General features: G+C 51.6%; 1 protein-coding gene across 1 annotated transcript; it reads left to right on the top strand.

Moving 5' to 3' along the window:
• Positions 1–8,588: 8,588 nt before the first annotated feature.
• Positions 8,589–104,806, top strand: PGBD5 (piggyBac transposable element derived 5). The gene is made up of 7 exons (XM_036875716.2): positions 8,589–9,190; positions 70,476–70,903; positions 76,393–76,527; positions 93,102–93,282; positions 96,236–96,433; positions 101,354–101,459; positions 102,855–104,806. Exons 1-7 carry the CDS (start codon positions 8,881–8,883, stop codon positions 103,048–103,050), a joined length of 1,554 nt encoding a protein of 517 aa, XP_036731611.2. The 5' UTR covers positions 8,589–8,880; the 3' UTR covers positions 103,051–104,806.
• The last annotated feature ends 5,108 nt before the right edge of the window (positions 104,807–109,914 follow it).

Genomic DNA, 109,914 nt, shown 5'->3' with positions numbered 1-109,914 from the left:
GGGGTGGGGGCTTTTGGGGGAAGCCCCTGGGGAACAGAGCCCTTAGGGGTGGGGCTGTGTGCAACTTCCAGGGCTGCCCATTGTGGATGGGACCCTGCCTCTGCCTCCACTCCCTCGTCCCGAGGACCTGAGAGTCAAAACTAAAGGAAAGTGTCCAGCTGCTTTACAGCTGTGGCGGAATGGTGTTTTTCCAATGTTAATTGACTGTCTTTTCTCAATATTTTTCAGCCCTCTCCCAATCTCCAGGCTCTCCTTCACAAAGCAGTGCAAGGCTGGCCTTTCAATTGGGTGGGACCATTTGGTGAGTCTCTGCAGGATCCCACCCTTTTTCCATCATTCGGGAGGGCAGTGGTGCACCTTGATAAATATAAATATATTTTAAGTGTTTATTATTTACATGTATACACTTATTTATCCTCTATTTTGGTATAAGATGAAACATGCTGCATTCAAGAGATTTTCCTGGATTCCATGATAACAACTTAGCAGTGTCTTAATTAGTCCTCATACCATCCCCACCTTTCATAAGCTACAGTTCACTTAAGGTTCCGTGAAGTCCAGTACCTTGCGTAAGGCCATACACCCATTGTGTGGCCTCAGTCTCGTAGTCCAGATGGGTGGCTGGACTGAATCTCTCAGGCCAGGAGATGAAAGGGGGGAAAGTTTTAACTGGTCTTCTTGGGCCAAATAAAGGCCCCTTAGAGCACTGTAGCCCCAAGGAGGAAGCACCCCGTTGTCCTGGAGGGGCAGAGGTCTGCTGGCAGGAGTCTCCAAGCCATGGGGGGCTGTGGGCACTCCTGGGGTGTGCTCAGTCCATATGGAGCACTGGCTTCTGCATCCCGCACGTTGTAGGCTCCCTCCCGCCCGACACTCCTCTGCCTATTTGCCACTCTTCCCCTTTATGACCGCATCCTCAGGAAAGGACCTGATAGATACATTCCAACTGTGGAATTACAGTAAATGGGTAACATGTTGACTCATCTTGGGAGCTTTTGATTATGATGATGGAACAAATAATCTTAGGGCAAACGAATACATTTCAAGAACCAGAAAAATGACTTCGAAAGTATCATAAGGACTGGTGATCATTATTGGCCTGGAAATTTTTCTGGGAGTCCCTCTGAACATCCTCCATCAGTCCTTCTTTTCTCCAGGTGAATGCTAACTTAGGTTTTCTGAAAGAAATATGGCCCACATTGTACACTGTGTGCGGCCTCTGCAGCTTAATTCATCTCTGAACAACAATTAATACAGATGGCGTGAAGGATGGATACTTGCCTGGGTGGGGAAAGAGCTGAAGCAGAGCCCATAAGGCAGCCCTCCCACCCTGGATGTGACTGATCAAAGCCAGCAGTCACCCCTCATGCACAGCCACTGTGGATTAGGTATGGCCGACTGTCCCTAAGTGGGAGTGGGGTAGGGAGCAGGTGACAGTCGGCAAACTACAGCGGCTGCCACTGAGTTAAGCCTGGAATCACCTGCCTGAGCTCTAAATTCTGGCTCCATCACATGCTAGTTGTACGATCTTGGGAAACTGACCTCACCTCTACAAGCATCAGTGTTGTCATCTGTAAAATGAGGACAGTGAGCATACTGGCCTCACAGGGTCTGTTCTGAGGATTAAATTAGATACTCTAGGTAAACCACTTAGCACATTTCCTGGCATACAGAAGGCAGACAGAAAAGTTGATTATCATTTTTAGGGACCTCCAGTTTTGAGTCTTCTATAAAGAACCAAGTGGTATCTCTGAAAAACAAGAGCTACTCAAATGTTATGGGAAAGTGATGTCTGTGTTGACCAAATTAGAATGAAGTGGAAAAACCTTTTTGTTTAAGCCTTGTTGGAGATTTTCTAAACTCAGTCAGCTCTTCTGCTTTAGTAGTTGGAACAAACGTTAGAGACCAATGTTTCTCTGACACTTGAGTTGCTCATTGTAACCAGGAGCATCAGTAATCTCAACATCAATGGTTATAAAAAATGACTGTACAGGAAATAGGGAAGGAGTCAGAGGCTGCACTAAATTTGATGAAAGTTTCCAGAAGAGTGTTTCTTCTTGTGATTCTGTTTGTTTTATCTGACAATTAGAGCGCAGATCACATTGTACTTAGGTTACAGCTCAGATGTGCTGCAGGGGTTTGCATATATCTCGCCCTTCACAGATGACCTTGAAAGGACCACCCTGTGGTCATTTTTACTGTAAGAAACCAAAGGCACAGATGTAGCTTTAACCTGAAGTCTACAACAATCGGTTCAATAATCTAGATGGAACTTAACTCTGAAACTCTCATTTATATCTTACGCATGTTAGTGCCAACTACAGGTTTGTGAATTTAGGATACTTGATGAGGTCCTCTCTTTTGCAAGGAGCATCTCTCCCTGTTTCTTAGAATACCTAAGTTTGTACCACTAAGCAACCCATTCTTTTGTGTAAAGCACCAACTGCCCACTGTATGCCGTTTCTCCTTTAAAGGCAGATGAACTTTTAGGATTCATACCGGATTCCTTTCTTTTTTGCAGAACAAGTGGAGGAGGTATTGGACGTGCTCCAGGAGGGAAGATGTCACGAAGGGAGCTGGGAAAGGACATAAGATGTGCAAAATTATGGGAAGGGCTTTGGAATCATCCCTGACTCAAGAAACTATCCCATTTTCTATGTGACAAGTTAACTTCCAACATGTATTTTTTTCTTCACTCAGAATGTCTCAAAATGTTCACTTGTGGAATAAAATTGATTTCAAACCCTGAGAATAAAATATAGGTTGAAACACTCATCAGAGTTGTTTGTGCTGCTTTGCAGGTATCTAGCGTCCCTGAATTATTTCACAGAATATTAATTATCTAAACCACTCAGAAGAGAAAAAAAATTGCTGTGGTAAGAAGCTATTTACCTACCCTCTTTGTAATGTCCCTTAACTCCTCCCCAAGTTCTCACTTGCCTCCTGAGCTGCTGTAGATTCTGGGTCCCTCATTATAACCCCTCCCTTTACTCTTACCCCCTGCCCCCCATCACACCCCCCTGGCAAAATCCCACTTTGGTAAAAATCCAACCCTGTGTCAAACCCCATGTCTGCTCCTGGCAACTGAATGTAGCTGGAGAAAAATGCAATCTTGCTGGCAGGTTTCACATTAAATTCTCAACCACAAATCCAAGGATGTTCCTCTAGTCCCTCGAGTCTCCACTGTCCTAGAGAACTCTTTGAACTATTTCACACCTTCTTTCCTCAAACTCCTACCCCAGGGATTCTCAACTGTGGCTGTACCTTTGAACCCCCTGGAAACTTTAAAAATATACCAAGGCCTGGGGCCGCCTCCAGGAATCTGACTTAATTGGTGTGGAACAGGACCTGGATATGACTGTGTTTTTAAATTCCCCGGGTGATTCTAATGGACAGCCAGGGCTGACAGCAGAACACCTTCCAGAGACAGCTGGTGACCTCCTGATGACTTCATGGAGAAAACCAAGTCAGTAAGGTAAGAGTGCCCCCAGCGCCCACCGCTTCTAACTGCCCAGACCCTCTCCTCCAGTGCCTGTGAGGGGGCACCAACCCACTGTGTGTGGACTCCAGCTCATCACCATCCCAGCGGCCAAGGACCTGGTTCCAGTGATCGTGTCATCTCTGTCCGGCATCTCTCCTGTATCCTATCTACTGAATCATTTCCACAACCATTCAGACATCTGATACTAAGACATATCTTTCCCCCACCCCGGACCTGCCTCTCTCACCTCTCTTTTCTCTCCCCCATTTGTGGTTAAACTCCTCAAAATGTGTCCTTACTCAATACCCTCATTTCTTCTCCCATTCTCTGAACCACTCCAATCACAGCTTCAGCCCCCCCATTGCCAACTTCAAGCCCTCACCTTACTAGATCCCTCAGTAGTGCCTGGCATAGTTACTTCCCCCCGAAATACTTTCTCAGCCTCTAAAACTCTACTTTATCGCAGTGTTCCGACCTTCTCAGTCTCCTTCGGTGGTTTCTTCTCATTTCCCTGACCTCTAAATATGGGTGTGCTCCGGGACCTTCCTCAGACCTCCTCCCTAACCATACTCAGTCCCTGGGTGGCTTCATCCATTACCTGCCATCTATGTCTGATGACTGCCATGCGTCTCCCTCCAGTCCAGACCTGGTCCTTGAACTCTAAATTCCTCTCAAGTGCCTGCTTCCCAGGGCCACTTAGATGTGTTCAACCCAAAATGCTCAAACCAGGCTCTTTTTATTCCCCTCCAGTCCTGCTGCTCCTGCAGCTTTTTTTTGCTCAAGCAAAAAAACATGGAGTCATTCTTATCTCTTTCTCTTCCTGCCCGTGTTGAACACTTCCGTAAAGGCTGTGGGCTCTGCCCTCAATGTGTATTCTAAACCCGATCAGTTCTCACTACCTCTACCACCACCGCTCTGGCCCAAAACACCCTTTTCTATGACCTGGACTATTGTGATAGGATCCTAACCTGTCTTCCTAACTTTGCTCTGCTCCAGTTTATTTTGCACTCAGAAGTTACAGTAATGCATTTAATATACAAGTCAGAGCTTGTCACTTCTCTGCTCTGAGCTCTCCAGTGGCTCCTGATTCACTCAAAATAAAATCCAGTCTTATAAGATTTAACACCCAAATTCCTCTCTGATTTCATCTGCTACCACTTCACTCAGCTCTCTGCCTCAGCTGCACTGGCCTCCTTAGAGTTTCTTGAGTGCTGCCTGCGTGCACCTGCCCCAGGAGCTTTGCACTTGTTCCTTTTTCCTGAATGCACTTGGCTTGCTCCCTTGATCCATGCCAGGGTCTGCCCAAATATCTTCTTATGAGAATAACTTCCCCCAACCACACACAGCACACTGCCACCAGTCCCTCTACTTTTTACCCCTTATCAACAACTGACATTTTATTTATTGACCCTTCTCCTCCTCTACTTGAGGGTAAGAGCTGTGAAAATAGGGTGTTTGGTTTTTTTTTTTTCTGATTTATCCTCAGTGCCTAGAAGAGGACTTGTTTCACAATAGGTACTCAATACATATTTGTTGAATTAGTGTATGAATGAATGACACCATTAATCAATCAATGGAAATGTCAGAGCATCTCAATCCCAAAAAGAGGGATTTTCCCCAAGGGTTTCCCATAGCATTGCCCTATTTCCTTCTCTCTGCCTGGTTGACTACTATGTAAAATCACCATATAAAATAGTCTGAGTAAGGTTGAATCCTTAGGTCCCTATGTCAGACATGACCTCAAATGTCACACTGTGCCATGTGCCTTTGCCTCCAAACCTCCTCCCCTGCGTTTTGGTCATGGTTCAGAAGCTGTGTCTCTTTCTCGTCCCCCTGTCCCAGCAGTTTCTCCTTGGCTGTAGCACCATCCTGACTTCCGGGTGATGAAGACAATGTGGGGAGAAGCAGCAGCTGCCCCAGATCCACCTCTGCCTTCTCCGTCCATAACGACCCAGCAACACACAGACTTCCTAAGCCTGCACTGGTCGATGGGCTCTGGGGCGGCCACTTCAGTCTCTGCCACCATAGGATTTCTTTTTTTCCATTTTTTTTCCCTACAGCAGCTTGGGTACTTGCAAAATCAAAATTTATAGCAGTACAGACAGGGAAGCAATATAGCTTATTTTACTTTTTTTCACATCTCACATCGCAAACATCAGGAACTGTCTATAGTTGGTGCTGAGCAGGTGGAAGTCCCTGTGAAGTCACCATAGCCTGAGTTTGTGCAAGCTTGGCTACCTTTCCTAGGGCATGCCTGGCCATATACATCCCTCTGCACCCCAGGCCACAGGCCCTTTGAAGAAGGGAAACAAATCTGATTATTGTATACAAACCTTGGATAAAGTAAACAAAAACCCACCAGTATCACGCCATTTGGAATGAAGGGGCAGCAACTAGGGAGTTCTCAGAACACTTTGATAAAAAGTACAGCATGGTGACAGCTGTGGGTGGCTTAGAGTAACATACTCTGGGAAAAATATGGGCATCAAAAAACTCTCAGAAGATAAATAGGATAGCGAGATTCTGAATGTGATGTTTTAGGAAAATGTTAACCAAGTATTTTAAGTTATATTTTTATTTTTAATGTATGCATTAGAGTTATACATGATAAAATTTTGTCTAAATAATTATCAAAGAGCTTTCTAAAAACTGCTAGTAAAATAATGTTTTATCATAGTTTTAGTGGTAGTATTTTTCTTCTAAGAGATACCTAAAACAGTGGTGTACTATACCATGAAAGGAGGCCTAGATTCAATGAAACATGGCAGACAGTCCCAGTTACACCAAAGCATAAACCCCCTGGTTTAACAAAACCTAAGGAATATACTATGCGACTGGGTTCCTTTTACCACCTGAACCCTTTGGGAAGCCTCCAAACCAAAAACTCAATGTTAATTCTAAAAGTATTGAATTATATTACAAAGTTATCCTATTTGGAAGATGTCTTCAAATGACTCAAAATTAAAAGATCTCAGTGTCACTGGTTCCGTAAGTATAATCAGAGATAGTTACTTACAAAAGTTAATGCTGCAGCCTCATAATAGCATCAAGTAGGAGGTTGCCAGGCAGATGGAAAGGTGTTTTGGCTTTTGTTTTCCAGTTGTGTTTTCCCCTTTTCTCCATTCTTTTACAGTGAAAGCAGCCACCTGTCTTCACAAGTTGCAGTACTTTTACTTTTCTTGGTTGGAAACAGTTGCCTAAACAAAGTGACATCCCAAACACTTGATTCTAAGCTGAAACAGTCATCTAATTTTTATTTGACAAGCTTTGGGGTAATAATCTGATTTCCCAGACTGTTTCTTTAGTGACCATATTATCCTCTCCCCAGTGCTGCATGCTGTGTGAGCTCACAAACACAAAGGCCTCAAAGTTTCCTTGAAATTAGCACCATACCGGTGCAAATCAGCAACAGTGGAAGATTGGGTCCATCCTTGTTATTACTCTTCTATGCTTCCTCTGGGTAGCAAAACAATCCATTGTTTTCAAAAACACACACTTACCTTAGCTGCCCACATTTTCATTGGCTACCTGGAGAAAAGAAGAAATTATTTCCTATAGATTCTATCCCTTTTGATCCCATTCAATTGTTTTTAAAACAGAACACAAAATATGACAGGAATCTTACGCACTTCCTAATTTATGTAACCCCTTCAGAATCTTCGGTTAGCACAGCATAAAGATATGCAGGAAACCAGTTCTTTTCATAATTCCTCCGAAGGAGATGAAATGTTCTGCAAACAATGTCTCAGGTATCAGCCAATCTGTATAGAGAGCAATGAAATGCTATGTGAATTCTTTACTTTTTTATATATTGTCTTTCAGTGATGATCATGAATTCATGTCAGTACAGACAACCAGGTTGGGAAGTGGAAACGGGCCGGGGAGGAAACAGCAGAATCTGGCTGTCTGCTGATAGAACTGACCTCATTTGGCGGTTGCCCCAACATCTTAGTCCTTTATGCACGCTTAGAAATAGCAACGTGCCTTCCTCTTCCCTGTATTACTTAGTTAATACCCAGCAGGATTTGTAAGCCCTTCACATCTCCGTGCATTTATTTTATTTCAGAGTGACTTGATGGCCCAATTACCATCGATGTGACTTACTGCACTATTTGTGGAAAGGAGGGGGTGCAAGCAGATGGACTGATCACATGTATCGCGGTCAACAGAATGAGCACCACACACTCCTGACTAAGGAAGAGGTGCGGACGGAACCCTTCCGTTCTATGGTTTATCTGACGATTGTGCTATATTTTAACAGTGTGTGCCAAATTTATGAGTGGAGCTACTGAAACAGTGGGGTAATCAATATTAAAGTAATCAATATTTGGGAGATAGTGAATATTTTGAACTTAAAAGATGTCAGACGTCAAATACAATGAGGAATGACCATCTACCTAACCCCAGCTGCTGCCAGCTTCGGATCACAGGGGCGCTGAAGCAAGACCGGGTTGGCATCTGACCCCAGCAAGGGCCCGGCGAGGCCGGTCCTCCTTAGAGCACGGTTCCCGAAGGCCGGACGGCCCTCGTGGTCACCGGAGCACGCGGCGCGGCCGGCTGGGACCCCTGCAGGCAGCGGCCGCAGCCGCGCCGTGGGAAGTGCGACTCTCGGGCCCGCCGCCTACCTGTAGCGCTTCCGCAGCACCCAGTTCAGCACCCCCGGGGGCGGACAGCTCCCGGGCCGCGGCGGGCCGGGGCGCTTGGCAGCGGACGGCGCTTCGGGCGCGCACGGCAGCGGGAGAGCCGCGGCGCCCCCACGCCTACGCCCACTCGGTCTCCCCTTACCCCGCGGGGCAGCGCCGGCCTGAGGGGGGCGGCCCCAGGCTGCGAGTTCCCGCGGGCGGGGGCTGGCGGTAACCGCGGCCTCCCTCCTCCTCCGCGTCGCCCGGAGCGCTCGAGCCGCCCACCCCGCCTGGACCGGCCTCCCCATTGGCCTGCCAGTCCGGGCAGGCCTCCTCATTGGCGCGCCGGCAAATCCCCGCCCACAAAGCCCGGAATGGCTTCCTCATTGGCCCGCAGGCCCCGGGCCGGCCTCTCCATTGGCTTGCGGGCAGGGCGCGAGTAGGCGGGGCCCGCCCCCGGCAGCTGGCGCTGGGGAAGGTCGGCAGGGCGGCGCGGGCTGGTGGCGCCGAGACGCTGAGGAGGCGCAGCGGCCGCGGAGCCCGGTCCGGTTAGCAGCCCGGCTTCCCGCCCGCGCGCCCTGTCTCCCGAGCTCCGAGGGCGCGTCCCCGGGCGCGGGGCCCGCAGCGGCCAAGACGGCGGGCCGGCCGGGCGCGGGGCGGCGGGCGCTGTGCTGCGGGCTGCGCTGGTGGGGGGCGGCGGGCCGCGGCGCGGGCCCGGGGCCCGGCGCGTGCGGCTGGGAGGTGCTGTGGGCGGCGGGCGCGCGTGCGGCGGCCGGGGCCATGGCCGAGGGCGGCGGGGGCGCGCGCGGGCGGGCGCCGGCGCTGCTGGAGGCGGCCCGCGCGCGCTACGAGAGCCTGCACATCTCGGACGACGTGTTCGGCGAGTCGGGCCCGGACAGCGGCGGGAACCCCTTCTACAGCACGTCGGCCGCCTCGCGCTCCTCGTCGGCGGCCTCCTCGGACGACGAGCAGGAGCGGCCCGGGCCCGCGCGGGCCGCCGACGCGCCGGAGCCGGAGGAGGGCGAGGCCGGCGCGGGCTGGAGCGCCGCGCTGCGCGACCGGCGGCCCCCGCGCTTCGAGGGCACCGGCGGTAAGGCGGCGGCGGGCGCGGGGTGTGCGGTGCGGGGGTCCGCCCCGACCTGCCCCGGGGGCGGAAGCGGAGGCAGAGGCCACGGAGGGGCCCTCGTTCCTGCATCAGAGGCCAGCATCAGAGGCCAGGCCCACCTGTGGGGTCGTGCCTTGGGGGCGGGTTAGGCAGGCTTCCCTGGTGGAGGGAATTCGGAAAGCCCGCCGTGGCTTGGGGGCAGGGATCGCCCCGGAGAAGGCCTCACCCAGGTGCCACGGGGGTGCGGCAGGGAGCGAGCGAGGGGCGGGCCGCCCACGGCGTCTCCACTGGGCTGCAGTTCTCTGCAGTTAATCTGAGAAACTTTCCCTGGCCGTGCCATTCGGAATCTCTTGTTAAGAGCCGGGAAAAGTGAGAGGACCAGTTTAGCAGCCCTAAGGAGTGTGCTCGTGCCCCAGAAGGCACTACCGCGTGTGTTCTGCTTATTGCTATGGTGGTAGACAAGCCCCTGATGCCTGGAGAAGGTCGCAGGGGTGCTGGCAGCTGTGGCTGCTTGACGTCGTCTTCACCGCCTCCTTTTTTGGGAGGTGCTTTTAGAATGTCTCTACTTCCCCTGCAGAAGCTCAGCCTCCTCTGCCCCGTCTGAGGTGGAGATGAGCCCTTCCTACCTGTCTTCTGTTGCTTTTGTTCCCTGTGCACGCCCTTCTCTGGCAGGTCCTTGTTCCTGCACACCATTTTCATGGGGAGACGACGTGCAACCAGTGCTGTTGAGGACTAGGGAGTGGCTGCACCGGGCACTGGGCAGGGCATGATGCGGCTTTTCCTGTCGTACTCACTCCCTGTTTATTGTTCAGCCAGTCAGGAACACAGCCCAAGGGAGGACAGGCCCAGGGACCCCAGCCGGCGTTTGGGCTTGGACCTGGGTATCGTTGCTGCAGCCGCTGGTAGGCTGCCCTCACTCAGCAGGGAGTGGCCTGCAGACCTCCCCTGGGCAGGCTGCACTGTGGAGGCACTGAGCCACAGCGGGGCTTACACGGCCAAGTTAGCTGAGCAGTGGTTCGGGAGGGGTGCATTTAAAAATATGTTCTCATTTGGGCTTTGGTTAACAGTTTGGGAATTTTCAAAGTCACATCACTCTGTATAGTCCTTTTAACACCATGTACATTTACCAGAATGTCATAGGGTCTTCCAGCCTCAGAAAGCTGTTTCTTATGTTAGCCCTTTAAGAATTATACCTACCCAGAGCCCTCGTTTGGCAGACTTTATGCTAGGAGTGTCGGTGGTCTTGGAACACCGGAGGTACAGGTCTGTTTGGGAGAATGCAGCAAGCTTTCCTAGATCTCAGTGGAAAATGGGAGTTCAGTTAGGTTAAGCCTGGTGGTGGATAAGGTTCATGAGTGCGCTAGCGTGACAAGGATGAACATGTCGAAATAAATTGTAAAGCAATATTATATTTCTTGGTAATCTATAAGTGGGAGAAATTCTGCAGCAGAACAATTTAATCTAGCCACTGCAGCACTTTAAATGGTTTTGAAGAGCAAATATCATGTGTCATTTGGCATTAGGTGCAAATTCTGCTTCCTTCTGATGTCCACTGAGGTCACGCCTAGACCTGAAAATCACAAACACTTTATCCAAAGATATTCGTGGTTATCTGATAGTGTTTATACCCAATTTCGTTTTCCTGTTTTGTGTGGGAGCTTGCTTCTAAAATCCAGCCTTAATTAAGAGTTTTCCTCTCCTCACAACACTCTCTCCCTGAGGGAAATTTGGGTGGAGGTGGAGGGATGAGGTTGATGGCTTGTCAGGAATGAATGCAGATTCCCTGAAACAATGGAATATGATTTATGGGGGCTGAGAATAGACGCAGAAGTGCACTGCTGGTGAGAGACAATCCTTGTGCCTGGTGGTGTGGAGACAGATGGATTAAGAGGCTGAGAGAGCTGCTCCCTGGCCACCCTGAGAGCAGAGGTGCAGCCTGCTAGGTTCACCAAAGTACAGTATGTAAGACCCTCCAACCAGAGCATGCTCCCCACTTCTGAGGAGTGCAGTTTGGATCTCCCATCTTTGTGCCTCCATTTATTAACGAATCTCACTGGGCTGGTAGGGTGAGATGGGAATGCAAGCCAGAGGGTGGCATTTTCATCTCTAATCAGCCCTCATAGGAGAAAATTTGTAACAGAAATCACTGTTGCTGCTAGAATGGAATGAGGAAAGCAAAGGATTTTAGACTTACGGAACAGACTTCCTGCCTTCTGTAAAAATCTACATGAATGCATGTAAATAGGCTTGTATGTAAGTGTGTATGTGTGTGACTGTGTCTTGTATATAAATGTGTCCTGCCTGTGCTGGTTTGGGCTGAGGAGGGATTCTTTTATCAGAAAGAGATTCTAACTGCTGTCCTGGAGCCCTCTGATGACCTAGAACCTTTTCCAAGAGTCCCTGTGCTTTTAGGAAGCTGTGGACCCTGGGCACCATTGTGCTTCTGATCTGCATTCAGAGCTGCCTTTGCCCCCATGGGGGCAGCCCTCTGAGACACGTGTGCTCAGCTGTGAGGAGAAGGGGCAGGGCGGAGGAAGCATTTCTGTAGTTAAGGTGCAACTCCGCACGGCTCCTCAGGTGTTACGGTCTTCCCCGCCTCTTCCTTCAGTTTTTATCCTGGCACTCAGCTTCTTGGGGTCAGCGTCTCCACAAGTGCAGAGGGTCCTTACGCTCACCACTCCCTCTCCTCTCTCACCGCCCCTGGTGTGCCTTGAGCTGTGGGTACCCTTGGGATGATATGATACAAAGACTGTGTGTTTCTGGGCTGGCTGACTGCCTCTTAACGCCCACATGGATGGAGGGTCAGCTTGGGGGCTGAAAAGCCTTAGAGGGAGCATCAGGCCCCAAACCCTCTCCTGAGCAGACTTGCAGTGTATCTCCCTAAAATAGCCCCCTCAAGCTGTCAGCTTCGTCTGCCCACTGTGCAAATAACCATCACAGCATGCCAGCCCACACTTTGGAAACAGCATGAAATTCAGGCCTGGCTGCTTTTTGCGCTTCTGCCCTTTTGGTTTCTTATTCTGAGCAGTCTTGTGATTCGTTCTCTCTGAGGAGGCGGAGGAATAGGCAGATTGACAGGTGCTCAGGGGCTGCTGTCTGTTGGGTGTGTAGGTCCTTGTTGACCCTAAGTCCTGGGTGCCTGGGATCTGAGCTGGGTGCTCTATTAAAGGATGGACTTCAAAGGAGTGTCTTTTTCACATTCCATATCAGCAGTCCTCTGTAATCATTCATTAGGGAAGTATGACCTTGAAAAGCTGGAGAGGAAGATAAGGCATTGAAAATTGATACTGTGAAGTGTTTTATCTTTATAGTTGTTGGTCTGTTTGGTTTTTTTGACTAACAAGTAAGAAGAGAAAACTCTCTTAAAATCAGGATTAAACGTAGACCTTGTGCTCTCGTGGGATTTGTGAGCTAAGGTGCTGGACCCCCTCTTTCGGGTGTCGGGTATAAGCAGCCACTCCCGCCTCTGGGGCTGCTCATGTGCTGTGGCTCTGGGAGGGCTTCTGAATCCTGGTGAGCTACAAGATAAAGCTCATGCAGTGCTGCGTGATGATCAAGTGTGTGCCCCAGCCACACAAAACTCAGAGAAAGGGAGCCCCCTGCAAGAGAGATTTTGCCCTTTTCCCAGGAGTCCGTTGTGTGGTAGGGGAAACTTGAGCTCATGAGGATGATGATAACCAGCAGTAGCTTTGTAGCAGCATTTGTTACAAAACCTGTTTTTTCATGTGTCATCTTGCTGAATTTTCACAAGGCCTCTGTGGTGGAGAAGTTACCTCCACTTTACAGATAAAGGCATGAGTTTTTTTCATGTTACAGGTGGTGAGATGACCTGGTTAAGTGATCTCCGTCTAACTTGTAACTAGTCAGGCTTGGTAATTCAGGAAAAGTGGTGCCTTTTTCTTTTTATAGCACCTAGAACTTTTGTCTGTCAAAAATATTTATTTTCATATTTAGACATGGAGTTGCTTTTAACTTTTTTCAAGGGATATGTAATTCTGGGAGATACAGTGCACTTTTGGATTTGTGTAACCAGTGCCACCATCAGCACATGGAACAGAAGACCTAGAATTTTATCTAGCTCCTTACTTACCCCTGCTCCCCCTGAGCCATTGTAATGGGAGCTTAGAGCTCTGCAGGAAGCAGGGCTTCCAGGACACTGGCAACCTGGGAGTTTGTGTGAGGTCTGGCACTCCGTTTTAAAGTCTAAAGCTCACATTTATTTTTGGGAAGTGTGATTATGTATTTTTTCTAATTAAGAAGTAATATATATTCACTTTAGGAAAAAACCAAAAGAATAAGGGTAAAATTCTAAGAATCCCATAGTCTTCCATTGTGCCCAGAGGTTGTCACTGGTGACGTATTGAGTGTATCCTTCATGTGTCTCAGATTATATATCGTTGGATGATCTGCTTTTTAATTTTTATAAATATATTGTCAACATTTTCAATTTAAAATTTAAAATGTCATTTTAATGAACCCGTAATATTGTACGGTTCTCTGTGGGTGGGCATTGAGTTCATTGCCCCCTTCCCCTTGTATTTACATATATTTATTTATTTGTATTTATTATGGTGTGATAAGTATTCTTGAAGCTTAAGTGTGTGTGGACATCCTTAATATATTCCTTTGTATAAGATGATCAAAGCAGAATTAAGGATTCTGTACATTATATAGTCTTGATGTCTGTTGTGAAATAGCCTTCCAGAAACACATGTGCTTATACTTCTGCTCAAAGTATACCAGAACGTCCACTAAGAAATCTTGCTTATAAGACAGTGAATGTATGGTGCCTGCTGGTAGGGTGCCCCTTCAAGGAGTGTTCCGTTTAATGAAGCTCACGGGGGTGTAACATGCAATGCCTGAGTCCTGGTGCACAGCGCAGTGCATGTAACTACCACCCAGACGGAGGTGGGCGCATTCCCAGCACTTAGAGATTCCCTCCTGCCCCTACCCATTCAGTAGCTCCCAGCTCCTGGGGAAGCATTATTCTCATTTCCATCACCAGTGATTAACTTTGCCTGCTAGTTTGGCCTGGTTCTTTAGTTTGTCCTTACACTTGTGAGATTCATTCATGTGATTTTGGGGAGCAGTCTTTATTTTTACACTGCCATGTAGTATTCCATTGTATAAATACTATTGTTTGTTATGCATTCCCTTATCAGTGGACTTTTGGATTGTTTCCAGTTTAGGGCTTTTATGAATAAAGCTGCTGAGGACATTCTTGAATGTGTTTTTTATGGACACACACATCATTTCCCTTGGACGTAGATACCTAGGAGTAGGATTGCTGATCATAGATATGTGTTTCATCCTGGGCATTATTGACTTTATGGACTTGGTACTCTTTGTCGGGCATCTGTCTTGTGCAGGGTATTTAGCAGCACCCTGGCCTCCACCTACTGAATGCCCAGAGCACTCCCTCCTCTAGGCATTGCCACATGTCTCCCGGGGACAGAACTGCTGCTTTAAATATAGATACTGTCTAATAGTTTTCCAATTTATACCTCCCTCACCCTAGTGACATTTGCAGTGTGCCGTGTTTTAATTCAGCAAGCACGTTGAATCCTGCTGGGATGAAACGATAAATAAGACATGTCTCCTGGGGTCTAGGAGGAGAGACAGTGAAGAAAAAGAAATGTGAGTCCCTGGTGAATGCTGTGGTGAAGGTAAACGTGGGTTTGTGTGGCTTTCAGAGGTGGGCCACCTGATCCAGCGGTGGGGGACGAGGAGGCGCCTCTGGCGGGGATGCAGCCCCCAAGCTGCCTCGTGAAGGGCAAGTAGGAATTAGGTGAAGAGGAAGGAAAAGGACATCTTAGGTAAGGGAACAGCTGGGCAGAGGCATGCTATTTTTGTCCATGGGCAGCCCCAGTTTCCCCTGAACTGAGCGCCCACTTGAGGCCTTCTTAGTGAAAATGTCTCAAACTTTGACATTTGTAATTGTTACTGCTGCACGGAACTATAGCTGGAATACGAACTCTAAGTTCAGGCATGGATATAGATTTGCTTAGCCAATGTTGCATCCCATGGGGAGGGGAATTGGGCAGGTTTGCTGAGAAATAAGAGCTTAGGGTGGAATCACTGGAGTCTTTCCTTCAAGGAAGGAAGAGGGAAAATGACAGCCAAAAGTGATGTGGTAAAACCTCTGCTGGCCATGGGGAGGGCAGTGTGCCCTCTGGGTGGGGGCGGGGGAGGTCATGCTAGAAGAATAATTAAGTACCTAAAATAGTCCTATAACGTTGATGGTGTTCTGCCTAGACTGGCACATGATATAAAGAACTTCTTCCCGTTTGTGAGTTCTGGGAGCAATTATTACAGAAGTGTGAACATCTGGCCATATTTAGGTGTTTATTTATTTATTTATTTCTATTTTGATATCATTAATATTACATGAGCAACATTGTGATTACTAGCTTTCCCCCATTATCAAGTCACCACCACATACCCCATTACAGTCACTATCCATCAGCGTAGTAAGATGCCATAGAATTACTACTTGTCTTCTCTGTGCTATACTGCCTTCCCCGTGCCTGCCCCCCCACATTATGTGTGATAATCCTAATGCCCCCTTATTCCCCTTCTCCCCACCCCACCCTGTCCCTTTCCCTTTGGCAATTGATAGTCCATTCTTGGGTTCTGTGAGTCTGCTGCTATTTTGTTCCTTCCGTTTTTGCTTTGTTCTTATGCTCCACAAATAAGTGAAATCATTTGGTACTTGTCTTTCTCTGCCTGGCTTATTTCACTGAGCATAATACCCTCCAGCTCCATCCATGTTGTTGCAAATGGTGGGATTTGTTTTCTTCTTATGGCTGAATAGTATTCCATTGTGTATATGTACCACATCTTCCTTATCCATTCATCTACTGATGGACACTTAGGTTGCTTCCATTTCTTGGCTGTTGTAAACAGTGCTGCGATAAACAGGGGTGCCATATGTCTTTTTCAAACTGGGCTCCTGCATTCTTAGGGTAAATTCCTAAGAGTGGTGTTTATTTAATTAATTACTTTATTCAAAAGCTTAGAACCACAGAGCCTTCCACTTTATTAATTTTTTAAATTAATGTATTATTGATACACACTCTTATGAAGATTTCACATGAAAAATAATGTGGTTACTACAGTCACCCATATTACCGAGTCCCCCCACCACACCCCATTGTAGTTACTGCCCATCAGTGTAGGAAGAGGCCACAGAGTCCCTACTTGTCTTCGCAGAGCCTTCCGCTCTAATGGAGACACCACCTCTTGGCTGGGAAACTAGACTGTCCCCTGCTTGGGTCCCCAGCTTCCAGTCTGGCAGACCCCACCCTTCGCTGCCCACACTTCCTTCCCATTGGCTTTTACAAACATAAGCTCGCATACTCACTGCTCTCCTTAAAACCTCCAGGGCTTCCAATTCAAGCCAAAGGGAACTCCAGCATCCTTGGCCAGGCCTCCACAGCCCATGGGTCTCCCCCCAGCCTTTCTCTCCCATGTCACCTTCTGTTGCCTGTCCTACTGTCAGCATTTTCTAGCCACATGATCTTTCCATCTCCGAGCCTCTACCTTCTGGGCCCATACTAGAATGTTCTTCTCCACACTCCGTGGCAGCCCTTGCTTGTTGGTGGGGTCTTGGTTCAAATGTCACTCTGCCTAGGAACGTAAAATCACCCCCTTCCCTCTGTCCCTCCCAGCACCCAGCTGACTACTGCCCTCGTGGGCTGAGGCCTTGGATGTCTCGGTCATGATTAGAACGTGGTGCATCCTCAGTTTTTCGTTGAAGGAACAAAAGAATAGGTGGACACAGATGTAGATTTTTAAAATGTGGATGGGAATTGGCACCAATGAAGAAATGTTTACAAGAAGAAATGTTAACATCCAGAATAGCTGGGAGAGAGGGTGAGGAAGTCCATGAGGAACATGTTCCTTGCCAGGAAGGCCCTGATGCAAGCCTGGGCTATATTTTCCAGGGATTTCCACCCTGGACAGAAGACTGAACTTGTTGGCCTCTGAGGGACTCTCCACCCTGTGGCTTCTGCAGCCTGCCCTCTTCCTAGTAGCAAGAGACCCCCAAGATAGGAATTTAGGAGTTTGAAGGGGAGCCAGTTCCTTCTACACCTGTGTCTGTTCAGCAAGTGCTTGTATATCACATACCATATGCCAGACAGTTTACTAAGTGCTTTCTGACCCATGTAATCTTCAGAGCAATCTTGTGAGCTGAGTACTATTATTAGCAGCCTTATTTTTAACATGAGGAAACTGAGTTACAGAGAGATTAAGTGACAGAGGACAGACTGGTCCCTTTGATTAGGGGGCAAGGACACATCATCTTTGGAGTGCGGAGCATGCTGCGTTGGTCAGATCAACTAATCAATAATTCCCCTACAAAGGGCCCTGGAGTTGAAGACCATTGCTCTACTCCGTTCCACCTGTTGGCTCTCCCAGGCAATGGCTGCACCTCATTTCCCAGCTCCTGTTCCAGCGAGATGGGGCCACTGCCTGGACCGTGAGGTGCGAAAAATGAGCCAAAGTGGGTAACCTGTGCTCCAGCCTGGCCACCGGCATCCTGATTTGGTGGGGGGGTTGCTGGAGCAGCCTGCCTAACCTCAGCTGGCACGGGTGCTGAAGAAAAAAGAGGATGGATGGGGAAAAGTGAATTCAAATCAGCAGGGCTACTTGCTGAATCATTGTGCACGGATTCATGAGGGGAAATGGGAAAAATGCCTAGAGAATAAGAGGGAATTCTTTGCATTCTCAGTGAGATTGCCACTGTAACTTTGGAATTGGACAGGTGAGATAATGCAGGCTCCTAAGCAGTGTGCACAGGGTGTTCCAGATAGTTGTTTAATTGCATACCATGATTTGAAGCTTAGATGGTTTGCAAGGGGCTTGGTGGTCAGTTTATGGCTGAAGAGTGAGTGGGCTCAGGGTGAAGGGCCTGCTGCTCAGTACTCTCCCTGTGGTCTTGGGCAAGTAGCCAGGCATCTGTGCAGGGGACTCCTTCCTGGAGTGGTGAGAGTCAGTAGAGATGTGCGGGGAAGCACAGAGCTGGGGCTTCATTATAGACAGCTTTATTTTTATTCCTTTAAACTACATTTTTCCTGTGTGGCTGAAATGGGCATGGTGGGTATTGTGCTATTTAGAAGGTTTTGAAAACTGTTTAGCAACCAAGGAGCCTCAGGATGAACCCAGGATACATGTATAAACCAGTGGAAAGTGGGTGGCTCTCTTTGAAGCTGGAGTGGGAGGCCCCCTGAGCCCACCCTCCAGGCCTCCCTGACCCTCCCCGGCAGCCTCCAGTTCCCAGGCACCACAAGACACAGTTTGACAATCCACCTCACTCCGCCTGTCAGGGGTCTTCAGTTGGGACCCAGGTCAGAAGGGGAGGGGACTCCATGGGCAGGTGACTAAGAGCTCAGTGAGAAGTGGACCCTGCTCTCGCCCCTGCCTGTCCCACCCTCTCTGGGATGGTGCAGAGGAAGCCCATAGGTGAATGGCATTCTGACCTTGCAAAGCCACCAGAAAACTTCCATTGTGCAAGAGCAACACACGACTGAATCATTTGAGAACTAACCAGAGGGTGAGGAGGTCCGTTCCCCAAGTTTGGGGAATAGTTACAGAGAATATAAGGGGTCGAGAGAAAGGGTGGTTTTCCTGGAAGAAGAAATAGGAACAAGTGAAATCGTCTGGAGGGTGGTTAATGAATCTTGCTTATTTTGAGTGCTTTCAACATTTGGGGCAGGTGGAGAATCAGTCACATCTTAAAACTGCATTCCTGGGACTTCCACACTGAGTCAGTGGGGAGTGTAGTGCGCACGGATTCTGGGGGTCTGTGAGTGGATGAACCTGCACTTCAGGTTTTGCATAGAAAAACCTGTACCTCCTTCCTCATCTGCCTGCCTTGAACTTGCTTTCCTCAGATCCCATCATTGGAAGTAAATAAAAAATGTTCCATTTGGTTTGTTCTTAATTATTAGCATTTCAGCGGAACTTCCAATCTGTTTTCCTTGGCCTGCTGGGAAACTGGACCACAATTCCATGGCATCTTAGGGGCCATGCATGCAGAATTCCTGTAACAGAAGCTGAATGGAAATTCGAGACAACTAGTAGGGAAGCTCTTTAAGATTGAAAGAGGTGAATTTTATGCACATATTAGCCAGTGTAAATGCAACACTTTATTATAAATGATAGACTTCATTATCTTCAAAAGTATAGCAGAGAAGAAAAATTTTGAAAAAGATGTAGGTAAATTCAGGGAGATTGCAATCAACAGCAGGGAAACTAATGGCTGAAAGAGCACTTCTGAAGGTGGTGTGCGAACTACCTCGATGGGCAGGAGCGAAGGTCTGCAGAAAAGCATTATGATGCAGTGCACAGGGCTTGGGAGGCAGACACACCCCTGGCTGCCCACCCCAGCTCTGCCTCCAAAGCAGAGGGTGGGTGGCTCCAGGCGCGGGGTGAGACCACAGAGTGTCTGACACAGGAGGCGCTCAGCACAGGACCCTTTCCACCATCTTGCTGGGCTCCTAAGAGCCATGTCAGGGTCCCTGCCACCAGAGGACCAACCAAAGCCATGTGCCCATGGGTATCCAACATTCCTTCACCCCCACCAGGTCATTGGCAGCAAAGTTGGAAAACTTTTAAATGGCCTGGGAAATGAAAGCAAAACAAACCCCCAAAGAAAAGATTTTCAGTGCAGACCTCATGGCGTCCTTTGAGTACATTTCATTTTTTTGGCAGATAGTGATCGAGTGCCTATGACATGAAGTGTGGAAACTAGGACTTAAGTTAAAAAGAAGACATGTCAGCCCTCGCCCAGCATAGGGCCTAGTGAGGAAGACAGGTGGGCCTCACAGCATTGTGTGCCCTGTAAGAAGGATGTGGGTACTAAGGGAGCGCCCAGCAGGAGATAGCGCCCACACTGTTCAGAGCCATCGTAAGCATGATCGCCGCAGATGGCACCCAGGGATTTGTTTGCTTGAGTCCCTGCTCCTTATAAGCTCCCAGCTGTCACCCGCCAAGACAGAACAGAGAGTTTGGCAGGCTGGGAGTTTGGCTCTGGCTGGGACTGTGGGCTGCTGTGCCTGGGCTCTGACCTGCAGCCAGTGCTCTGAGTCACCTTGCGGCTGAGGGGCGCCCCTGAAGGCAATATGGGCACAGAGCACCTCGTCCTCAGCTCATTACTGGGAAAGCAAGTGGTGGCTGTGGAGTTAAAAATGAAAGGAATACTTCCATCCTTGGTAGTTTTAATACTCCAGTCTTTTAAGGCATGGCTGCTACGCTTTTTTCAAAATGCATTTATTGCTGTGGCCCTACAGTTTTTTCACATTTAATTCATTGATGAAGTAAATTGTATTGATGTCCTGGCATTGAGCTCCCCTTACATTCCTCGAATAAATACAAGTTGGTCTCACCTTTGAGAGCCCAATTCTGTTTGCTGCTGTCACTTCTGAGTTCCTGTAATTCATCAGAAGCCAGATTTAACAGTTTCCCCCTCTTACCTATCTCGGCTTTTGGTATTAAAAGTATGCTCAGCTTTATAAAATAAATTGGCTTATAACTTTCTAACTGCCTGTTGCCGTTTGACAGTAGAATCATAGGTGGGATACAACTCTGCTGCCAACCTGTCTGGTCTTGGGACTTGCTCTGAATTCTCCACTTACTGAATCATTCTGATGATTTATGTCTTCCTAGGAAATCATTCATTTCTTCTTGGTTTTCAAATTTGTTAAAATTCCGTGCAGTTTTTCAAGTGATTCTTTTATTTGCTTTTATGTTGTGCATTTGCATTTCCATTCGCATCTGTTTTCAGTCCTTACCTAGTCCGTTTTTGTGAATCCCTGCCCGGTCTCACTCACTCCCGCCTATTTCCTTCATTGTTTCTGCCTTTCTTCCTCCTGCGCCCACCCCACATCTTCTTTCTCTCTTATCCTTAATTGGGCATGTGAGGTGCTCTTCTATTTTACTAGTCATCTCAAAAAATCAGCCTTCAGTTTACTTGTCCCTCATATATTAGTTTATAATTCTTGTTATAACTTTTTAAAATTTATTGAGCTGTTCTTTTCTAACTGATTAAGATGAGTACAGAGTTTCTTTTTATTAAAAAAAGAATCTTTACTATTGCAGTATTTGACACTGAACTCCCCTTAGTATGACTTAAGGTGTATTCTGTAAGTGTGTTGACATGAAATGTCCTTTCCATTGCTTTCTAGATTTTCTTCAACCCTCCTTTTGATTTCTTCTTTGATCTAAGAGTATAGTGATTTCTAAGTAGTTAAGATATTTTTGTTACCTGATTATTCTAATTTTACTGCACTCTGAGCAAAGAACTGTCCTTTAAATCTTTAATTGGAAAGGTTTATAAAGGTTTTCTTTGCTGCTAAATACACAAGTAATCATTAAAAAACATGGTATACATAGGTGTGAAAAAAATGTGTTTTTACCTCAGATAAAAGTAAGGGTGTCTGTCTTCTGTGTGTCTTAATTTTTTTTCTCTAGTAGATATTCCTATTTGAAGAGCTGATTTTTACCATGTTCTTGCACTTTTTATTTAGAGTCTTTACCTGCTATATTGTTTGTTGCATTCGTAGTTACATCTTTTATATATTCTCCTACAACTGTGCCTTTAAATCATGTCCCTCTTTGTCTTGCTCAGTACCTTTAACGTTAAATCCAGCTTGTCTGCTTTTAATTCTGCTATTCTTACTTTCTCTGCATTTGCCTGGTATCTTCTTGCCTGGTACATCCTTCCTGACCCCTGTCTGTCACTTTAAGTACATTTCTTGAGCAGCATGTAGGTGGCTATATATTTTTAACACAACCTGATAGACTATAATTTCATTGGAGAAATCAGTGTTTAATGACAAACAGGCGTGATTGTTTTCCTTCTATCTTACTTTGCCTTTTTTTCTTTCCCTTTGCCCTGTTTTAGATGTTTTAATCAAGTTGTTTATTCTTCTTCTACTTGACAAATATGGAAGCTCTTTCCATTTTTTGGGTAACAGTGTTACTGAGATATAATTCACATGCCATACAATTCACCCATTCAGTGTGTACAATTTAGTGGCTTTTAGTATATTCATGGTTTGTACAACCATCAGCAGAGTTTTAGAAAATTTTCATCATCCCCAAAAGAAACCTTTATCCATAACTCCCAGCCCTAGGCAACCACTAATCTACTTTCTGTCTCTATGGATTTGCCATTTCTGGAACTTTCTTATAAATGAAATCATGAACTATGTGGCCTTTCATGATTGGCCTCTTTCAATCAGCATGCTGTTTCCAAGGTTCATGTTATGTGTGTCAAAATTTCATTCCTTTTTTAAGACTGAATAATATTCCATTGAATTGACACCATATTTTTTCATCAGTTGATGAACATTTGGGTTGTTTTCACCTTTTTGCTTTTATGAATAGAGTCCAGACCTTCATGTACAAGTTTTTGTGGATGTAGATTTAAATTCTTTGGGTATATGCCTAGGAGTGGAACTGCTGGGCCATATGGTAGCTATGTGTTCAATATTTTGAAGAACCACTAAACCATTTTCTAAAGTGGCTACACCATTTGACATCCCACTGGCAATGTACAAAGGTTCCAATCATTCCATATCCTCACCAACACTTGTTTCTACTTTTTTGATAGTAGCTGTCTGAATGGCTGGAGGTGGTAGCTCACTGTAGTTTTGACTTGTCTTTCCATAATGAGTAGTGATGTAGAACATCTTTCCATGTGCTTCTTGGCCATTCATATATTTGTATATTGAAGAAGGGTGTATTCAACTCCTTTGCCTATTTTTTAATTGGTTTATTTGTCTTTTTATTATTGAGTTGTAAGAGTTCTTTATATAGTCTGGATGCATGTCTCTTATAAGTGGTATGACTTCCATTTAGTGGGTTGTCTTGATTTTCTTGAGGGTGTGCTTGGAAACAAGACACAGAAATTTTACATCTTGGTGGAGTCCTATTTATTTTTACTTTAGTTGCTTGGACTTTTGGTGTTGTAGCTAAGTAACCATTGACAAGATCAAGATCATTAACATTTACCTTATGTTTTCTTCTAAGAACTTTATTATTTTAGCCCTTACATTTATACCTTTGATGCATTTTGACTTATTCAACTAAGAGTATTTTTCCTAGAACAAAACTTTCTTTATAAGAATCCTTATTTAACTTTTATTTTGCACAGTCCTAGAGTCTTATTACTATACTTTTATTTTTATACACACACACATGTGTAACATGCACCAAATATACATTTTGTCCAAATGGCTGAATGTTTACCTAACATGAGACTGAAGCCAATTGTGAAATGAACTTCTAGGATAAGATACAATCTGAATTTCTGTTTTTTTTTTTTAAACATTGACATTTTATTAAAAGTTTTTGGTGTGCAAATTCAAAAGGTTGCCAGTATAATACAGAAATAATAATTTCCCCTGCTGTCAGTGATGTCACTGCACCTGTACTCACTCTATTGCACGTCTGCGGAATGAAGAGAAGCTCACTTTTAGTTGGAGTCAGGGACAGGAAAGGTGTTCTTGGTCGTGTCCGCCAATGTAGGGGCACCTGCTAGGGGTGTCCCCACCTTCCCCTCTCAGTAGCTCTTGAAAGTAAAGCCTTTACCTTTAATCTCCTAGACTTGAGGATTTGGTCAACCCACAGGATGATGCAATTTCATTGACATGGTTCCCTGATCTAAACCTTGGCTTACCACTTAAAGGTTGTGTTTGAATGTTTTCAGAGGTAAACTTGAGGTGTTGCCCTCACGTGGGATCTTTGCTTCCAATAATTCTGACTGCAGCTGCAGTTCCTATAGTCAGCTGAGGTAAAACTAGGAACGTGGCAATGGAAAGTATGTTTTTCTTTCACGATAACAAAATCATTTCTTAGTTTCTGTCTACACCTTAGATTTAAGTATATGAACAAGGAATTTGATGTGTTTTCCTTGAGGAAACGATACATATCATGTCAGGAACACTTATACACTCATGACACGTCAGTTTAGCTACCCAGAATTCTCTGGGCTACCCAGAAAGGCAGAAACGTGGATGCATTCCTTATTACTCCAGCAAGCTGTCAGCCTTCAAAGGCTTTCTGGATGTGTTTGCATATCCAAATGTCTGCTATACAAGCTGTACAAGGTGCAGAAGGAGCACATTAATGCAGGGGGAAAAGAGTCTTCAGTAACATGTTTTCGAAGAGGAACTTCATAACCAGGAATCACAGTTTTGGTGACTTTTGGCAGTTCTTTATCGTCTAGCTACTGAAAATGGTAGGTAGTCCACAGTAATCATTTTGACTTGCATTTTGAATTTAGCATTAGTTTCCATAGACTTAAAACTACACGAAATTGGTTTCTTAAAGGGTGTTCTTGTAAGGTCTATAATTTTAAAGTTTGATTAATGAAAATAAAATTTTTCTGTAATATTTGCTTTTCATATTCTGTATTTTATTTTTCTGATGGAAAGTGATTTATTATGGATGTTGTCATACAAGATTGTGGATTTTTTTTCTATTCCTGAATTTTTAATGTGGCAGAGTTTGACTTTCCAATTTTAATTCATCACTAGATGAAGAGTTCCCAAATAGGATGTTTTCTTGAAATACTCATTTCCTGAATGAAATTAAATGACTGTAAATTAAGTTCTTAAGGGCTATTTGGTTTAGTGTTATGAAAGCTAGTACATGAAATAATCTACAAAGAATATAATTTGATATGATACAAACTCTATTATTCTGCCTTGTATCATTACTTAAATTTTATAACTCTTGAGTTCTAACTTCTGAAATTCTAATTATGTGTAGATCTCTTTGGGCTTATCTTTTCTGAAGCTTCCTGTGCTTCCTAGACCTGAATGTCTGTTTCCTTCTGCAGGTTAGGCGGTGTTCAGCTGTTATTTCTTCAGATAAGCCTTCCAGGTCTTTCCCACCTCTCCATCTGGGACCCCTATAACGAGAATGTTACTCAGCTTGATGTCCCATAGGTCCCTTAAGCTGTCTTTACTTTCTAGAAATCTTTTTTCTGCTCTGTCCTGGTGAGTCCTGTGCCCTGTCTTCTGAATCACTGATTCTTCTTCATCTGGTCTGCTGGTGAACCCTCTAGTGTATATTTTTCAGTTCAGATGTGATTTGACAATCACAGTCAGCTCTGTGATTTCTGTTTGGTACTTTTGTGTATTTTCTATCTCTTTGTGAAGTCCCCGCAGTGTTTATCCATTCTTTTCCTGAGTTCAGTGGGCAGCTGTGATCATTCTTTTGAATGCTTTATTGGGTAAATTACTTTTCTCAGCTTTATTAAGGTTTTTTCTTGAAGTTTTCCCTCACTCTTTTGTTTAGAACCTATTCTTCTGTTCCCTCATCTCGTTTGACTCTGTTTCTGTCTATTAGATGAAATGACTACCTCTCCCAGTCTTGAACCTAGGCCTTGTGTGGGAGGTGAACCTTGTCCTTCAGTCTTGCCCGAGCTCTGTCTCTTGAACCTTTGTCATTGGCTAAGTGGCCTGATTCATCCTTGATCGGCCCAGTTGTGGGTGTGCCAGAGGGAGGGTGAGTGCTCCAAAAGGAGGGCTCTCAGTCAGCCCCTAGTTTCAGACTAATGAGAAGACAGACCCACAGCCCCGGTTAGAATATGCGAGTGTGTACAGTCCTGTGGGACCACAGTCATAAACCCAGGTGGCCTCCAGTCCAGGCAGTCTGGGTGAGAGATGCAAACACTGGGAGCTCCAGGTGAGTGCACAGGCTCCTTTCTGGGAGGTGCAGGTGAGCTGTGTCAGGCCTAGGGAGAGCACAGAGAGGGTGTCCCACTGCCCGTGTTGTTTCCCGAGAGCACCTTTGTGATCTAGATGCGTGCCAGGCTGGAAGCCTGTCCCTCAGGCTGAAGCTCCAGGACCAGTAAATAGGCCTTTTTCACAGGAACGGTGGGCTGGGGGAAGGGTGTGGTTCCAGTCTCCTGTCTGCACAGTGCCCTGGAGGGCCATGGTCTGCCAGGAGCTGTCTGCAGTTGTTACAGTCCCCGGGAGCTCAGGAATGCAAGCCCCAGCCCGGTCCCCAGAAACAGGCGATAGAGGACGGCCCACTGTGTGGTGTGTGCAGCTCGCCGGCTTTCGCAGGGGCAGCGGGCAAGCACAGGAGCTGCCCTGTGCCCTGAGGCCGGGGGCCTGCTGCGGGGCCCAAACCCCCCAGCCCTCAAGGAGAGTCTCTGTACTTTGAGGTTCCCTCCAGACTGTGGGTTCCTGTGCTGGTGGGGTTTTTGTGAGACCACAGCTCTGCCCCCTGTCCAGCCCCCGTGGGACCCTTTCATCCCTGGTGGTGGAGGCGCCGTTCAGCTGGTTTGCAGAGGGAGATGACGCACGCAGCGCTGTACGTTCGCGTGCCGTGGGAGCAGGTGAGGTCAGGGTTTTTCTGTGCCACCATCTCCAACTGCCTACAGCTGTCAGTTCTCAAAGGAGAAACATTCTAAAGTTATCTGGACAACATACTCTTGATATTTGTACATTTATATCAACGGTCATTCTCTTCCTCAATGTAATTATTTGAAAGCTCTTAACTCTTACTACTTTTTGTTTATAAAATTATCAGCTATTCCGATCTTTACTTATTGTGATTTCTTGCCCTTATAATAATTACACATTTGTACTTACATAATTTCAATATAGAAAGCCCGTAAGCTTTAAGCTTACATTTTTAGCCAGAGTTACATTTAGAATGCTTAATTGTATGTGAAAGCGAAAATTCAGCTATTAATAAGAAATCTGACACGTGGCTTTTGCACAGCACCGGGGTAGCTCAGCTGCTTGGACAATATGGGAAGCCACGTGATTGAATGACACTGACCACCCATCAATTCACGGGTCTTGGAGGGGACACCAAAGCGGGCGTCAGGCGTTAGGCTCACCGAGGCCAGGGCTGTGGGGCTCTACGGTCATCTCTTCTCTCTCTCTGCAGTGTTGGTTCCTGATCCGTTTCTTGTTAGAACCTTTCTCTTCTTGCTTTTTTGTGCTGATAGCTGAATGCCATCTTGCCTGGGGAAGCCATTTGCACATTTCTGTTGATAGAATCCTGACCTGAATACCTCCCTTCGAATAAGCCCTCCCACCATCTCAGAGAGACCTGTGTCGTCTTCCCTAGGCTACAAGCATTCTCCAGAGAACACGTCAGCAAATCACAGGCCCCCCTTTCCCGACCCCTTCCCTCCAAGAGCCCGTCAAAGCCATGGCCATAGAAAGCCTCTTGACCTGCTAGAGACCCTCTTTCCTTTGACTTGCTGGTTAGACTGGGGGGTCCCCCTCAGGTTCAGCAATCAACCTGCCTGGACTGTTGAGTTCTCATTCCCTTTCTTCTTTCCGCCATGGTGCCCAGAAGTGTCCCACCGCCCAGTGCTGCTCTGACTGCATTGTCCACAGCCGGTCTGTGTTCTTAGCTTCTTAGGTGTGAGTTCATTCTGCCGGAAGGATTGTCTTTTCTTTTTCTTTACCCTTAGTCTCAGAAACACCACCAGCGAAGGGCCCTGCGTGCCTCTGTACTGTCCGTGTCCAGAGCCGGGTACCCCCTTCCTCTCCTCCCTTGTCCCTCTTCCTTTGGCCTCAGGATGTAGCCTTGGAAGCCTGGGTCCTGCCCTTTACGATCCATCCCGTCGTGTTGGTGCTCTCTGCCTCGTTGTTCGTTGGGCTTGATCTTCTGAGTCAGTGATGTCGTAATCATGTGACCACCTTCACCTTCCCTTGTCTGAAGAGCTGTTTAGTTGGGAGATCATGTTTTTTTAATTACAGGAAATCTTTTTTTTTTATCCCCTGTGTGTGTTGCAGTTGAATTTCTTTGAGGGCTATTATTACTGTAAATTTCAAGTTGTTGTTATTACTTTAAAAATTCCTTTAAAATTCAAGTTGTCTGTGTCTTACCGTGGATCCTCCTTCCCGCATGTGTGTTCCATGGCTTCTGAGCCCTCTTGCTCTCTGTGCTGTGGGAACCTGGCGGGGGGCTGTCTGTCTCTGTAGGCTTGTGGGGCAGGTCTGGTGCGGCAGCCCGGAGGCCAGCAGGCCTGCATGGTGGGGGAGAGCGCAGCCCCCTGCCCGCAGCTGACCCCTGCAAAGCCTCCTGCTGCCCCTGCTCCTGCTCTCAGGCTCAGTGGCAGGAAGCGCTGCCTCTTGTTCCGGCTGTTTCTCCGCCTCTGGAGCCGGGGAATCCAGGCAGAGCACATAGGCCAGCACTGATCGTCCAGCCAGGGCCACAGGTGTCCCCAGTCCCCTGCCTCTGGGGCTCTGGGGCAGCCCCTCCAGCCTGAGGCAGAAAAAGCCCTCAGTCCTTCCCAGCAGGACCCACAGCATGTGCACCCAGTCACCCATGGTTCTCAGTGCTGGGGAGGCAAAGCGGGGACAGAAATGGTAGAAAAGACAATGTTGGGATCACTATTTTCTTTTGAAAAGAGATGTGAAAGACCTTGTTCCAAGGAAAGGATATTTATTATGCAGCACTTAAAATTATTGCACGTTTAGACGAGTACCATAGTCCCCATTACACGAATGAAACAGACTTTGGGAGCTGACGTGACTTGCCCAAAAGAGCAGTGGTGGAAGCAGAGGTGGTCTAACTCTGGTGGGCCTCCTTCCGAGAGAAGAGGCCGGATGTGGCTGGTGTGCGGTCAGCACGGGCGCCAGCTGCTGTGGAGTACCCTGCCATCCTCAGGGTCACACGCCCAGGGTGCCTTGGAGCGAACGGTGGGAGTGATGGGGTGCTTTCCCATGGGATTTGTGTTCAGAGCTTCTGTTCTTCAGGCTTTCCAACAAGGACGTGGTCTGGCAGTTGCTTGGATGAAGACAAGAAGGCATTAAGGGCACAAGCCTCCCTGAAGAACCTTCTAGAAAGCCGAATTCAATGACCAGATAAGCAGTCACGTGAGGCTGCCCCCGGCAGGGAGTTCCGTGCGCCTGTCTAGGCTCAGGAGCGCATGACTGAGCCCTAGGAAAATGTTGCTGTTGCCATCATCAAGGGCTTTTCATTTTGGTCTTTTAGGATAGCTTAAAATTGTTCTGACCTATTTTTCCTTACTTTTTCCTTGGAGATTAGAAGACCACGTCCTCAGAGCCACAGGGAGGTGGCAACAGACAAACTCAGCAGGGCTCTGTGAACCACGCCTAACCCGTGTGTGAGCATCTGCCCAATAGCTTATCAGGCCCCAGATCCAAGGGACCTGGGCGGTTTCTGACTCTGTGTTGGGTTAGGTTTGTGAGTGTAAAGAACATGGTCTCCTGAGTTAAAATCCCTGAGTCTGCTTTGAGTGCAGCACGATCCTTGGATTTTCAGACTTCATAGCCTCCACTGATTCACTTGGCGAAGTGACTTAACCTGAGTCTCTGTTTCCAAATGTGTCAAATGGGGAAATAGCAGGCACCTCACAGCCTCATTGTGAGGGACTGATGTTTGTGAGGCACTGTGACGTCTGACCTGTAGCAAGTCCTCCATGAATGGCAGTCCCTTTCCTGCGCTCTGCCCTTGACCTAGTCTTGGACCTTTCATAAGGGTTCAGAGGAGAGATTTGGGCCCCATGGACAGTATATCCCTATATACTTGCCTAGTCAGTATGTGCCCTTTGAGGTGGTTTCTCATGTATGTGCTTGGATGTTGGTGTCATGTAGAATCTAGTCACATGGATTCTGTTGCTCATGAAAAGTTTGGTTATAGAGTATAGTAATATTTGGGAGAAGTGGAAGTCTGGGAGAATCTGAGAGTTCAGAGGTTTTGGCTGGGTGCAAAGGCAGACCCCTCCCTGCGCTGGCCGTTGCTCCTGCCTGGCCATGCATGCAGGTCAGGAGCCCCAGGCCCCCCGCACAGCTCCCTCCACACCACATTCCTGCCCAGCTCACCTCTGCGCTCCTCTGTATTGGTGGCTGTCAGCACCGTTTGCTGCTAGGGCGCCCTGGGATGTGCAGAGGGGTGGGGTAAGCTGAGCCCTGTATGTGGGCCCTCACGCAGGTGGAGCCCAGGGTGAGGGACATGTGCCCCTGACCCGAATGTAACGAACATGGCCAGGGGCCCGAGATCTCTAGTGTGGGAGACGCCTAGGCAACAGAAACCCCAGGTTAGAGGTGAGCAAGTGTGAAACCTGATCACGTACTAAGCCAGCGTGTGCTCAGGGTTTCTTTGACCCTCTGGAGGTCAGAGGGGAGCGAGGATTCTATGCAGTGTTTTTCCTGCTGGGTCTGTCTGCCACCTGCACCTGTGGAAGGAAAAGGCCTTGTACCAGAGCTGTGGGCCCCTGGGAAAGCTCCCCACCTGCCCCTGGTGAGACCCATGCCCCCCCCCCCCCCAGCCCCTTCCAAGGGCCTTCTCGCTGCTGTCCTCGGTGTCCGTCGCTGCTCTCCCGGCGTTTGCACCCTAAGCAGCGGTCGTGGTCCCGCGGTCCTCCAGGCCAGGAGTTCCCTGGGAGAGCCACATCCGCGCCAACGGCGCTCATTGCCTGCTCACTGTGTGCAGAGGACTGCTGGCGCATTCCCTTGCCACTAGGCAGTGGCCCGTGCCTAGTGTACGGGTCTGCCACTCCACGGGGGTGAGGGGTGCAGTCAGGATGTGCAGCCGTGACCTGGGGTGGGCCCAGGATCTGGGACTGGCCTGACCCAGTGGCGCCCACAGCCTGAGGATGCTCATGACCTGGGGCACCATGACCCGGGTGTGGCACCGTGACCCAGAGGTACCTGTGTCCCTGGGTGCCTGTGACCCCGGGCCCACGGCCAGTGTCCTTTCCTCACCCCGCACAGCCTCCCTAAGTGTGAGAGCAGCCCATTCCCTGTATGGCAGTCTGTGTAGAGCTGTCCCTATCGTAAGCGCTAGGTATTGGGTGGGAGGGACAGAGTGCATGCTGGGGGTGTAGTGGTGCTTCCTAGGTGACTACGCACATACATGGGCTCCTGCAGGTGGTGGCGGTTACCTGGGCTTCAATGGCTGGGTCAGAATCCCACCTCTCAGGGTTAGTTTTCTCACACAGTGGCGAAGCTTCCGCCTAACTCAGTGGGTGGTTGGGAGCCCTGACTTGTATAACATTTACCAAGTTCCTCTTGCAGTGCCTGGGGCTCACCAGGTTCTTAGTAAGTGTGGGCACTTCTCCTGTATGGTTCCCTGTATCCATGCAACGGTGAGGTAAACGAGTACTTACTGAGCACTTGCTCTGTTCCTGGCGTTCTTCTAGGCCCTTGAAAAATGTGAACAAAACAGATTCTTGTTTGCCTGGGCCATGCATCCTAGAAGGGAGCAGACACTAAGTAATAATCAGGCTGAACAGCTAGCATGTTAGGGCACAAGTATGATGGCAGAAGGAGGCAGTGGACAGGACCAGGGGTTTGGCAGTGATGGAGGTGGGGCTGGGAGCGAGTGGGGTCCCTGGACATTAAAGAGGGCAGACGAGATAGTCCTCATTGAGAAGGTTTGATTTGAGCAGAGGCTTATGGGAGGTGAGAGAGATGGCCGAGGGGTGTCTGGGAAGTGGCTGTTGGGGATGGCCAGTGTCAGGCCCAGGGTGGAAGTGTGCCTGGACGGCAGTTGCCAGGAGGTGCAAGCTGCAGGGATGGGGAGGAGGGAGGTCCCAGGAGTAAGGGGTGACGGTGGGTCCCCCAGGGTGTACGGGCCATCGTAGAGGCATGGCTTTTCCCTAGAGTGGGATGGGGAGTCCTTGGTGTTTGCAACAAAGGGTAACCTGGCCCAGTAAGACTTTCAGAGACGCTCTGCATGCCGGGCTGGGAGCAGACGGCAGGAGGGCAAGCGTGGCACATCTGATGGCAGAGGAGCAGGGCCTTGAGGTGTTAAGATCCCACCAATGTTCAGTAACCAGAGCCAGCAGGCACTGTGGTCAGTGGTTCAGCTTGGGAACTGACCAACAGCAGGCATAGGCATCGTTTTGCTCAAAGTGTGGGTTTAGTATCAAGGGGCGATACCATCAGCAGGATCCTCCTGACATCTTCCTGTCATCTTCCCTCAGCATTGATCACTAATTGGTGATGGTGGCAGCTCTGAGGAGCAGACTAGTTCTGGTGTAGGTGCCCATTATGGCTTAGTTCCTAGGTGGCTACCTGCTTCCCCATAAAACAAGCAGAGGCCGGGGTCCCTGCACCAGTGGCCAGGCTCTGGAAAAGGGGCTATGGGGAGCAGGTAGCTCTGCCGATGGGCCCCTCCTGAGGAGGTCAGGGTCCCTGGGCAGCACATGCTCTCTGAGTAGTCGGCCCCCCGAGAAGATGCCCAGTGCGTGTCAGCAGAGTGGGGAGGGCCTTTCCTTTGCAGCAGGGCTGCCACATAGAATACGGGCACCAACCAGTCCAGTGTGAATGTCAGACACACGAGTAATTTTTGTAGTGCAGGTTTTTTCCAAATGTTGCATGGAGCACATTTATATGAAAAAATTATTTGTTGTGTATCTGACATTGACATTGAACTAGGTGTTTTGTATTTTCGTTTGCTAAATCTGGCTACCCTGTCTTGGCATGTCCTTGCTAATTGATGAGCGGCACCTGAGACTTTGTCTGCTGCCTTAGTAACCTGTCAGGTTGCCAAGTAACAGGACTTGACTTTGAGAGAGCCGTTTAATCTTGGGAAGGAGCTCTGCCTGGTCCCTGGATCAGTCTTCGGCGTTGTCTGAGCGGATGGAGAGTCAGGGCCCCGTCTTGAGCTCTCATCGGAGCAACCTCTGTGCCCTGCCCTTCCTCTTCTGTAGCTTCAGGGGAACAGTTGCAGGGTTTAAGTCCTGGATGTGGCAGTGCAGGCCCCAAGGGAGAGGGTGCTGGACACTGAGGGTCAGAGTCTTCAGCCCTGGAAGCCCAGTCCTGGGAGCTGCAGGGTAGTGTCGGGTGCCAGGAGCACAGAGGCCTGGGCTGTTTGCTGCGGAGACCTCTGCCTCCAGTCCAGTCCTGAGCATCTGCTCTGCTGTGTACTACCTCCCATCTGTTATGGCTGATTGTGTCCCCCCAAATTTGTATATGAAGTCCTAAGCTCAAGTGCTTCAGAAAGTGACTGTTTGGAAATAGGGTCTTTGTAAGTTTAAGTTAAAAATGAGGTCATTAGGGTGGGTCTTGGTCAAATATGACAGGTATTCTTTTTTTTTTTTATTAATTTTATTTTGGTATCATTAGTATACAATTACATGAAGGACATTATGTTTACTAGGTTCCCCCCTTCACCAAGTCCCCCCCACATACCCATTCACAGTCACTGTCCATCAACATAGTAAGATGCTGTAAAATCACTACTTGTCTTCTCTGTGTTGCACAGCCCTCCCCTTGCCGCCCACCACACTGTACATGTTAATTGTAATGCCCCCTTTCTTTTTTCCCGCCCTTATCTCTCCCTTCCCACCTGTCCTCCCCAGTCCCTTTCCCTTTGGTAACTGTTAGTCCATTCTTGGGTTCTGTGCTTCTGCTGCTGTTTTGTTCCTTCAGTTTTCTTTGACAGGTATTCTTATAAGAAGAGATCTGGACACACACACGGAAGACCGTGTGAGGACGTGGGGCGGGGATGGCATCGGCATGCCAAGGAGAGGGGCCTCGGGAGGAGCCGGCCCAGCTGACACCTTGATTTCAGACTTCGGCCTCGGGAACTGAGAGACAATAAATGCTGCTGTTAAAGCCCCAGGGTGTGGTACTGTGTTGCCACATCTCCAGCAGACTGGCAGGCCTTCCTGCAGGGGGGTGTGATGGGCAGACCAGAAGCATGGGAGGCCGGCCTCCAAGGGCTGGGCTGAGGCTGTCTGTCGCCACACAGCCCTCTGCCAGCTGTGTCCGCGGCCTGTGGGAGTCCCCAGGGCCAGACGCACCACTGCAGACGGGAAGGTGGTCTGGGGGTCGTGAAGGACTTCTCTCTGGTGTGCAGCCCCTGGCCTGTGAAAGGTCTTTTGGGCAGAGATGGTTCCTGACCAGGGGGGCTCAGAACCTGTGCTGGGGACTCTGCCCCCAGAGCCTGCTCTGTGTTTACATGGGCTCCCAGCGTTAGACCTGGATTCTTCCAGGCAGCGTCTGGGAAGCCCTACAGAAAGCAAGTCTCATAAGGAAAATGTCATCCAGCTCAGAAGCTACCGACCTGCCTCAAGAGGTCTCAGCTCTGTATGTGTCAAGCCATTCACGTAGCTACAGAAGAGGGCTCCGTCCTCACAGCCTGATGGAGTTCTGCATATGCATACACTCATGTTCCTGTAGGAGATTTGGGGAAAAAAACTATCCTAGAGCTATTTTTATGGCAGTGACATCTTTGGGTAATTAAAATTATTTTTATATCATTGTTCTTAGGAATGCATGTGATAAATATTCTAAAGTCGCCTCTGTTGCTTGGATTAGTTTGCCATTTAAAAATTCATCTTCCTCCATGAAAATGTCACCTCCAATGTCAAAAACTAGGGATATGAAGACTGGGCTGACTTGAGGGAGTAAGAACAGAGCTTGATTCTCGGTGACTGGTTTTGTCATGCTTTAGAACTTCAAATTAATATACAGTTTTTAGTTTTCTATGTGAATGCTACTGGGGAGATTCTGCTTTAGATTCCATAGTTAGGGAAACAGTCTCCTGAACTTAAGCTGGAGAAGTCAGCTGGTAAGGTTAGCAAAGTCAGGTGGAAGTTCCCTCAGCGGATCAGTATGGCTTGTAAAGTGGGCTTCCCCACCCTTACGAATCCCTGCGCCGGGACAGCATGTCAGCCACAGTGGCTAGCCTGAAGGTTTGCTGTGCCTATGCAGGTGTGTGGGTGGCTACAGACCTCAGTGGAGTGTCGATTACCATAAACCAACATGGAGCTCCCTCCCCAGTGCCCCAATGTGCCTCCCAGCTGTTGTCTTAGAAAGGACCCCAGGGGGTGGCCCTTGTTCCCTAGGAATGGTCCACAGGTGTGTGAAGTTTCAAGGCGCCTTTCTGGTTTATGGGTTTTAAAATGTCAGTGATTGTTGTACATGGTACCTTATAAACAGCCTGAACCTCACAGCAGTCCCAGGGGTAGGCTTTTTCTTGGTTTAAATGGTGGAGGCTCACTTAGTCCAGGGCAAGCTAGGTGCAACCTGAAGCCCAGGGCCTTTCTGTGATGCCCTTCCTGCAAGCTGTCCTCAGCATCCATGGAGCTTCCGGGGGTACATGCAGATGGTTACTAACTCAGGATGCATTGGGACGGGATCTTGTATGTGGTCCTGTGGGTGTCCCAGACATGCCTTAGCCCCTGGGACAGACATCCTGATGGGTGGGAGCTCTGGGGTGGGGTGGGTGCCTGGTGAGGGGAGACGGGAAGAGGGGCTGGGGAATGGGGCCCCTCCCCTCCTGGCATTTGGAAACACCCCCCCCAAATGCTGTGGAAGGGCAGAGGTCAGGCTTGGCTCCTGTGGAAGTTCTAAGGGTCACTGTGAGAGGGTTGGTGAGGGCAGTTGGCAGAGACCAGTAAGCAGGCAGCCCTGGGTCACCAGAGATAGTGGGGGATGCTTGACCTGGTGTGTGTGAAAATAATCCTGGCCAAGGGCTGGGTGGTCTCCAGGGACGTACAGAGATAACAGCACATTTTGCTGAAAACCTGGGTGAAGGATGTGGGGCTGCTCCTTTCAGGAGCTGCAGGGTGGGGAATGAGAAGTCTGGGCTGATGGGCTGTGGCCTGAACAGAGAGGCTCATGAACAAGAGGCAGGAGAGGGGGAAGCCAGGCGGGCTGGGGCAGGACCTGGGGGCTGGAGTGGTGGGCTGTATGTCCAGGAGCCTGGCGGACACAGAGCAAAGCCTTTCAGAGCCACCAGGTCTCTAAGCAGAGTGTGGACCCGGGTCCCAGGGGGCACAGCCGCTCTTGTTTGAGCTCAGTTCCCAGCTGGCTGTGGACACCGAGAGCGCCAGAGCCTCTGGGAGCATATGGTCCCTGCCCCGGGACTGACACCCCCTCCTGTGTCCCGTGAGAATCCCCAGAGCCCCCACCTCCTGCTCTTCCTAAAAGTCGGTGGTAGGATGTCCCAGCGTGGACCCCTCAGTGTGCGTCTCCTGCTCCTCCCTGCCCTTCCCCTCTGTTCCCGGATTCCCGTGTCCCTTGGCACAGCCCTGACCTCTGTCCCAGTGTGCACACAGCCCCTGTGCTCCCTGCCTTCCCCTCCCCAGTCCTCCTCCACACTGAGCAGGCCCAGCTGTCTCTGCACACACGTCTCCGGCACCTTGGCTAGGCCCCTTGGGGTCTGGTGTGCTTCTCCACGGGACTCATGTCTGCCCTGCCGTGGACATTGTGGGATGATGACCCAGGGCTTTCTGGGGGGTTTCTGCGATGACATCCTGAGCCTGAGCAGGAGCGTGACTGGGGACAGGAGCGATTGGGGGCCATTCAGGCGCCGGGCCACATGGGCCACACCTGCACCTAGAGCCCATGTGGTCCCAGTGGGAGCTGAGGGGCCCTGGGTTTAGGTGGTAGGGAACCCAGGCAGTACTCTGGCCAAGGCCAGGCGTCCAGGGGGCTCTGAGAGGAGGATGGACAGACAGAAGGTGGTATGATTCCGGGGTGGCTGCTGTGGGGCTTGGTGCCCGCTGCGCTGCCCACAGGGCTCATGTGAAAGGAAAGTGATGGAGCTCTCGGTGCTTTGTGACTGAACATTGGAGGGGGCAGAGCTGCCGGCAATTAAACATTTGAATCTTTAACTTTCAACAGGCTCGGATGGTGGCCCGTCATCAAAGCCTTCTGCCTCACCAGCTGGGCCTTGAGCTTCGGCCTCCCCCAGCTGCCTGTCCCCAGCTAGTGGGAGAGACCCGGCATGGGGCAGAGGAGGCCGCAGGCATCCTGATCCCCCAGGAACACCTGGCTCCCCACACCTCTCAGGGCGCCCCTGTGGAGGGAGGGCCAGGAGGCACAGAGGCCAACGGGAGCGGGTGTCCAAGCCCAGTCCAGGCCTGCTTTCTATTCTCTCCGTCCGGGTTCTCCCCTCTCTCCATCTTACTGCAGTCGGCAGACACCACAGGAGTACACTTTGCTCGGTGCTCAGTGAGGCCCTGAGCCCTTTGATGGAAGGTCCTGGGAAAATATGGAATGGCAATTGCCTTCTCTCTGATCAAGCTTTCCGGGCCCAGGGTGTGAGGGGAGGCAGAGTGCAGATGCATGAACAGCATTTGATGCAGATGCACAAATGGATCCTTCTTTGTGCCCCAAAGAGTCATCCTTTGATTGACCCCTGCTGGAGCAGCACCCCGTCTCCAAGGCGCGGGAGCACGTGGGGAGTACAGCTGATCCGGGTGCAGCTGGGGAAGAAGAGGGGATCCATGTGTGCTCCGCCTAAGGAGCCCCGAATTCAGGGGAGCCGTGGCTCAGAGAGGCTAGGCTCTGGGTTTAGAGCTGGGTCTGACTCCTGCCCTCTGCAGGGTTGTGCCCACACGTCCAGAGGCCACTCAGTGAGGCAGGAAGAGGCGTCTGTAGTGAGAAGAAAATAAGGACCCTGAGGTGGGAGTTTCATAAAGAAAAGTTTAGCCTTGATTGAGATTCCTTCCTTTCTACTTTTTGTTTTATTACTAAAATTATGGTTGAGATTTTTGGGGGTCAGGAGAGTTAGGGCAAAATAAACTTTGGAACCCTCTGTCTTCCCTTCTGTTTTTTAAATTGTTACTGATGTGTGAAATGACGAACACCGAGGCGTTTAGCCACTCCCCTCTCCCTCTGGTCAGGAGGGGCTCACCCTGCTCAGAATGGGGCCTGCACACTCACCTGCCCCGTCCGCCAACACCTCCGCACCCCGTTATGCAGGGGGCTGCGCTGAGCGCTCAGGAGGGCGGCTGTTCCTCTGGGATCGGGAGAATAGATGCTCAGGCACTTTAAAAGGAAAAAATCAAAGGAAGTGAAATTTCCATTTGGGTTTGAGGTCTGGGGAGGAAGCTTCACGCTCCTGGTAAGCATCAGTCCTGCCTTTTCTTGTGAAGAGATCATTTCATCCTCTCCTGTCTAACTGCATCATTAAATGAGTGAATGCCCAGCAGGATGCCTGCCTCTGGCTCCTGGTCGCCCTCTTTTCCAGGGCTGGCTCAGGCTGCCGCTGAGCGTGGAAGAAAGGCAGGCAGTTTGTGTTTTTTCATTTTTGTCTAATGGTACAATGAACATCACCAGGCATTTGGAGCTGCTCAATAATTGTAAAGCCCACTCTACTTATTGGCTATTAGGAATGGTGAGGAGAAGTTTATTTCTCTTAGAAATAGAACATTCATTTACTTGCACCAAAATACTGTAGAAGCTGTTCTGTGGATGACTGAATACCATTCTTTGTCCCCACTGGGTCTCCCGATTTGGTCCTGGAAACTGCTCTAGTACAAGGAGCAAAAGCATGGTGTGACTCGGCCAGTAACGTGTTGACTGGGCGGGGGGAGGAGTCCAGTGTTCAGCTGTGCAGCGTGCTGTGCTGTCCACTGATACCAGGTTCATGCATGAGCTGCGCCATAGCATGTACCGGTTCAGAGTGCTGCCGCTTGGGAAGTTCTTTCTTTCAATAAAACCTCTGTTACATCCCTGTGGGGAAGGAGGGAGCAAACATTTTTTCCAGGGGAGAAAATGAGGGGACAAAGTCAGAAAAATTGCTCAACTGCACACCATATGCAGTTTCTGACTCCTTCCTCAGTGTTTTGGTGACTAAATAAGAGAGTGAGTCAGGCCCATGTGCTGGACCCTCACTTTGAGCTGTGGTTAGTTAAGCCCCGTCTGCTGTGTTCCAGATGCCTGCTGTCAGTGACTTTGACAGGCTGAGCCTCTGCTAAAACCCACACCGGGTGAGTCGGCCCCTTGGAGATGCAGAGCAGCCGGGGCAGGACAGGTTCCCCAGAGTGGGCAGGTGGGGATGGGAGCGGCTGGGAACCGCTCCAGTGCTGCTGATACTGAATACCCACGCCTGGCGAGAGCCCCAGCCTTACACTTGGTTTGCCCCCACCTTGTTGAAGCCCACGGATCAGTTGTCAGATGTGGGTTGACTGATGTGCTGCGGTGAGAGGGAGGGCACACCACACCAGGCAGCGTGGTAAGAGGGGGTATGGAGGCATCTGTGTCCAGTCTGGGCTCCTGCTGAGGGATTCTGAGGCAGCTCTGAGGAAGCCAGTTCTGGATCTGGGGTAGTCCACACCCGTCAGCAGCAGAGCATCTGGGACATTATCTAGAAGGTGGAGGATTCACAGGGGCCAGATTGGCAGCAGTAAAACACGAGTGGCCCCTGCGGTGGGAGCAGTGAGGGTGTCCAGTCACCCTGAGGTGGCAGAGTGCTCCTCCTGCCGTGTCACAGGGTGGCTTGTCTGGTGGCTGCTGTATGCTGGCGCATCGCTGAGGTCCAGTCCAGTTGGGAATGTCCCAGCTTAGGCTGTCAGCTGCTGGGTCAGGGCTGTGCGGCGTTGTCTCCCACCACCTACCTCCTCTGGCCCTCTTTCCCCTTTAGAAAGGGGGTGGGTAATGCCTCCCCCGCTCAGCACTCTCCCTTCGGGGCAGGGTAATACTCTCTCAGGTCTGATCCCAAATGACTGCCAGTGTTGCACTCTCCCACACCCCATGTCGGGTGGGAGTGTTCTGTCGTGTGTGAATCGAGTTGCTGCTCACCAGTTAGTAAACTAATCCTTATGTATCTTCATTACTTATTTAATTATATTTTTCAGCCTTTTTTCTGCATATGGTGTCAATAAATCCTTTTTCAGGGCTTGAACATTTCCACGGCCCTTCTAAAACTTTGGTTTCTGGCACCGTGCCCATGGGGCCCAAGGAATGCAAGGCTCCCGCGCCTGCAGAGATGCCGAGCACAGGGCCACGGACGAGGCTTGGGTTGTCATCAGGACCCCTAACGTTTTACGGGAAATTTGTAAGTGTGCATGCATATTATGATGAGAAAGACTTTCATCACCTTCTCAGAATTTCTAGGGGTTTTACGTCGTGGCAGAGGCTTGGGTGAAGCCTGAAACATGGAGGACTAGGTCCAGGCCTGTCAGGAGAGGATGCTCAGCTGAGGCCAGGCCTGGGCCAGGGTCCTCCCAGGCGTCTCAGGGTGGGCGTTAGGAGAAGGCCCGGCTGGACAAGCGTGTGCCCTGGGTCCCCATTCACTCCCTCCTGTTCCCATCAGAGTCTGGGAGGCCCCCTCCTTTCTCATTGGTGACCAGGCTCAACCAAAGCTAACAGCTCCTCTTTACTTTTCACTGGACCAGGGGGATGGTCACCGCCCTGAGAGGTGACATCGGCAGCCCAAGACTGTGTGTAAGTGAGTCATTGTTGGAGGGGGTGGGTATTACGAATGACTGCTCTGTTTCAAGGACCTGTTCTTTGATGTGTATCAGTTTCCCGAGGCACCAACTGAGGAGCTGGTGACAGGTGGGGACATAGTCGTACATCATTTCATTTCTGCTGTGGCATGGCCTCCTCCCAGCCCACAGATGTCCCTGGGGAGTATCTGCCACCCCCCAGAGAACACAGAGCATATTGTGCCCCTGAAGCCGGCTAACTTAGAATCAGTCGCCCAAATTCCCAAACCTGAGTCACTCCTCTTTCGGATAAGATTGGAGAAATGTTTGGTCATCTGTCACCATTTTTAGGCTTCAGAATAGAAGTGATTCACAGGGAAGAAACACCTGCTTCCTACCTACTCCTTATCTGCAGTCTTGCGACGCCAGTGCCCTGGGCCTCGTGGGGAGCTGGTCAGAGATCCAGGTCTCCATCCAGGGCAGGCTCAGGTGCCCCCTGCACCCACTGAGTCAGCAGGATAGCACAGTCCCACAGAGGTGTCCAGGCACACGTCATTTCGAGTGGCACCGTTCTTCACATGTCTGTGTAGTTAGTGCAGTGAGGGCGTCTAAGAAACAGAAGTAGTTTTGGGAAATAGGCACTCTCTGTCCTAAGTTTCTCTCGGTGCACTTCAAGGTAAGAGAACATGCATAACATAAATGGAGGCTGTCCAGCTATTCCACTTCAAGCTGGTGGCAAGGACAAGAGCAATACCGTGTGGTAGGTAGAGTCTGTGACGGAGCCCAGGTCCCACGCCGGCCTCAGCCTCCCACAGGGCATTTCCTCTCCCTCCTTTCTCCCTCCTGGACTCCTCCTGACGCCTAGGAAAGGTCTCATAAAGCCGTTATGCTGAGGGGTTGATGCTGACAGTTTGTTTTCCAACCTGAGCATGGTGGGGTATTTTAATGGGGTATTTTAATTTTTAACCAGATACAAGTGTCTTGATCTAAAGAATGAAACCCTGATGATGGAATCTAAAGAATTTTCACAAGCAGGAAATTTTCCATACAAAGGGGAGAGCTGTGCGTGCCAGGCCTGTAGTTTGCCGCCTGGAAGCACTTGAGCAGGACTGAACGACCGGGGTGCTGATGGCTGGGTGAAGCTCCGGCCCCGTACTCGAGGCACTCCTGACCGTGTGAGGTTGGTTCATTCATTTATTGCCTTCAGGGTAATAAAGTGACCAGCCGTCCGGGTTTGCATAAGACTAAGGGGTTTCCTGGGACCCAGGACTTTTAGCACGAAAACTAGGACAGTCAGGGCAAACTGGGGTGGGGAGGTTGCTGGAGGGGAGAGGTGAGTCTGTTATGAAAGCACTTGTAAGGTGGGGAGTTCTTTAAATGCCAGGTGCTGTCAATACTTCACTGAAGGGATGCTGGCCTTCTCTTTAAACTTCCTCTGATGGGAGGTGGTGTGGAGCTGTCTGGCCAGTGATTCCACGCCATCCCAGTGCCTCTGGAGAGACTCACAATGCCTGAATTTGAGGGCAGCACAGGCAGTGCCTGGGACCACTGGGCCTTTGAAGAGACCTGTGCTTTTTGGTGTTCAAGGGCTTGCTGGTCAGGGCCAGCAGACGTGCAGCCAGCAGCTCTCTTGCCTGGGTTTGCCTCCATTTCTGGCTTCCCAGAGCACGTTCCGGTGGAAGGTACTCTGCGTGCCCCTCCTTGTAGGCTCAGGCTGTGTGGCTTAAGAGTGTGCGGCGGTGGGAGGGGAAGTCCAGAGCGGGTTCACTCCCAGTCCCTCGGTGAGTTTAGGGGTAAATGGTGGCGGTAAAGGAGTCTGGGGAATGGTGGTGTACGTCTCTATTCCAGGCGAAAATACCATTGTGTCCACGCAGTTGAGAAGCTTCCCAACCTCAAAGGAGCCAGTTTGCTGTATGGGCAGGAAGATCCCTCAGTTCTCTAGGGTATACTTTTTGGAATGAAAATGACAATTGGGGAAGCATAGGATTACATATTTCAAATATTTAGATTCAGTTTGAGATTATTACTGAATGTCATGTTAATAAAAGCTAAAGTGGTCCAAAGAGGGCATGTATGTTAGCACTTAGATGTTTTGCCTTTGGATAGTTTGGTGAGTGAGGTGGGGTGGGAGACTGGTTCTGAGGGGTGGATGTTTTGGAAACTTGCCCTGTGGATACAGCATCATGCAATGAGATTGTGTGCAGAACCCTGGAGAGAAGCAGACCCAGGTTCAGATACCACCCCTGGCAAAATGTAATCTCTCCTAGTGGCATTCTCCATGTGCTGGGCAGCACCATGCTAGACAATTGCCATATGTGCCCTCCCTTCAGCCTCACAAGTATGGGAGATAGTTCTGTTATCCACATTTTACAAATAGAGAAATGGAAACTTAAAGGTTGCAAGAGACTCATCCAGCGTTGCACAGTGGTAAGGGATCTGTGGGCTCTCCCATTGTGCCACGCTGCACCTTCCCCTCGGTTTCCTCATCTGCAAAATGGGCATTCTTGCGATTCTATAATGTTTTCAAGTCCTCCGCACAGTTCTGTATACCCAGAGGGGGCTTGCTTAAATGTGGGTCCCCTCTCCATCTCCCTTCCTTTTAGTGTTTGCTATTTCTCTAAAAAGCTGTTTCCAGGAGGGCAGTTCAAGATGGCAGCACAGGAAGACCCTGAACCCACTGCCTCCCACGGACACCCCAAATCTACATCTACATATGGAACAGTTATCTCTGAAAAAGACCAGAAAGGCAGCTGAACAGCTGCCCTTCCACAAAGGATTAAAAGGCCATATGGAGGTGGATAAGGGAGGCAGAGATGCAGGCTCTCCCAGGGCCCCACCAAGGTGGCACGGTGACCCACAGTTAGGAGGGAGCTCATAGATATGGAGCACAGCCGGGAGCTCCCTTGGGACCCACGCCGGAGAGGGGAGTCCCCAGAGCAGCTGGCTTTGAAACCAGTGGGGCTTGCATCCAGGAGACCCAAAAGCTGAGGAAACTGAGACTCTGCTCTTAAAGGTCTCATGGACAGACCCACTCACCCCAGGACTCAGGACAAAGGCTGCAGGTTGAAAGCCCTTAGATCATATGTGAAGGAGAGTCACTGGCTAACCTTAGAGTGTCTGCTCGAGGGCTGGGGTCTGTTGGAACTCTCCCCAGGGATGAGGTGTCTGCAGATGCCATTTTTACACTCCATCTATCTTGCTGCTGCTGCTCACCCCAGACTAGAACTTACCCTGCCCCCTGCCCCCACTAAATCCAGCAGGCAGGTGTGCTCCAGCCTGGCACCACCTCCTGGCCCTGCCCTGCACCCCCGTGGGTGTCCTGGGGCTCCCCTGTGACAATAGTAAAGCTGGCAGGTGCATGAAGTCCACACTGGGGGTACCTCTTGAACACCTAGCTTTGGTGGCCAGGGGTGCTGGTGTCTCTGTGGACTGCAACTGGAGAGAGTTCTTAGCAGGCTACCACCCCCAGGGCATGGCACAGACAGCAGACTGAAACACACTCTCCGTCTCCCTGTGATACTCTTGAAGCCTGGGAGAGGTGGCTGTTTTGCCTAGTACATAGAAACAGAGAGTCTTGCAAAATTAAAAAACAGGAATATGTTCCAAAATGAAAGAATAAGACAGGCTCCAAAAAAAAAGGCCTTAATGAAATGGAGATAAGTAATTTACCAAATAAAGAGTTAAAAGGAATGGCCATGAAGATGCTCATGGAACTTGGAAAAGGAGTTGCTGAGCAGAGCAAGAACCTCCAAGAAGAGGGCAGACCACGGGTCAGACCACAGAGCAAGTCTCAGTGAATTTAAGAAGGCTGAATCTTGTCAAGCATGTTTTCAGACCACAGTGGAGTGAAGCCGGAAATCCTAAGAAGAAAACTGGAAAGAAATAACAAACACATGGAGGTTAAACAACATGCTACTGAACAACCATTGGGTCAATAAAGAAATCAAAGATGAAATTTAAGAAATGCCTTGAGACACATGCAAATGAAACTATAGCACTAAAATCTGTGGAATGCAGCAAAAGCAGCTTTAAGAGCAGTTCGTAGCAATACAGGCCTACCTCAAGAAATACGAAAAATCATGATGTAACTTTACCCCCAAAGAAGAAAAAGAGGAAAAATGAAGCCCAAAGTTAGTCAAAGGAAGAAAATAACAAAAATCTGACCAGAAACATATGAAATAGAGACTAAAAGATAGTAGAAAAGATCAGTGAAACTAAGCTGGTTCTTTGGACAGATAAGTAACTATACTAAGGAAAAAGGGCTCAAAATTATAAAATCAAAATCAGTTGTAACTGACACTAAAGAAAAAGGATCATAAGAGACTTATGAGTAATTATAGTCCAATAAATTGGACTACCCAGAACAAAATGGATGAATTCCTAGAAATACACAGTCTTCCAAGAATGAATCATGAAGAACTAGAAAAATGTGAATACAAGCAAGGAGATTCAGTCAGTAATCAAAAGACTCCCAACAAACAGAAGTCCAGGACCCGAAGGCTTCATTGCTGAATTCTACCAAATATTCAAAGATTTAATACCTATCCTTCTCAAACTCTCCCAAAAAAATCAAAGAGGAGGGAACTCCTCCAGATTCCTTTTACAAGGTCAGCATTACCAGTACCAAACCCAAAGACACCACAAGAAAAGAAAATTATAGCCTGATATCCCTGATGAACATAAATGCAAAAATCCTCCACAAAATATTAGCAAACCAAATTCAAAAATACATCAAAGGGATCATATACCATGATCAAGTGGAATTTATTCCAGGGATGTAAGGGAGATTCAACTTCTGCAAATCAATCAACATGATATTAACAAAAAAAGATAAAGATCGTATGATTATCTCAGTAGATGCAGAGAAAGCATTTGACAGAATTCAACATCCATTTATGATAAAAAAAAAAAGCTCAATAAATCAGGTATATAGAAGGAGCATACCTCAATGTAATAAAGGCCATGTGTGACAAGCCCACAGCTGATGTCATACTTGAAAAGTGAAAGGCTATAAGCTTTTTCTCTAAGATCAGGAACAAGATAAGGAAGGATGCGCACAGTCGCCACTTTTATCAACATAGTATTGGAAGTCCTAGCCACAGCATCAGGCAAGAAAAAGAAATGTAGAAGACATTCAAATTAGAAAAGAAGTAGTAAAACTGTTGCAATTTGCAGATGACATGAAAACCTAAAGATTCCACCAAAACACTAGAACTAATGAATTCAGGAAAGTTGCAGGATGCAAAATTAATATACAAAAAATCTGTTTCATTTCTGTACAGTAATAATGAACTATTAGAGAAATTAATCCATTTACAATTATAAATCATATTTACAATTGCATCCAAAAGAATAAAATACCTAGAAATAAATTTAACGTAGGAGGAGAAATACCTGTACACTGAAAACTGTAAGGCATTAGTGAAATTGCTCATGGATTGGAAGAATTAATACTGTTAAAATGTGTCCATATTACCCAAAGCAATGTATAAATTCAATGCAATTCCTATCAAACTTCCCATGGCATTTTTCACAGCAATAGAACCAACAGTTCTACAATTTTTATGGAACCATAAAAGACCCCGAATAGTCAATGCAGTCTTGAGAAAGAAAACAAAGCTGGAGTCATCACACATCTTGATTTCAAACTATATTACAAAGCTATAGTAATCAAAACAGTATAGTATTGGCATTAAAAAGCAGGCAGCACAGATCAATGGAACAGAATAGAGAGCCCAGAAATAAACTCGTGCATATATGATCAGTTAGTTTACTACAAAGGAGGTAAGAATATACCACAGGGAAAGGAGAGTCTCTTCAATACATTTTATTGGGAAAACTGGACACATGCAAAAGCCACATGCAAAAGAATTAAACTGCACCACTGTTACACACCATACACAAGAATAAATGTGGATTTAAGACTTGACTATAACACAACAAACCATAAAACTAGAAGAAAACAGGTAGTAAGCTCCTTGGCATTTGTTCTTGGTGATTTTTTTTTTGAATCCAGAAACCATGGCAACAAAAGCAAAAATAAACATGGCATTACATCAAATTGAAACGCTTCTGCACAACAAAAGAAATGGTCAAGAAAATGAAAAGGGAACCTACTGAATGGGAGACAGTATTTGCAAATCATATATCTCATAAGGGGTTGATATCCAAAATATATAAAGAACTCATATAACTCAACAGCCAAAATAATCTGATTAAAATAATGGGCAGACAATAGACATATTTCCAAAGAAGACACATTTATGGCCAAGAAGCAAAGGAGAATGCATAACATCACTAATCAGGGAAATGCAAATCAAAACCACAATAAGTTATTGCCTCACACCTGTCAGAATGGCTGTTGTCAAAAAGACAAGGGATATAAGAGCTGGTGAGGGTGCGGAGAAAAGGCAGCCCTCATGCTCTGTCGGCGGGAATGTGAACCAGTGCAGCCACTGTGGAAAACAGTATGGAGATCCTCAGAAGACTAAAAATAGAGCCATACATGATCCAGCAACTCCACTTTGGATATTTACCCAAAGAAAATGAAAACGTTAATTTGAAAAGATATACTCACCCATGTTCACTGCAGCATTATTCACAATAGCCAAGAAATAACCACAGTGTATTGATGGATGAATAGTTGAAGATGTATATATTTGGTGGGAAATCACTCAGCCATAGAGCCATCTTGTTTTTTTGTGACAACATGGATCGCATTAAAGGGTATCAGAATGACAAATACCATATGATTTCATGTATATGTGGAATCTACAAAACATGAACAAACAAAAGAAAACACTCAGATGCAGAGAATACATTGGTGATTGCTGGGCAGGGTTGGGGGGAGCTTGTGGGGTGGGCAAAATGGGAGGTGGTGGTCAAGAGGTACGAACACCATGTCATAAAAAAGTCCTGGTGATGTAATGTCCATTATGGTGACTAAAGTCAATAATAAGGTAGCGCATATTATGTGACTTTATATGGTTACAGGGGACACTGGACTTACTGTGATGATAACTTCTCCATTTATACAAATATTGAATCATGTCATACATCTGAAACTAATATGTCATATGTCAATTTACCTCAAAAAAACACTCAGAAATACTGGTGTTGGTCCAGAGCCTGCTGACTTTCTGGGTGTCGTGGCTTAGTCACTCCTTTCTGAGCTAGTGAGGACCTGCTAAAGGACCATCGCTGAGTAAACAGGTGTCAGTCACTGAACTCAACTTCGATCTTTGCAAAGCTGAGACTTAAAATTGCCTCTTATTTTGCCCATCAACCTAGCATGCCAAATGAAAGCTTTTGTGTTTTCTTTTTTCCTTGTATGGTATAAGCCTTGGGCCTGAAATTTCAGCCTCCTGTGTGTAGTATCTCAGATTTGGATGTCGATTCCCCCAAACCTCACTTGGTCCTCCTGTGCTGAATCACAGTGTGTTCTGGCTGTGTGGTCCTGACTTTGAACCGAGAGACAGGTGCCAGATAATGATAGGGCTTCCTTCCTACAGCAGGGGATTGGCAAGTAATTGCCTTGGTTTTTTTTAAGGAAGAATTTTAAGCAGTATTTTAAAGAGCCAGACCTACAGCTTTTATGTGACAAGGCAAATGATACAAACCCTTAAAATACTTCCACCTACCTTCCTGATGCAAAAGAACTTTTTGAAAAGGAAGCTTTACTGAGATTCCAGTGAAGTCATGGCAGAATGGGAAAGCATGGAGCCATCATCAAGGCCACCTTGGGTGGGGACCACGTGTCACACGTGTGCCGAGTCAGAGCCGATCTCTGCCTCTGCCTCTCCTGGAGTGCACACGGAGGACTCCTTAATTGTAGGGAAAGTTAGAAAATACAAATCAGCAAAAAAGGAAAATGCCCCAAATTCTCACCACTCTGAGCTAAACGTTTGCATTTTGATAAATATCTTTCTAGATACTGGATGTGTGTGTGTTTAATTTAAAGATGTGCTTATTACCCTGTTATTTTCTTGTGACTTGATTTCCACCCTGTTTAACTTCAGATCACAAACACATGTGTTCCAGGAGTACGCATCTCCATCCTTACTATCCCAGGTGTGGCCCTTGGCCAGCAGCATCGGCGTCCCCAGCAGCTTGCTGGAAATGCAGGTTCTCCGGGCCCAGAATCTGCATTTTCCACAAGATCCACAGTGTTTTTTTATGTACTTGGGGTTTAAGTTTAAATGAACCATATAATTGTTTTCAATGGCTCCCTAATAATTCTGTTTTATAAGTGTGCTGTAATTTGGATAATCAGTCTCTTACTTTGCATGTAGGTTTTATACAAATTTTCACTTGTGTGATCAGTACTGAGATGAGCATCTTCTGTGAAATGTCTGTATCCTTGTCTGATTTTCTGTCTGGAACACATCAGTGGCAAAGGACACCCCTTTTAAGGTCTTTGAGGAGAGTTGCTGGATTTCATGCCCAGCAGCAGTGTGAGTCCCATTTTCCCATGCTGATTCTGGCAGCTCTTCTCTTAAAATCTTCGATAGTTTGATAAAAATAAATGGTACCTCACCACCAGTGGTTAATTTGCCTGATTACTTGTGCAGTTAAACATGAAATCATTTACTTATTGGCCTTTTGTTCATGTAAACTGTTCAGGTCCTTTGTCGGTTTTCCCTTTGAGGTGTCTGTTATTTTTCTCCTTGATTTGGTAGAAACTCTTTGTATATTCAGATATTATATCTTTAAGATGTGTTGCAAATATAGGTCCAGTTTCCAGCACGGTATTTCGTCTGGCAAATGCAAGAAGAGATTTTGGGAAAGGAAGCCCGAACTGGGAGAATATGTTCAGCATAACTATAGAACCTTTCCTCCCCAAACCAACATAAAAATTACTTCTTGTGGAAGAAGTGAGTTCAAGGGTTCTGACTGGACAACCGAGCCAAGACGGCCTGTCGCTGCTGCCCGTGGGGCCCAGAGAGCCTCACCAAAGCTGGGCAAGAGACGTTTCCCATTTTCTTCTATTTTTTTGATGCTGGAATTTTATTTTAGAATATAGAAGAACTTTTAATTTTTAAAATAATCTTTAAAGTCTAGCAGACAGAGGTAGTAGTGTGTGTGTGTGTGTGTGTGTGTGTATAGAGCGTCATTTATAGAAAATGTTAAAATTTCTAAATGGAGGGCAGGTAGAGGCATGGACAAGAGATATGCTTTAAATACATTCATGTTTCCAAATGACCTTACTTTTAACCTCATTTCCAGGATTCATTATTTCTGAGCCAACAATAAATTATTAGTTTTACTGAGAGTACCTTTCTCTCTTGACCCTGATTCAGTTACTTATAAAGGAGCCTGTATGGCTTAGATTCAGAATTAGAATAAAGGGCAAAAGAGGCAGGACACAGGATGGCCCAGATGGCTCCCGGACTCAGGGAGGAACCCTGACCTTAGCAGGAGGGCTGTACCGGCTGTGTGTGCACATGGCAGCAAGAAGGCTGTGTGCATGCTTGGCAGGGCCCCAGGTCAGTTGATGGGGGCTGGTGCGGAGAGAGGCTCCCACTCTTCTTGGCAGGAAGGAGCCCTGTGCGGGTCTGTCCTCAGCAATATTTTCCGACTGTTCAGGGACACATAGAGGCTGTGAACAGGCTGTGCTTCCAGCACCTTCTTGAACACCCAGAGAGCAACTCTGCAATGAGACGTACAGGGCTGACTCAGCCTTTCCTGGTGACGTGCTCTGCTGGTGAGGAAGGACAGGGCAGGGCCGAAGTGGACACTGTCAGAGTGAACGCTGCTGGGCCACAGGGAGTAGCTGAAATTTGCATGAGAAAGCTGTAAGCACTTGAGGTCAGAGGAAACAGTGATTTTTTTTTTTAAAGATGAAGACAGAAAAGTTTCATGAGAAAGGTCACAGCTGAGCTAGATTTTGCAAGCTGATAGTGAAGGATGTGTGGGGAGGGAGAAGGGCAGGAAAGGGCACAGCATGGGAATGGGTGGTGGAGGTCAGGACAGGTGGGGAGATGAGGTGGGCCAGGCGAGATGGGCAGCTGGCACTCTGTCCTGGGTGCTGGGCTCTGGGGCCCTGGCTTGAAGGGTGGATGGGATTTGGGTTGGCACAGGTGCATCAGTGGGCTCCGTCCAGGCCAGCCAGGCAGTGTGCTCAGGCAGGGATGGGCCCACCCAGGCTGCCAGGGTTCCAGCCTCCGCGTGAGGCTGGGTTGCACAGCACATTCTCTGTGTCATGAGGTGAGTGCCAGTCCCTGGCGGAGAGCTGGACTGTGTGAACGCAGGAAGTGCTACCATGCTGAGGTGGCCCAGATCCAGGAGATGGCAGGACCGCCCCAGTGCCCAGACAGGCGGCAGGGATTGGAGTCACTGCAGGATCCGGGGCAGAGCAGCGCAGACCCTTTCCCCTGGGACACACAGAGGGGAGGGTGATGGCATCTGCACTGGAGGCCAGTCTACTGGCCCTGATGTGCACTGCAGGCACCTGTGATCGGTGGGATTACACTGCGACTGGGTGTGTTCAGAGCCTGATGGGGACGCATTCAGAAAGGGAGCAGTCTGAGCTTGGAGACTGGAAATTTGGGATTGATTCTGATTCTGACTTTATAGTTCAGGCAATATCCTCTGCCGCATTCAGCCTCGTTTCCTTATGTGTAATGTGGGCAAAGTAACAGGTGTTTGAGAGGTTCATTGTGAGAACCACGGGAGACAGTGCGGGTGCAGCAGTCTGTGAACTGCAGAGCGCTGTGTGCATGGAAGGTGCTGTGCCTACCCCTGCGCCAGCCTCACTGTGGCTCTGCGTGGAGCGGTCTGCGTGCACAGCGCCCTTCCTTCTGCTCTCCCATTCCTGGCTTCATCCCAAGCCACTCTCCGTTTGGCCTCTTCGGTGCTCTTACCTTCCTTGCAATAAGCTCTCTCTTGCTCATAACAGCCAAGCCCTGTGCACAGCAAAGGCCTTGTCCCTGGGTGGTGGGTGCAGGGGTGGGGTGCCGGGCTGCCCAGCCTCCTGGCCGGATTTGTATTTGCTGGTGGGAGCGTCTTCAGGAACCTAACACCATCACCTGGGCTTGGCATGGACCACACACCTCCTTCCCTCCCTGCTTTCTGTGATGCACAGATTCTCAGCAGCAAGAGGAAGAGGCTCTTGCAGGTGTTAACTTGGGGGTGTGGTGGGGCAGGGGAGCCAGGTAGAGTTCTGTCCAAGGGGATGGGTGTGGGGGCTCCTGGAGGGGCCCTGGGCCTGATCGAGGGGGGCCCTGTCCTGTGCTGTCCTGAGAGCCCAGTACGAGGAAGAGGAGCTCCTGGCCATGGCCGATGACACTGATTTGGCATCTGAATTAGGAATTCACAGCAGGGTTAATTTCTCTCTGTAATTAAGTCAAGGAAAAGGGCATGAAAGTACTGCTTGTCTCCTTCACACGTAGGTTCCCAACTTCTGGGCGGGGCAGGTGGGCCTTGGAGAGAGCTGTCGGCGTGTGGGGTGGAAGGGCCTGCCGCCGAGGGACCAAAAGTGTGGGCAGGAGAGGTGGGGACGGGTAGAGGGCTGCAGGGTGTGGCTCAAGTGACCCAGGCATGGGGTGCCCTCCCCAGCAGGGAAGGCACATGTGGGAGCGAGGGTAAGGCTGGAGGAAGGGTGCCCCCCAGAGCAGCACTGCAGCTGGTCAGCTCAGTTGGGTTGGGGCTGGGGGAGAGGGAGGTCACTGAACACTGACTGTGCTTGGTGGTGATGCTGCGTGAGTTCCCTCGGGGCCCTGCCAGTCCTTGGGGCGCCTTTGTGGACTAGAAAAGGACCTCTTGGGGGGCTTGGCAGTCAGATCCTCCCCATCGTGTGTGTGTCACCTAGGATCCTGTCTCTTTGGGCTGGCCCACTCAGTCCTTTGTCTGCAGAGGGGGGGTAAAGTCACAGGATTGCTGAGAAGGCAGACGGGACGAGGGTCTGAGAGGCTCTCCTTGTGCGCAGATGTTGGGGTCTGTGTCCGGTTTCAGGATGCATGGGCCACGCTGGTTCTCCCAGGCTTCAGGGAACCCTGTGTGCTCAGGGCTGTGTAGCAGCTCAGGAGGAGCTTTTATGGGGACATGGTCCCCACAAGGCTTACACAGAGCAGATGAGGAGCGCGGTTCAGATGCTGGAGCCAAGAGAAGGGGCACCATCATGTGGACAGCCGGGCATCCAGGAGATGCCCAGCTCCCCCAGCTCCAGTGGGGCCCCTGTCTTCCCAGGCTCTGAAGCCTGCCTGGGGTGTGTAGGTGAGCATACATGGACTGGCCGCGCAGCTGCAGGTGGCTGGGAAATCTGTTGGCACAGAGAGAAAAGGGATGGTAGGTATGAGCATAGGGGGTGGGCGACAAAGAGACTATTTTTATCTCCTTTGCACTGAGCCTCCACGGGACAGCAAATGCTCTTGGGGAAGGAGCTGCCTGACAACCCTCTCACTGAAATCCCTGTAAAGGAGATGGGGAGGTTCTTCAGTGCCGTGTCAGAGCCTGTCTACAGAGAAGCAGTCAAATACCCTTTCCCAGGTGCTGGTTTAAAATCCTAGTCACATCTGTAGCATGTTACTGTGCTGGTGGACAGTGACTGCAATGGCATGTGGGGGTTGGACTTGATAATAGGGTGAATGTAGTAACCACAGTGTTGCTTGTGTGAAACCTTCATAAGATTGCGTATCAATGATACCTTAATAAAAAATGAAAATAAAATCATAGTCACAAATGGCAGGGGCACAAACATGTCCCAGAATAACTTCTGTCTCTTTGATTCCAAAAGCATGAGTCTGGTTGGTGTCTGCCTGTTAACTTGTGATGTGCTTTCTGGCAGAGTGGCCAGTGCCCCCTAAGCTAGGACTCTGGAAGAGCAGCCATAGGGAGCTCTCAGTTGGGGGTCTTCACGTTTTACTGTTAATCTTGTCGATGCAGCATCCCTCTGTTGACACTCAGAACCAAGCCAGAGGTGCATCCTGGCTTGGCCGCCTTGACTCGGACTTTAGTAAAGAGCTGAAGGTCCTGTCACCACGTTCCTGTGGGTGGCACATGAGGGGCGCTGACACTTGGCAGATGGCACGAATGGCAGCACTAGCCGGCACTACTTCCAGACGCTGCCCTCTGCTCATGTCTGGTGTTCCGTTCACTCTCAGATTGCCCTTTGAAGGGGGCGCTGTACAGATGGGGACACTAGGCTTTGTGGGCTGTGGCCGCAGCTCCCGGGCCCTTGTCACACAAATCATTGCCGGAGGCTTTGCAGGTGCTCTGCCGAGTGCCCAGCCAGGCCACGGCCGAGGGCCCCACTCCCAGCAGAGCTATCTCGGCAGGACCCTTACATCTCTGGGAACTAGATCATCTTCGTTGTGTCGTTGCCATCACCATATCACAGCTACTTCTTACCGCATGCCTGGCCCCACTGGCGTCAGCATTTCGCATGATTGCTGTTTCTTCCTCATGCCTGGTATGGTCACCACCGCCTCTCTGATTCTGCAGAGCCCAGCAGGACACAGCATGGGGGTCATGACTGAGGGGGACGTTGCTCCTCTCTGCGGTTGGAGGTAAACCACCGTTCCCCCTTACCTCAAGAGGTTTGCTCCCAGGAGATGAAAGCCCAGCACCGTGTGCCTTGCACTCAGGACGCGGTCCCCTGTGGGGGGCCTATAGCACTTGCGGTCAGGGAGGGGATGTTCCTGGCCCAGGGGGGCTGACCTCACACCAAGGGCAGGACAGCTCTCCGTCTCCCATCTGGTGAGGTCCTCCTCAGATACAGCTCTTCCCGTCAGAGCGGCCCCCTTACTCGCTGGCTGTGATTGTGGCTACTGTTTACTGAGCAAATGATCATGAGAACCAGACCATCACCACCAGCCTTCTGCCGGTGCTGGGAGGGAAGGGAGTCATCCGTCCCCTTCTCACGCAGGAGCCAGCAGCAATCATGTAGGGTCTGCCTCTTGACTGTGGGTAACGGTCATGTTTTTAAAGAGCCTTTGACGGCCTTAGTCCAGCCCCTCTGCCCCGCACATAACGGCACTGAGTCACCTCTGCGGCATCAGGCTGCTCATCAGCGGCAAAGCCTGACCAGTGCCTGTCCTCTCTGCCTGCCGACCCCTCTCTGCCCTGCCCCTCTGATGTCTGAGCTCACACCTCCGGTGCCACCTGGGGCAGCAGGCGACTGGTGCAGTGCAGGCCCTGGCCCTGCGGTGTGTGTTTAAAGGGATCCTTGGAGTTAGAATGCGAACAGGCCATTGAAAGTGACAGTGACAGCCCCAGGGACAGCTGTGCAGGAGGCAGTGTCCGCTCAAGGGGCTGGAGCCTCTGTTTGCCCACTAGTAAGTGGGGCTGCCAGTTTAGGTGACACAGCATTTTCTGTGGTCTTGTCTGGAAGAATCCTAGAGTGTGGGTCAGGTCAGTAAGGCAGGCTGAGTCCTGGAGGATGGGGCTTCTCCTAGACACCTCGGACAAGCTCCAGGTGTGGAGGGAGATGGGGAGCCTGGACTTCCCTCCGAAGCGCAGCACGCTAGTAAGTTTCCGCAGAGCTGCTGCTCTCTAACGGGCTCCTTCGGAAGTGTGCCTGCATGGAAAGGCAGGGCTCCCGCGTGGACACCCCTCGGCGCTCTGTGTGCATCTGCTCTGCGGTGGCTCCGTGTCTGGAGGACAGGCTGAGGTGACAGTGAAAGAGCAACAATGGCAGGAATGCCCCATCGATCCTGAGTGTGTCCTGCCAGGTGCTCGCCCAGCTGACCTCATGGCCACTCTGCAGGCAGGCAGCCAGAGGCACAGGGGGTGGCATCTCATTCAGGGCCACACAGCTAACAAGGGGCAGGATCACACCCAGCCTGTTGGCGCCAGCATCCAACTCCCAGCCACCAGTCGTGGGAGCACAGCAGGATCTTTAGTACCTATCTCTGTGTTTGTGTCTCTATCACATAGAAATGCCCACAGCAGCTCCTGACACCGGTACAGGTTTGGGGGAGAGAAGAGAGAAAAGCCCTTTCTTGCTGTCTGCCACATCCCCTGGGATGTTTTTCTATTTCATTGTAAGTTTCTTCTGTGTATTAAAAAGAGAGAGCGTGCGCAGTAGGAAGCTCAGATGAGCTCGTGTCTGAAAACTCCGTGTCTCACCGACCATCTGTCCATTTTGCATGCAGTGGGCTGGGAAGGGGAGAGTTCTTTCTTTGGTGCATCTGAGTCATTCAGGGTGGGGATTTCAACCTGCCACCCTGCTTTCTGGGTTTAGGACCAACTCACAGCTAATTGGAAGAGGAGAGTGGGGGACCCTCTCTGCGTCTTTGGGGCCTGGCTGCGCCCCTCCGTCGGTGCACACACCCCTCCCCCCGCCGGGGCTTTTGCACACATTGTGCCAACATCTATCAGCTGCTTTCTTCCCGGAGTCTTGACAAACAATACCCTTGGTTACAAAGAGGAATATTTATAACCAGTGGAATGCATAGACAGGGATATGACTACCATATTAACATTTTGGGGAATTCTTTTCTTTTTTCCAGCCTCATTAAAAATTTATCCCCTGAGGTCTGTACTGCTGTCAGTCTCCATGTGTTTGGGCGTGTTTTCTTGTCTGTTCTTATTCCTCCTTAGAAACTTGGGTCAGGGTTGGGGGAGATCCCAAAGTCTGGAGATGTCTGAACCGACGTCACCGCAGGCCCAGCTGCCTCTCATCACTGCGGAGGGCCGTGAGTCTGGGGGCATGGGAGCTGCAGGGTCTGGAAGGTGGGCCTGGGACTGGACCTCCCTCCTGCTTCTCCTCACGGGCTCCTGTGGCCTCCCGCGTAAGGAACAGAAATGGACGCTGAAGGCAGGCAGGCCACAGGGCACAGAGGGTCACCGCTACAAAGGATGCTAGAAATCTGATCCCCCTCTCAGTTGCAAGTGCAGCGAGCCCTTTACTGTGAAAGAAGGTCAGAGGGACATCAGGACTCCGGATACCTTGTTCTTTCAAATATCTGCTGTTCTTTTCTATGTCTAAGGACCATACATTTAATTATATCAATTATTTCCAGAAATCATATACAGAAATGTAGGAAGGAAAAAATGGAAATCAGCGTTAATCCTACTACTTAAAGATGATCCCAGCTTGCCGCTTGCTTTCTGTCCTCTCATTCCGAGTTCACAGGCATGCTGCTGTTAGTTTAAGTTTGGGTCATACTGTTCATACTGCTTTGTAATCTTTTAAAAGGTGTTCTCATGAAAGCTCTCTTTTATTCTTAAATATCCTCAACATTCTGTCATTTAAAATTGAATGGTAGGTGACACGTAGTATATATTAGCTTCACGTTTACAACAGTGATTCAACAATAATATACATTAAACAATGATCACCATGATAATTCTAGCTTCTGTCACCATACAAAGTTGTTACATATTATAAACTATATTCCCTATGCTATACATTGTATTCCATGTCTTATTTATTTTAAAACTGGAAGCTTGCACCTTTTAATCCCCGTCTCCCATTTGCCCATCCCCCGCCACCGCTCTTACCTCTTCCAACCACCAGATTGTTCTCTGAATCTTTGAATCTGTTTCTGTTTGGTTGGTTTGTTTTGGTTTTAGATTGCACATACAAGTGTAATCATACGGTATTTGTCTTTCGCTGACTTATTTCACTTAGCTTAATACCTTCTAGGTCTATCCATGTTGTCACGATGGCCAGATTTCATTCTTTTTTATGCCCAAGTAGTATTCCCTTGTGTGTGTGTAACACAACTTTATCCATTCATCGATCTGTAGACACTTAGTCACTCCCATGTCTTGACTATTGCAAATAACTCTTCAATGACCATGGGGGTGCATCTTTTCAAATTTGTGTTTTCTTTGGATAAATACCCAGAAGTGGAATTGCCGGATCATATGGCAGGTCTATTTTTAACTTTCGGATGAAACTCCATACCTTTTTCCATAGTGGCTGCACCATTTTGCCTTTTCTCAGTATCCTCCCCGGTGCTTGCCATGCCTTGTCTTTTCGATAATAGCCATTTTGACAGGTGTGTACTTACTGTGCTTTTGTTTGTATTTCCCTGATGATCACTGATGCTGAACATCTTTTTGTGTGTCTGTTGGACATTTGTGTGTCTTCCTTGGAGAAATGTCTATTCACATCCTCTGCCCAATTTATAAATTGGATTGTTCTTTTTTTGATATTAAGTTGTATGAGTTCTTTATATTTTTTGGATATTAACCCCGTATTGATTATATGATTTGCAATATCTTCTCCCATTCAGTAGGTTGCTTTCTCATTTTGTCCATGGTTTCCTTCGCAGAAGCTTCTTCGCTTGTCTTTTTGTCTTTATGCATGAAGATCAAGAATGGTTGTGTATGTGCTTTGCATTTGACCTTTCAAGCGTGGGGTCAACTTTAACAGAAAGGAGATCCAGAAAAGCCTAATAGCTCTGAAAGCGCTGTCTAAACGTGGTCACCGTGCAGTCTCGAGTCAGAAGGCGAGTGCCGCGCTGCAGAGTGCCCTGCTGTTTCCATCATGAATGCCGTCAGCTTCCCCTCTCCTGGGCTCACAGCATTAGAAGTGCGATCACCTGTGCGCTGTGGGCAGTTCTGCAGGCGCTGCCCAGACGGTGCACTGGCTGTCCTCTGTTGTGAGGCATGCGGGTGACCAAGGCCACTGGGTGGTGGGTGGGTGGGGCTGCCCTGGGGCTGCCCCCTCACCAGGTGCTCAGGCAGCCAGCTCCCTTCCCAGGCTCTGGACCGCTTGCTGTGAGCTCCATGCCTCTGTCCCCTCTCCTGTGAGCCATCCCTGAGACACGGCATCCGCACACACAAGCCCCCAGCGGTGTGGCAGGCACATCGTCACTCCACCCTAAGGTCAGTGTCCCCTTCCCACACTGAGCACCTCAAACTTAGGTCGGCTTGTAGAATTAAAAAAATGTACCTCAGAGGCCTGAAGGGATGATCTGACTTTTGCCCAACTTGTACAATCTCTTGGGCACAAAAGGACTCATTTTTAAATTCTTCAAAGCAGTGGCTGGGCCTAGATGGCAGTTGCCTTGTGTCTTTGGTTCTCAGAGAGTAGGAGTTTCTGAAACGTCCCTGAATCATCTAGAATCCAAGCGCCAGCTGGCTCCCAGGCAGCCTCAGCGGCCTGCCTCACTGTCTTGAGTGGAAGTCCACTCCCGCCTGGGAGCTGGGTCCCCTCAGGGGTGTTTTTGTCCCACTGATGCTTGCATGTTTGTAAGAACATCCTGAAACTGTGTGACAGCCAGGAGACGGGGCAGTTAGAATGGTTTGGGGTCAGAAAGGACAAACTGAAGTTTGAAACAGAGACCACTGCCAGGGCATGTGCTGTGGCGAAGAGCCAGAGGTCTTGGTGGTCTGAGGGGGGCTTAGGCAGATGAACATCCATCTCCCTTTGGAAGTGAGCGGGGTCTGTGAGTGCTCAGCCCCTTCCAGGCTCAGGAGGGAAAAGGGGGTCCTATTGACCCTGGGAAATCGGCTGGCCCACATTTACAGAGCGCCTCCTCTGTGCAAAGGAGATGCACCCCTTGCCTGGGGGCCTACGTGCCAGCTAACACGTGGGGCCAGGTCACAGATGGTGGTGCTGGGAGGCATGTGGGAGAAGGGCCTGGGCTCACTCACAACCATAGAGGCCTCCTTCAGGGCTCAGTCACATGTGGGGCTGTGAGGCGGTGATGTAGGGGACCCTGGACTGGGACCGTCTGGGTAAGGTGTACTGTGGTGCGGTGCCCAGGGCACCTGCTCGAGCTGGGCCATCTGGCGTGAATTCTGGTTCTGACCCTGACTAGTTGTGTGACCTCAGGCAAGCCCTTAACCTCTGTGTGACTCAGTTTCCTCACTGGATAAGTGGGGTTAATAATAAGACAGATCTCTGAGAGTCTCTTCAAAGAGAAGTGAATTGAGCTGTCATTTATGAAGCAGACAGAGCTCACACCTATATAAAAGTATAAATGCTTTGTCTGTGTATGTTAAAAGAAACAAGTATGATGCGTTTATAGTTACTGTTAAATAAATAAAATGCTCCCCTTGGCAACGCTGATGGAGCTGGGCTCTGGGAGTGTGACCTTGAGAAGGGACAGGCTGCCAGGGAGCGGGGAGAGGGGAGCTGCAGGCCCGAGTCGCTGTCATTACCCGTGGGCTGAGGGGCCGAGCACTGCTGCTCCTGTCATCCTGGGGGCTGTCTCTCATCCAGCTCCTGTTTCCTTTTCTCTCCTTCTCTCCCATTCTGCCTTGTTTCCCACCAGGCCGCAAGGTGGGTTTGCAGGGAATGTAAGGGATGTAATTAGTATCCAGGGTAAAGCAACTCCAGCTTGCCTTTGTTCAGCTTGACCGGCCAAGCCAAGACAGGGTCCCACCATCTGCCCACAGGGTGCATAGGTGTCCCAGGGGTGGGAGGAGAGGAGGTGAGGATGCCAAAACCTTCCTGCTGTGCTCTCCCCGCGGCCCCCAGCCCCCTGCAGTGCCCCTCATCCAGAGCGAATGCGGAGAGCCTGGCAGCAGAGGAGAGGGGGTCTGGCGCGGGGGTCTGAGGACCTGGGCTGTGTGATGTGCGGCTGCAGAAGTGGCTGGTGGTCTGTGGGGGGCTGTCAAGGATTGCACCAGTGACACGACACCAGGAGCGGGTGAGGGGTGCCTAATGGGGGAGGGGGGCTACCCCCCTAGTCCTAATGGGTCCATCTGGGGCGGGAGTGTGGCACTGTCCTTTGCCCCCCACCACCCCCAGACCAGGCAGAATCAGCTCCCTGCAGCAGGATGGGAGCCCAGGAGCCGGCTGTGTCCGGATTGCAGGGGCAGGCAGACGGCCAGCGGACCCACCTGCACCTGCCCCATAGCCCAATTCCATGCGGGTGTCTGTGACGTCAGTCTCACCATTGCCTAGCGACCATCCTGTGGGCATCGCCCTGATGCTGCTGTGGAGGAGCTGCTGCTCGGGCCAGGCTCCTGCCATGGAGCCGAAGTCCAGACCTGAGTCCATGTCCATGCCCTGGTCCAAGTGGCCTTGTGACCCTTACCTTCTCCTTTGGGTTGGAAGGAGCCAGACCCTTTCCTTCCGGAGCCTCGTGACACCTCTGGCTTCTCTGCAGACTCGCTCTCATTCTGTGTGGCGTGTGGCCGGGGGGTCCCACAGGTCAGGAGGGGCCTGCGCCACTCACTCTGCTGCTGCTTCAGGCTCCCTGGGGTTTGTCAACACTGAGGCAAGACTACAAAATGGCACATTTTGGCCCTGTGCATGTGTCTCTAAGTGTTTCACCTCCTCTGGAGGGAAGCATAGAGGTCTAAGTGGGATCAGGAGGGATGTGAGGTCTGGGCAGAGTGGGGCACCCAATCCCCACCTCTTCAGCACAGACAACGTGCGTACATGCACACGCATACACACTCCCGTGGTCCTGCCTGTGCCCCTGGGCTGCCTGGAAGGGTGCCCCAGCTCCAGGCCCTACCCAGACCTCACAGACCATTCCCTGTCCTTTCTCCTCTCCTTCATTGCTTGCTAGTGAGCACCCCAGTGCTTGGCCTCTGAGCTGCAGGGGTGCCGCTGATTCCCCTCGAATCCTGACGCATCGTCACCCTTTGGATGTGGCCCCACGGTCATTCATTCCTCCACTCTCTGCACAAGGTACCTGCTGAGTGCCCTTGATGGGCCAGACTCTGTTCTGGGCAGTGAAGATACAACACGACAAAGCAGGCACAGTCCCTGCCACCTGGACATGCCCCCACCTGGGAACCTGTTCCCAGGGGCAAACTCGCGCCTGACCTCCTCTAAAATCATCCAAGATTCTACGTCTGTGCTTTGGCAACAGACCCAGCACCCACGCTCTGCTAGGCCCCCCACCGTCCCCACTCACTTTCAGGGGTAGGGGGCTGCTTCACCTCAGCACATGTTTCTAAGAATTTGTTTTAGGCAAGAAAATAACCTCCCAAGTCCATACATATTTCATTGGTTGGGTTTCACTTTTTCCATATCTCCAAGCCTCCTCTTTCCTCTGACGTCTCCTCTGCCCGCTTCTCACACACACCCTCATAGTCTGAACTTCATCAAACACATGAAAAACCAGAAGCAAAACTAGAAAAGCTAGAAAGACTCAGCCGTCTGGGGGGCTTTGTGCCCACCTGTGTGGGATGCACGTGGCAGAGGGAAGAGATTGTGCGGCTCCTTCATTCACCAGTGGGGGTCGCCTCGAGCACGTTCCCTGTGAGCCTGAGCCCCCAGCTGCAGAGTCGGTGTCCCGGCACCTCTCCGGGTGGCCGTTGTGGGAATTCAGCGTGCTCAGGTGAAGGCCCATCGCAGTGCTTGATGCGGCGAAGGCCTCTCAGGTGCATTTGGAATATGCTTCCTGGGGCCTAGGATGGCTGCACACGGTTTTCATCAGTCACGTGGCCCTGAAGGCCTGGCAGTGTGGGCCTTTCTCTGACAGGGTTCCTTTCTCTGGTGTCTATCTTTTTAAAAATTATTTTAGTATTTATTTTAAACATCAGCTAAGAGAAACTGCCAAGACTCTAGGCACCCACATAAGGGTGTTCATATTTCTGGGTTACATCATCATCCCAAAGCATCCATGATGGCTTGGATGCAATAATAACTCTTTAGACCTAGGTAATTTGCCACAAGGGAACTTAGAAAGATAACACTTAATGAGAAAATGTATAACCAATCAGCACGTGTTCTTTCTAGAGCCTGCCCAGTTCCCAAGGGACAAAAAGTCCAACTCAATTAAAATATTTTTGGAAGCTAAAAACATTGCACAGTAAAAGCTAAAGGCAGAAATTTTCTCTCTTCAGTTTGCCCCAAGCACCCTCCTATTTCTCTAGTCTCTTCTAAATCACCCCAACTAAAAACTTTACACTTTTGGGTCAGTAGGAAATAAATACCATCCCCTGTAATGAGAAACTCTGGATTTTCAGCACCTGTCAGCCAAAGGTCCTCAGTGAATTCTTCAGTCTTTTCAATTATGTCTCCAAAGAGATGCTCCAGTTGCCAATGGCGATGTCTAAAACCAGAAAGCTGCAGTCTGAATGGTTTTCTTAATAAAGAATGAGGAGGCAGAAAGAAAACTTGTTGAAGCAAAAAGCAGTGATAATCAGTGTGTCCAGTCTCTGGGGTCTCTCTTGAAGAAAGGAGTGGGGCCGCCCTGGGGAGCATGAGTCCCAGCAAATGGGAGGAGGCGGGTCTGGGGAAGGAGCCGGAGGGACAGCGGCATTCCAGGAAGATGGAAATCGGACCTGGTCCCGATCTGATTGGGAGGAGGAACAGTAGAGAGTGTGGTTGGCCCTCAGAGGGGAGCAGAGAAAAGCTGTGAAGCTGGAGGAAACTGGCAAAGCATCCGGGTGGCCCATCCGGACTGGTCTCTTGGATGCTATGGAGCCTGCTGGGGTGGGCGGCCCGGGACGTGGGGCCAGTGGGGCCTCGACAGGATGTCCCTTCCCCTCGCTGCCCCACCAAGGTGGGAAACACTTCCGCTGTCCTTCCCAGGCAGAGACTTTAAAAATGCAGCCTCTGTGAAAAATAACAGTGTCTAAACGAAGCACAAAGTGGCCTGCAGGTTGGCTGGTGGGCGGTTGCTGAGGTTGGTGCCCTGTGACAGCCGCCTGGTGGGGCAGCTTCCTGAAGGAAGACAGAGCCCGGGGTAAGGGAGGAGCGGGCGCTGCAGCTCACGTGACTGGGCACCACTCTCGGGCCTCACCTCACCCTCAGTCATCCTGCCGCCGCCTTCACCAGCTCTGTGCCTTTCGTGTTGCTGCGATCTTTACCTCGCCAGCGTGTGACAGACCGAGTGTTTGTGGCCTCAAGTTCATAGGCCGAAACCTAATCCCCAGTGCGGTGGTGTCAGGAGGGGGCCTGTGGGAGGCGGTGAGGTCGTGAAGGTGGGGTCCCCATCATGAGCCCCTAGAGAGCTCCTGGCCGCACACCCCCAGATGGGAGCACGCGAAGGAGACAGCCCTCTGATCCGGAAGCGGCCCGTCCACACACCGGGCCTGCCTGCGGCTTGCTCTTGGTGTCCAGCCTCCAGACCTGCACGAACCAAGGTCTGTGGTTGAAACACCAGCCTGTGGCCCTGTCACAGCAGCCCACGCGGGATGACAGTCACGCCACCTGCCCCAGGCCACACCCTCGAGGGCCATGCGGCTGGAGCCCAGTCCTGGTCTTCAGTTTTGCTGGACTGCGCCTGTTTCAGAATCATGACAGGGGACTTCCATATGCTTATGTTCCTCACAGTACTCACGTCACTGTCTCAGCACCTCATCAGTCTCAGAAGGGAAGTGAGGTGAGGCACCAGTGGGTAAGTGAGACCCCGAGGAACTGCAGCTCCCAGACATTCTGGTCAGGCAGTGAGAGAGCCAGGAACAGAACCAGCTGCGGCACAGCCCCAGCCCCAGCTGTAGGGAACCCTGCCTGTCATCCTTAGCAGGCGCCTCTGGTACTGTGGTTTTACTGAGACAGTGTCTTAGGGTGGGAGCCTGGGCTGGGGAGGAGCTGAGCCAGGGAGGAGGCTGAGCTAGGGAGGAGGCTGAGCCAGGGCAGTGAGGATGAGCCTGGGCCAGGGAGGAGGCTGGTCCCAGGAGGAGGCTTAGCCAGGGAGGAGGTGGAGCCGGGGCCTGGGCAGTGGGGATGAGCCTGGCCCGGGGAGGAGGCTGAGCCAAGAATGAGCCAGGGCCCAGGGAGGAGGCTGAGCCCTGCCCTCTCTCAGCTTTTAGGCTACTGTCACTAAAGGAGTCAGAGTCACAGTGGCTGTGTGTCCCTGCCCGTGTCCACCCACCCCCTGGGTGTCTCCAGCGTCACTGTTCTGCAGCCCCCCTTGCTAGGCACACTGTTCACAACCCTGTGTTGTCACCTTGCCACTTCCATGGGGACCAGATCTGGTCGGAGGGGCAAAATCCCTGTTCTGCCTGTCCAACTGTGTGTGGCCTGACCTCTGCTCACAAAGCCCAAAGAGTCGTTTGTGCACATGACCTAGAAGGTAGATGCCACCGCTCCAGATGGAGGTGACAGTGGCGGGTCCTCAGGTGCAGGCGTGTGGCAGTGAGGCTCCTGGGGGAGCAGACTCTGTCATCCTTCAGCTGCTCCTGTTGGTCAGTGCACAAGGAGAGGGTCGGGGCTGTGTCTGCCCAGCAGAGCACCCCGGGAGGTGGTTTGGAGCAGGTGGGCTGCAGGCACGTGGGCTGGCTGTCACACATAAATGGAATCTTGTGTTTTGTGTGAGATGGAGTCAACATTTTTTAAGGTGAGCTGTCCTGCAAAGTTCTGATATGTCAGGCTTGTGTGCATGTCACCCCTTCTCTGTATGCCAGCTCTTTGTCCTATGACATCTAGTCAAGGTTATGGATTTAACATCTATCTTCATAAATGAGCCTCTTTCTGTAGGGACTGCAGACCATTAGTCTGTGGTCTGTTTCCTATGAATGTCAACTTGGGTGCCTGCTTCCAAAATTGTTTCTTTGTATTGCCAATTTCTTTGCCACCTACTGTGTTGTATTAGCTTGAGGAAGACACACATATACACCACAGGCATGCGCACAACTGCACACACACAGGCATGCACACACCTACAGAGTTTACTCCTACATATTCCTGACAAGGAAGCCCTGCGTAACTGAAGCTGTCCTTGGGGTTTCCTAGCCAAGCCTCTGCATGGTGTCTGAGGGCTCTGGAGAATGGCTACCAGCTTCGTGTGTCCTTTGTTGGAAGGAACCATTCAGAGGCCTAACACTAACCTGCACCTAACTGTGGTATTGGAAGGCGCACGGGTCAGCCCCCAACAGGAAGGGGAGCCCGGGTGCTGCCACAGCTACTCAGTGAGGTGGGTAAGAGTTACCCCGTCCAGCCACACCGATGGGGGGCCGAGCCCCAGGATGGCAGGAGCATGACCAGGGCTCCCGCCTCTGTGTGGAGACCCCCTGATACGGCTGCAGATGGAATTTGTTTGGTCACTTAGCTGTGAATGAAGAGGTCAGACAAGGAGAGGAGCCCCTGGGGCTCTCAAGGGGTCTCTGGAGCTTGGCGGGTAGGTGGCTTGTCTGGCACATCTGCCCCTGGAGGAGGGAAAAGGAGTTTGAGAGCAACGAAGGTCAGACCGGCTGCCGCTGGTGCAGAGGTCAGGGGTGCTGCTGTGTCTACATTAGCCTTTTATGGAAGGTAGTGCCGCAAGTGTTTTCAGTGTCCCAAATGAGAAGAATGCTTTCGTGATGATGCAGGACATTCCCATTATGTTTCTGTACCTGTTTGAAATAGCATGGAGATGAATTAGTCTGTTATTTTAAACCCTTAATTCAAAATTCATATTTGATCCTCATCTGGGTCAGAAAACAGACAATTTGTACCCTAAAATACCAGTTTTTGCAAAGTACCATTCTTGTCTCAATATGAATGCTTCTGCATCTAAAAGGCTGCACTTTAGAAAGCCCTTGTACAAAGTCACCCTTTTCTCCAGATGGGTGAAGGTGGGGATCGGTGCCACCTGGGGGTGCAGGGCTGCCCCCTGCATCTGTGGTCACAAAGTGAGGGAGTGGAAGTCGCAGGCAGGGGCTTCAGCAAGCCCCCTCATCCAGCCCCGGGGGGGTGCTCAGGGCGGACCACCAGGATGGGCTGTTGCCTGCGTGGTACCCTGCAACTTCATATGCCCTGCAGTGGTTTTTACCCCCGTTTGATGGATAATGAAGCTGAGGTGCAAAGAGGTCATGTGGCCTGCCCAAGGTCACTCAGTCCCAGCTGTGAACAGGGAGGGACCATGGCCAAGAGGGGCTCTACAGGGGTTTCCACCGGCTCAGGGAGGGGGTGGGGAACGGAACAGAATGAGACGCAGAGCCCACCCACCCAAGCGGGTGCCTCACCATCTGTGGTGCATGTGCACACGTCCTGCCTGTTGACCAAGGGCTCTGAATTCCCGGTCCATTTCCCATCCCAGGACTTGCCAGGCCATCCCTGCTTGGCCCCCTTGACCTCACACATGTCTTGAGGGCGTGTGCAGCCCCAGCATCCTGCTGTCCGGGCTTCCTCTCACATGTTCCTGGCCGACCTACCCTCTCACCAGACACTAGCGAGGGGGCTGGCATCCCAGAGAGCAGACCCTTCCCCTGGGGCCCGGCGTGATGCCCCTCCTCCCGGAGGGCAGTGGGGGTGCGTCCTCCCCTGCCCCGCTCTCCATGCCCTTGGTCAGTGGGGGTGAACACCGTGGGCTCGGAGGACAGACAGTGACAAGGCAGCCTTGGCCTCCGGCCTCACACTCCAGCTCGGGTCAGTGGGGAGGCAGCACAGGTGGGACCGCCAGCTGACCAGGATGACTGTAAGCCCCTGATAAGAACCATAGACGTGACAACACAAGGAAGGGAGCCTACTGGGGGCTGAGACTGCGACCAGCAGTGGGGTCTGTGCATTGTTGGGGGACTTCATCACCTGATGAAACTGGGACCCTCAAGAGCTTCCTGCCTGCACGTGGGCCAGTATGGATGCCCTGGGGAGGGGGGCTTGTCAAGGCCAAGGCCTGACCCAGCTCTGTCTGCACCCAAGTGCCTGCCTGGCCGAGGATGCGGAGGGGGCTGCAGGGCCCTGAACACTCGGTGGGGGATGGTTTGCTTTCAGTGCAGTGGGAAATTGTGGGTGTGTTTGATTTAAGTAGGGAGGCTTTGCAGTCTGGTTAATATTCTTTTAAAATTTCTCTTGATGCTGTGAATTGGGGGATGCTGGCTTTGTCTCCCAGGACAGAGGTGGTCACCTGGGTGGGAGGGCTACAGTGGGCAGCTGGTGACACGATACGAGGTAGAAATGGAGGGTGTGCTAGCAGGCAGGGGTGGGGGTATGGGGAGAAGGACCCACAGAGGTGCAGGCTTCCCACTGAAGTAACGGGGGTCCGGGGGAGAGCGGAAGGGGGGAGGATGGCGGGGTGCCCAGGGTCTTGGAGTGGACACGTCTCTGAGATACCAGCCTTCGTCATGTCCTCAGACAGGTGGAAATGGTAAGTGGATGAGGCTGCCCTCCAGTGGAGGCACTGCCCCCAGGGCTCGGGAACCTCCAGCGCCAGCGCACCTGTGTCCACCCCGGTGCCACACATGCCTGTAGGGATGCCGATCACAGTGCGGAGGAAGGGAGCCAGGAGCGGAACCTGCTGTGGCGCTCAGGTGCAGGGCAGGACCTGCTGGGGCTCACTGACCTCGTGGGCAGCCCTAGGATCCCGCCCCCAACCCCGCCCCCGACGCTGCATGCAGCACAGATCCCGCCCCATGGCATGGGCACAGCCTGCCGTGTGCACAGTCCTGCGCTGGCCCTGCACATGCTCGGGGCGAGTCCGGGCCCAGTGCCCTGCGGTGCCCCTCCTCCCTTCCCGCACATCCCTGTGTGCTGGGACCTTCGCATATGTTCTCACTGCCTGAATACCTGTAACCTGCCCGGTGAGACAGGTAAGAGTTACCCTGTCTGGTCACACAGGTGAGGGGCCAGGCCACCATCACCCACCTCATGTCTGCTCCAGACCCTGTCTTTCCGAGATCTACGTTCAGGGTCCCTCTTGTGAGCACAGACCCCTCCCCCCCGAGCCTCATGTCACAGTCCCCGTCTGTGGTCTACTCCTCACAGTAGGAGGAGAGCTCTGGGGGAGGAGATGTCAGTTCTCACCGCTCTCCACTTCCAAGGTCCCTGTGACACGCACATGCTCACCGGTCAGTGGCCTTGCTAACTGCCCTTGGTTTGCAACCCCCTTTCTAAACAGAACACCTGCTTTTGTTCCCCTGCTGAAAAGAGGGGCCTGTTTGCTAGCTTGGGGTGGGAGTGGGTGGGGGGATTTGAGCATTACTGTCATGCGCCCTGGGTCTGTGTGTGAGGGAGCGGGTGGTCCCCTGGGGGCTGATGGTGGGCGGCAGCCATGGGGCCTTAAGAGAGAGGCATGGTGACGTGGGGATGTGGTGGAAAGAGAGGAGACGAGGGTTGCATGGGGCCATCACCTAGCAGTGCTTCTCCCCCAGCCCAGACACCCCAACAGACCTGGGCAGTGCCCGCCCCTCCTCCTCCAGGTCTGGCCTATTCCCCCCCGCACTCCACTTCCGTGCTGCCTTAGGGGCTTTTGCCCTTGAGGTGCTCCTTCCCCTTTGGTCATTTCTCACTGCAGTGTGATCCTGCTTTGCCCTCCGTGAAGGTGGGGGGAGGTTGTGTGGTTTGACGGCCACGCACCTGGCCTCCGTTGCATGCACGCACTGTGTGCGGGAAGGCCACATCCCTTCCTGTCCAGATGGCATGTGTGTGAGAGTACAAGCAGGCGTGCGTGTGCTGGCTCTGGGCCAGGTGGGATGAAGCTCACACACCGCAGGGCACGTCGATGGGGGTGACCTTGGACTGTGTCCGTACACACTTCTCGGCTCCTGTTCCTCACTTACAGGATGGGATGATGTTTTCCAAGGCCGTTGTGAGGACCATGCGGCCGGCACCTGGAAAAGCTCCCCATAAGTGAATCGAACGTTAGGGAGTCTTATTTTGACTGGGGGTGTTGCTCCCCTCTGGGGCCATACTATGAAATGGCCACATCTTCAAGTTGGCGATGGGATTGAATCTCCTACAGAGCATTTCCCTCTCCTCCCCTCCATTCCCTCCCAGCGACTGGCCTGTGCCAACACTTCCCGACAGTAAGAGTCGCACTGAAAGGTTGTGCAGGATGCTTGTCAATCAGAACTACACAGATGAGGGGGAGCCGACTACTTCCCAGTTTCTTCATGAGCCGTTGGCCAGGCCAGAGTTTGCTGTGGAAATTCATTTCAAAATACCTCAGAGGCAAAATGACTTGAAATATAACTGTTGGAAGAGAAAGGTTTATTCTGCTTACTCAGCATGATGTATCAGTGAAAGTGCTGGTGGTTTTCCTCCTCTTTTAAGACCTGTCCCTGAATAGTTTACTGCCTTAACCCACCACTAGCTGCCAGGCTTTGCTGAAATAGAGTCGTTTTCACTAAGGGCAGGTGTGGGCCTCAGGCCGACCTCCCTAACTGGGGTCCTTCTGTCTACCTGGCCTCGTCGTGCCCACCAGGGCCTCTTCCTCCAAGCCCAGTTCAATGCCCACGGCTCCAAGACCACCTGGCAGCCTTCCAAGAGGTGAAAGTGCAACATGGCCACTTTGCTTTCTGAGCTTTGGTTTCTTCTGTGAAGTGAGGACAGAACATTCAGCAGCTCTCGGCCCACCACCCGTGGCTTTCTGCTACAATGTCCCAGTACAGGTTACCGAGCTTCAGGCACCTCTGAGGCCAGGTGCGCTCCCAGTGTGCGCCCCACCCAGCAGCCTTGCAGAGCAGGTGTCACAGTGCATGCTGCAAATGGGAGAAATGAAGATACTTTTCTAAGACTGTGCAGTTAGCTGGAAATGAATTTAGGGTTTCAGCTCCCAAATCTGCCTATCTGAATCTAAAGGTTGGGCTGTCTTGTGTACACTTGTCCATCTTGATTTTGCTGTAGAAAACTTGTGTTTCAGAGACTGCTTACATCAGGAGTAGGATGTTGGAGGGGGTGGGGGGTTAAAGTACTGAAGGATGTGCACTACTTTTATTAGAAATCGCTAGGCGAATGCAATAGAAGCAAAGCTTGTCTCCTACAAATCTCTGCCTGCTGTTAGCTTGGCTTAAGTCACTACCTGGAATTGCAAGCCATCTCTTTTATGGATATAAATCCGTGTGTGTACGTGTGTGTGTGTATTTCAAAAGGCTGTCCCTGCATTAGTCAAGCATTGTGAGTTTTTTCTTGCACTGGTGAAATTATGTAGATGAGTCCGTCCAGGGTCGTTCACTAATAAATTTAAAGTTACTACGTGGAGAATGCATAGTTAAAATTGCAGTCTCACCTGGATGGACTATTTCAGGCCCCATGTGAAAGCATTCTTATTTCCAGAGTCACCTTATTTACAAGAAAACCAAACCAGAGAGCCATGGCCGAGCTCCCGTGTTACGATTTCCGTGCCTTTGCATCCTCCCACCCCCACCCCATGTCCTTTTCTCTTTGGATCAGTATTTCTGAGTTGGCAAGATCTCTCAGAAAGCAGTGTGTGCAGAGCGGAGAGAGGGCCCCGGGTCAGGGAGCCAGGGTGCAGGGCCTGGGGACACAGCAGAGGGTGCAGGGCAGCTTCTGGGGAGGGGCGTCTGAGCTCCTCCGGGAAGGGGGACACTCTGAGCTGAGGCCCGGCCGCGGGAAGCACGTCCCTGTGCTGGATGGGTCTGCGGGTTGCAGCAGTAAGCCCTCAAATGATCCTGTTTTAGGTCCGACCCAAAAGATGCCCCCCAGCGCCAGTGCCATGGACTTCTTCCAGCTCTTCATCCCAGACAACGCCCTCAAGGACATGGTGGTGCAGACGAACATGTATGCCAAGAAGTTCCAGGAGCGCTTCGGCAGCGACGGCGCCTGGGCGGAGGTGACCCTCCCCGAGATGAGGGCATTCCTGGGCTACATGATCTCCACCAGCATCTCCCACTGCGAGTCGGTCCTCAGCATCTGGAGCAGCGGCTTCTACAGCAACAGGAGCCTGGCCCTGGTCATGAGCCAGGCCCGCTTCGAGAGGATCCTCAAGTACTTCCACGTCGTGGCCTTCCGCTCCAGCCAGACCACGCACGGCCTCTACAAGGTCCAGCCCTTCCTCGACTCCCTGCAGACCAGCTTCGACTCTGCCTTCAGGCCTTCCCAGACCCAGGTGAGGCCGCGTGCGGGCCCCTGCCGCTCCCCTGCCTCCCCCACCTCGCCTGGCGCAGCTGCGGCCTGGCCTCCTGGGCCTTCCTGGGCCTTCCTGGGCCTGAGGTGTTAGCCCTTCCTCCACCCTGTCACCTGAACCACGTTAGACCCTGGGGGACGTGACAGGTGACAGTTCAGACCACAGAGAAGTTGGAACCCGGCATTTTGTTCTGAGCTACACTTCCCTCCTCATCCTAATTGCATTTCCTTTACAAATTCTGTTTCGCTGGGGCTCGTGTCCTTGGTGTATTCTCTGAGTACGTGATCACTGGCTGGTGGCAAAAGGGCTACATGCCTTCTGGTGGCAGAGGGAACGAGCCTGGGATTGAAGCCATCCCTCGGGTCATCGGGGTCACTCATGTGCCAGGTGGGGTCCACCTGACACAGGTGGCAGAGGTGTGGGCCTTTGGGTGACTTTGATAGAGCCCCAGACCTCACTGCTGTGGCCCCTAATGCTGACCTTCCTAAACGGTTCTAGAAAGTTCTGTTTGCTCTCAGGCCCTGAGCCCCTGCTTTCTGGCATCTACTGTGGCAGGTGCATTTGGCTGTGGTGAGATGGAGTCTCAGAATTGTCCTTAGAATTGTTCTGCTATTCTGTAAACAGAGGAAATGGCTCACTTCTAGAGCTTTCTCTAACCAAAACTTGAGGAAGTTCTTGGCCCACATGAGCCCAATTCCTTCTGGCCTGTTTGATGTGGAGACAGATGTTCGCTTCGCTTCTAGACACACCTGAAGCCTGGCCAGTCCACCTCTTCTGCCTGGTGCTTTGCCTAAAGGGCCTTCTTCATAAACCCCGCGTCCTCTTCAGGGTCCCCTTCCAGACCCTTGCCCTGACTGCGTGTCTTGCCTTCTTCTCTGCACAGCTGGAAACCGTGGGGAAGATACTGCCCTCTCTCGGGTTTGTGAAGGCCGTAAAATAGCCGCGGGGCATCCTGCCGTTGTGTGAGTTAGGGCTCCAGGTGTCTGTGGGGCTTGCGCCCGTGCTGGCTCCCAGTTTCATGGACTCCCCCTGCTACCTATAGGGCAGCCACATGCTGTTCTGTCTTGTCTCCCAGTGGGTCACTTCCCTCCTCCCAGGAGCTGGGGTCTGTGGGCCCCCCAAGCCCTGCCTTCTGCCAGGCCCCGCAGGACCAACTACAGGGCTGAGCACATCATTTCTTGTCTCACTGAATATTTGCTTGGTTGAAAACAAAGTCAGAGAGATGTTGGCTGGATTCAAGGAAAAAACAATATTCTGATTATCCTTGGGGTCAGACATTCTAAGGGCTGCTGGAGAAGGCTGCGGCCTTGCTACGCCCGGGTGTCTCTCCAGAATCAGTATGGCTCTCTGGAGAGTTGATATTTAACAGCCTGAAGACAAGGCTGCTGAGGGTCCTCCTAGCACCCGGACCAGGTGACCCTTACCCACAGTTATAGTCACGTTTGTGGCGTGCCTGCTGTGCACTGGCCCTGTGCTTGTGTCTCCTAGAAATGCAGTATCAGATGCCTATGACCAAAAGCCAGGGTGAGTCTCATGCCTGTGCGTATGTCTGCGGAGTTTGGGGCAGCTCTCAGGCCCACTGCAGGGCCCGCCAGCAAATTCTGAGAGCCGTGAGCTCGCCCTTTGCCAGCCCTGAGCACAGGCCCTGGAGCCCAGCAGCATCCTGAGCAGACAGTGGCCAGACACAGCTGTGCGGCAGGCACGTGTCTGGGGAGGCAACTCCGGCCGCCTCTGTGTCTGGCTCAGATGGGCAGCGGGGAGGCCAAGCCAGGGAACCCGGAGAGGCTTCCACTGTATTGTCTCTGCCCGCGTGTCTTCCTGGTACAAGCTGGCAAGACTCGGGAAAGAGGGGCCTCAAGTGGGTTCAGCTCAGGGAGGGGCTCTCTGGTCATGGTGGGGATTTTCCCCCTTTTACTTACCCCCCACGTTTTGTTTTTTTGCATTTGTATTTAATTTTTATTTCTACTGTTGTATTTGTGAAGTTGCATTTTCTTTCCACTCCCATTTCCTACCCAGTGCCCTATGCGTTGGTCAGGATCCCAGTAGGACACAAACGCTCTGCTCTGGAAGAGCAGTGAGAGGTGGGGACTACAGACACGGGTGCAGTCAGGGTCCAGGCAAGTTGCCAGGCGGTGAAATGCCCAGGCCAGCCACAGCGGGAAGCTGGGATCTCCCGGGCCGGGGAGAGGGGGTGTGCCGGGAGCAGTGAGGGCAGACGGCAGGGGCCCTCCCGGCCCATGTGCTCTGGGAGAGGCCCCCCTCCAGGCCACACTGCAGGGGAGGAGGGGTGGAGCGTGAGTCTGGGGAGGCAGACAGAGTGCCCAGTCCCTTCCACCCAGCAGACGGGAGCAGGGAGCAGAGGTCCCCTGGGCTGCTTTTCCAGTTGGCGGACAGTCAGGTGGAATTTCTCTCCTTCTGTCTTCCTTCCTCCCCCTGACCTGGGGTCCTGTCGAGCCAGCTGTGTCTGTGGGCAGCAGCATATGACTTGGCGGGCACACTAGGCCTTGCTGGCCGGGGGCCCCCCCAGGTCACTGCACCCCCTCCCTCGCAAGTGAGTGGAGGGGCCCTGTGTGCCCTGAGAGTGCCACCCTCTCCGTGTGGAGGGGCCTCGCTGCCTCTGGGCTTGCGTGGCAGGCTCTCCGCCTTGGCCTCCAGCGTGGCCTCATCAGGCTTGGCTCTGCGTTCAGGGTCTTGTCAAAGACCCGTCTGCCTCCTGGAATGGGAGGAAAGCTCGTTGCAACCCCTGACCTGAGGAGCTGGAAGTGCTCAGGATTTCCGGTGTCCCAGCTTTCTCCTCTAGAAATCCCGGGTGGCTCTGGAGCATCAGTTCAAGGAGGGGGTCGAGCAGTGAGCATGGCTGGGGTGTGGGGTGCCGCCCGCCAGCCCCAGGCCTCAGGGTCCCTCTGAAGGGTCTCCGCTTCCACCTGCAGAGGCCGCTTGGACCTGTCCTTGTCCCATCTGAGCATCACACGTGGGGGCAGATGTTCTCCAGGGTCCCAGGGGCTGCTCTGCCCTCTGCCCCCCACACCTTCAACCCACACAGCATGCCCTCTGCCCCCCAGTCTCTTGGAGCCCTTCTGTCCAGCAAAGGTGACCGTCTGGGCCGGGTTTAGAACATTACAGAGTCTTCAGAAACCTAATGCCCCCAGAATCTAATGCGACCCAGACAGCCCTGGTGCATCTGGGTGCCTGCATGCATGTGTTTCAACACAAGTGCAAAATGGGGAGATGCTGTATTTCCTCAAAACTGGGGAGACATTAATTCAAAGACTATTTCCAGAGGAGATCATGCAGTAAATGAAGGGATGCACTGTCTTTCTCCCACTCTAACCACTGCCACACCCCAGAATGAGTTTGTCAAGCGCAGAAGGGTGCTGGGGAAATACAGCTGGGGGACAGGGAGGTGCTAACCAGCCCTCCGCCTGGAGGGCAGGGAGGTTGTTTTCAGGCGTGCATAGTTTGTAGAGCTCTGGCGGGCACACTGGTCTGTGCTGTGTTTAGGACTGACCTGCTCACGTGATAGAAAAGAGGCAAAACTGAGGGCCAGATAAACTTGCTGGCCCTGTGTTTTGGTGACGCATATGATTAAATATAAGTTTGCAATTGATGGTACATTAAGTGCAAGTGCTGTAGGGTATGTTGCTTTCTGCAGATGAGAGTAAGAGGGGCATTTTCATTTTCTGTGGCCTTGGAGGGGATGCCCAGAAGTTCCTTAGCTGGTATGATGGGGCAGGAAGCAGGCAGGCAGCTAAAAGGGTTCTCTATGCCTTCCTCCCCTTCCCTCTGTGCTGTTTCCCCACCGTGTATGGGGCTTGTCCATTTGGCTAGACTGGCTCCAAACGGGGTTCTGAATGTTTCATGAGATACGCAGAGTGTGAGTGTGTGGAGCCAGGCAGGAGGGCCTGGGGCGGGCACCGCCGCTGGGCAGCTTCGCCAGCCCTCCCCTCCACGAGCACAAGACAGGGGAGGCTGGGCTTAATGTCCCCAGCGTCCACCAGCAGGAAAGCCCAGGGGCCAGTGTGCACAGCTAAGGCCAAACGCTGCAAGGCTGTTAATTTGTTTGCTGGAATTCAAGGTGGCATTAGCGGGCGAGTGGAAGGATTACTGTCCAACTCACACTTGGCAAGTACTGCCTCGTGTTCTGCCCCCGTCAGATCGTGTTCTCCCATCACCTGGGAGCTTTCTGGAATTTCAGAGACTTGGGCCCTGCCCGACACCTGCTGAATCATCATCCCAGTTTTCTTAAGACCCCCTGGTTACTAGTTTCTCCATTCAAGTTTGAAAAGCTCTGATGGAGAATGGGTTACAACCCTTCTTCTGTCAATGGCCAGGAAGGCTAAGTGGTAGGCTGAATGGTCTGCGTCATCTCGTCAGTTCTACTGTTGCAGATAATATATAAGTGAGTATGGCAGGTTCCAATAAAACTATTTACTGCAGGCAGGGGGCCTGAATACACCGTGGTTTGCTGCCTTCTGGTCCAGGGCATCGTGTAGGGTTCTTGGGATCATACTGCTTCTTACATGCTTCATTTCGGTGAACTTCAGACATACACGCCAATTCATACTTCAGTTTAAAATAGGATTGGGGAGGGAAGTGTGGCAGATTCCTAAAACTCACTCAAAAGTCACCTCCAAAAATCTCCAGACGGAAGAAAAAAACCCGGGCCACCCTGTGGAGCCTATTTGTGTTATACTGTTTCCTTTTACTTTATTGTCTTGTCATTTAAAAAGTCCTATAGCCATGTTATCAAGAAGTTGGAATAGGCCAAATAAGTTAAAAAATTGGTGAAGCACATGTTGGAAAGGACCCAATGCCCTAGAAGAAAGCCAGAGGCTGGGTCGTGGCAGCGAGGGAACTGGGTCATTTCAGGAACTAGTTATTAAAAAGAGAATGCTCAGCCCTGGGAGAAAGAAAAGGGTCTGGGCTGGCATGGGAGCTGTGTTGAATATCTAAAGCAACATATGTGGTTTCCTTTCTTTCTCACAGGGGCGCAAGACGGATCAATAGGCTTATTTAGCTGAGCTAAATGTTGGTAAATGTTGAGTCAGTGAGGGGAAGGTATTAGCAGTTGGGGCTGTACATCAGGAGAAAGGTCTCCTTTGCAGAGAAGTAGTGCCCACCTCCGGGCATGACCCGCGAGAGATCAGGGCCCCTGCTGGAGGTCCTCCACCAAGTGAGAGTTGGATAGGCAGTAATAATAATGATACAAATAATAATTTCCAATTACTAAATACTATTTGTCGGGGCCTGTGCTAAGTGTGTTGCATACAATTTATTACTTAGTTGTCCCCAAACCACTGACGTAAGTATTGATATTATGCTCTTATTGCTGAGACTCCAGATCACAGACGGAAGTCCCTTTGCCAAGGTTGCACAGCAGGCCAAAGGCAGACACCAGATTCGAGCCCGAGGGGGAACATCTGAGCCCAAGCTGCCTTCTGTGAGAGTCTTTTCGTTTTGGTTCCTGGCAGGTGCTACACGAACCCCTGATTGACGAGGACCCCGTGTTCATCGCCACGTGCACGGAGCGGGAACTGCGGAAGAGGAAGAAGCGGAAATTTAGCCTGTGGGTCAGGCAGTGTTCCTCCACCGGCTTCATCGTCCAGGTGAGCCTGGCCGGGCTGAGGGTGCCGAGGGAAGGGGTCGGGGGCTTGGCTCATGTGGGGACTGGCGAGTGCTCCCCTCCCTCCTCCCTGCACCGGCTCCAGGCGCTCCCTCCGAGGCTGGGCTGGGCTGCTGCCCGACCGGCCCCTGGGCACTGGCATAGTCGCCCTGCCTCATGCGTGTTCCGCCCATTCTGGCCTCTGGATGAGCAGCAGTAATCCCTGATCAAGGCTCGGGCCCTCGCAGAGTCGGCTTCCCTGAAGCAGGGGGCACCAGAGGGGGCTACCGTGTCCTCGGGAGTGTGCTCGTGGTGGTCGCAGAAGCCCCCCACCCGCCTCTGCACCCAGCAGGTCTCTGACCTGCCTTCCGGTCCTGAGTACCACCTCCCAGGCCACCAGCAGCCCGCTGGCTGGATCAGCCTTCACCGGGAGGGTGGCCCTCGGAGCCTGCGTTACCACCCGCTCACCTGGCCCTGCTCCAGGCAGACGCAGGCACATATTTTAGAAGAGGCAGCCTCGCGCTGCTGCAGGAAAAGTGTCCAATGTTGAGCTGCCTGGAGCAGCCAGGGTACATGGGGCCCGGCTAAGCCCAGCATGTGGCCCCTAGGTGACGGCTGCTGGTGTGGGCTGGTTCTCCTGCCATGCTGCTCAGGGTGTCCCAGCCCTGCAGTCCCAGTGGCCACCCCCCACCCACCCACACTGCCCTTGCCTGGCCGCAGCCCCAGGCCCAAGACACAGGGCTCTGCTCTTCACCCCCACTGAGCCAGAAAAGGTTCAGCCGAGCATCTCCTCACCACGTGGGCTCAGGGCCCCAGCCGGGAATGTACACGGGCTGCAGGTAAGTGTCTCTGCTCAGCAGGACCCTGCCACTCTGCCCCACAGGCCTGGCGGAGCCTTGGTGGGCCGGGGCCGGGCTCTCCAGCCGGACCAGGGCTTGAGTCGGCTCCTGCGCAGGCTTCAGGGGCTGTCGGAGTTGAGCTGTCCCAGAGCAGAACCCACTCGTCATGCGGCCTGGCCCCCTGGCCCCGTATAGCCTCCGAGGCCCTGCCACCTCTACAGCGCCGTTTTCAGTGGTATTCCTGTGGGGGCAGGGGAGTCAGGCTCACTTTATATAACCCCTCTGAGCCACGTCAGCCCTTCTTTGAACGAATACTAGAGGACCTGTTATGTGCAGCGCGGTGCCAGACCACAGGCCATGGAGACGTGGTCCTGCCCTCTGGGAGGTCAGCCTGTGCAGCTTTTGACCAGTATCGTGTGGGGGGTCCGTGTGCATCTGCCACCACTTCTTAACCGTAACGTTGCTGAGCAACTAGAACTCGCATTCATTGCCTGGCAAGGACACAGACCTCATTCTCAGTACGGATTCATTCCCACTTCTATAAAATCTATAAAATCCCCATTTGTAAAATGAAAAGTTTAGATTGTTACCCCAAAGTTTCCTTTCATTTCTAAAACTCCAGTTCTTGGAGGCTTTGCTGCAGCACAAGGGTTTGTGTTTAGGAGCTGGGATTGGAGCTAGCTCTCCACCACCACTAGGGCCACAACTAAAACACCCACGGGCAGAAGTGCTGGGAGCACCAGGCACCTGTCAGCTACAGGCCGTCCCCTGGCAGGGGGACCAAGAACGTTCCCAGGGCCCCCAGCTGACGGCTCTGTTCCTTGGCCCAGTGGAAGGTGCCCAGGGCGGGCGGCCAAGCAGGGAGGGGACACTTCTGCCCGTGAGGAACCAAGAGGCACGGAGAAGGGGCCGTATGTCCCGGGACAGTTGTCTTTTTAGTGTTGCATCCCTATCCTTGGTTCTCCAGGTCCTAATCCTGGTTAAAGTCAGCAGCCTGGGGAGATGGAGGGGCAGGAGACACAGGGCAGAGCGTGCCCTGCCCCCAAGAGCTTCCACGCGTCACGTCCCCAGGACTCATGGCAGGCCCAGCACCACACGCTAACTGCCCCAGGGCCCCGGCTGCCGCCCCCTGCCCTGGCCCTGGTGGTGGCTGTCCCCGCTCTTGCTGCTCCTTCTGACCTCAGCCAGTGCCCCAGGTCACTGTGCACCCCTGTGTCCTCACCTGCGTGGTGAAGGCAGGGGGTGAATCACAGGCACACCTTTTGCTGTGTTGTGCTTTGCAGATACTGCGTTTTTCACAGATTGAAGGTTTGGGGCCACCCTGTGTCATCGAGCAAGCCTGTCGGCATCATTTTCCCAGTAGCATTTGCTCACTCCCTGTCTCCATGTCATGTGTTGGTGATTCTTGCAATATGTCAAACTTTTTCATTATTCTGTTTGTTTTGATGATCTGTGACTAGTGATTCGGACTCACTGAAAGCTCAGATGATGGTTAGCATTTTTTAGTTATAAATAAAGTGTTTTTAAATTAAGGTACAGACTTTTAGTTAAGACATATTGCCACTGCACTTAGTGGACTATGACTATATATCCTCACTGGTAGCAGCGTCTGCCCACCCTGCCCTGTTCTCAGCTCAGCTGTGCATTTTATCCTGGCTAGTAGGGTGCAGCAGAGGTGATGCACAGAGAGACGGGAAGGGCTGTGGGCACACTTCTCCTTGGGCTTTTCACCCAACAGGAGAGGATGCCCAGCCAGCCTAGGTCGCTGACCCTGACAACCCATGAGCTACTGAGAGTGTCGTACATACCACTGAGCTTCTGTGCTTATTCACTGTGCATTGGCACAGTCAACGGGGGGCTGACTGGTTAGGGTCTTCAGGCTCACTGGCTCATCTCCCAGTTACTCCATCCTGGGCTGCGCTGGTGTCTTGAAGGAGCAGTGGGTGTCCGGGTGTGTTTCCAGGAGAGACCAGCTCTTGCCTCAGCCTTGTGGCTTCCTTCTGCCGAGACTCTAAGCTTTCTTTGGCCGGACTGCATCCTTCAGAAGGGCCAGGTGAATCATCGGAAACAAACGTTTCTGAAACTCCAGGAACTTGTTGTGTTGTTGTGCACCAAGCACTTGAAAATGGTCAGTATGTGCAGATGTGAGCCTGCCAGTGCTGCAGGCCCGTGGCACCGGTCCGATGAGTCTGTCACCCGGCTCTGTGAAGCATGCCACCGCCTCGGCCAGGGCCCAGGGCCTTTCAGTCTGACCAACTGCAGCGTGAAGGGTGGCAAGGAGCAAGGTGGGGGTTTTGCAGTATGGGAATGCAAGGAAAGGCATGGACCTGTCCTCGGGGAGCATCTCTCATTTTTTGTTGTGATAGAAGATGACATAAGATTTGCCATTTTAGCCATTTTTAAGCATCCGATTCAGTGGCGTGAAGTATATTCACAACATTGTGCAGCCATGGCCACCATCCACCTCCATAGATCCAGGACGGCCCAGAGCAGGTCTCTCAGCTGGCAGACACCTCGCTGTCAGGTAGAGATGGTCCCCCGAGCAGAAGCCCTGGATGCTGCCAGAGCTCAGGGCAGTTGCCTGGTGCCATGATGTGTTGACAATTGGCGCTGTGTCTCGTGGAGCGCATTGCCTCTCTGCTGGCCGGGCCGGCCTCCCTCTCCAGCTGCACTATGTACGTGCAGTGCCTATGCACAAGTGAGGGCCCTCAGTCCCGCCACCAGCTCTCTGTGGTCCATGCTGGAGCCGCACGCAGGTCACCTGTGGTGTTCCCGGGGCAGCCTGCCCATCAGGCAGCTCTGGGGGGTGCAGGGGCCCTGAGTGCCCGCTCAGCTTCCCCTCCTCCTGACCCGGATTCCTGGCTTTGCCCTGGTGTCTGCAGGGCCCACAGGGCATGCTGGCTGATTTTATGTGTCGATGTGGCTGGGTCATGGTGCCCAGATACTTGGTCCAACACGATTCTGGATGTTTCTGTGGATGTATTTTTTGGATGAGATGATTATTTAAATCATAGACTCTGACTAAGTGGATTATTCTTCATAATATGGCAAGCCTCATCCAATCAGCTCAAGCCTTAATAGAAAAAAGATGGACTTCCCTGGAAGAGGAGGGAATTTGGCCCAGCGGACCACCTTTGCATTTGAACTGCGACTCTGCCCTGGATCGCCAGCCTGCCAGCCTTCCTGTGGACTTTGCACTTGCTGAGCCTTCATAACCTTGCGAGCCAGTCCCTTAAAATACATGTCTACCTCTCTCTCGGATGGATGGTTGGATCTCTGTGTATCGCCTTCTATTTGTCCTACTGCAGAGGGCTCTCCCATAGTCCACCTGGCTTGCCCGAGGGAAATGGAGCTCTCACTGCCCATCTAGTAGGACAGACAGAGACATATTAAAAATATTCTTAAAGATAGTGTGACAGGTTTCATATTAGAAGTCTGTGCAGAATGTTGAAGTGCTAGGAGACATCAGGGAGCTAAGCAAGGCTCCCTGAGCCTTTGTTCTGCATGCAGAGTGGATGTGGGATTCGCCAGTGGAGAAGGTAGACCGTGACTGCAGGGGTTGGGCTGGGGGGACGGTAGCCAGTGTCACCAGCTCAGGCCAGCACTGAGGCACATCTGCTGAGCAAGGTACAGGCCTCTGGGAAAGGTGCTGCTGTCCTTAGCACATGGCAGAACCAGAGATCCCAAAGACAAATGATTTACCCCAAAACTCAAGACTGTTAGGCAATGGTATGGCGACAGGTGACAGAGAGCTGGCTGGCTCCTGTCTCCAGTGTCTCTGCTCAGCCCACTTCTGCCCCCTGGGGCCTTCCCAGGAAGGGAGAAAAATATACAATGACCAGCTTGGGGCAGAATCTCCTTTCCAATGTGAGTATCTAAATGGGAAGCGTGTCTGTGAATCGGGCGATGGGTGGTGTGTTTGTGTCCGCGGTGGGAAATCCTCCCTCTGGGCTAATGGATGCCATACACCGGCACAAGGCAGCAGCCTCAGGGAGGGTCTTCAGGCATTTTGAAACTCCCAGGTTTTCATGGGGACCAAATAAGCTACACGTAAGGGAGTTGTAAAGTGAGGCTCTGAAGGTCTGGAGACATTTTGCTTTATACTATGTGAGACCACAGCTAATGCCTTCTGACATCACCACCGCTGTCTCTGAGGGAGGCTTAGGGCGCCCTTGGGGGCATGCACCTGTGTCACAGGCTGCCAAGGACTGTCCCCAACCCAGCACACCCTCCAGCCAAGCCAAGGGCATCTGAGAATGGGAGCAGCCAAGGGTCCTTACCGCCCCCTGGTCTGCAGGCTCCCCAGTGTGCCGAGGAGACATTCATACAGAAGATGATGCTTCCAGGCTCGGGAAAGCCATTTCATGGAGAGGCTGGAATTCCTCAGTCTGGGACGTTAAGGTTACTCATGTTGGAAACCTTGTGTGTGGGGTCAAAAGAAGACTGCCTCTGTAGAGACTATTGTTCTGTCTCTGCTGTGTCAAAAAGTGGGAGAACACCAACAGTGCAGTTGATGTGGTGTGCCCCACGGTGACCAGGAGCCCTGAGGTTCTATAAGGAAAGGTCTGCTAATCTAAAAACAGAAACAAACTGGTGTCGTCGGAAAGAAATTGCTCCCATTTGAGTGTTGAACTGGGAACCTGCTCCGAGGTGTGAGACCCAGGGTCTCCCACGAGGGAGGTTGGCAGGTGGGGGGCACATGTCTGGCGACTGCTGGGCAGAAGCTTGAAGGGGTGTGGGGGTGTTCCACCTGAAAAAGACAGCCCAGACGTCTCCAGAGGCTGAGCTGCCATCATGTTGAGAAGGGCCCAACCACCCTAAGGGACAGCCATGGTTTCTTGCTCAGTGAACTGACATTCTCTGGAGAAGGCTGGCCCAGAAGCCAGCATTCAGGATGGAAGCTCCCAAGCAGAGGGTCCTCTGCCTCCTACATGCCTTGCCCATCGCTAGGGTCCAGGCAGAGCCCAGATGAACAGCCGAGGGGTGCTCTGCTGAGGTCCTGTGCCCTGGGGTGCTGGCCCAGCTGGTCTGGAAGTGCCTCTCCCCTGAACTGGGTCTCTGGGTTTATGGCGGCTCCCTTGGGGGGCTCAGAAAGGGATACTCGGCATCGACGGAGCGTTCACCGCATGCCAGGTTCCATGTGAGCACAAGTTATTCATCTTGTGACAGCTTTGATTGTAGGTGGTGGTATGGCCCGTCTCACAGTGACAAAACTGAGGCACCGGGAGACTAGCTGCCTTGCCTGACTCTCAGCCGTAAAGTGGTGGGCCTGGGACTGCATGCAGCCTTCCCACCCAGAGCTCACCTGCTCAGCCTCCAGGCTGCGCCCTCTGCCCAGCAAGAGACGCTTTCTCGCTTTAGACTTAAGACCAGGTAGCTCTTTCCTCCCCACCTTGATTGATGTGTGATAGATGGTCTAGCGTCTGATGTCACTGATCTTCCTGATTCTGAGACGTAGTTTTTATGTTGAAAGAACTTGAAGAATTTGCCCTGGAGTTTGATTTTATTCTTATTTGACTTTTAGTCTTTTTTATACACTAAGTGAATGAAATTTTTCACTTCTGACCTATACCTGACTGGATTAGCTGGAAAAGTGAGGATCAGAGTGAATTAATTGGCCAGAGTGAATTGTGCTTGTGGAGTCTAGAATGGAGCAGGGCGGGGCGTTTGTCTGTCTCTTTAGTCATGCGGTGGGGAGGCTGCTGGCTTGCATCCTGTCCAGGCTGGATGTGGCTGTATCATAGGATGAGAGTGGCCCGGGTGCAGACATCTGTCACGGACCTCTCTGAGTGGCCTTGAGCAAGTAGCTGAGCACTAATCTTGTGCTCAGTCTATTGAATGGATTAATTTGCCCAGACCTCTTTACCATGTAGGGATTCAGAGGACAGGAAAGTTTTGTTAAGTGCCCATGTAAGAGAGTCAGGCACTGCCCAGATCAGATAAACCCTGGCCCTCTCCCCAGGGAGCTCAGGATCTCACCGCCCTGATTGCACACACAGTGCTGGCCCCTGTCCTTCCCCCAGTCCATCATTTTGAAAGACAGCCTCCTGGGGATTGGAGCTCTAGGGTGAAACAAAAGCAAGGTTCTTGCAGGGGACAGTCGTGCTGAAGGTACAGCTGGAGAAGACAGTGGCAGAGGACAGTCTCTGGACACATCCTTCCTGGCCGCGGTCATGGTCAGTGTGAGAGAAAAGCCATCAGTAAGGCGGTGGCTTGGAGACTGTGCTGGAGAACTGGGCTGCTCGCCAAGGGTGGCCTGGAGCACCCTGTGCAGTGGGGCTTCACACGGAGACGGAGCTCTCCATCATGCAGCCGCTGGCCACCTGCGACCACTGAGTCCTTGAAATGTGACTCGTATGACTGAGAACTTTTAATCTTACTTTAAATTAACACAGTCACGTGTCTAGAGGCTACAGCACCAAGTAGAGCTTGTTATCGAGTCACTTGTGTGTACACACCTTTCACATCCCGACAGTGGCCTTGTGAGGTACACAGGATATCATTATCCTCACAGATGAGGAAACCAGGGCTCAGCAATTAAGCAATTGCCCCAAATCACACAAGTGAGTAAGTGGCGGAGCTCATGCCCATCAAATCCAGCTTACACCCTCACCTTCTCCTTGTGGCGGACTCGGCCTCTCTGCTGGCGCGTGCACATCTCCTGGGCTTCGGGGCTCTTATGGGTGCCTGTCTCTGCGCGTCCCCGGGACAGCCTTCCATGCTCAGTGCCGTCTCGGTGGGCGCAGGCTGTGCACTCACTCCTGTGCTGATTCCCCATGGCTGGGGTCACACACCCCACCTGCAGCTGGCACAGCGCGTGGGTAGAGAGGTTCAAGCAAAGGATCCTGTCCCCATGGGCCTGCCCCGACAGGCGGACAACTGCCACAGAGAAACCGGGTTGTTTTCTGTTCTGAAGGGGAAGTGGGGCCAATGGTCAAGACCTGCACAGCTGAAGCAGGCTTTCCCCAGAGCCTCAGTGACGGCTCAGTGGAAGCACAGCAGGTACGTGCTAATGACCACCGACGATTGCCACGTTCTGTGTTCTTTTGAGAGGTTGGGGTTGGGGGGGCCATGGACTGGGTCCCACCCCTCGAGGTCTGGGGACGTTTGAGAGGGAGGGCTGAGATAAATATGGGTCACATGTGCCCCCCAAGGTATTACTACTATAGCTTGTATTTCCTAAGATCCTTTCTGGTAGGATGTCAATATAAAATACATGTTAGTAGTAACATCGTGGAGCAAAGTGCAAAGCCATGTATTCATGAATTTTCTTCCTTCCCTTTCTAAATCTATGTATCTAAAAGTTAATAAATCATAGGACCAAGAAAAACATTTCTCAGGAAAAGCGAACTGCTTGGCAAACTAAAAGATACATTTTTCTGCCCGAAAGACACTTGTCATGCAAGCTCACAGATCACGTCGTGGAAGTTTCTGCAGCAAATTCCATCTGTCTGGTGACGGACACTCTCTCAGTACCATGATGCCCTCTCCCTAGATGTGTGGAGAGAGAGCATGTCCTGGAGTGTGAGCAGCCAGCAGTTACACGTCTAGGCGAAGTGTTCCCTTCAGCACTGTCTCTTGGGAGCCCTTGCAGAAAGCCCCCCGCACGGTGTATGGAGGTGGGTGTGGCCACCCATGAGGCCGCCTTCCCAGGTCACTGATGGCATTCCGTCGGGCACGCTTTCCGATCTGGACACCATCCGCCTGGGTGCCTTCAGCAGGCAGCAAGGGCACAAAGTTGGGATAGGATTCTGTGGGGGTTTATGGTTTTTTTCATGGAATTACAGATTTATTCATCCAGCTAAGGGGTACAGGTGGACATCTTAGACCAGCTGCAGTCATTCAGTCAAAGCAAAGCCAGACCAGTGGGACCCTGGAACAGAGTGGCCATTGGACCAGGCAGCACCCGTAAGGCTGCCCCCCTTTCTTGGCCAGGTTTTGACTGCACCACTGCAGTGTTCTCTAAATCATGCCCCTTGGCTGGGATGTTTTTTTTTTAAATTTTGGTATTAATCTACAATTACATGAGGAACATTATATTTACTATACTCCCCCCATCACCAAGTCTCCCCCACATACCCTATTACAGTCACTGTCCATCAGCATAGTAAGATGCTGTAGAGTCACTACTTGTCTTCTCTGTGCTGCACAGCCCTCCCCTTGCCCCCTCTACATTATACACGCTAATCGTGAGGCCCCCTTTCTCCCCCTCCATCCCTCCCTTCCCACCCATCCTCACTAGTCCCTTTTCCTTTGGTAACTCTTAGTCCTTTCTTGGGTTCTGTGAGTCTGCTGCTGGTTTGTTCCTTCAGTTTTTCTTTGTTCTTATACTCCACATAAGAGTGAAATCATTTGGTACTTGTCTTTCTCTGCCTGGCTTATCTCACTGAGCATAATACCCTCTAGCTCCATCCATGTTGTTGGAAATGGTAGGATTTGTTTACTTCTTATGACTGAATAATATTCCATTGTGTATATGTACCACATCTTCTTTATCCATTCATCTACTGATGGACACTTAGGTTGCTTCCATTTCTTGGCTATTGTAAATAGTGCTGTGATAAACACAGGGATGCATCTGTCTTTTTCAAATTGAGCTGCTGCATTCTTAGGGTAAATTCCTATCCTAGAAGTGGGATTCCTGGGTCAAATGGTATTTCTGTTTTGAGCTTTTTGAGGAACCTCCATACTGCTTTCCACAGTGGTTGAACTAATTTACATCCCCATCAGCAGTGTAGGAGTGTTCCCCTTTCTCCACATCCTCACCAACATTTGTTGTTGTTTGTCTTTTGGATGGTGGTGATCCTTACTGGTGTGAGGTGATATCTCATTGTGGTTTTAATTTGCATTTCTCTGACGACTAGTGATGTGGAGCATCTTTTCATGTGTCTGTTGGCCATCTGAATTTCTTCTTTGGAGAACTGTCTGTTCAGCTCCTCTGACCATTTTTTAATTGGATTATTTGCTTTTTGTTTGTTGAGGTGCATGAGCTCTTTATATATTTTGGATATCAACCCTTTATTGGATCTGTCATTTATGAATATATTCTCCCATAGTGTAGGATGCCTTTTTTGTTCTATTGATGGTATCCTTTTCTGTACAGAGGCTTTTCAGTTTGATGTAGTTCCGCTTGCTCATTTTTGCTTTTGTTTCCCTTGCCTGGGGAGATATGTTCATGAAAAAGTCACTCATGTTTATGTCCAAGAGATTTTTGCCTATGTTTTTTCCCAAGAGTTTTATGATTTCATGACTGACATTCAGGTCTTTGATCCATTTCGAATTTACTTTTGTGTATGGGGTTAGACAATGATCCAGTTTCATTCTCTTACATGTAGCTGTCCAGTTTTGCCAACACCAGCTGATGAAGAGGCTGTCCTTTCCCCATTGTATGTCCATGGCTCCTTTATCATATATTAATTGACCACATATGTTTGGGTTAATATTTAGACTCTCTATTGTGTTCCACTGGTTTGTGGGTCTGTTCCTGTGCCAGTAACAAATTGTCTTGATTACTGTGGCTGTGTAGTAGAGCTTAAAGTTGGGTAGCAAGATCCACCCTGCTTTATTCTTCCTTCTGAGGATTGCTTTGGCTATTCGGAGTTTTTTGTTGTTCCATATGAATTTTAAAACTATTTATTCCAGTTCATTGAAGAATGCTGTTGGTATTTTGATAGGCATTGCATTGAATCTGTAGATTGCCTTAGGGGCTGGGACTTTTGACGTTGCTATTTTTTTATGTTATTTAAACACATACCCTGTTTTATATTCACTTTAAAAATAAACTCATTGTTTTATAGTAATGAGTGCCACAAATTTGAGACCATTTTGGGGCTCTCACTGGCCTCAGCCTTCTTCCAGATTCCCTAACAGGAATACTGCAAATTCCCTAACAGGATACTGCAAATTCCAAACATACCTATGCTTGGATAGGGAATCCTAATGGGGAAGTTCTGTAATTAGATGTAATGTATATTTTTCTGATCAAGTTGTATTGTATGTTTAGCATCAAAAATATAAAAATCTCAAAATAGCTATAATTCCAACATACCTATATAAACACACATACACCCACATACAAACATTTTTTATCTGGCTACTTCACTTAAAAGGATATTGTGAAATTTTCTATGATATGTAATCATCTTTCTAAGTCACATTTTTTAAAAGTGTACCATATTTCATTATATCTACATATATAATTTTAACTAGTCTCCTCACTTGAGATAATTAGGATGTTGCAGATTTGTTTTGCCATTATGAAAACCTCTGAGATGTACATGGTTTTATGTATATGGTGCATTTTTTATTGTTACATTGGGTTCAATTCCTGAAAGTGGAACTCATGAGTAAAATAGCATGAGGATTTTTAAGGTTTCTCCTTCGTACTGTCAAACTTCCCTACAGAAAGGTTGTTCCAGATTGGCATTCCCAGTGGTGTGAGTGCTCCCAGAGCCTCACCAGCTTGGGATGTGTGGGTAGGCAGGTTTGTTGCTGCTGTTCTTCATACACTGGGCACTGAAATCTGTTTCAGGGCATAAAGTTAACATCACCACCACTCTTCCGGTTTGAATAAGAAGTTGGGAGAGCACTTCATTTATGAGCTCTGCTGTTTGACTTCTGATCCACAGAAATGCTGTCCCATGTCCCTGTGGGTGGTAGGCAGAACTTGGAGACGCTCAGAGAATTCCCATCCCTGGCAGGTAGCTGTCTTCTCTCCATTATTCACTCAACCATTTATCTAGGTGTTGCTGTGAAAGAATTTTGATTTTGTGGTATAATTGTGGTCTGAAATTGGTTGATCTTGGAATTATCTTGGGTGTGTCTGGCCTGATCAGTTGATCCTTTAAAAGGACCAGACGCTTGCTGGCAAAGAGACTTTGAAGGATGGGGTTCAACCCAAGGGAGAGTCTCCATTGCCGGCTTTGCTGATGGGCGGGCTGCATGGGAAGGCGTGCGGGTGGCCTCCAGCTGCTGAGAGCAGACCTAGCTCACAGCCCACACACAGGGACCTCCATCCTCCAGCCACAGGGAGCAATCTGAACGAGCTGGAAGCAGGATCCCAAGTACAAATGCAACACACCAGCCAGCAGTTTGACCGCTGCTGCGTGAGACCCTGAGCAGAAAACTCACACATGCCGTGCCTGCACGTCCAAGCTCCAGAACAGCAAGCTAATAAGTGGGTATCGTTTAAGCCCCTAGGCTTGTGGTGATTTGTTGCACAGCAAAACAACAACTAAAAACAACGAATACTCAGTGTGTCTGACTCTGAGTGTGGATATCTATATAGAAAAATCAAACATAGGATGCCACAGATGTGTGAGGAGAGAGCCGTGTGTGTTAACGGAGAGATGATTTGTCACACGGCCTGTATTTTAAATAATGCCATAATCAGAAGGGGAATTTCTGTTCCAGTTCTGCATCTTTACATGACCTTGAGGGGATCACCAGGGTCCTCCAGGTGTCCTGATGGGGTCACGAGTGTTGGACGCCCTGGGGGTTTCCTCCCGGACACATTTCCCCTGTTCCTCCCTCTTCTGGTTCTCCTACCTGCCTGGCCCTGCCTTCCCACGTTTCTCCGGGAGCCCCTCCTCCGTGTTCTCCCCCGCCCGCACTGGCGACCCCCAGGGGCCTGGTCTGCCACCTTGGGAGGTCATCGCACCTGCAGCCTGCGGCTCCTGCTCGGGTGTCTCCAGCGCCGCGTACCCAACGCGGTCATGCGGCTCTCACATCCGGTCCGCACCGCCCACCCCCGAGCCTCCGCCGCCGCCTTTTCTGTCCTCTTTCCAAACTGGAGTCACTCCTCCCCCAGTACTGCCCGAGCCCGAGCCGAGCTCCCGGTGCCGAGCGGAGCCGGAGCTGATGGCTGCGAAGCCCTTAGGGGCCCGTGAAAGTGCTTCCGTGTCTCTTAGAATCAGAAGGGGAAGAAACCAAACTTTTACACAGCAAAACAACGACCAAACACGACACAAACACTGTGTCCGATTCTGAGCGTGGATGTCTGTATCGAACAATCAGAATGCCGCAGGTTGAAGAAAGTGCTTTAATATGTAATGCTAATACATTTGTTTTTAGTGCCAATGCAATTGTGGCATATACTTAAAAAAGATTTTTTTTTTCTTGGAGGAAACAGCTGATGGAAGCAAAAATTCCATGGGCCCATAAAAGCCGCAGTACAGTGCTAGAACGACGGTGTTTCCAGAGAAGCTGACATTTGTACTGGTGATGGGGCTGGGCCTTCCCTGTGGCCTGAAAGTGGGGAAGGTGCTTCCTGGCACCATGTCAGTGGGTACCTTCCAGCGCTGGTCACGGCGAAGGGCTGCGAGATGCAGAGCTCTGCCCTGGCAGGCAGCAGTCCGCGTCGGAAACCTCCTCCCTCGCCTTCGGTCACTTGATGGTATGCTTTGATGCGTGCCTTACGATGAGCAGGAGAGGTGCCCAACTCCTCCGGGATGTGAAGGGGTCTCTCGTCAGGCACCCCATTTCCACTCCAAGCATCTCCTCAGTGGGACCATAGTAGGTCCACACAACCCTGTGCGCCCTCCTCCCCACCCTGGGGATGTCCACACTTTCAGAGAAAGCAGAAGAGGGAGTGGGCGGTCATCTGTGCAACTGAATCCAGTCTGGAAATCAGCAGGGTGACAGTTTGAAGGTCCCCCATGCCTTGAAGCCCCCCTTATCCAGGAACCTGGATAACCTACCTTTGAAAAGTCTTCCTTTATGGCTGCAAATGAGTGTACAAGGCTCTGACCTTCCAGTGCCTCTGATGTTGGCAAGAAAGCATTAGGAAGCTGTGACTCTCTCCAGGTTACTAGATCCAGGAGGGAATCGTCCTTGCCTGGATTTTGGCACTAGGACCCCTGCTGTTAGGATTCAAGCCGGGCAGTGCTGTCTGCTGGCGAAGGTCACCTTGGGTGGCCACGTTCAGACCTGGTCACACCAGTCTTCCGTCCTCCTGTGAACTGAGAGCAGCAGGTTCATCTGGAGAGAGCGCTGTCCTGGTGTGTCCTCGTGCACTTCTGCTGGGGCATCTGAAGTTGGCCTATAGGGTTCTGTGCTGCCCTCTGGTGCTGACGTACCCCCCAGGCATCTGAAGCTCAGACCAGATAAACACTCAGGGGCATGAAGGGAATCTAAGAATCTCAAGGTTAGGAGCTGTCTGCTGAGCCTAGCCCTTGTTCTGTCCACCCTCCAAGTGGCCGCGGGGCTTGGCCTGGGGCCTGTCTGAGCCACCCGGTCAGTGTGGGGGCAGCTCTGAGTGTGAGTGAGGGATCTCACGCTGGGGAGGCTGCCTTCTGACCTTGTGTATGTCCATCCCTGTTCGCCATTCGGCATCCTGCTCTCTGGACAGACAGCGCAGTCCTTGGATTTCTTCTGTGCCTCTCCTATCCTGGCCACCACCACCCCACCTGCTAGAGCTGAATCATGCCCCTGAATTTGTCTGTGGAGGTCCTAACCCCCAGTACCTCAGACTGTACCTATTTGGAGACAGGTCTTTAAAGAGATAATTAAATTAAAGTGAGACCATTAGGGCGGCCCTAACCCACTCTGACCAGGGTCCTCACAGGAAGAGCTGATGAGGACACAGACACACACAGGGAGGACCATGTAAGAACACGGGGAGCAGGTAGCATCCACACGCTGAGCAGGGGGGCCTCAGGAGGAGCCAGCCCTGCCCACACCCTTGATCTTGGACTTCCAGCCTCCACAACTCTGAGACGATACATTTCTATCGTGGAAGCCCCCTGTCTGCAGCTCTTTGTGATGTCTGCCCTAGCGAACTAATGCACCAGGCCACCACACTTTTCTTATTCCTTGTATAGTGTGGTACCCAGAAGAACCATTCATGATTTGACCAGAGAAGAAGGAAGTCACTGTGGTTATTAATGGAGGCCAACATCCTGTGAACTTGGTCAGTCTTGAATGACCGACAGCCGTCCATCCACAAGGTTTTCCTTTGTGTTTGTGTTTTTCTAAAAGTCTTCTTGCTGAGTCACATTTCTTGCATCCTGTGCTAGAATGTATCTAATTATTTGAGGTTGGCTGTAAGATCTTAACACTTAATCCCGTTTTACTTTTGCCTGCCTCCGGCTGAGTGAGCCAGTGACTGCCTCCCTCTCTCAGGCCTTTGGAAGCCACCTGGGGTATCACCAAGGTCAGGCCCTAGACGTCCCAACACGCCTCCCCTTCCTAGGTGGGCATCCTGGGTTTGGATCAAGGATTTCCTTTCAAGTGATACACAGGGCAGAACTAACTGTCCCTAAGGCAGGGTGGGGACTCATGGTGCTGAGCATGGTGGACGGCTCAGGTAGGATGTCTGGGAGAAGGGCGGTGGGTCGGAGCAGGCCTTGGGTGCAGAGACCTACAGTGGTGGCCATGAGCACTGCGCTTCGCTGATGCAGGGAAGACAGCGTCTAAGAAAATGTCCTCACTCGGCCAGAATCCCATGTCACACCCAACCGAGACAGTCGGCTTCACAGGGTGTTAATGTCTATGGAAGAGATTTCTTCTGGGAATCGAGGTGGTGACGGCATAGAGAGCCCCAAATGAGTGTCGGGGTCCTGCTGAGTAATCAACAAAAAACATTCCCTGTTACAAGCCATCGCCCGCCAGGCTGCGAGGAGGTGGGGTCGCCCTGAGCGCATCTCGGGCAAATGTTCAGGACATGGGGGTCACCCTCAGAAGAGGAGCTGCTTGGGCAACTAGACCTGCATTCACCTGCCCCTCCTCTGCCTCAGGAACATCGGATGCTGTGTTTCTGGAGTGGCCGTCCCAAGTCCTCTGACCGAGGGCGGGTGTTGTAGGTGCGCCTGGGCCCTCCCCGGAACCTGTCCTGGTTTTTCCCAGCTGAGTGTCATGGCCGCTGCATGGACAATGCTGCACAGCAGTTCTGTGCCCCACACGGGGTCAGCCTCATTGCTCCCCGAATGCCTGTTTTCCCCATGCGTCATGACAGGCACAGGCGAGCACTCTGCCATGCTGCCAGCAAAGGCACCTGGAATGTTCCAGGAGAAGTATTCTGAAAGAAGAGTTGTTGATACCCGTGTAATTCTGCATAGCTCAGTCAACCCTCGCGAGGCCCACGCTTTTCTTGAATCATTCCCGTTTCCTACACTCACCCCTTCGATGATGTCCACAGAAGATGTGCATGGGACAGAAAGTTCAAAAACTGCTTACTGACTCCAGCACATCCTCTTTGGAGGCCCGAGGACCTCAGGCGAGTTTTTTACCGCCAATCCCGTCCGCAATATGAGGCGAATGATCTCCTCCTTCCTGGTGGTCCCGGTAAAGAACAGTAGTTGTGCATGTGCTTTGTGAATTAAAAGGCTGTATCCAAATGGAAAGTGCACAGGTAAGTTAGCCGCATGCAGGGGGAGACAGCCTTTATTTCCGTGTGTTGTGACCCTGCCACTTGCATGCCTCTGAGCTGCGGGTGTGTTTGTGTTGGCCTCAGCTGCAGAGTCATGGCCTGTACCTCTCTGTGTCCTTCTGTGCCTTGACACGTCCACACCGAAGAATCTTGGACTGAGCCGCTAGCTTCAGGAGCCGTGGGTCACCTAGGGAGTGAGCCAGGGCCTCTGGGTGGGGATGATGGAGTGTGGGGGCCGCGGAGGCAGTGATCTGAGGAGGGGGCGGTTCCCCATGCGTCCTGGCCCAGTGATGGGAGCCCTGCTTCCGGAAGTTCTGGGCCCCCGCTGGACACTGCTGTGAGCTCACTGGCCCCTTTGTGTTTCTGTTAAAGATTTATGTGCACCTGAAGGAAGGTGGGGGCCCAGACGGACTGGACACACTGAAGAATAAACCCCAGCTCCACAGCATGGTGGCCAGGAGCCTGTGCCGGAACGCCGTGGGCAAGAACTATATCATCTTCACGGGGCCCAGCATCACCAGTCTAACCCTGTTCGAAGAGTTTGAAAAGCAAGGTTTGTGAAGTGGCGAGCCAGTCTGAGTGGGTCTCCCCCCGGAGAGGTGGTGGAAGAAGCAGGGGGGTAGTGACCAGCACGGGACCACGGGCCTCGGCGGGGAGGGAACAGATCACCACCTTGGCCTGTCGCGCACCTGCACCCTGCCGGCTGCCCCAGGGCTGAAGGGATGCCAGGCACAGGCTCGTGGACTGGGGAGCGTGTTGGTGCAAAGCTCTGCCCAACCTTCAGGGCACATTTTCTTGTGTCCTTTGCTGTAAGGCCATGGCCCCTGAAGGGGTGTTAGTGTCTTTGTCCGTTTGGTCTGCTCTAACGACATGCCGCAGTGTGAGCTATAAACAACAGGAGTTGCTTTCTCACCGTTTTGGAGGTCCAAGGTCAGGATGGTCAGGTGGGGGCTTCTTGTTGGGTCCACATGTGGCGGAAGAGGCCAGGGAGCTCTGTGGGGTCTCCTTTTGAAGAGCACTGACCCCATTCCTGAGGGCCCCACCCTCATGACCGAAGCACCTCCCGAAGGCCCCACCTCCACACACCATTGCCTCGGGCACAAGGCTTCCAACAGAGGACTTTGTCCGGGGGCACAAACATTCAATCTGTGGCACCTGGGCCCAGCTCCCCCTCAGCTCTTAGCCCGACCTCACCCCCCATCTTCAGTGGGGCCCCTTCTAGCTTGCAGGCGAGAATCATGTAGGTGCTGCAGAGAATTGTGTAGATTAACATGTAGAAAAGACCCAGGCCAAGTCAGGGAGCCCAGTGGCGTCGGCCTTTGCTTTCTCCCGCGTTTGGGGTTATATACGTAGTCCAGTCAGGAGAAACACAGAAAGCCCCCACTCCACTGCAGCAGTCACTGGAATTGCAGGCCTATTGCTTAGCAATAGGCTGGCGTCTGGCTTTAAAATGAAACCCTCTCAAGTAACAGGAGCCGACAGCCTCTGACCTGTGACCTCAGCAGCTGTGATGAGGAAGCGGCCCCTGGACTCTGCTCTGCTGGCCTGGGCTGCATCTCATCATCTACAAAGCCTGGTGCCCAACAGGGCTCAGTGTTTAATTGTTGGGGGAATTTAAGGTAAAATATCAGACTTGTGTGAAGAGAGGCCATAGAAGTCAGACTGGAGAAACTTGGCTTATGTTGTAACCACGGTGGGTCCCTGTGGTGAGAGCCCGGGCCGCCGCCCCCACCCCCTGCCCGTGCAAGTCCAAGCGTGGGCACCCGTGGGTGGTGGTGAAGCCTGTGGGGCTCCCAGCACTGCCCTGGCCGCGTGTGTGTGCCCCGCGGGGCTGCTCCCGCCTCACGGGTGTGTCACATCGCCTGGGCCGAGAGCCAGGTGTGCGGCCGAGACCGGCTCGGAGCACGTGTGTCGGGGGGGCCGGCGTGCGGAGGCAGGGCCGCTCCCCTGAGAGCTGGCCGCGTGGGCCTATGGCTCTGGGCGGGATGGGGCCCTCCCCTGCTCGGGGAATCAGGAGGTGGAGGAGGGTTTTCTGGTGGGAAGAAGGTGAGGAAACACGGCGTCGGAAGGTTTCCAAGACTAAGCCAAGAGCTGGCCGCCTGTGTTTCAGAAACGTCTAAGGCCGCTGAGCCCATCGCGCGGGGTCCCGTGGGCCTCCCCTGCCTGACCAGCACTCGGGGAGGCGGCTCCCCAGCAAACCTGCGCCGTGGCCGCCCCCGCCCCCGGGACTCCGGTGCCTCGGCCTGGGGCGCACCCTGGGTATCCTAGTGGGCACCTGAGGCTGAAGCGAGGACAGAGCTGAGCGTCCGGCCGTCCCTCCTGGGCTATGCAGAGCCTGCTTTGGAGAAGAGCCGGGAAAGACACTCATATAATGATCCCTGTAATAATCACTATTTTCACAAAGGGGCAGTTTTGTGAGGCCCCAGGGGCCCCTTAGGTTTCTCCTCCCGTCTTTCCGGAACCACGGCTGCTCTTCAGCAGGCCGCAGACACCGGGCCCTGCGGGAGCGTGAAGCCTCCTTACTCTCCCTCGCCCAGTCCTCTCCGTTTGAAAACCAGATTCTTTGTAGATCTTAAGGCTGGGGTCGTTTGGGTGGTCGGGGGGCTGGGAGCCGTCTGCCTCTCAGCAGCAGGCCCTGCATGCACTGCCCGTGGGTCTCGTCCATGCATCTGCTGCTCGGGGGTACGTGGGGGCCGGCAGCCACGCAGGGGGAGACCAGGGGTCATCCCTCCAGTGCAGGGCGCAGATGCAGCCACGCGGAATGCGAACCAGGGCATACAGATGGTTCTGGCTGCTGAGGACTGGACAGGTCTTCAGGGAGCTCGGAGGAAAACAAAGGAGACCATTCCCAGGTCTTCTCTAGGGAGCGCTGCTTCCTGCCCCCTGCGGGCACGCGGACTGAGGAGAGGCCAGCAGGAGGTGCCGCTGCCCCGTGGCTCCCTGTGGCAGTGAGGATGGCCGTGGAAAGGCTGCAGGCTCTGGGGGCCTCAGCGATGCCTCCTTGCTCGCGCTGGTCCCTTCTGCCCCGTGGAAACTTCTGCAGAGGCCCTGGCAGTCTCCTCCTCCCAGGGCTGGGGGCTCCACCTCGTGGGGTGCCTGCAGGCATGCCACCTCTGGGAGGTGGGCACGGGGCTGGGCTGAGGGAGGGCAACGTCGCTGAGCACAGACCTGTGCCTGGGGCCTCACGGGGCTGCGGTTCCTCGTCTGTAATGTGGGCACCATAACCTAAGTGCAGGAGTTTCTAGAAGCAGCTGGATGATAGGTACAGGTGCTCAGCAGTGTGCCTGGCACCGTGAGCACTAATAATGAAAACTGATTTATTCTCACGTCACGGCCTCACATGTAATCTCGAACACCCCTGCAGAGTCCCTGGGAGAGAAGCACATCTGGGATAAAAGCCCCCAGATGTCAGTCCCGTCTCCCCGGACGTCCCCCAGGTGCTGGCCTCAGGCAGGCGCCCCGGGTGGCACCCCTGATGACATGTGTGGCTGTGTCCCCCACTCCAGAGATTTACTGCTGCGGCCTGCTCAGCGCCAGGAAGAGTGACTGCACAGGCCTGCCGCCATCCATGCTGACCAACCCCGCCACCCCGCCGGCCCGGGGCCAGCACCGCATCAGGATGAAGGGGAACATGTCCCTCATCTGCTGGTACAACAAAGGGCACTTCCGCTTCCTGACCAATGCCTACTCGCCTGTACAGCAAGGTGGGCACCGCCCTGGGTGCTGCTGGGCGGAGGGGACGTGGTGGGCCTGGCGCATGGTGGACTGAGTGTGAGGCCCTCTGGAGGCTGCACGCTCTGGGGTCAGGCTGACCCGTCATGGCGCTGCACCGTGTGGCCGCCGCGGCCGTGTGCATCTGGGAGGCGGGTGCTCCCGGGCCCGGGCTGTTAGCCCCCTGGCTCACCAGCTGTCTGGGATCATGGTGGGATTCGCAGGTGCTTTAAGCAGCCTCCTGTAGGCCCCCAGCTTGTGCATGGCTGTGACAACTGGCTGTGTTTGAATGGCATTTTACGTGATCGCTTTATCATTTAGGATTCTGTGGAAAATCTCTTCTGGGCGGGAGGGAAAAAAATAATTTCAGTGACTTCCTTTGAAGTATCCCACTTGCTTTGGGATTTTTGGTTGTTTGTCCGACTTCATCATTAATCTTCCTTGGGATTTAAAATCCATTCAGAATGAAGGGATTTATTTAGCAAGGAGTCTAAAGTAACTGCAGCTACACCATGATAAAAGTGCTGAGAAGGACATTTAAATGACAAAGGGACACATTATAAAAATATTTACAGTTGTGTAGTGCATTGGAAAACTCCCTGTGTCCCTTTACATTAAAAACGTCTTAGGGGCTCAGTTGTGTGTGTATGTGTGAGGTGTGTGTATATGGTGTGTGTGGTGCCTGTGTGTATATGTACGTGGTATGTGTAGTGTTACACGTGTGTGATATGTATGTGCGTGGTGTGGAAGTCTGGTGTGTGTTTGGTGTGTGTGTGTATATGTGGCATGCAGTGTTTGGGGTATGTGTGTATGTGTATTTAATGTCTGCGGTGCATTCCCATCCCTCACCCCTCACACACCTAAGTTGAATTACGCTTCAGGGAGATTCCAGTCAAGGCGCTCAAGCCCATGGGTGTCAGCCTGCTTAGGTTCACAGGGTGCAGACACCAGCATGCTCCAGCGCTCTGTCAAGGACACTCAAGGACCTTGCAAACTGCAGGCGAGAGTTTACTGGACTTTGGCTCTGGGGCCTCAGTGTGGGGCGTTCAGGGAACATGCCCGGGAGCGGGGCCTGGGAGTGTTTCCCTCCAGAGCACTGCAGGTGACAGCCCCTGAGATGTCCCAGAGCAGGGCGTCACTCTGAGCTGGTGAAAGGAGCAAGCGAAGAGAAAAGGATGCATCTGGGGAAGTAGAGACACGCCTGCAGGAGCGCGTAAGGTGACCCATCTCAAGGGTTGGGACCCTCAAACCACACACCCAGGGAACTGGTAAGGGTTAGCAATGGCGGAAGAAGAGAAAACTGATAGGGCTGATTTCTAAATGTGCTCCAATTTAGTGTTTATTTGCGTCTGAGTTGTTTCCATTTCTAAAGTCCTCTATTATATATCAGAAAGTCTAAAATCCTGGACTCCCTGAAAATCCCCAAGGAGTATGGCCACAGCATCGCAGCTGACCGTCCTGCGCAGGTGCCCGCCCGTCCCCAGTGCCCCTGAGGGCACTCCCAGGCTGGGCTGCTCGGGCACCGGGGCACCGCTGGGCCAGGCCTCACTCGGGTGCAGAGCGCCGCGGGGGAGCTCAGAGCCGGGCAGCTGGGAGGAAGGAAAAAGGGCGGGCGGGACACAGCTGGAATGTGGGCCGCTGCAGAGAGCGAGGCGCGGCCGGCCGCTCCCCCCATGGAGACCCTTTCCTTTGTCCACATCTTATTTAGAGTCTTTTTTTTTTTTTAATGAACGGAGATAGTTTTCCTTTCAGTGCACTTCAAAAAATGTGACTGTTAATACCACCTAGTAGTATTCCGCCCATTTAGATGTCTGTAATTTCTGTCTCTCTCCCACTATAGATCAATTTTTTTCCCATAGGAGTAGTGATGTAGTAAATTTCTCCATAAATAAGTCTCTGCACACGTCTTTGATCATTTCCTCAAAACAGAGCTGGAAGTGGAATGGCCGGGCCAGAGGGCCTGAGCGTCCTTCAGGCCTTTGATGCAGCATCTCCAGAAGGCTGTGTTACTCCCATGGCGACGGGTCACAAAGGGCCCTGTAGCCCTCCTCCCTTACCAACACTGTGTTTTTCTAAAGGAGTCAGTCTGATAGGTGAGAATGCTACAACATTTTAAATGGAAAGTGCCAGGCCCACCAGTGAGGTTGGACACCTCTTGGTGTGTTCCTTGGCTAATTTTGAGTGACACCTTCACGTTCTCCATGATTTTCCTTCTCTGTCTTATGAACTTGAAAGTACATTTTGTGCCTCTAGCAAATATGTTTTTGTATTTTTTTCCTTTTGCTTTTATTTATGGTATTTTTTGACATTAAAAAAGGTTTTCACTTCTGCGTACGCAAAATCCATGGATGTTGTTCGTTGCTCTCATGCTTTAAAAGCCCCCACTGCGTCCCAAGGCCAGGCGATGTGAGCCACGCTGTGACTTTGTGCTCTTTATGATGTCCACTTCGGATTTATTTTAGTGCGTTTAGACAGGTGTGCTTCTATCATTAACTGGAAAGGGTTGATCAGTTAGCCGCCCCTCTGTACGTGAGCCTATATTCAATTCATTTATTGAATGAATTATTGTTGATACATATGTATATAATCATTACATATAAATGATTCATTTGCTGAATAATTATTTTCCCTACTAACTTCACATGTTTCCCAGATATACAATTTCATATAAAGACTGCTTCTCAGCTTCATACTCTCTTCCATGGTGACCGTATGTCATGGAGCAGAATTTCCAATTGTAGAAAGCATATAACTGGTTGTGAACATTTTGGAAATTGGTTTATTATCCTTTTTTCTGGGCTCTAAGGAAAAACGAACCTTCTTTCAGAAAGTATGAGCATATGAACAGGCTTTTGCAAAGTGATGTGCTGTCATATGTCAAGGGAAAACAACCACAAGGAAAAGCAAATCCTTCTGATTTTCTTGTGGAATCCACGTTGGTCTATCATCTCCCACCCAGAGTGCTTGCCCACGTGGGTGGGGTTCGGGTTCCTTGAGACGAATGCACACACAGAATGCCTGTGCAGGACTGTGCGTCAGGTCTTGACAGATTCATTCTGATTTACAGAAGGGCAGAAGGAAAGTCAGCCAAGCCACAGAAGGCTGAGAGAGGTGGTGGGCAGGACGGCCGCTGGGATGTGCAGATCCATGTCCACTGGGTCTCTGACACTTGCCATATCAGAGCTTTTCAGTCTTCAGAAGAGGATATCACAGGGCAGCAACCTTACCCTTTCCAGCGGAAACAGTATCTTAAAACCCATAGTACCAGCAGCACGGAGGGTGGTCTGGGGGAGGTGCTCGAGGAGATCGTGCAGACCCAGGCTCTGAGGCTGCTCTGCTGAGATTTCAAGCCGAAACCCTTGCTTGAAGTTGGAAAGGATGGAACAGATGGGAAGGGAATGAAGGGAACGCAGTTCCCCTGGGGCTGGCTGTGCCCGAGCAGTGGCAGTCCAGGACCTAGTGGCCTGGCTTTGCGACACAGGAGGCCAGAGCCGCAGGGGGGGCTGCCAGCTCTGGCTGTGATGCAGGGCCAGCTGTCCTCACTTCTGGGGAAAGCATGGAAAGGATTTTCTTTTTATAGGGATGGTCCCATGTGCTCATATCCCCGTGGAGCCCTTGGGCCCCAGCAGGGCCAGAGCCTCTTTAGACCTAGAGGAAGGAAGCTGCTGTTGAGAGTCAGGCAAAGTGAACACGGAGCCGGAGCGCGGGGGGGGGGCAGGTGCCGGCGTGGAGAGGGCCCTCCTTGGGGAGGCCGCAGGGCCTGCCTGTCCCCGGGACCCCGTGAGTGCAGCCCAGACCCTCTGGACAGAAGGGGGCCCTGCACTGGGCTTCAGCTCCCCGGCCCTCGGGGAGGGAGTCAGGAAATGCGCTGGCAGGGCCCTGACACCTCAGTTCTCACAAGCGTTCCAGCTATTTCTTCAGTGAAAAGCCAGTATTGGAGGCGGGAGGGACAAAAAGGAGAAGGCCCCAGTGCAGGCTAGTCTGGTCAGATGGATCAGGTGACTGTTGTCTCCTATACATCCCTCAATGGGATGGGGGGCACCCCAGACAAGCTCCTTGTGCTGCACAGGACCTGCCAACTTTGATTCAAGTAGGTCCATTTAAGTAGTGCTAAAAATTCACAATCCTTTCAAGTAATCCCTTAAAGCCCACAAAATGGCATCGTTCTCATGACCGGGTCATGCTGTGGGGGGAGGCTGGTCAGAGGAAACGGTCTGTAAGTCCAGCTGCGCTCGGGCTGCAGCCTGTGGAGGCAGCGTCCGCCACATGCTCTGCCTCACTCTGGAGCCAGGCTGCGCCTGGGGCAGGTCCCGGCAGACAGGTTGTCCCACAGCTGGTGGGGCAGCAGGACTGATGACCCTCTGCCCCTCATACCCGTCAGTGGGGCTTAGGAATCTCGCCGTGAATTCGGCGGGGCCCCTGGAAAGCAAGCCCCCTGGGATGTTTGTATTTAGTAGAGGAAAAGGTGTTTGAAGGCAAGAGGGGCTGTGTTTCCGGAGTGCCTGGGGTCAGAGGGCGCCCCGGAAGTGCTGGGGCGTGAGGGCTGCAGCCCGGGGCGGTGGGGGCTGCTCCTCATTCCCCTGGGCCCCTCATCCCTCCCTGGGGCTTTGATGGGGTCACAGGCGAGCAGACAGGAATGGCAGCAGGGAGGGAGAAGGAGGGGAGCGTGAGTGCCTGGGCTCCCCCTGGCGCTCTCAAGGCCCAGCCTGGTGCCGCAGCCCCTCTGTGTCTCAAGGCAGGGACCCGAGGCCTAAGCCCCTGAGGCTGTCAGTGCCTGGCATTTGCCGTTCGTCACCAACTCCTCTGCTCTCTGTCCCTGTCCAGCCGACCAGGCAGAGTGGAGAGAGGCACGTGGGTGGGCGGGTGTCCAGGGACGCAGCTGAGAAGGTGGGTTTACCCTCTGCCCTCTGCAGGAGTGATCATCAAGCGGAAGAGCGGGGAGATCCCCTGCCCCTTGGCCGTGGAGGCGTTCGCCGCTCACCTCAGCTACATCTGCAGATACGACGACAAGTACAGCAAGTGTGTGGGCACCCGGGCACAGCGGGGCTTGCGGGCTGTCATGCAGTGGAGGGTTGGCAGGGCATCGGCAGCCTCCCTCGAAGGCCCTGGGGGTGGAACCAGCCATCCTCGCCTTCCTGCCGTGGCCCCCAGCCCCTCTCCCCTGGACCGGGTCAGCGTCCCCTTCCCCTCCCCAGAAGGGTCCTCCTCCCCCACCTGCTCACATCTTGCCCTCTCTCAGCAGCTGGCCAGACCCTGCACCCTCCGTGTCCCTCTAGCCCAGGCTGCTCTGTCCTCCTCCTCCACCCTGCAGGCCACCTGCGTCAGCCCAGGCATTGACACACTGGCCGCGTGTTCTCCAGCACTGGCCCCTTAATTATTTCACATATGGTCACCTGCCTCGGGTGTATGTGTAGCACAGACGGTGTGCGCGGAGGTGTGCATGCCTTCTCCTGCCTGAGTGTGGCAGTGATTTACCCGGACTGAGCCTCACAGCAGAGAGCAGGGCTGGACTGAGCCAAAGGCGTGGGCATTGACTCAGCCACTTTGGGGGTGATCATTTCATCTGGCTTTCTCATGGCAGAGTGGTAACACCAAGGGCCTGGTTCTCCCCAGAAAGCTCAGGCTAGGCGTGAAAGGGGGCCCTGTTCCCAGGGGAGTCATCCAGCAAGTCTTTATTGAACACCTACTGTGTGCTCAGCGCCTGCCAACTTCCATGAGTTTACTACAGAGAACTCTGCATTTGGTCAGTAGGTGTTTTAGGTGCCTGCTCTGTGTGGGCAGTGAGGATGCCGACCCTCCAGCCCTTCTCAGGGTGCAGAGGCAGGTGTGTGGGGGGAGGACAAGATGCAGGAATGAGTCCTGAGTCGGGCAGCCCAGGAGGGACACTGTCCTCTGTGCTGGGGGCAGAGAAGGCCTCCCAGAGGTGACAGCCATCCTGCACCTGAAGGGAAGAGACTGGCAGAGGCATGCGCTCAGGCAGAAGGGAGCACATGGCAGCTGAGGGTGAACATGCCCTTGGGGAAGTGGGAGCAGAGCAGTATGCACAGAACCCAGCACTCGGGAAGGTGCCTTGCAACTGGAGAGCCCTGGGCACGCCTGAGCTTCTGTGCCTGGCTCCTGGTTTCATCTCCGCCAGTGGCCCAGGGATCCCACAGGGATGGTCCTCACCTGTGTAGGCTCAGGGACGGTCAGCTGTGGGCCCAGCGGGTGCTGCCCTCTGGTGGCCCACCGCAGCAGCTCCCTGGCCACCAGGAGGCCATTTGGGGACGTCCCTTCAGAGCTGCGTGCCCGGGAACACGCACACACACACACACACACACCCGGGAACGAACACACACACACACACACACACACACACACACACACACACACACACCCGGTGCGGCGGTCCTCATGTATTCTCTGTCCTTGCAGGTATTTCATTTCTCACAAACCAAACAAGACCTGGCAACAGGTCTTCTGGTTTGCCGTCAGCATCGCCATCAATAACGCCTACGTCCTGTACAAGATGTCTGATGCCTACCACGTGAAGCGGTACAGCCGGGCGCAGTTTGGTGAGAGACTCGTGCGGGAGCTGCTGGGCCTGGAGGACACCCGTCCGGCCCACTGATGAGCGGGCGCGGGCCCTAGGCTCAGGGAAGGACCCCGGGGGTGGGGGGCGTGGCCCGGAGAGCCTGGTGTGTGGCTGCGCACTGGAGGGGTGCTCGAGCAAGGTCCCTGGGGGCACCGGGAAGGACCTGGTCAGAGGGTGGCTGCCATCCTGGTTTCCCGTCGAAGAAGAGCACGTCCTCCCCCTGGGAAGCAGCCCCCGCCTCCGGCACGCTCGGCAAGGATGGGGTGCCGCCCCAGGCTCCACACGCCAGCCAGGGCAACGCCGTCGTGTTCCGCCCAGCAGGGTGCTCCGTCCTGTGCCCCCCGTGGAGCCCGCAGGGGCGCTCAGCCCAGGGGGTCGGGCAAGGCTGTTCCCACCGAAGGCACCAGGGCGGTATGAGCTGTAGCACGCTGCTTTGTAAAGATGTGGAGACACTGGTGGCATGGCTCCGTTTCCTGCTGTGTCCAAAGGCGACAGAGCAAGCGACGGTTGGCTGTGCCCTGCGGAGGTCGTGCAGGCGCATGTAGGAGTTTGGAGCTGCCCGCGTCTGCCTTGGGCAGGCAGCTCAGCCGGGTTTCACAGAGAAGAAACAAACGGGGTGCCATTAAAACACAGCGACGATGCGGGGGAGCAGCGCCTGCTCGGATGGTCAGACGGGCGCGCGCCCTCTCGTTTCATCTGTTTGGCTGGTGGGCGGGGGAGAAGGGGAAAATGCCACCAGGATCACAGTGGGGTGTGAGGCTATTTTTTATTTTTAAATATATCTTCAGGTTATTTTCTTACTGTTGCTCCAGATCTTGTGTAAAGGGAGAATGTCCCACTTCTTGTCCGCCCCTCACCCCTCACCCCACCGCAGCCACAGCTCCTCGCATGCTTGCGGTTCTGTTCTGCGCCCCGGACCAGGGCCCCAGAGGGCAGCCGGCTTCCTGAGCACCTGTGGCTGCCCTCCACTGAGGGCCACGGGGGGCCTGTGTCACAGACCTTACCATTGGGAGAATTACTTGTTTTCAAAAAGATGCAGTGTTGCTGAAACCAACAGCAAAGCGCGTGTGTGGATGACCACTCACTGGTGCCCTCGCCCTCGCGGGCAGCGGGCTGGCGGTAGCTGCCAGGCTCAGACCCAGCCTGGGAGTGGTGTGGCCGCCCCAGGCAAACCCTGCTGCAAACTGAAGGGTCTACGGGATGGGCAGCTGGCAGCAAGGGTTCCACTCACCTCCCAGAACACTGGGGCTCCTTCTGAACCGAGGTCCGCATCTCCATGGGAGACTTTGGACGGCCACCTGTCTGACTGGTCCCCCACAGACAGAAACAAGTAATTCCTGGACTTACACAATCCCACTTCAACCCAGTTTGTGTGCCCATCCCCCTGTCCTTTTTACAAGTGCAAAATCTATTCTACTCAGGCTTTGGGACTTTTTTCCTTGTCCACACTCATTTCATTAAAGTGTTGCTGGCAGCATGCTCCCAGACCCTACACGCCCTCTGTACCCTCTGCTCACGGTGATTGCCCTCACCCTGTGGTTTTAATTCAATGCCACGGATCGTAGGCCAAATTTTAAATTGCATTTCAAAACACCTTTGCGTGTCCTTTAATTGGATTGAAAGCACTTTTACCACATGGAGAAATATATTTTTAATTTGTGATGCTTTTCTACAAGGTCCACTATTTCTGAGTTTAATGTGTTTCCAACACTAGGGAGACTAATGAAAGCTGATGAATTTTCTTTTCTGTCCAAATAAGTAAAAGGAAAATAAAAGTCTATTTAGATGCTGATTCTTTGTTAATATGTGAATTTGTTTAAAAGGTCAGGGACAAAAATACAGGCTAGTCTTTTAAGGCTTGATTTCTTGTTACATAATCTAGTATATATGATCTTAAATTGTTCTTAGTATTGTGAACCACTGAACAGTTTAAAAAAGAAACTCTGTTCAGTTTTGACAAATAGAAATGTATACTGATGCTCTAGTCCTGTGAGTATGTTCATATTTTAGGTGCCTGTGCCATTGAAGAAAACCCGGTGCTGCTTTCCAAACATGGGATTCTCCCTCATTTCTTCTCGCTTGTGTGTATAGCATCCAAATTAACACAAAGAGGTGCTGTTGTGACAGGTAATGGGTGACTTCGCATTACCAAGGAAGCAGAGAGAAAGTACACCATGTTAGGGCTGTTTGTAAAATGCCAGCCACCTGTTTTCAGATAAATGATGAGAAAAAAGTGGTTCCCCTGGATTTCTTAGTGAGCTTGTGAGCTTCTCAGGCCCTATCAAGCTTGAGGAGTTTGTCTTCTCCTTCCAGAAGGACCAAGTGACATGTAGTACTGATTAGGAAACCTGTAGATGCTGGACCTCTCCTTGCAGGTGGATGGGAACCGAGTGACCTTAGGAATTGCGCTAAATAACCTTTACCTGGTCCCAGTATCTCCCTGGGCTTGAGGGCCCACAGGTTGACACGGGACTGGTTCATTCAGTAGCTGCCCGTTTCCAGTCACCGGGGAGTGGCCCGGGGAGTGGTCCTCGTGCGAAGGGGAGCCAGCACAGCCCCAGCAAAGGCTGCAGGACAGGGCCACCTCTGCATCCCCTGGCCAGTGAGCGCCCTCTCCGCCCAGGGCCTGCCACCATGACAAACATCCCCGGAAGAAGTCTGCCTTTGCTAGGGTCTAAACGAGAGAGAACAGGAGCTTCCCAAGCCTTATGCAAGCCAAAACCCAACAAAAGCTTTATGCCTCTCCATCGACCCAATATCCAAGTTAGACCCAGTGCAAGTTAAAGATGCACAGAGCTTCGCACAGCTTAGAGGCTGCCCCAGGGCCTCGGCTATACTGAGAATTATTTTCAGGTAAGAGAAAGGAACTGGAGTCAGTGTCTGTGTTTTCGGTACCTTCTTTAGATTTCATGCACACTCCCCATGCTGTACTTCCCCAAAAGCCTGTTTTGAACAAGATCTTACTGTGGTCAGTGGAATATCCAACTAAGACCATATTTCAAAATGCAGACGAGCTGTATAGGAAAGTTGGTGTATCACTCAGCTATCCAGAGATCAGATAACTGGGCGAAGATACCCAGTCCGTTGACTGCTGCAGGCGAGGCCTGGCCGCCACAATGGAGCTGAGCTGCGGCTGTGCCAGAGGCGAGACGGTCGCAGACCCCAGGACAGAGGCTGGAAGGCTGCAGACCGTCACATCCAGCTGCATGCAGGGGGGTTCTCGGGGCCCCCCGGGACAGCTGCAGTCCGCATTTAATGGCAAAGAACACTTCCCCAGAGGCCCTGGAGGTTGGGGGTGAGAACAGCTCAGCGATACCCTGACTGGAGGGAGGGAGGGGTGCTGAGGGCCACCCACCCTCTCGGCTCCCTGCACCACCCCCGGGGAAGCTGTGACAGGTGAGCTGAAGGCAGCCAGACAGGGCCGTGTTCATGCTTCCTGCGGGCCACCAGCTTTCCCCTCGGGACCCGGGGAGGGAGGCGTGGACTGTCCCCACTGCCACCCCCACCCCACCAGCCCAGGCAAGCCAGCCGACCAGGGAAAGGGTGTCCACCAGGCCCCTGACCCCAGAGGCCACAAGCCCACCGCTGCACACACTGGCTGCCAGATTCACTGAGCCAGCTGGGAATTTTATCCCCGACTTCTCTGGTGCCCTTATGGAGTATTTCCTCCTCCCTGTGGCCTTTAAGAAAGGAACCAAACCTCTCTGCCACCCCAAATACAGGATGATCCTTGTGCCCTCTGTCCCAAGTCACTTGCTCTTGAGTGTCCTCTCTTGGCCTGGACTGAGGGGTGCTGAGTGAAGCCTGGTGGGCGTGAGCTGTGTCTGGGAGGCCTTCGGACAGAGACCAGTCCTGGGCTGCAGCCCTTCCTCGCTCAGATGGCACCAGGGGAGGGTGGGAGAGGGCCGGCCATGGTTGGTCCTCACAGAGCCTGGACATCCGGCATCCTGGGGGTAATGGGTCAGAAATACCGTTTCCCAAAGTGCCCCCATCAGATGTCCCTTCGAGTCTGTCTACTCCGCAGCTTGTCCCCCACGTTGAGCAAGGACTCATCAGTAGTTTCGGGTCGGAAAGCCATAGCCTTGTGTGGCCCGGGGGCCAGGGGAAAGGGTCTGCCAAAGGAGACCTCAGCCGCCCGCTTCGGGGCAGTACTGTCTGTAAAGAGGTCTCCACCACCACCGTGTGTCCATGTGGCCTTGACTGTCTCCCCCAGATACCTTCTCTCTTTGTCAGGAATATTGCTGAGATGTCCGGCTTTGGGTCCATTATTCACTCTTGTATTCTGTGTGGCTTCTCTGTGTGGCTCATCTTCTGACAGTATTTCCGAGCCTCTCTACCTGAGTATGACATTCCCAGTAAGAATCAAAGGGGAGTCAGGTGCCAGGTACCAAGCGGCACCCACTGCCGTCACTGTGAAATACAAGCCGACCATGGCACGCCGGCTGCACAGTGGTGCCGGCCCTGCAGCTGTGTGTGTGCACCCGTGGGGGCCCCTCCTCGCCCATGTCACCACGTCCATCCCTGGCTCTGACCTCTTGACAGGGCCTGGCAGCTTTTCTCTGGGGCACAGGCCAGCGTTGCTCGAATCCTTGTGCACCTCTCCGTGCTCCACGTGTGGGGTGAAGTGGAGTCGTGCTGCAGCGTGCAGCCACGCACAGGTCTGCTTACGAGGGGCCTCTAAGATGGCTGGGCGTACGTTTTCATCTTCACTAGCTAAATACAAACAGATAAAGGTGGGTTTTTTTCTGAATTACCTGGAAGCTTGACCTTCTGTGTATTTGGAGATGAGGACTGAGAAAGGAGGGGTGGGGTAGGCCAGGGCCTACTCCAGTGTGGGCCCCAGAGTAGGGGTCGGGGTGGGGCTCAATCACCCCACTGGCCGTCCTCAACCACAGAGGCCCCTGCTGAGCCACCACCTGGCGTTGCCCTAAGAGCCCACCTGGTCTGTGTCCTCCAGGGCGTGGAGAGGGAAGCGCGTGGGGGGCACAAAGAGGGCTGGTAATCCACCTGAAGGGAAGTCCCAGCAGGTGGGGACACCCGCCTGGGGTGGGAGGGGGTCAGTCGGCATTGCTGCCAGACCCAGCAGCACCCCCCACCCAAAACATGGGCCCTTGACCTTGGCAGGTCCCAGTCGTGCCTGGCTTAGCACATCCCCCAAAAGACAGGATCTGGGCTCTTCAGAAGGTTGCAATGGGACGGCTTCTGACCAGGACCTGCCAGTCTGCCTTGAGGCCAGTTTTATGTTAGTGTCTGTGGAAAGCTTGGCACCACATATGAGCATCGGGGCCAAAAGTGGCAGTAGCTGTTCAAGAGGTCACAACCGTGTCAAAGGGAGTTTCTTATCTCCTGGATTCTTACGTGCAATTCTAGTACTGATATTTCTACTCTTCATTTCCCGAGGGTCTTACACTTGGTTCTGTTTTCTCCATGGAAATCGGGCGCCAGCCTCTTTCTCCAGCCTGACAGCTGATGGGAGGTTTGCTTGTCCCCAGCTAACCCCTAGTGTGTCGTTCTGCCATCCTTGACTAGGGAGGGCCGTAACTTTGGCAAAAATAATGAGTATCATTAATTGGGCAGGTGAGATTTTTAGCTTTCCAATTAGTTCTTTCCTTAGACATGACTGACTTTTTAAAAATGTGTCTGTTCCTCAAAAAATTAAAAACAGAATGACTGTATGATCCAGCAATTCCATTTCTGGGTATTTATCCGAAGAAAACAGAAATAGTAATTCAGAAAGCTGTCTGCACCCCCATGCTCATCACACCGTTATTTACAATAGCCAAGACACAGAAACAACCTAAGTGTCTGTTGACAGATGAATGGTTAAACAAAATGCGGTGGTTCTATGCAATGGAATATTATTCAGCCATAAAATGTAAAGAAATACAGCCATTTGCAACAACATGTGTGGTGCTAGAGGGCATTGTTAAGTGAAATAAGTCAGAGAAGGACAAATACAATCTTGTCTTCCATGTGGAATCAGAAAAATAAATATATTTTTTTAAAAAACTCTTTCATACAGAGAACAGATGGGTGGTTGCCAGGATCAGGGGTTTGGGGGTGAGGAATGGGTGAACTGCTCTTGTATTTTTAGTTTACATCGATACAAAAAAATGAAAATGCATCTCACTTTACAGTTGAGAGTTTCCTGCCAATGCGGAGAACATAAGGACTAACAGGAGAAAGAAGGAGGGGAGAGGGTCCTGCCCCTTCCATAGACCAGAAGGATGGACTTGGAGCAGCTGTACATGCCTTTACATGTACATTTTTGATTGAGGCATTTTTGGGTCACTTCATCCATTTCAACATAATGCCATCGTACAATATGACTTTTTAAAATTTGTCCCCTTACCAACACTTATCAGTATTTATCAAAAGAACAGCAGTGTCCAAAGTGGGACAAATGCTGCGCCAGTTCTGGGCAGGCCACATGTCCAGTCCCGGCGCCGACCCTCCAGCAAAGGAATTGGCCTGTCGGGGGGGCCAGGAGGCCAGGGTGGCGGATTCAGGGAGAAACTGGGTGGAAGAGCTGGGGGCGATGGGGTCGGCGACGCACTGGCTCAGGAGGAGTGCGGCATTTGTCCCCGGCGCCCCTAGTCTCTTTGGAGGTGGTGTGTGTCACCGGGAAGCAGCCTTGGGCTCAGCGGGGCCGGCGATTTCCGGGTTCAGGGCTGCGCAGCAGCAGGACGGGACCCCCGGGTCAGGGAGCGCTGCCCGTCGCTGGGCGGCTCCCGCTGGGGCAACTCACCTGGAGGGGGCGTCCTGGCGGGCACGCTCGGTGGGCAGGAGTTCCCCCCCACCGCCCCCCGGCTGTGGGCTTGGGCTGCTGGGAACTGAGGAGCAGAAGGAATGGCCAGAGGCCTCCCAGGAGAAAGCCGCCCTCCTGGCCTCAGGCGGGAC

Source organism: Manis pentadactyla, chromosome 12 (assembly GCF_030020395.1).
Source record: "Manis pentadactyla isolate mManPen7 chromosome 12, mManPen7.hap1, whole genome shotgun sequence".
In the NCBI taxonomy this organism is placed as follows: Eukaryota; Metazoa; Chordata; class Mammalia; order Pholidota; family Manidae; genus Manis; species Manis pentadactyla.
This window is presented reverse-complemented; position numbering and strand designations above follow the sequence as displayed.

Bases quoted from the DNA above. Each gene is read 5' to 3' on its own strand.
- PGBD5 (XM_036875716.2), top strand. From the start codon at position 8,881: ATGGCCGAGGGCGGCGGGGGCGCGCGCGGGCGGGCGCCGGCGCTGCTG. The intron at 9,191-70,475 runs GTAAGGCGGCGG...ATCCTGTTTTAG, and splicing joins GCGCTTCGAGGGCACCGGCG to GTCCGACCCAAAAGATGCCC. The intron at 101,460-102,854 runs GTGTGTGGGCAC...CTGTCCTTGCAG, and splicing joins TACGACGACAAGTACAGCAA to GTATTTCATTTCTCACAAAC.